This window comes from Schistocerca serialis, chromosome 7, assembly GCF_023864345.2.
Source record: "Schistocerca serialis cubense isolate TAMUIC-IGC-003099 chromosome 7, iqSchSeri2.2, whole genome shotgun sequence".
Lineage (NCBI taxonomy): Eukaryota > Metazoa > Arthropoda > Insecta > Orthoptera > Acrididae > Schistocerca > Schistocerca serialis.
In genome coordinates, this window is record NC_064644.1 from 25576489 (window position 1) to 25720667 (window position 144179).

The following is a 144179-nucleotide window of genomic DNA, read 5'->3' on the forward strand; positions in this document are numbered from 1 at the left end:
AGTAACGAGTCAGCAAATGGAACACCACAGACTAACACAAGAATGCCTAAATGCATGTCATACCTTCCCACCGTGAGACAGACGCAGTTCCGAGGGGAGAAACGAGAACAGAAGCCGAGAGCAGAACCGTGTTAAGCTGGAAGGCCCTACGATAAGAGATGGACCGACACCCACGTCGCCAGCTAACCGCTAGGACCGCACCACCCGCAAGTTTTAGCGTGAGACTTTTTCGCGTCTCTGTTACGTTGCAAACTTTAAAAACATTGCCCCACCACGAAAAGTATAACGTTTCTCATTGGATAGACAGAATTTTTTAGGCGGAGATTAAGGTTAAAATTGAGACCCTGATTGGTCAGATGAAAACACAGCCAGATAGTTTTTTTGAACCAACTTCGGTAAATTGTAGTAAGGAGAAGTTAGGGGAGAGTTGCTTCCGAGACGGCGAGGTGAGCCGAGCTGTGCTGCCCGCCACCCCCTGACGAACACCGACACTGTAATGAACGCACGTGATCCTGCAATACAGCGCATAAAGCTTCACTCACAACTGCAGAAGTCTCATCTGTTACACCCCCTTTTTGCGTAATGCTAGTGTCGATCGTCAATTAAAGCTCATGGTGTTCACATTTGCCACTTGAAGTAAAAATCTGAAACGCGATGATTTTTCTGTTATATAGTTATTGACAAGCCACATCAGCCACTGTAATTTATGACAAGTTAGATAAGTAATTAAAATAATTGAGGGTGACTGTAGACCATTTTGATAGTTTTCTCTTTTGTGAAACTTAATTTAAACCTAGATTATACGTAGATGTGATATGGCATAGATCATCCTTCAATCCATTGTAGAACTTGGAAACCCATTCAGGGAATATTCGCTCACATTTTTGTTGAACGCAGTTGGTTCTTACCATCCTGTATTAAAACATTTACTTTTATCAATAGTGCAATTTATAAACGATGTTTTGTGAGTAGAATAAAATTTCCAATGGTAAACTTAACTGCTTTTTCGACGTTATTTTACTAGGTAACTAAAAATAGGAAAGCATTTAACCCCCTAGTTAGTATTAAGATTCTTTTACAGAGAGTGCAGTGGAGCTGACGCTGAAATCATTAAGTATTTAGTTATATCATCGCTAGTCTCGCTGAACTCTTCTGAATTCTACATGTCATTTGTGGTCTGACGTCTCCTTACCAGCAACAGATTCCAGGTTCAAACTATTCAATTCCCTAAGAAAACACGCTCAGAGCGTCGTTGCGCGAAAGTGGTAGGGAGAAACGATACAGAACAAACAGAAACCACACAGAATGTGTAGAAATATAAAAGGAACTTCTGACATCGCCTGGAATAGTGATCAATCTTCTTCGATTCACCACTGGCTAGAGATGTGGAATAAATTTAGACTTCGAGCCAAGGTGAGTAATCCCAGGTGGTTGGACTCGTTCAGCTTTCCCTGCTCTTGTGTTAGTTTCATCATTACGCAGCACTTCCGAGCGGTGACTCCGAGCGTCGAGCCAGATGCAGCCAGACCGGGCGCTCTTGCGGTCTTCCGCCTCTCAGACGCGGGGTAACCGGTTCCTCCTTCCAGTGGTCACCCCCACCACGACCTCCTGCAGTTCTGGGCCACTCCGCCGCAGAAAATCCGCAAGTCATCATTACAGCAGGAGAGCGCCAGTCAAATAGCAGCCTACAAAGGGAACCCCGGGCAGTGCTCTGATGCTCCAGCACTGGGAAAGACGGTGAGTACCCTCCAGCCTTTGTGCCTCCAGGTCTGTGACGTGTGACGTGACAGACATCATGTGAATAATTCAAATACTGCCGGCCGCGGTGGTCTCGCGGTTCTAGGCGCGCAGTCCGGAACCGTGCGACTACTACGGTCGCAGGTTCGAATACTGCCTCGGGCATGGATGTGTGTGATGTCCTTAGGTTAGTTAGGTTTAAGTAGTTCTAAGTTCTAGGGGACTGATGACCACAGCAGTTGAGTCCCATAGTGCTCAGAGCCATTTGAACCAATTCAAATACTGCACCTCGCAAACAGATAGCCTCCTTCCGTCTTGTAGGTGTACGAAAGGCGATCGACACTGAACCATAGGGTAAACTAATACCCAGGATACGTTCGTATGAAGTGCGTCTTAATTGATGATGATGATGATGATGGTTTCTGTAACCCGGTACTGACACTGGGTGACGGATGTTCAACAGGAACGAAAATAACGTCTGTCTACCCCTGAGGGAGCGATAGACTATTTACAATTTGTACAGGAACCAGATGGCAGTTATAAGAGTCGAGGGGCATGAAAGGGAAGCAGTGGTTGGGAAGGGAGTGAGACAGGATTGTAACCTCTCTCCGATGTTTTTCAATCTGTATACTGAGCAAGCAGTAAAAGAAACAAAAGAAAAATTCGGAGTAGGTATTAAAATCCATGGAGAAGAAATAAAAACTTTGAGGTTCGCCGACGACATTGTAATTCTGTCAGAGACAGCAAAGGACTTGGAAGAGCAGTTGAACGGAATGACGGAATGGACAGTGTCTTGAAAGCAGGATATAAGATGAACAACAACAAAAGCAAAGCGAGGATAATGGAATGTAGTCGAATTAAGTCAGGTGATGCTGAGGGAATTAGATTAGGAAATGAGACACTTAAAGTGGTAAAGGAGTTTTGCTATTTGGGAAGCCAAATAACTGATGATGGTCGAAGTAGAGAGGATATAAAATGTAGACTGGCAATGGCAAGGAAAGCGTTTCTGAAGAAGAGAAAATTGTTAACATCGAGTATAGATTTAAGTGTCAGGAAGTCGTTTCTGAAAGTATTTGTATGGAGTGTAGCCATGTATGGAAGTCAAACATGGACGATTAATAGTTTAAACAAGAAGTGAATAAAAGCTTTCGAAATGTGGTGTTACAGAAGAATGCTGAAGATTAGATGGGTAGATCACATAACTAATGAGGAGGTGTTGAATAGAATTGGGGAGAAGAGGGGATTGTGGCACAACTTGACTAGAAGAAGGGATCGGTTGGTAGGACACGGTTCTGAGGCATCAAGGGATCACCAGTTTAGTATTGGAGGGCAGCGTGGAGGATAAAAATCGTAGAGGGAGACCAAGAGATGAATACACTAAGCATATTCCGAAGGATGTAGGTTGCAGCAAGTACTGGGAGTTGAAGAAGCTTGCACAGGATAGAGTAGAATGGAGAGCTGCATAAAACAGTCTCAGGACTGAAGCCCACGACAACAACCCCTGAGTAATCCTCAAAGGACATCTATTGTTCACATTATACATGGCGAAGCAGAGCTCGATCGACGTATTTTCAGAGATTGTTCAAGGATACCTTCTGAGTATATTGGTATAAGCGACTCACTGTAACCGGCGGCTAGTTACAGACTGCCTTTTTGAAGTGGTTTTCGGTACCCCAATCGCTTTTGCTGCAGCAGTAACTCCCATTTACTTATTCTCAACCGCTCTGAGTACATTTATCAAACAGGTTTCAGATCATTTTCCTCTCCAAGACGCGCCCTCTGTTTTTTTTTTATAAAATGTAGGCACTTTTGTGTAACAGGAAGAACCACCACTTATCATGATACGCTCTTAAATTTAAAATAATTTTTAGTGTCGTCTCATTTACATAAAATGTAAAGCCTTAATAGGAGATATGTCCGACTATCCTAGGTTTTTTAAGCGGACCAGCTATTACAAATTTCACTGGTGCATCTGTACCCCTACCACTACTATTATAATTTAGAGTACTTTTACCTAAATAACAGAAAACTTTGTCTCTATGCCGCCACGTACAACACTATTACTAAATTTAGCTTAGTTTCCAAACATTGAGAGAGTATAGTCCTGTTAATAGGAAACGCTAATCAATAGAGCAACCCTTTTTACAGGATTTGACAGTGTTGTGCCTAATGGATAAGTAAATGAGACTACTCAATTCTTTTCCTAAGATCTTGCCCAGCGGTTAGAAAGGAACACAGTTCGAATAGTATTATGTTGAAGCTAGGACAACTCAGTTCCAAGTTCATTTAGAGGTTTAAAATACGTACTAACGATTGCATGCCTATCTAGGCAATGAAACAGTGAAGTATTGGAAAAGCAGAAACATGAATTTTGCTTACTTTCTTGCTACTTTTTGAGTTGGTTCTTCAAATAAATGTTACTCCAGGTAAACAATGTTGGGTTACACCCTTTAGGAGAAAAAAAATCAGTACATAACTTCAAGAAAGCTAAGAAAAATTGGCCAGGGGGGCCCTTTAGAAAAGTACTTTCCTTAATTAACAAACTTAAATAATAAAATATTTAGATAATAAACCTCACACTTTTTATACTGAGCATTTCAATTCAAGAACACCTCATTTATACTGAAATTTACTTCCAAAAGCTAATACTCTTTGAAGTAACTCTGTATAGTCATTTAAGAGATTCTAGTAACTTGGCTTCGCTCTGACTGAATTTTACGTAAGCAAACGTTTACTATAACTCTTTGCAGTAGTTCATAAACCTTTTAAAATAAGAATAGTGCGACTTTATTTCCGTCTGATGTACTAAGGCTTATACGTGTTGTTACTTTAACTAAAATTCTCATTACGCCTTCCTGTGAAACAACTAAGTCAACTTTTTACTCGAAAACAATTTAAATGGTGTCTGTTTATATTAACCTGGCACTTCATAAGTCTGTAAAACAGGATACTCGGATTAATCAAAAGCTAAGAAGGAACCCTATATAGATGTATGATAAGGGTGAAATTACGGGATGAACCAGTTTCTTTAAAGTTCAAGAATGAGTTTTCACTAATAAAAAGCAGTTTAAATTAATGGTTCAATTTGTACAAAAGTAAAGTACCGAAAAGACTCTTATCTAATGGCTGTAGGCTTGGGTGTGGCGAACAATTATAGCGGCTACGCTACCCACAGCACGGCCTGCAAGTATCTTGCTGTATGGGTTCAATTTCTCCTCTTGGCGTCGTTCAATTTTATATGCAGTAGCCCAACAACTCGCAGCTTTGCCCTAAGCCGTTTGGGGTCTTCATGCGAGGCATTTTCGTGCAAATCTGCAGGCAAAACGTCTCCTGCTCCACAAGGGTATATTGCCTCAATCACTGCTGCCTACAGGCTTCGTGACTTACTTCCCACGCTTGCCCTAGGTAGAGCGCCAATTCAGCCTTGCCATCTTTTCCGCTCCCCACAGCCACTTTCGTTTCAAACAAAAGCACACTGGCTTTTAAATAACATCTATTTCTTGCATTGTTCCTAACAGTGACCATTTCTTATAATTGTCAAATTTACATCACCCTGAATAGTTTATACCTACAAATATTTTTAAATACAAAATGTCATCAAAAAATTATTTAACTTAATAAACAATTTACATATTATTTTACATAAATTACTTACATACAATACAAAGGACTTGAATCTCCAGTACAGCACACTTTGCTTTACATATACAGAAAATATAGTACCAAAATGCGAAAATTTTAAAGAATAAAAATTACAAAAATTTTAATGAACCTCAAACAAATAGTGTTATACATCTATCCCGACTGTAGGAGATACATGAACCAGCTCCCTGTTTAGACAAACAACGCTATCGGCACGCCACTTGAGTTGAAGTTTGTTCTCAGTATACACTAAGGTTACAGCACTAATCTTACGTCTAAATCATTTGAACTAACTTAACCATGTAACAAAGACATCTGGTATAAAATATTTTTCAGTTCACCAAAAGAAAGAAACAAAATTTTCTTCTAACATACACATGAAACTCACGAGCAAAACTAAGCGTGGGTCCACCTACTGAAGAAGACTAACTGCAGACACCGACGGTATCGCTGGTGTGGCAGACGAACCAAACATTCGACTGGTCCGTCTATACCGGTGGACCATCTATCCCGGAATTACACTACTAGACCTTTTTGCCGTGACCGCTCCCGTCATATTCCTCTGTAATGACGTTCCTGAAGGAACACCCTTTATACACATGTTGTCACATAGTTTTAGCAGCACTTTGAGACTATTCGCTGACGAATCTGTTGCCTAAAACTGTCGCCGTTTGATGCCATACAGAAACGTACAACGACTTGAACAAACATCCCGTTTGGTGTAACGTAACGGAAGCTCCGTCCACAGGCACTGGCGGACCGAGCCGTACCGATCGGCCGCCGTGTCATCCTCAGTCCACAGGCGTCACCGGATGCGGATATGGAGGAGCATGTCGTCAGCACATTGCTCTCCCGATCGTACGTCAGTATTCGAGACCTGAGCCGCTACTTCTCAGTCAAGCAGCTCCCAAAACTTTTCGATGCCACTCTCGAAAGTCGAGATAATCGACTTTGAAGTTTCCCGACTGTCGTTAGTATGCTAACGAAAAACACAATAGTCGCGACAGTCCCAACGAGCGGGTGGTAGAATGCTCACCGACCACGTCAGTGTCTTCATGCTCGACTCCAGGCTGATGCAAATTTTTAAACCGAGGTGCAAGTTCTGCTAGCAATTTCATGAAGTTTAAAATACATTAAGACTGAAAAAAATCAGTAGTACTCTAGACCAGTAATCGCTGGTGCGAATCTAGTTTCGGTCATAATGTTTTTCATTCTTTTAGGTTCAGTACGAATACCTAAGTTATTTAAATACAAAATTAATCCAATATATGGTAATTAAAAGGCATCTAATTGCTATTACAATGAAAAATGCGCCTCTTGTTACTCCATATTACATACTGCACACAGCACTCCAGTTTTCACTGCAGATATAAATTCTTCATTAGTGATACATTATAAATCATTGTTTAAACAAACAAAACGTTACAGATTAAACTGTTTTTCATCTTTACACGTCTTATACTTCATGGAATTATTCATAGAACATGCACATTCGGATAAAATTATGTCAGGACTGCGAATCGAACCCAGCCCAAACAGGTGGCAAGTGAGTGTTCTACTACACACCCACACGGTCCGGCGAGTATTGTTGATCTTGCTTTCGTGTATTAAAGACTGTCAGAAAACTTCAAAGTCGAATTTCCCGAGCACTTTTGGGTATTGCATTGAATTATTTCTGCTGCTTTATATTCGAGTTCTAAACTTCACTTGCCATAAATACAAAAAAATGAAAGGTATTTTGGGATGATCACATAACATAGGTATTATAGAATGCAGCTGGAAGAATTAGATTTTTTGGAAGGGTTCTGGTAAAGTGCAGTGGATGTGTAAAGCAAATAGTTCACAAGACGCTAGTGCAACCTATTTCAGGGTACTGTTCCAGTGTCTGGAGACCTTATCAATTAGGCAGAACCTCAGACATCAAATAGATTCCTAGGCGCGCCGCTAGGATCATAACAGGCAGTTGCAGCCAATGCGGAATAGTAATAGACATTCTCAGGACACTAATTTGGACGAAACACTACCTATTTCTTGCAAAATACTGACGGGTATATTTAGAGAACCTGTATTAGAGAGAAACTGCGACGATTCTGTTGCCTGCATCGTTCACCTCGGGTAAGCATTAAGAGAATAGGGTAAGATTGAGGACTCCGCATACCATGGTATGCAGACAATTAGTTTCCCCTGTTGCTTAATATGAGAACTGACGAAGAAAGAAAACCGCTAGTATTGGCACAAAACAATCACCGCAACGCACTGAACGACAGCTTGTTCTCAAACATAACCCTCATGTGTAGGCTTGAGCCGTGACTGTAGGGTCATATCATTTTGTGCACAAACATAGAACCATTGCCATTCACTCACAAGATTACTTTTAATTGTGAAAATATGTTTCCTCTGCAGTTGGCACATTTTTGATGACTTTAACTGTGCTGCTTTGTCTTACGTCATTCTCGTTCCCAGGCAGCAAATATTTGATTACTATTGTAACTAGAGCTTGTTATACCAATCACTACTGTACTGGACGTGTCGTAAAAGACGAAGTTTTAGAAATAGGTGTTCTTTCCAAATCGCTTAAAAATTCTTTCAATAAGAAATACATTTTAATATCTTTCACGTTTCGTATAGAAGTAAAGGAATATTACCCTTTTACATCGTCTTATAGAATACTGTTGGACATCGCGAGATTCTTAACCGATAAGATTCGCGGAAGACATACAAAAAGTCCAAAGAAAAGGGACTCACTTTGCGGTAACACGAATTGGGAGAAAGAGTATAACTGATATGATATGCGAGATGGGTTGGTAATTATATATATACAGGGTGGTCCATTGATCGTGACCGGGCCAAATATCTCACGAAATAAGCGTCAAATGAAGAAACAACAGAGAACGATACTTGTCTAGCTTGAAGGGGAAATCAGATGGCGCTATGGTTGGCCCGCTAGACGGCGCTGCCATAGGTCAAACGGGTATCAACTGTGTTTTTTAAATAGGAACCCCATTTATTATTATATATTCGTATAGTACGTAAAGAGATATGAATGTTTTAGTTGGACCACTTTTTTCGCTTTGTGATAGATGGCCCTGTAATATTCACAAACATATGGTTCACAATTTTAGACGAACAGTTGGTAACAGGTACGTTTTTTTAAATTAAAATACAGAACGTAGTTACGTTTGAACAATTTATTTCGGTTGTTCCAATCTGATACATGTACCCTTGTGAACATATCATTTCTGAGAACGCATGCTGTTACAGCGTGATTACCTGTAAATACCACATTAATGCAATATACGATCAAAATGATGTCCGTCAACCTCAATGCATTTGGCAATACGTGTAACGACATTCCTCTCAACAGCGAGTAGTTCGCCTTCCAGTCAACATTGTCAAAAGCCTTCTCCACGTCTACAAATGCTAGAAACGTAGGTTCGCCTTTCCTTAATCTATTTTCTATGATAAGTCGTAGGGTCAGTATTGCCTCACGTGTTGCAACATTTCTACGGAATATAAACATCTTCCCCGAGGTCGGCTTCTACCAGTTTTTCCATAAAAAAAAAATGATTCAAATTGCTCTGAGCACTATGGGACTTAACATGTGAGGTCATCAGTCCCCCTAGAACTCAGAACTACTTAAACCTAACTAACCTAAGGACAACACACACATCCATGCCCGAGGCAGGATTCGAACCTGCGACCGTAGCGGTCGCGCGGTTCCAGACTGTAGCGCCTAGAACCGCTCGGCCAACCCGGCCGGCTTATTTCCATTCGTCTGTAAATAATTCGCGTTAGTATTTTACAGATGTGACTTATTAAAGTGAAAGTTCGGTAATTTTGACATCTGTCAACACCTGCTTTCTTTGGAATTGGAATTATTATATTCTTCTTGAAGTCTGAGGGTATTTCGCCTGTCTCATACATTTTGCTCACCAGATGGTAGAGTTTTGTCAGGACTGGTTGTTCCAAGGCCGTCAGTAGTTCCAATGGAATGTTGTCTACTCCCGGGGCCTTGTTTCCACTCAGGTCTTTCAATGCTCAGTCAAACTCTTCACGCAGTATCTTCATCTACATCCTCTTCCATTTCCATATTATTGTCCTCAAGTACATCGCCCTTGTATAGACCGTCTATATACTCCTTCCACCTTTCTGCTTTCCCTTCTTTGCTTAGAACTGGGTTTCCATCTGAGCTCTTGATGTTCATACAAGTGGTTCCCTTTTCTCCAAAGGTCTCTTTAATTTTCCTCTAGGCAGTATCTATCTTACCTCTAGTGAGATAAGTCTCTACAGCCTTACATTTGTTCTCTAGCCCTCCCTGCTTAGCCATTTTGCACTTCCTGTCGATCTCATATTTTGCCTGCTTCATTTACTGCGTTTTTATATTTTCTCCTTTCATCAATTAAATTCAACATTTCTTTTGTTACCCAAGGATTTCTACTAGCCCTCGTCTTTTTACCTACTTGATCCTCTGCTGCCGTCACTACTTCATCCCTCTGAGTTACCCATTCTTCTTCTACTGTATTTCTTTCCCACATTCCTGTTACTTGTTCCCTTATGCTCTCCCTGAAACTCTGTACAACCTCTGGTTTAGTCAGTTTATCCAGGTCCTGTCTCCTTAAATTCCCACCTTTTTGCAGTTTCTTCAGTTTTAATCTACAGTTCATAACCAATAGATTGTGGTCAGAGTCCACATTTGACCCTGGAAATGTCTTACGATTTAAAACCTGGTTCCTAAATCTCTGTTTACCATTATATAATCTATCTGATACTTTCTAGTATCTCGAGGATTTTTCCATGTATACAACCATCTTTTATGATTCACGATATGTTATTCAATACCGCCTTAACCGCACTCGAGCAATATGCTGGACATCCATCATGTTGGAAGTACATCGCCAATCTATCACACTGTGAAACATCTTGTAGTAACATCGGTAGAACATTACGTAGGAAATCAGCTTACATTGCACCATTTAGATTGCCATCGATAAAATGGGGGCCAATTATCCTTCCTCCCATAATGCCGCACCATACATTAACCCGCCAAGGTCGCTGATCTTACACTTGTCGCAGCCATACCGGATTTTCCGTTGCCCAATAGTGCATATCATGCCGGTTAACTTTACCACTGTTGGTGAATGACACTTCGTTGCTAAATAGAACGCGTGCAAAAAATCTGTCATCGTCCCGTAATTTCTCTTGTGCCCCGTGGCAGAAGTGTACACGAGATTCAAAGTCGTCGACATGCAATTCCTGGTGCATTGAAATATGGTATGGGTGCAATCTATGTTGATGTAGCATTCTCAACACCGACGTTTTTGAGATTCCCGATTCTCGTGCAATTTGTCTGCTACCGATGTGCAGATTAGCCGCTACAGCAGCTAAAACACCTACTTGGCCATCATCATTTGTTGCAGGTCCTGGTTGACGTTTCACATGCAGCTGAACACTTCCTGTTTCCTTAAATAACGTAACTATCCGGCGAACGGCCCGGACATTTGGGTGATGTGATCCAGGATACCTAACAGCATACATAGCACACGCTGGTTGGGCATTTTGATCACAATAACCACACATCAACAGGATATCGACCTTTTCCGCAATTGGTAAAGGGTCCATTTTAACAGGGGTAATGTATAAGAAATAAATACCGTCCGCACTGGTGGAATGTTACGTGATACCACGTACTTATACGTTTGTGACTACTACAGCACCATCTGTCACAAAGCGAAAAAAGTGGTCCAGCTAAAACATTCAAATTTCTCTACGTACTACATGAATATGTAATAAAAAATGGGGTACCTATTTTTAAAAAAATGAGGTTGATATCCGTTTGACCTATGGCAGCGCCGTCTATCGGGCCAACCATAGTGCCATCTGGTTTGCCCCCTCAAGCTAGACGAGTTTCGGTCTTTGTAGTTTTTTTCTTTGATGCTTATTTCGTGAGATATTTGGCCCGGTCACTATCAATGGACCACCATAGAGCAGCACGACTTCACCATGTTACTATAGTGGAGATTAAGACGATTCTCCCGATTTGCAGATGTGCTCTGGATATAATGTGTATGGGAAGATACAGCTCCGAGTACTTGTGTTAACTGAAATACAATAAATGATAACTTGTACAGTTTTTACCCACAAAAGAGATGAAGCTGGCAGTTTCTAGAAATCATCAGTGCTCATCGACTGAGCTCTTTATATGTTTCGTAATATAATTAATTAACTGGTAAGACAGTTTTTAATGGAAAATTAAAATTATTTTATCCAGGACATCTATACAAATAGCAAATCCTGGGACTTTGCGCTGGTCGAGAGTTTCGCTATAAATGCAAACTAAGTTTGGGGCCACAGACGTGCGCTGTGTAAAACCTTATTGCGAATCCGTTCGGACTTGGCGACTTCTTTGTTTCCAACTCTTCAAGTTGTTTGTCTAAGCCAGGGGTGCTTAGTACTGTGTCTTCCGTAAGGGACTCTGTACGATGGCCAAACGACTGTACGTTTGTGAAATTCTCCTGCGTCAATGATTTCTTGCTGCAACTTAAAACTTTGGCATGAAGCATGTTGTCCTGCAGCAAATTATAAGATCGGCTAGTATCATACCATTGTTTAAAACGTAACTGCGACTTGTCACTTTGTAACACGATTACTGAATCTTTGTTTATACATTCTGTGTTTTGTCATGTAGTGGGATTTACTGCTGACTACTTTGTAAATCTGTTGCCACTGTATTTATGATGTGTTAGTCATACGAAATGTTTGATATAGTCTGGTTGAGGATCGATGGTTTGGAACCCTAAAAATATAAAATGGAAGACAACAAACATTGTCGTGTCGCCAAATCGTGATATGCTCGAAAGTGGGATGAACTAACGTATACAAGTTTGAGTCTGTAAATAGTGCAATTATCCTTCTCTCATTCTCATGTCCCAATTCTTCGTATCCTGTGTCTTTGAGGCGACAAAGGAAATTTTTTCTTTTCACAGGAACACACTGCTATTTGACTTACTGTTATTATTTAAGTACAATCCAGTTTTCGGCCTTTTATGCCGTTTTCAAGTTATTTGGTGTTTCCTAAAAACATCACTCGTGGACGGTGTAAATGTGGTATTAGGTCACTGGAAAGAAAAAAATTAATCACAATTCCGCATCATCTTTACGACGTGTTTTCCAGCTCACAGAACAGTCGAAGGTGGTGACCAAATGCACAATAAAAAGGGAAATGTTGTTATAATTAGCAACGTCAGCTGGAAAACACCAGGTGATGAGGGATTATTATTAATTTTGTCTTCCCTGTAACCTACAACTGCATTTACATCATACACGAGTGATGTTTTCAGGAAACAGAAAACACTTGAAAATAGCATAAAAGGCCGAAACCTGAGTTGTATTTAAATAAACGCTAAAAACAGTCGAATTTCGATGTGTTACCTTTAAAAAATTCTCTATAACTGTTGCTGAACAACATCGACTTGGTCAGAGTTTAGAGAACCCAATAAGGGAATGGAGTAGGACAGAGAATCGTTAATATTGGTACGAAGTAACCATCGGCAGGCACTGTAGAGTAGCGGACGTGTAGAAACATGGCCGGATGTCAATTTAAGTTCGTGCACGCACATAATAAAGGCGGGTATGTACATTATTAGAGTTGCAATTCTCTTTGATTGGCTGAACGGGCACCGGAACGTATTTGTACTGTTCGTGTTTAATGTGTAACTAAGCATATTAAGGGATACGAGGTCAGTTAGAAAAATTCCACACCTTTCACAATTTCATGACGATGAAAAGCGGTGTGCACCCTTGAACACGCCTGTGTTTAATGCACGACTACCGGGAGTTTCATTATTGTTCTATGTCTGTTAATTATTATTGTGGGTAAAATCTTCTCAGGCATTGTTGAAAGAAAAATGCGAGTATTAGTTGAGGACAAATTGGATGAAAATCAGTGTGGGATTAGGCCTCTTAGAGGTTTTCAGGACCAGATCTTTAGCTAACGGCAAATAATGGAGAAGTGTTACGAGTGGAACAGGGAATTGTATCTATGTTTTATAGACCTAGAAAAGGCATATGACCGAGTTCCTAGGAGGAAGTTATTGTCTGTTCTACGTGATTATGGAATAGGAGGCAAACCTTTGCAAGCAGTTAAAGGTCTGTACATAGATAGTCAGGCAGCAGTTAGAGTTGACGGTAAATTTAGTTCATGGTTCAGAGTAGTTTCAGGGGTAAGACAAGGCTGCAACCTGTCTCCACTGTTGTTCATATTATTTATGGATCATATGTTGAAAACAATAGACTCGCTGGGTGAGACTAAGATAGGTGAACACAAAATAAGCAGTCTCGCATATGCGGATGACTTAGTTGTGATGGCAGATTCTATTGAAAGTTTGCAAAGTTATATTTCAGAGCTAGATCAGAAATGTAAGGAGTATGGTATGAAGATTAGCATCTCCAAAACAAATGTCAGTGGGAAAGAGATATAAACGGATTGAGTGCCAAATAGGAGGAACAAAGTTAGAACAGGTGGACGGTTTCAAGTACTTAGGATACATATTCTCACAGGATGGCAACATAGTGAAAGAACTGGAAGCGAGGTGTAGCAAAGCTAATGCAGTGAGCGCTCAGCTACGATCTACCCTCTTCTGCAAGAAGGAAGTCAGTACCAAGACTAAGTTATCTGTGCACCGTTCAATCTTTCGACCAACTTCGTTGTATGGGAGCGAAAGCTGGGTGGATTCAGGTTGCCTTATCAACAAGGTTGAGGTTACGGATATGAAAGTAGCTAGGATGATTGCAGGTACTAGTAGATGGGAACAATGGCAGGAGGGTGTGCACAATGAGGAAATCAAAGAAAAACTGGGAGTGAACTCTATAGATGTAGCAGTCAGAGCGAACAGGCTTAGATGGTGAGGTCATGTTACACGCATGGGAGAAGCAAGGTTACCCAAGAGACTCATGGGTTCAGCAGTAGGGGGTAGGAGAAGTCGGGTAGACCAAGGAGAAGGTACCTGGATTCGGTTAAGAACGATTTTGAAGTAATAGGCTTAACATCAGAAGAGGCACCAATGTTAGCACTGAATAGGGGATCATGGAGGAATTTTATAAGGGGGACTATGCTCCAGACTGAACGCTGAAAGGCATAATCAGTCTTAAATGATGATGATCATGATGATGATGAATTATTATTGTTCAGTGCTGTATTGGGTAGAGTATAGTACGAGTATAGTACGAGTCTGCGATTTTCGAGATGGCAGGGTTAGAGGATCAACGCGTCTGCATTAAATTTTGCATAAAACTCAAGAAAACCGTCACAGAGACGCACCAATGGATCCAGGAAATATTCGCCGATGAGTGCTTAAGCCGCACTCGGTGTTACGAACGGTTCACACGGTTGAAAAAGGGCCGGCGGAAGTTGAAGACGACTCTCGCTCAGCACGCCCTTTGACGTCTACCGGCGACTCTCTTGTCAGCAACGTCAAGGAAACTGCGTGTGTCAATCGAAGCTTGACTGTCCGAGAGATTGTAGAAGGCTGTAACATTTCAGTTGGATCATGTCATGAAATCCTAACACAGCATCTTGAAATGCGTCGCGTTGGCGTCAAAGTTCGTCCCACGGCTTATGAGTGATGTTTAGAAAGACGTTCGTCTCGCAAGAGCATTTGGATCGCGCAAATGCGAACGAGATCTCCCTTAAGAGAATCAAAACTGGTCATGAGACGTGGGTCTACGGTTATGATGTTGAGGCCACGGTTCAGTCTTCACGAATGGTCGAAAAAGATTCTATAAGACGAAACAAAGCTCGTCAAGTCAGGTCAAATGTTGAACCCAAACTGATAGTTTTCTTTGACTTAGAAGGATTACCTCGTCATGAATTCGTGCCACAGAGAAAAACTGATAATCGATGGTACAATCAGGACGTGTTCCGAGAAATGTGAGAAGGAAATAGCCTTAAATGTGGCGAGGCAGTTCGCGGCTCCTGCATCACGATAACGCATTCGTTCATCCCTCTTCGTGCGTGGCTATTGCACAAAAAACGAAACCACTGTGCTGTCTCATACTCCGTACTCTCCAGAACTGTCCGTGATGACTTTATTTTTAATTACAAGGATGAAAATCCCCTTGAAAGGACGAAGACTTGCAACGATAGGCGAGATAAAAGAAATCCGCAGACGCACTTCGCGTATTGCAGCAAGAAACGCACCAAGACTGTATTTGGAAGTGGAAACGGCATTGGGAGCGGTGTATCAGTTGTGGAGTATTTCTAAGGAGTCCATGCACAATAAGTGAAAGGTAAGAGTAGAAAAAAATTGAGGTCAAATTTTCGGAACTTTAGAACAGACGTCGTATAAACGAATCGAGCAACATGAGATGTTTGGACAACATGGTTGTGGAGAGAAGCAGTGATTAGTATGATTAATCAATAATTCAAGAACTGCCTTAATCGCATTTATTATTATTATTATACCGCCAACTGGTTTCAACCCGACGTAGGGGTCATCTTCTGGGCGTTTACTCCATTGGTCTATTGCAGGTGGTGTCACTCCTGTCTACATAACATATCGTTTCCTGACGTTATGTAGGCAGGAGTGACACCACGACCAGTCGACCAATGGAGTAAACGCCCAGAAGATGACCCCTACGTCGGGTTGAAACCGGTTGGCGGTATAATAATCATAATAATAATAAATGCGATTGAGACTGTTCTAGAATTATCGAACATCAGATGTTGGCTAACCACCATGAAGGACACGGAGATGCCTCATACTCGTGTGAGACAGCGTTATCAGCACCCAACAGATTTTGAGACGAGCCTCATTGTGGGTCTCCATTCGACCGGTTGACCTACATGGGAACTTGAGGGCTGCAGTGCTCGTTGTCAAGATTCCGGTCGACGACGTATGATGTCCATTAGGAGGGATCACTGTACTGTTAACAACCACATTGTAATGCCTTCACTACATCTGCGCCCTGTGTCCGGGAACAAGCAACTGCCTAGCAGCAACATTCTGTGTCGTCCCTCACCATTGTGAGGAGATTAGTAGCAGTCGCACTAAGGGTGTAGCGTCCATGCGTAGGATCTACATCTACATCTACATCCATACTCCGCAACCCACCTAACGTGGTGCGGTGGAAGGTACCTTGAGTACCTCTATCGGTTCTCCCTTCTGTTCCAGTTTCGTATTGTTCGTGGAAAGAAAGATTGTCGGTATGCCTCTGTGTGGGCTATAATCTCTCTGATTTTATCCTTATGGTCTCTTCGCGAGACATACGTAGAAGGGAGCAATATACTGCTTGACTCTCCGGTGAAGGTATGTTCTCGAAATTTCAACAAAAGACCGTACCGAGCTACTGAGCATCTCTCTTGTAGAATCTTCCACTGGAGTTTATCTATCATCTCAGTAACGCTTTTGCGATTACTAAATGATTCTGTAGCGAAGTGCGCTGCTCTCCGTTGGATCTTCTCTATCTCTTCTATCAATCCTATCTGGTACGGATCACACACCGGTGAGCAGTATTCAAGCAGTGGGCGAACAAGTGTACTGTAACCTACTTCCTTTGTTTTCGGACTGCATTTCCTTAGGATTCTTCCAATGAATCTCAGTCTGGCATCTGCTTTACCGACGATTAATTTTATTTGGTCATTCCATTTTAAATCACTCCTAATGACTACTCCCTGATGATTCACGAAATTAACTACTTCCAGTTGCTGACCTGCTATATTGTAGCTAAATGACAAAGGATCTTCCTTTGTATGTATTCGCAGCACATTACACTTGTCTACATTGAGATTCAATTGCCATTCCCTGCACCATGCGTCAATTCGTTGCAGATCCTCCTGCATTTCAGTACAATTTTCCATTGTTACAACCTCTCGATATACTACAGCATCATCCGCAAAGAGCCTCAGTGAAATTCCGATGTTATCCACAAGGTCTTACATATATTGTGAATAGCAACGGTCCTACGACATTCCTCTGCGGGCACACCTGAAGTCACTCTCACTTCGGAAGACTTCTCTCCATTGAGAATGACATGCTGCATTCTGTTATCTAGGAACTCTTCAATCCAATCACACAATTGGTCTGATAGTCCATATGCTCTTACTTTGTTCATTAAACGATTGTGAGGAACTGTATCAAACGCCTTGCGGAAGTCAAGAAAGACGGCATCTACCTGGGAACCCGTGTCTATGGCGCTCCGAGTCTCGTGGGCGAATATTGCGAGCTGGGTTTCACACGATCGTCTTTTTCGAAATCCATGCTGATTGCTACAGAGTAGATTCCTAGTCTCCAGAAAAGTCATTATACTCGAACATAATACGTGTTCCAAAACTCTACAACTGATTGACCTTAGAGATATAGGTCTATAGTTCTGCACATCTGTTCGACGTCCCTTCTTGAAAACAGGTATGACCTGTGCCCTTTTCCAATGCTTTGGAACGCTATGCTCTTCTAGAGACCTACGGTACACCGCTGCAAGAAGGGGGGCAGGTTCCTTCGCGCACTCTGTGGAAAATCGAACTGGTATGCCATGAGGTCCGGCGGCCTTTCCTCTTTGGAGCTATTTTAATTGTTTTTCTATCCCTCTGTCATCTGTTTCGTTATCTACCATTTTGCCATCTGTGCGACAATCTAGAGAAGTAACTGCAGTGCTATCTTCCTCTGTGAAAGAGCTTTGGAATTAGATACCGTTAACACCACAACACAAACGGTTGAAGTTGACGTGATGCCGTGACCGCTATGCTTATGAACGGCCTTGCACTCCGTTCAGCGACGCGTCAAACCCTTGCATTACCCCGACGACTATCGTCGGCTACAATAGAGATGACCTCGGGAGAGGTCCCGTTCTTCCAGTGTTTTCTAGTGGCACGGTGGTGTTGCTCCTGATTTCATGATGAGGTGATTTCAGACTACGGTTGTTAGTGGCTGAGGGAATGCTGGTGGTAAAACAGTACGTCATGAACGTCCCGAATTCTCATGTATACGTCGCATGCGACAACATTGTGGTGTCATTTCTCAAAAGAACATATTTCGCAAGTGTATTCATGACCTGCCAGCGTGATGTTGAGACGCTCTCGTGGTCGCCGGCCGGTGTGGACGTGCGGTTCTAGGCGCTTCAGTCTGGAACCGCGTGACTGCTACGGTCGCCGGTTCGAATCCTGCCTCGGGCATGCATGTGTGTGATGTCCTTAGGTTAGTTAGGTTTAATTAGTTCTACGTTCTAGGCGACTGATGACCTCAGAAGTTAAGTCGCATAGTGCTCAGAGCCATTTTTTGCGCTCGTGGTCTCTACGTTCCCGAGATTCGTACATCACAGAACATTTGTGGGACCATCTCTGACGTCAAATTCGTCCCTGAGCCAATATCCATGATGTCAGGAACCAGTTACAACAGCAGTGGACCAATTGCCTCAGGGGTGCTTCAGTGGCCAGTAAGCTCCCCAAATCCGTGGCCCATAGCACATGTGTGGGACCTGCTCTCAAAATCAGTGTCATCCCAGTATCTATAATATCAAGTACCAGTTCACAACAGCTATGGGTCAGTTGCCTCTGCAGAGGACGCAACGCCATCATGAAACCCTTCCCAACTGTATCAGTGCATCTATCAGTGGGTTCCTCCTGTCAAGCTCTTTATAAATTTGACACCATTTTGTAATCACTGAGACATCACCCCATACCCTCACAGTCCATAAAGTTCCATTTTGTTTCTTCCGCCCCTCCTGAGTATTTCAAGTTTTTTTTCTGGTTGTTTAGATGCATAGGCGATTTTAAACTGTAATCTTTCTCAGATCTCAGTAGTCCTACCCTTAAAATAGTCTCCCTGGCTCTGGCTGAGTGCTGTTGGTTTCATACAACTGCCTTTACAGTACCTTCCGCCCATCTGATAAGGATTATGTGGTGGTGTACTTAACCTTCCCAGTTCCTACCCACAGAAAGAGGTTCTGTTGCGTGTAGCCTCGCGTAACGGGACTTCCACCTCTAGAATTACCTTTCCTCAACTATAGTTGTTGATACCAGTATTATGTATCGAATTTTGGACATGTCAATACTATCACAGTTGCTTTCCTGAAAACCGTCATATAATTATATACATAGTCTGTTATGTTTCAAGCTAAAATTTATGAAAAGAAATTACTTTATAAAATAATTTAGGTTCAATGCTGTAACCGATAAGTACTAATTCTGAATGCTCAGTTAAAATTATATTTTTAGAATCGTTTGAAATTACGAATTATTAGCACACTTAAAATTTCTATTATTAAGTACACAAGCTTGTACTGTTTACTATGTTTATTTCGGGATTCATTTATGAAATAATAATTGAAATTAAAACTAGTGGAACCTCATTTGTTAAGAAAAATCTTAAACCCTTTGGAATATTGTATTTTCCGCTGATTTACCATAGTAAATCCCGGAATATGTTAATTTCTTGTTACATTCCACTCAGTATTTGCAACAAAATGCATTGAAGCGCCAAGGAATCTAGTTTAGGCAAGCATACTCAGATACACAGATATCTAAAATATGTAAACAGACATAATACGGCGCTGCGGTCGGCAACGCCTATGTAAGACAATCAGTGTCTGACGCAGTTGTTACGTCGGTTACTGTTGCTACAACGGCAGGTCATCAAGATTTAAGAGAGCGTGAACTGGTGTTATAGTCGGCTCACCAGCGATGGGACACAGCATCTCCGAGGTAGGAATGAAGTGGGGATTTTCCCGTCCGACCATTTCACGAGTGTACCGTGAATATCAGGAATACGGTAAAAAATCAAACTCCCGACATCGCTGCGACCAGAAAAAGATCCTTAAAGAACGGGACCAACGACGACTGAAGAGAATTTTGTCAACGTGACATATTTCAACCCTTCCGCAAATTGGGCCATTAACAAGTGTCAGCGTGAGAACCATTCAACGAAACATCATCGACAAGGACTTTCAAAGCCGAAGGCCCACACGTATACCCTTGATGACTGCACGACACTAAGCTTTACGCCCAGCCTGGGCCCTTCAACTCTGACATTGGGCTGTTGATGATTGGAAGCATGATACCTGGTCGGACCAGTTTCGTTTCAAATTGTATCAAGCGGATGGACGTGTACGGGTATGGAGAGAACCTCAGGAATCCACGGACCCTCCATTTCAGCAGGGAACTGTTCAAGCTGGTGGAGCCTCTGTAATGGTGTGGAGCGTGTGCACTTGGAGTGATAGTGGACGCCTGATACATCTACATACGACTCTGGCACGTGATACGTACGTAAGCATCCTGTCTGATCACCCGCATCTGTTCACTACCATTGTACATTCCGACGCAATTGAGCAGTTTCATCAGGACTGTGTGACACCCCACACTTCCGATGGCCACCAAACTCCCCAGAAATGAACGTTACTGAGCATGTCTGGGATGCCTTGCAACGTGCTGTTAAGGAGAGATCTCCACCCCACGTACTCTTACGGATACATGGACAGCCCTACATTATTCATGACGTTGATTCCCTCCAGCACTACTTCAGACATTAGTTGAGTTGCGGCACTTCTGCGTGCTCGCCGGTGCCTTACCAGTTTCTTTGTCTATTCAGTGTAGTATAAAATAGAATATATATGATAATCAACAAATTAAATTACCAATAAATGTAGGATAGAAGTTGTAAGTGGCGCATTCGTCTAAATAAAATAATCAACAAAAAATCTAACTCGTCTGGCCAGTATTCAAACTTTTTTGTAAGCCACATCATCGTAATATATTTGTACCATCTTTTGATTGCGCATAAACGAGCAGTGTGTTTGATTGTTTTCATTCGTATTGATTTATGCACAATAAAAGGTTGCATAGTATCTGTAAGTAGAAAGAGAGAAAAATACTGTTTTCTAACATAATTGTTTAAAAATCTCAATATTTATTTTGTCCTGTTTTCCGATTTCACCAAACAACAGAAAGACGACTGCAGTGCAAGAGAGGTAGAACAAAACATACGGAGCAGAGAAAATGGCTCTGAGCACTATGGGACTTAACATCTATGGTCAGCAGTCCCATAGAACTTAGAACTACTTAAACCTAACTAACCTAAGGACATCACACAACACCCAGTCATCACGAGCAGAGAAAAGTATCTATGTAAATATCTGCGCTTGATAAAGAGAAGAAATTGTCGAATCGCCTCGTGTTATTCGTGAGAAAATTATAACTGTTTCAGTGTTTTATTGTTTCTATCACGAACGACACAGCGGCAGACTTTATATATATATAGCAGAGCGTCGATTATCCGAACGTCGGTAAACCGAACGACCGCTTAACCGAACTGTGTACTCGCTCGCACCTGTTACTCTCCCACCCTACCGTCCATCACCGCCCTCACTCCCAAACCAAGTTTCCCACAGCAGTCGCCGCACTGGGCCACCGCTGGCGGAACATTGCTTCTAATGGGGCCTTCACAAGGCGCTGCTGACCTGCCAAGCCGCCAGTCGCTGTGTTTCAACAATCAGCACACTTCTGTCGGCTTGGCACTGGCAGTAGAAGTAGCGGCAGTATCAAAGCTGTTCACAGCAACAGCTGCGCCAGCTTAGAATTGAGGCGTGCCGCTCCGCGCAGTTTGAAAGACTGCGCACCCGGAAGAAGAGCTTCTCACGGTGCAAGCAGTCACCTTCTGTTCTCTGTTACGACCACTTGTGTGCTGCTGGTGAAGAAGTGAACTTGACGATACAAAATGCTTAAACGTAAACGTGTTGTCCTTTCTATGAGGGACAAGTACGAGATGTTTGTATGTTACTTTGTAATACTAAAAGAGATGCCTGTGTTTGTGAATTAATTTACTGTACAGTACTTCTTTTTGACAAATAAACATGTACAGCTCGATTATCCGAACAAACCAGTTTTCCGAACTCCCATGTCCCCCAATGACTTCGGATAATCGACGCTCTACTGTATATATAGTGTCTGCCGCTGTGTCGTTCGTGATAGAAACAATAAAACAATTTTCTCACGAATAACGACTGTATCTATATAAAGCTTACGATTAATGTTTTTTTTTTTTTCGCAGAGTTCAGTTCCACGCCATGCCCCTCACCGGTTCTTACCTGGGCGACGCGGCGGCTGCAGTGACGTTCGTGGCAGCCATGCTGGTCCTCGTGTGCAGATGGATCTACGGATACTGGAAGCGGCGCGGCGTCCCGTTTCTAGAACCGGAGTCCGTGTTCGGTAATTTTAAGGACATCCTTCTGAGCCGCAAATACTTCGGTGAAGGCCTGCAAGAGCTTTACTGGCGCCTGCAGCCTCACCCTTACGGCGGGATCTTCGTATCTCTGAGGCCGGCGCTTCTCGTCAGAGACCCCGATCTCATCAAGAGCTGTCTCGTCAAAGACTTCAACCACTTTCAACACAGGGGATTCAAGGTAAGCAGCGAGTAATGTATGCATACGGCAATTGATTTTCAAATTTCACTAGCTGACAAAACCCAACATTGCGCTGTTATTCACTTTTTCCAATTTTGTATTAGAAACGAAAACAAAAAATTGCACGGTGCTTGTTTGTGAAGTATCGCAAAAAATTCATTTCCGTGTATTCGTTGAAACTCCTTCGAAATTATGAAGCAGTCTCACAAAGAAATGTGCATAATGTGCAGATGTGTAAGTACCGTACCCGAATTAAGCAAAGTGATCGCGAACAGTTTCTATACGCTAGGCGCAGCTGTTTAGCGTGTCTACAACATAGTTTTATAAGCGTCTCTACGGCAATGCCTCTTCATAGTTGTATAGACGACTATCTTTGTCGCCTACGGCCGTTTCTGCTTCGCAGTGCACTGTCAAAAGTGCTACCAGGAGTCATGGATTTCGTTATATTGTCTCGACTATAGGAGTGTCTTAGAAGTACAGAATAAATGTATCATATCTTAATCCACGATGCGGCATGTGTCGTCCAATGATACAACCTACCCTACTGGCCATTAAAATTGCTACACCAAGAAGAAATGCAGATGATAAACGGCTGTTCATTTGACAAACATATTATACAAGAACTGTCATGTGACTACATTTTCACGCAATTTGGGTGCATAGATACTGAGAAATCAGTACCCACAACAACCACCTCTGGCCGTAATAACGGCCATGATACGCCTGGCCGTTTAGTCAAACAGAGCTTCGATGGCGTGTACCGGTACAGCTACCCATGCAGCTTCAACACGATACCACATTTCAACAGTAGTGTCTGGCGTATTGTAACGAACCAGTTCCTCGGCCCCATTCACCAGACGTTTTCAATTGGTGAGAGATCTGAAGAATGTGCTGGCCAGGGAAGCAGTCGAACATTTTCTGTATCCAGAAAGGCAAGTACAGGACCTGCAACATGCGGTAATCCATTGTTGTTGTTGTTGTGGTCTTCAGTCCTGAGACTGGTTTGATGCAGCTCTCCATGCTACTCTATCCTCTGCAAGCTTCTTCATCTCCCAGTACCCACTGCAGCTTACATCCTTCTGAATTTTCTTAGTGTATTCATCCCTTGGTCTCATTCTATGATTTTTACCCTCCACGCTGCCCTCCAATACTAAATTGGTGATCCCGTGATGCCTCAGAACATGTCCTACCAACCCATCACTTCTTTTAGTCAAATTGTGCCACAAACTGCTCTTCTCCCCAATTCTATTCAATACCTCCTCATTACTTTTGTGATCTACCCATCTAATCTTCAGCATTCTTCTGTAGCACCACATTTCGAAAGCTGCTATTCTCTTCTTGTCCAAACTATTTATCGTCCATGTTTCCCTTCCATACATGGCTACACTCCATACAAATACTTTCAGAAACGACTTCCTGACACTTAAATCTATACTTGATGTTAACAAATTTTTCTTCTTCAGAAACGCTTTCCTACTTTAAGTGTCTCATTTCCTAATCTAATTCCCTCACCCTCACCCGACTTAATTCGACTACATTCCATTATCATCGTTTTGCTTATGTTGATGTTCATCTTATACTCTGCTTTCAAGATACTGTCCACTCCGTTCAACTGCTCTTCCAAGTCCTTTCCTGTCTCTGACAGAATTACAATGTCATCAGCGAACTTCAAAGCTTTTATTTCTTCTCCGTGGATTTTAATACCTACTCCGAACTTTTCTTTTGTGTCCTTTACTGCTTGCTCAATATACAGATTGAATAGCATCGGGGAGAGGCTACAACCCTGTCTCACTCCCTTCTCAACTACTTCTTCCTTTTCATGTCCCTCAACTCTTATAATTGCCATCTGGTTTCTGTACAAATTGTAAATAACCTTTCGCTCCCTGTATTTTACCCCTGCCACCTCCAGAATTTGAAAAAAGAGTATTCCAGTGAATATTGTCAAAAGCTTTCTCTAAGTCTACAAATCCTAGAAACTTAGGTTTGCCCTTCTTTAATCTTTCTTCTAAGATAAGTCGTAGGGTCAGAATTGCCTCACGTGTTCCAACATTTCTTCGGAATCCAAACTGATCTTCCCCGAGGTCGGCTTCTACCAGTTTTTCCATTCGTCTGTAAAGAATTCGCATTAGTATTTTGCAGCTGTGACTTATTAAACTGATAGTTCGGTAATCTTTACATGTGTCAACACCTGCTTTCTTTGGGATTGGAATTATTATATTCTTCTTGAAGTCTGAGGGTATTTCGCCTGTCTCATACATCTTACTCACCAGATGGAAGAGTTTTGTCAGGACTGGCTCTCCCAAGGCTGTCAGTTGTTCTAATGGAATGTTGTCTGCTCCCGGGGCCTTGTTTCGACTCAGATGTTTCAGTACTCTGTCAAACTCTTCATGCAGTATCATATCTCCCATTTCATCTTCATCTACATCCTCTCCCATTTCCATAATATTGTCCGCAAGTACATCACCCTTGTATAGAACCTCTAGATACTCCTTCCACCTTTCTGCTTTCCTTTTTTGCTTAGAAATGCGTTTCCATCTGAGCTCTTGATATTCATACAAGTGGTTCTCTTTTCTCCAAAGCTCGTGCATTATCCTGCTGAAATGTAGGGTTTCGCAGGGATCGAATTAAGGGTAGAGCCACGGGTCGTAACACATCTGGAATGTAACGTCCACTGTTCAGAGCCGTCAATGCAAACAAGAGGTGACCGAGACGTGTAACCATTGGCACCCCATACCATCACGCTGGGTGATAGGCCAGTATGGGGATGACGAATACACGCTCCCAATGTGCGTTCACAGCGATATCGCCAAGCATGGATGCGACCACCATGATAATGTAAACAGAACCTGGATTAATCCGAAAAAAATTTTTACCATTCGTGCCCCCAGGTTTGTCGTTGAGGCGCTCCTGTCTGTGATGCAGCGTCAAGGGTAACCGCTGCCATGGTCTCCGAACTGATAGTCCATGCTGCTGCAAACGTCGTCGAACTGTTCGTGCAGGCCCGCATCTCGTGGTCGTGCGGTAGCGTTCTCGCTTCCCACGCCCGGGTTCCCGGGTTCGATTCCCGGCGGGGTCAGGGATTTTCTCTGCCTCGTGATGGCTGGGTGTTGTGTGCTGTCCTTAGGTTAGTTAGGTTTAATTAGTTCTAAGTTCTAGGCGACTAATGACCTCAGCAGTTGAGTCGCATAGTGCTCAGAGCCATTTGAACCATTTTTGTTCGTGCAGATGGTTGTTGTCTTGCAAACGTCCCCATCCGTTGACTCAGGGATCGAGACGTGGCTGCACGATCCGTTACAGCCATGCGGATAAGATGCCTGTCATCTCGACTGCTAGTGATACGATGCCGTTGGGATCCAGCACGGCGTTCCGTACTACCCACCTGAACTCACCGATTCCTTATTCTGCTAACAGTCATTGGATCTCGACCAGGGCGAGCAGTAATCGCGATAGGCTACAGTCCGACGTTTATAAAAGACGGATACGTAATGGTACGCATTTCTCCTCCTTACACGAGACATCACAACAACGTTTCACCAGGAAACGCCGGTCAACTGCTGTTTGTGTGTGAGACATCGGTTGGAAACTTTTCTCACGTCAGCACGCTGTATGTGTCACTACCGACGCCAACCTTGTGCGAATGCTCTGAAAAGCCAATCATTTGACTATCACAGCATCTTCTTCCTGTCGGTTAAATTTCGCGTCTGTAGCACGTCATCTTCGTGGCGTACCAATTTTAATGGCCAGTAGTGTATTTATGAAGGTACATTCAGCGGCAGCGAAACATGTTTCGAATGAAGTTAGTAGCAAAGAACTAATAAATTTAAACCTTATGCTTGATGTGGGAGCTTTTCACGCATCTCAGTGCAACCCGTCGTCCCCACTAAACTGTGTGTGGCACCATGATATACGTTTGTAGGTGCGTTTAACGACATATGTGGATACTGCTAGCGAAATTGATTGCAAACGCAGTTAGCATCATCAGAAGTAATACATCTAAACATCATGTACACTACGCCAGTTTTTCACGAACCTCAGTGTTTACTACCTCATGCCTCCTGAACTAAGTGAGGTGCCATGATACGCTTTTGTAAGTGCATTTAGCGACATATGTGGAGGATACTCCGTGCGAAATTTATTGCGAATACTGTTAACAGCACAGAAGTAATACATTTAAACGTCATGCATGATGCGGCAGTATCTCACGCATCTCATTGTTTATGACGTCATATCTTCTGAATTTTATCTACGTGTACAGTAACAATCCAAAATTGTTATAGGGGAGAGATGCCTAAATTGTAGTACATTTGAAATTTTATTTGTTATTGCCTAAACAGTAAACTTTAAAGAATTCCATCCGCAACAGTAGGATTTTTTTCTATTTATGTTACTGGAATTATGGAAATTCTGGAAAGTACGCATATTATACTTATCTGCCTAACAGTCTGGTTTCCTAATTTGCATAAGTGGTTGCACAAACTGTACCACCCCTCTGCAGTCATTGCAACAGAATTCGCTCTTTCCCCAACCCTGCAGACTTTGGATCAGTTGACGCTTGAATGTCATGCAGCTGATCTTTTCCTCAGATCGATCTTCCTCGCACAACTCTCAGTAACACACCTCTGTTTTACGAATGAGTTTCTGTGGCCGATTTCCCGAAGAGTGTCCAAAACACTTCTCTTTCACAGTCGGAGCTGTAGTTCTAGATCTCCACTCCTTTACTTCGGTTATCATTTTGGTTTGGACTGCTCGTAAGGTCACGAGATCTTTAGGTAGGCTTTGAAGCTCTGCTTGGAGCTCTTATCATTTCTGTCGGATTCGGCGATATTTCTTCCAAGTATACTTCAGCCCACTTTTTACCTACCTACTTTCTTCTGCATTGAAATTACGGTGCAATTCGTTTCGTTCGGCAATGCAGAAAGGAAGTTCTCTTACGTCCGACATGCTTACACCTCTACAAATGTTTCCTTCCACTCTTCTGACTGTTTTCATGTGGCCCACCACGAATTTCTCCCCTGTGCAAAACTTTTCATCTCAGAGCAGAACTTGCAACCTACGTCCTCAATTAATTGCGTGATGTATACCAATCCCTGTTCTCCTCTAAAGATTTTGCACTCTGCAGATCTCTCTCTAGTGCAATGGAAGTTATTCCCTGGTGTCTTAACAAATGCCGTATCATCAAGTCTCTTCTCACTGTCAGTGTTTCCCACATATTCCCTTCCTTTCCGATTCTGCACAGAATCTCCTCATTCCTTACCTTATCAGACCACCTAATTTTCAGCATTCGCCTGTAGCACCACATTTCAAATGCTTCGATTCTCGTCTGCTCCGGTTTTCCTACAGCCCATATTTCACTATTATACAATGCTGCGCCGCAGACCCTATATTATCAGAAATTTCTTCCTTTAATTAAGGCCTATGTTTGACACCAGTAGACTTCTCTTGACCAGAACTGCTCTTTTAACCAGTGCTAGTCTGCTTTTGATGTCCTCCTTGCTCCGTCCGTCATTGGTTATTTTGTTACCTAGGTAACAGAATTCCTTTACTTCATCTACTTCCTTACCATCAATCCTGATGTTAAGTTTCTCGATGTTCTCATTTCACCTACTTCTCATTTCTTTCGTCTTTCTTCGGTTTACTCTCAATCCCTATTCTGTACTCACCACTTCTTCACTTTCACTCAGGATAACAATGTCATCAGAGAATCGTATCACTGATATCTTTAATTCCACTTCAGAACCTTTCTTTTATTTCCGTCATTACTTCTTCGATGTACTGACTGTACAGTGTGGGGGAAAAACTACATCCCTGTCTTACACCCTTTTCAATCCGAGCGCTTCATTCTTGGTCGTCCACTTTTATTACTGCCTTTTAGCTCTTGTATGTATTGTATATTACCCGTCTTTCCCTATAGCTTACCCCTGTTTTTCTCAGAATTTCCAACTTCTTGCACCGTTTTACACTGTGGAACGCTTTTTACAGGTCGACAAATACTATGAACGTGTATTGATTTTTATTTAGTCTTGCTTCCATTACCAACCACAACGTCAGAACTGCCCCTCTATTGGCTTTACCTTTTTTAAATCGAAACTGATCGTCATATAACAAATCCTCAGTCATATTTCCATTCTTTCGTATATTATTCTTTTTCAGCAACTTGGATGCATTAGCTGCTAAGTTTACTGTGCTATAATTCTCACACTTGTCAGCTCTTACAGTCTTCGGAATTGAGTGGATAATATTTTTCCAAAAGTCAGATGGTAAGTTGTCAGACCCATACATTCTACACACCAACGTGAATAGTTTTGTTGCCATTCCGCCAATGGTTTAGAAGACAGTTTACTGCCACCAAAATCTTTGATATCCCCATTTGTTTATTTGTTTTTATTTTCAGCTTGCCTCTTAGTTATTGGCTTAGGGATATTACATGTCCGTGCACATACTCTTAAACCGTTATCCGCAGTTAGACATTCTGTTACAGCTACACGCAGTTCATCCGTGCTCCACATTTCACAATGACTTTCTGTTGTAACAGCATGATATAAAACAATTATGTTTTTAATCACTTATGATAAAGATCGTAATATGTAAATCCGAACGTCATTATGAAACGTTATGTAACACTAATAATGGTGAACGCTTTTTTTAAACAGACTATACGTATAAGTTTCTTAAACTGAACCGGTAAAACATCGAAAACTTATAGCGGTACATCATAGAAACGTTTCCATTTTGTCTCCGCCAATATCCTACAAATGAACACCAATAAATAAAGATTTATTGGCTCTGACAGCTGAGGTTATTTCATGTAACTGACAAATAAATAAAAACATTACGTTCCCACTTAACCTGTAACACCAAATCTCTTCGTCACGTACGCAAAAAGTTAGATGAAAGCTACAACAAAATATATCACAAAGGGAACTTGAGGATAACAGAAGGGAGAAACCAGCACATACAGAGCACAGAGACAGCCATTATCCTATCGCGCAGTACTTGAATGGTACTGGAACGGAAATCGATAAGACTGGTAGCATGTACCCTCCTCCGTGCACTATGCAGTAGCTTGCGGAATACATACAGAGCTTTTACGAAAATTTGTAACTAACGTATAAATGCATGCAGCAATATGAATCTAGATCTACATGGCTACTCTTCAAATTACCTTCGCAATTCTCTATTATTCCAATCTCGTACATCGCGCGGAAAGCACGAACGCCGATGTCTTTCCGTACGAGCTCTGATTTCCCTTATCATGGTGGGCGTTTCTCCCTATGTAGGTCGGCGTCAACATAATATTTTCGCATTCGGAGGAGAAAGTTGGTGATTGGAATTTCCTGAGAAGATTCTTCAGCAAGGAAAAACGCCTTTGTTCTAATGATGTCCATTCGAATCCTGTATAATTTCAGTGATACGCTCTCCCCTATTTCGCGATAATACGAAATGTGCTGCCCTTCTTTGAACTTTTTCGATGTACTCCGACAATAATAGAGGACGGACAAGCGTACTGCAGGCAATCTCCTTAATAGATCTGTTACATTTTCTAAGCGTCCTGCCAATTAAACGCAGTCTTTGGTTAGCATTCCCCACAACATTTTCTATGTGTTACTTCCAATTTACGTTTTCCGTAATTGTAATTCCTAGGTATTTAGTTGAATTTACGACCTTTCGATTTGACTAATTTATCGTGTAACTGATGTTTAACGGATGCCTTTTAGCTCTCATGGGGATGATCTCACACTTTTCGTTATTTAGGGTCAATTGCCAATTTCCGCACCATATATATATCTTTTTTAAATCTTTTTGCAATTTGTTTAGATGACTTCGTCAGTCGATAAACGGCAGAGTCATCTGCAAACAATCGAAGACGGCTGCTCAGATTGTCTCCCAAATCGTTTATATGGATAAGGAACAGCAAAGGGCCTATAACACTACCTTGGGGAACGTCGGAAATCACTTCTGTTTTACTCGATGACTTCCCATCAGTTACTACGAGCTGTGACTTCCTTGATACGAAATCACGAATCCAGTCACATAACAGAGATATTCCATAAGTACGCAATTTCACTAGAAGCGGCTTGTGTGGTAAAGTGTCAAAAGCCTTCCGGAAATCAAGAGATACGGAATCAATTTGAAATCCCTTGTCAACAGCATTTAGCACTCCATGCGTGTAAAGAGCTAAATCAGTGTTGACTATGTGTCAACAGACCGTTCACTACCAAGTAATTTGTAATGTTAGAAGACAATATATGTTCCAAAATACTGCAGCATATCGACGTTAATGATATGAGTCTTTAATTTAGTGGATTACTACCTTTCTTGAATATGGTGTGACCTGTCTTTGGGTACGGATCTTTCTTTGAGAGAACGGTTGTATATGATTGTTAAGTATGGAGCTATTGCATCGCCAGACTTTGAAAGGAACCTAATTGGTGTACAGTCTGGACCAGATGACTTGCTTTTAATAAGTGATTTAAGTTGCTTCACTACTCCGAGGATATTTACTTCTACTTTACTCATGTTGGGAGCTGTTCTCGATTATAATTCTGGAATATTTACTTGTTCTTCTTCTTCTTCTTCTTCTTCTTCTTCGGTGAAGGAGTTTTGGGAAGGCTGTTTATAGCAATTCTGCTTTGGCAGCAGTGTCTTCGATAGTATCTCCATAGCTATCGTGCAGAGAAGGCATTGATTGTGTCTTTCCGCTAGCATATTCCACGTACGACCAGAATCTGTTTGGATTTTCTGCCAGGATTCGAGACAAAGTTTCGTTGTGGAAACCATTACAAGCATGTCGCGTTAAATTCCGCTCTAAATTTCGAGCGTCTGTAAACGGTCGAAAATCTTGGAGATTGTGCGTCTGTTTCAGATTGGCATGTTTGTTTCCTTGTTTCTGCAACAGTGTTATGACCCGTTTTGTGTACCAAGTAAGATCAGTGCCGTCGTTTGTTAATTTATTTCGCATAAATTTCTCAATTTCTGCCGATACTTCTTGTTTGAAATCAAGCCACAACAGATATGAGTCAAGTTTGCAAGTTGGTATATTGTATTTGACCATGAACGGTACCGTGCAGTGTCCTCAGTCCATGAAAAGTGTCACCCATGGTCAGAACAATGTTCTGTGTAGTTGTGACTACGTTATGCCGGAGCTCTGTGCGTTTGGACTTCGGTAAACTGCTGGTGGCCGTATGATTGGTACCTGTGAAACCAAGGGCGCCGAAATGTTCGGTGTTTCAAGAGGCAACGTATCGAAGATTTGTGCCACATACAGGAAAATTGGAAAAATATCATCAGCTATGTCACAACTGTGGAGCAGTGAAAGAATGTTATTTGATCCGATAAATCTTGTTTCACACTGTTTTCGACTTCCGCTAAGTTATCCGATTTCAATATTACCTACTGCATTTTTAACAGGTGTAAGTAATTAACGGATTTGTGTCGGGAGTCTGAAGAACGATCTGAAAAAAATGGTTCAAATGGCTCTGAGCACTATGGGACTTAACATCTGTGGTCATCAGTCCCGTAGAACTTAGAACTACTTAAACCTAACTAACCTAAGGACATCACACACATCCATGCCCGAGGCAGGATTCGAACCTGCGACGTAGCAGTCGCGCGGTTCCGGACTGAGCGCTTAGAACCGCTAGACCACCGCGGCCGGCGAACGATCTGATCTTGTGTTTCGCAGCAGGTGGTTTGTCTTTCCCGACACAGAATGAGAGTAAGGAAAGAAAGCTGAAAAGACACAAGATGAAATCAGCCTTCAGGCCTCTGACAAAAACCCATTTTTAGTGACAAAGGGTTTCCTAAGCTGTATTATATATCCCTAAATGTTGTGTGTTTGTTGTTTCCATCCTTTAGTCCGCCCCTTGTATGTAGAAGCAGACCGAATAGCTGGAGGACAGGGTACAGCTGTGTATGTTTCTTCTTCCATTTGTAACGTTCCTTATAAAACTTTGAACTAAATAAATGAATGCCTGAACTGGGAATGCATAAAAAACTGGAGTTAACGTGTAGCGTATTGTAGCTGCAAGTGACGTCCTTACTCTGTGTTATTGTTAGCAAAACTTTATACGAAGTGATTGCGCAACGAAACTCCCAATACCAATAAAGAAACACAGTCATTGCAAAATACATTCAGTCCCTTAGGTGCTGAATCCTCTGGCCATGTTCAAAACTAATAACTTTGGTCACTGTGCACATAACAAATAAATAAAATTGCCTTTCCTCTAAAGCAGTAAAAGTACATATCGTTATATTCTGCTTTCTCATGAAGAAGAATAAAATTACTAGCTACAGCCTCAGCAGTGTGCAATGCTGGCAGTAATATGAGACCTTAACTTTTCCCGGCGAATTGAATGTTCAAATAATTTACGAGTTTGCTTCCGGGTGACATCGTCGACCACCGCCGATATTTCGGCAGGAGCACACCTTCCCATTCTCAAGGCACAACCGCAAGGAGGAAGCAATGTGCAAGGGAATTTAATACCTCGGTTCACAGAGAAGAAACGAGAAATACACAACACACAGAACAAGTAACCGCAAAGTCAACACACAACCACAGATAAACAACATCAGAAATCTTAGAAGGTGGTCGAAAAACACATTTCACATCATATTTCCGCAAAATACGGCCAATTCTGTTAGAAATGTTTCCTGCGTAAGGCAAAAATGCCGTAGACTTAGGTGCAACTTCGTTGCTATCGTCACTCACCCGTTGCACAGAAGGCTGATAGCACAACGCACGTTTGATCTGCCTCTCACTATAGCCATTCTGACGAAAGGTGACTTCGAGATGTGATAGCTCAGCTGCCAAACTTTCAGGGTCTGATATTACATGGTCCCTGTGGGGCCTGATCTTGGTTTGCGTAAGGCTGATGTCTATTTATTGCATTTGTGGCATGTCATATATTGGTCAGACAATCAGGACTGTGGAAGACCGGTGTATTGAACGTAAGCGTCACACACGCTTACGACAGCCGAGCGAATCCACTACTGCAGAACATTGCCTTAACACCCGTCATCCTATGGAATACAACAACACGGAGATTCTGGCTTCCACGTCTAACTATTGGGATAGTGTCATTAAGGAAGCTGTTGGAATCCGGCTCTGTCTCTCAGAAAAAGTAGAGGGACAGACTTGGGGCTACCTAACCTGTTGATTAATAGTCAGTATCGATATTTCTGATGTTGGTTATCTGTGGTTGTGTGTTGACTTTGCGGTTACGTGTTCTGTGTGTAGTATCTTCCTTGTTTCTCCTCTGTGAACGGAGGTATTAAATTCGTCTACACAGTGCTTCCTCCTTGCAGTTATGCCTTGAGAATGGCAGGGTGTGCTCCTGCCGAAATATCGGCGGTGGTCGACGACGTCACCCGGCAGCAAACCCGTAAATTATTTCAACGCTGGCAGTAATACTTTGAAATATACATGAAATTCTTTTGGCTAATAAACGGAAACATTGAAGAAAAATTGAATGTCTTTGAAAAACATATGACCTGGACAGGGAGGAGGTAGTGATTTGGGTGAATTACTAGCACAGACGTTTTCTATAGTGAAGCTGTATTCGAAGTTAATTTTGGCTTTTCAAAACATCTGACAATTGGCTCTGAGCACTATGGGACTCAACTGCTGAGGTCATTAGTCCCCTAGAACTTAGAACTAGTTAAACCTAACTAACCTAAGGACATCACAAACATCCATGCCCGAGGCAGGATTCGAACCTGCGACCGTAGCGGTCTTGCGGTTCCAGACTGCAGCGCCTTTAACCGCACGGCCACTTCGGCCGGCATCTGACAATTGAAATTACATTAATCAGAAGAATAATATTCCTTCCACTAAATGAAACCCTTTCTTCCCTGACGCACTCACAAACAATGAGATTTGTATAGCAAGTATTATCTAAAATCACTAAAAAGCATAAAGACAAATCATCAAATTACGTATACATGTGTTAACAAATCTTAGAAACACTACAAAAGGGAAATATATAACCAGCGTATACATAAAATCTCTTTACGTATATTCTCGTGTTACCAGTTATCAGACATCCCATTTAGACTAACGCACTGGCAAAACACAAGTAATAAAAAAATAACTTCTTTACCTTAACTGCGAGAAGGCTTCTGCTTCCATATTTATGTTTCCAATAATACATGTACTCTTAAAGCTTCTTTGTAGTATCAGTTCAGTATTCCTTTCTTATCACATTTAAATTTACATTTCTTCATTTTACTTTACATTCCATTATAAAGTCACTCATCATTTTACTACGTAATTTATGTGCGGTGTAGCACAAAATATTGATATGAGAAAAATTCGTACATTATAATCCAACACTTGGCGGCTTTACAGAGCACACCACAAAAACTGCCTGCTGCATCCTCTTTCACTCACAGACTGATACACAATCACTGCTGTGCGACAACCGGTCTCTTGTTCCCACACTACAAGCCCAGACCAGAAGCGGTATCTTTGGCTCTGCACTGGCCCAAAGTTAGTCATCCTCTTTATATTGCCCATCAGAGACATACTACATCTTTTACAATATAATAGTTACACTTTAGTTTACATTAGTATCGTTACAATATTGGAGTGCCACATATTAAGTGTACCCCAGTAGACTCCTTTCACATTCCACGTACTTTGATTCAATTTAAGTTAGCTGTAGCAAAGTGCATTTATAAAGCAGTATTTTACTATTCGAACCCTTTTGGAGGTTCAAGACACACCTTTGAGGATCAAGCTGGTGGTCTGCACAGAGTATCACCTCTCGGTATGCGGATAGCTCCACAATGATTCAGATTTTAGGAAACGCGCTGTGCGGAAGGTGTAATGTAAAAAATATAAAAAACTGTTATATGTAAAAATTATACGGCAGTCTGCCAATGTAATCGTATTCTTATTGACTCAATAGTAGCCGTTGAAAACACTTCTCTGAAAAGACTCACAAGAGTGTTCTTAATAGTGCAATATCTTTTAAGTTAGCCCAACACAGATCAGTAATTAATAAACTAGCCCAGTTCTCAGGGTAGTTACGTAATTGCCGATAGTTTATTGTCCTTTCCTTCTTTACCCAGCACCACAGATATTATCCCAGGCTCGTGAGAAGTCGTGTGCTTATTGCAACAGAGAATATTTCACCGGTCTGTTCGATGCAAACTACTGCAATACGTAACTTAATATCGTGGTTTAGTCTCGATTCCCCAATATAACATAACAAGAGTAGCATCTACAAATGAAATCCTATACTGGAACTGGAATCCTGTGACCAGACCTTTTCTGCCTGGGATGTTATCTCGTTATATAAATAAAAGCTGTAAGTAAAAATAGATTATTATCAGCGGCCTCCGGGCTCGTAGGATCGGAAAGAAAGTTAATAGTCGTAACCAACGGCACGTCTCGTAGATGATCTAAAAGAAAAATGTTGAAGATTTTCGAAGATGGCGCCTAACAATGAAAATTCTTTGCTAAGGCCCATATCTACTTAGGACAATCCAGGTATCAGATTACAAATTGACTGTCCGCATACACAAATTCTTTTCACAAAATAACCATTATATTTTTCTGGTTATAAGTACAACTTACATTGTTAGCTGTTACAGGAAGATGAGCTTCACACAAGAACGTCCTCTTACGTCCGAACCCAAGCAGATAAGATAAGCGAATGACAAAGGAAAGAGCGTTCGTTCATAGAAGAGAAGAGTCCATGGAATAACATCTCCATTGTAGTTCTATCTCTTTATCCTTGACGTAACTTGTAAGTTCTTTATAAAATTTATCATAATATTTAGTTTACATTTTTTAAATCTGAAGACCACCCAGGAGAAACAGAACAAAGGAAACGGAATGGACGGGTGACTCTAACAAATGAAACTCACAAGCTGGTGCTGTATAAAATTAATAATTACGAACGTAACAGGGTGAACCAGGTTTCATGTTTAACACAATAATTACTGAAAAAAGATAGTTTTGAATTCATAGTTCACGCTGCTACAGTTCTAATTGTACAGTTTGATGTGTTGGCAGAAGAGCCAACACCGTGTTGCTAGAAGGAGGCCGAAATGCACGCGTTTAAGCTCACGCAGACTGGCGTGAGGTCTGTAACAGTTAAAGGAGTTGAGTCTAGTAAATAAAGTACGTAGTTGCTTGAACACTTAACTTTAATCCATAATTGATGATACATTAAGTACAATCTCAATATAAACTGGTAATGGCGCCTTGCTAGGTCGTAGCAAATGACGTAGCTGAAGGCTATGCTAACTATCGTCTCGGCAAATGAGAGCGTATTTGTCAGAGTAGTATCGCTAGCAAAGTCGGCTGTACAACTGGGGCGAGTGCTAGGACGTCTCTCTAGACCTGCCGTGTGGCGGCGCTCGGTCTGCAATCACTGACAGTGGCGACACGCGAGTTCGACGTATACTAATGGACCGCGGCCGATTTAAAGGCTACCACCTAGCAAGTGCGGAGTCTGGCGGTGACACCACACAGTTCGTAACCCGTTGGCTGTAGGTGTTGGATGTGGCACGCAGTAATGGCGGCTACACTACCCCTGGTACGGCGCACGAGTTTCTTGAAGTATCGACTAATTAACTCTTCTTGGTGTCGTTTTAACGTCCATAAATTACAGAGCCAAACAGCTTCTACCAAAGCAGTAATAATTCAGCAGTCGTCATTCGAGGCCACTGTGTGACAATTTCCAGGCGAGGCATCCGCTGCTGCCGGCCGCTGTGGCCGAGCGGTTCTAGGCGCTTCAGTCTGGAACCGCGTGACCGCTACGATCGCAGGTTCGAATCCTGCCTGGGGCATGGATGTGTGTGATGTCCTTAGGTTAGTGAGGCTTAAGTAGTTCAAAGTTCTAGGGGACTGATGACCTTAGAAGATAAGTCCCATAGTGCTCAGAGCCATCGTTACGCCTCCCACAGTGACTACCGTACAGTACAAAAACACTCGATATTTTACATAACAGGTATCCCATACGTTGTCCCAAAGCGTGTACCATTTCATACAAATGAAGGCTTGCACAAGTATATAAAATTACATACACGAACATTTTCATTTAATTAATCCACGGCAGAATATTATTTAGTAAATTATAAATTTCACATTTTTCTTTACATAAGTTACAAACATACATTAGAAAAGCACTCTAACATCACATATACAGGGTGGTCCATTGATAATGCCGGGCCAAATATCTCACGAAATAAGCGTCAAACGCAAAAACTACAAAGAACGAAACTAGTCTAGCTTAAAGGGGGAAACCAGATAACGCTATGGTTGGCCCGCTAGATGGCGCTGCCATATGTCAAACGGATATCAACTGCGTCTTATTAAATAGGAACTCCCATCTTTTATTACATATTCGTATAGTACGTAAAGAAATATGAATGTTTTAGTTGGACCACTTTTTTCGCTTTGTGATAGATGACGCTGTAATAGTCAAAACATATGGCTCACAACTGTTGGTAACAGGTAGGTTTTTTAAATTACAATACAGAACGTAAGTACATTTGAACATTTTATTTCGGTTGTTCCAATGTGATACATGCAACCTTGTGAACTTATCATTTCTGAGAACGCATGCTCTCACAGCGTGATTACCTGTAAATACCAAATTAATGCAATAAATGCTCAAAATAATGTCCGTCAACCTCAATGCATGTGGCAATACGTGTAACGACATCCCTCTCAACAGCGAGTACTTAGCCTTCCGTAATGTTCGCACATGCATTGACAATGCGCTGACGCATGTTGTCAGGCGTTGTCGGTGGACCACGATAGCAAATATCCTTCAAGTTTCCCCACAGAAAGAAATCCAGGGACGTCAGATCCGGTGAACGTGCGGGCCATGGTATGGTGCTTCGACGACCAATCCACCTGTCACGAAATATGCTATTCAGTACCGCTTCAACCGCACGCGAGCTATGTGCCGGACATCCATCATGTTGGAAGTACATCGCCATTCTGTCATGCAGTGAAACATCTTGTACTAACATCGGTAGAACACTACGTAGGAAATCAGCACACATTGCAGCATTTAGATTGCCATGGATAAAATGGGGGCCAATTATCCTTCCTCCCACAATGACGCACCATACATTAACCCGCCAAGGTCGCTGATGTTCCACTTGTCGCAGCCATCGTGGATTTTCCGTTGCCCAATAGTGCATATTATGCCGGTTTACGTTACCACGGTTGGCGAATGACGCATCGTCGCTAAAATGAACGCGTGCAATTTCTCTTGTGCACAGTGGCAGAACTGTACACGACGTTTAAAGTCACCATGCAATTCCTGGTGCATAGACATATGGTACGGGTGCAATCGATGTTGATGTAGCATTCTCAACAACGACGTTTTTGAGATTCCCGATGCTTGCGCAGTTTGGCTGCTGCTGATGTGCAGATTAGCAGCGACAGCAGCTAAAATACCTACTTGGGCATCGTCATTTGTTGCAGATCGTGGTTGACGTTTCACATGTGGCTGAACACTTCCTGTTTCCTTAAATAACGTAACTATCCGGCGAACGGTTCGGACACTCGGATGATGTCGTCCAGGATACCGAGCAGCATACACAGCAGACGCCCGTTTGGCATTTTGATCACAATAGCCATACATAAACACGATATCGACCTTTTACGCAATTGGTAAACCGTCAATTTTAACACGGGTAATGTATCACGAAGCAAATACCATCCGCACTGTCAGAATGTTACGTGATACCACGTACTGACACGTTTGTGACTATTACAGCGCCATCTATCACAAAGCGAAAAAAGTGGTCCAACTAAAACATTCATATTTCTGCACGTACTACATGAATATGTAATAAAAATGGGGGTTCCTACTAATGAAAACGGAGTTGATATCAGTTTGACCTATGGAAGCGCCATCTAGCGGGCCAACTATAGCACCATCTGGTTTCCCCCTTAAAGCTAGACGAGTTTCGTTCTTTGTAGCTTTTTCGTTTGATCCTTATTTAGTGAGATATTTGGCCGGGTCACTATCAATGGACCACCCTGTATAATACTTTCCATACAGTGTTTGCAGGTCACAATTATATTACGACAAATTTTAATTGCAAAATAATTTTGTAAATTAGATTACTTGAAGATTAGGGTTATAGTCGAATGCGTTATTTAAGTTTTGAAAGCAGATAAAAATCTGACGAAGCCAAGTCGGCTCTGTATGGAGGGTGATTTATGCTAGTGAACCGAAGGTGTCGGATTGGTGCAGAAGTCGCAGGTCTCGTGTATGGTCTGGTAATATCATCATGAAGAAAACGGTGATCCATGCGAGGACGAACTCGTCTAATTCTAAAGTCAATATCAGCAACATGTTTCTCACTCACCGACACTTCTACGTTACACAACACCATTGTTACACGTTATAATTGTGTCCCTTCTAGCGGTAGAAGACGCAAACATCGCTGTGCAGCTGTGAAGAATCAATATGTAGAACGCTAGCAAATTTTGTTTTATTTAAAAGGCTTGAGGAGTTTTCACATAAAAATTAGGAGAAATTATTTTTCAGGGCGCCGTCGTATTGTCCTCACCTATTTCTTTATTACTGTTGTTGTATAATTTCTCTGATATCCTTTGCGGTTGGTAGCTTTCAGTTAGGTTCTGTTTGGATTACGTTATCCGAATTCTTCCTTTGGTTGGTCACGGTTGTACCGTTTCCCGCAGTACTCTCAACCTGCGTAATGAGCCCTCAGGCTTGGGACTGGTATAGCGGAATTGTGTGATATGTATATATAGCGTGGCTCTTATTAACGTTTAAATATATTTGAAAGCGGCTTAGATGACGTTCAGACAAGTAATTTGATGTAAGACACAGGGAAATCCCCCGAAAGTGGATGAGAAATGTCGTCACCAGAGGAACGCACGTGCAGTGGTTGAGCTAACAGCCTTTCAGACCTGATCATCCCGACTCAAGTAGCACATTGACATTGGTGTGCGTCTGAAATCAGGTGCGCGACTTCAGCACTTGGAGCTCAGGTTTAGAGTCTTGCTTTTGGCAGGCAGTATTTTTTTCACAGTGTTAGACGGTTTGGTGTTTCCAGTGAGCTAAGATTTATTATTTTATTTGCCAGTCTCGCAGTCTGCGCTGGTTTATTGCAAAGTAAAGAGCAACAAAAACCCACCGTATTGCGTCACAAGTGTATAAGCTTCCGGGTTTGCATCTCCACCAGCAAATGACATACTTTTTCTTTACTTTACCCAATTACGAATGATAAAAAACAGAAGGGACGAAAGGAAATAAACACAAAATAAGAACAGCATGTGTGATGTGTACAACCATAATATGCACTACACCTTCGGTATGTTTATGACGTAAAGCCTTACTGTGGGCCTTATCCCGTTTGTTGCCGCGTGGGATTAGCCGAGCGGTCTAAGGTGCTGCAGTCATGGACTGTGCGGCTGGTCCCGCCGGAGGTTCGAGTCCTCCCTCGGGCATGGGTGGGTGTGTTTGTCCTTAGGATAATGTAGGTTAAGTAGTGTGTAAGCTTACTTAATGATGACCTTAGCAGTTAAGTCCCATAAGATTTCACATTCACGATCCCGTTTGGTTTGCATTGGAATGCGCCACATGTCGTAATAAGGACACTGCACAGTGTTTTTAAAGCTTGACAGGGGGCATTTATCTGCTGGGATATCGTATGCGCGGTATCCCATGTACCTATCACTACCAAATATCGGCCAATCCGAAGATGCCTAAATGAAGGTGAAACGTGACGTTGGAAAACAATAATCAAAAAAAGTAATACCGCATCCAAGGCTTTTCCTTCTTCGTTTCTCATTCATTTTTGGGGTATTTCCCGAAATTTGGAACTCCATGTGTCTTATATTAAATTACTTGTCCCAGCGTCATCTACGTCGCTCCGGGGTTTTATAACGTTAATAAGAATTATATTTATAGAGGGTTATTCTTTCAACCTTGTACGAACGCTAGTGATTGATCGGTGAGAGGATACGGAACAAAGAACGTCTAATGAACTTATGTTCGTAAATGCATGATTTCCATGTTATTCTGAAGGGAGTCTACTGGGGCACACTTGTTTGTGGCACTCGAGTACGATACTAATATCAATGTAAACTAAAGTGAAACTACTAATTTTATCTTGGAAGTCTTCCATTTGGTCCGTGTTTGCATAGAAAAACAACAATATCATAAACTGAGTCCGTCTTGATGCAAAACAACACACTGTTTACCGCTCTGAGAGAACTGACCAAGGACACAGAACAGACAGCACACACACGCAAAAGAAGCACTTCCCCATTACACACGGAGACATAAATAGGGAACAGCAGTCGTCGTAATTCCCGCTGCAGTTTTCATAGCCTTCTCGGAACATGCGATACACCTCTCGCGACACACGCGAACAGCAAGATGGCGTAATGTTCTTGATCATAAACAAAGTGCGAAAGTTTTTTTTCTGTGTACAGAATCAGCTACATGCCGTTCAACGAACACGATTACAATAATAGGCAATTAACAGCCCAGTACACACCAAAACTGGATTCCACCACACTACCGTAACCCCAAGTGTATATTGCTAGCGTACGAAGTTCACCTTTTAGTATTTGTTAACTAACAGCCGCGTATACAGTTGTAGATGACATGATGTACGCTGAGAATAACCGGCAACAGAAAAAAGCATAGAACATGTGCAGCAATAATTCTTAAAACCGTGCCATAACATAAAATAAATAACTTAGTATGAAAGTATACACAGAAAAGCTATATGTCAAAAAAGGAACAGTAAAAGTGTAATAATGTGTTACTGTGTTTGTATAACTATGCTATTTTCTGCATGTTTTAGATTAAGAAAAAAACACTGATGATGGTGATATTTGTTGCCGAAACTAGTTTAGGAAAATAAATAAGTAAACGTATAAGAAGGTGTTTTGCATCAAGGCGGACTGATAGGCTTTATAATGCGGATCGCTGACTGTGCACAACCGCAGAGCCAAAGAGATTGCTTCTGGTCTGATATACACTCCTGGAAATTGAAATAAGAACACCGTGAATTCATTGTCCCAGGAAGGGGAAACTTTATTGACACATTCCTGGGGTCAGATACATCACATGATCACACTGACAGAACCACAGGCACATAGACACAGGCAACAGAGCATGCACTAGTACAGTGTATATCCACCTTTCGCAGCAATGCAGGCTGCTATTCTCCCATGGAGACGATCGTAGAGATGCTGGATGTAGTCCTGTGGAACGGCTTGCCATGCCATTTCCACCTGGCGCCTCAGTTGGACCAGCGTTCGTGCTGGACGTGCAGACCGCGTGAGACGACGCTTCATCCAGTCCCAAACATGCTCAATGGGGGACAGATCCGGAGATCTTGCTGGCCAGGGTAGTTGACTTACACCTTCTAGAGCACGTTGGGTGGCACGGGATACATGCGGACGTGCATTGTCCTGTTGGAACAGCAAGTTCCCTTGCCGGTCTAGGAATGGTAGAGCCCGCATCTCGTGGTCGTGCGGTAGCGTTCTCGCTTGCCAGGCCCGGGTTCCCGGGTTCGATTCCCGGCGGGGTCAGGGATTTTCTCTGCCTCGTGATGGCTGGGTGTTGTGTGCTGTCCTTAGGTTAGTTAGGTTTAAGTAGTTCTAAGTTCTAGGGGACTTATGACCACAGCAGTTGGGTCCCATAGTGCTCAGAGCCATTTGAACCATTAGGAATGGTAGAACGATGGGTTCGATGACGGTTTGGATGTACCGTGCACTATTCAGTGTCCCCTCGACGATCACCAGTGGTGTACGGCCAGTGTAGGAGATCGCTCCCCACACCATGATGCCGGGTGTTGGCCCTGTGTGCCTCGGTCGTATGCAGTCCTGATTGTGGCGCTCACCTGCACGGCGCCAAACACGCATACGACCATCATTGGCACCAAGGCAGAAGCGACTCTCATCGCTGAAGACGACACATCTCCATTCGTCCCTCCATTCACGCCTGTCGCGACACCACTGGAGGCGGGCTGCACGATGTTGGGGCGTGAGCGGAAGACGGCCTAACGGTGTGCAGGACCGTAGCCCAGCTTCATGGAGACGGTTGCGAATGGTCCTCGCCGATACCCCAGGAGCAACAGAGTCCCTAATTTGCTGGGAAGTGGCGGTGCGGTCCCCTACGGCACTGCGTAGGATCCTACGGTCTTGGCGTGCATCCGTGCGTCACTGCGGTCCGGTCCCAGGTCGACGGGCACGTGCACCTTCCGCCGACCACTGGCGACAACATCGATGTACTGTGGAGACCTCACGCCCCACGTGTTGAGCAATTCGGCGGTACGTCCACCCGGCCTCCCGCATGCCCACTATACGCCCTCGCTCAAAGTCCGTCAACTGCACATACGGTTCACGTCCACGCTGTCGCGGCATGCTACCAGTGTTAAAGACTGCGATGGAGCTCCGTATGCCACGGCAAACTGGCTGACACTGACGGCGGCGGTGCATAAATGCTGCGCAGCTAGCGCCATTCGACGGCCAACACCGCGGTTCCTGGTGTGTCCGCTGTGCCGTGCGTGTGATCATTGCTTGTACAGCCCTCTCGCAGTGTCCGGAGCAAGTATGGTGGGTCTGACACACCGGTGTCAATGTGTTCTTTTTTCCATTTCCAGGAGTGTAGTAGTGTTGGAGTAAGAAAGCGCTTGGCGCCTAGTGGTAGGTAGCTGGATGTGAGCGAAACAGGATGGGGCAGGCAGTTTTTATGGCGTGCACTGTGGCGCCACCAAGTGTTAGATTAACGTAGTTATGTCAATACTGTTGAATATGGACGCAGATATCTTCATGCGGGCCAGGTAAATATGTTAAATAATTATAAGACTCGTTTAACTACCGCGTTAGTATACATGAATTGTTGATAATTGCCAACTGTTGTGAATGTACATAAGCTGATTTGATAAAAAGGCTAGTTAGATATTTCACTTTTGTCATGTTTCTAATATTTGTTAACAGAGGTATGCTGGTTTAGTGAGGTTACATAATATTTGCTGTATAAATCTCATATTTCTTGAATCAATGAGTAAATATGATATATTGTTTTCTGCAGTGTAACTACAATTGTCAATTGTTTTTGAGAAGACAAACTTAACTTGCAATACAATTTTGCTAAAAAAGTCAGTGTTAATAATTCACCATAATGAGTACTGCCTTCCTGCCTGGGTCATAAGTTTTTCAAAGAAATTGGATTTTCCATAAATGTTTTCTTTTTCCAGCCAACAGAATTTCACGTACATTCCAAAGTATTGTGGTCACACCGCTGAGCCTGTAGCTAGCATATTTATATTATTTTCATGAGAGATCAAAATATATCGCATTTCACCGTTGATGCTTTAGAGGTAAGACCATTTAATTTATCTATATACACAGGGAGCAAAGTTGTCATTTTTGAACAGGGCCAGAGGATTTAGTGCCTAAGTGGCAGAATGCACCGGGTGATCAAAAAATCGGTATAAATATGAAAACTTAATAAACCACGCAGTAATGTAAATAAAGAGGTAAAAATTGACGCACATGCTTGGAATGACGTGGGGTTTTATTAGAACAAAAAAAAGTATTGCTAGACGCGTGAAAGGTCTCTTGCGCGCGTCGATTGGTGATGATCGTGTGCTCAGCCGCCACTTTCGTCATGCTTGGCCTCCCGGGTCCCCAGACCTCAGGTCGTGCGATTATTGGCTTTGGGGTTACCTGAAGTCGCAAGTGTATCGTGATCGACTGACATCTCTAGGTTTGCTGAAAGTCAACATCCGACGCCAATGCCTCACCGTAACTCCGGACATGCTTTGCAGTGCTGTTCACAACATTATTCCTCGACTACAGCTATTGTTGAGGAATGATGGTGGACATATTGAGCATTTCCTGTAAAGAGCATCATCTTTGCTTTGTCTTACTTTGTTGCGCTAATTATTGCTATTCTGATCAGATGAGGTGCCATCTGTCGGACATTTTTTGAAAATTGGTATTTTTTTGGTTCTAATAAAACCCCATGTCATTCCAAGCATGTGTGTCAATTTCTACCTCTCTATCTACATTATTACGTGATTTATTCAGTTTTCAAATTTATACTGACTTTTTGATCATCTGGTATTTTGCATTGACAGTTTTTCTTTATTGGTATTCGGAGTTACGTTGCCCAATCGATTCGTATTAAGTTTTGCTGACAGTAACACAGTGTGAGTACACTACTTGCAGTTATAACCCGCTACACGATCATTCAAGCTTTGTATCCATTCCACAGTTCAGACATTCATTCAACGAAATCGTAAAATTTTATTTTTTAAGGAAAGTTACCATTTATTCAATCGTACATTGTTACCGTACCACCCTCTCGGAGGAAACCATGCGTACTACCACCGTGGCTGCATGGTACAGCGGGTGTTAGACTGCAGTCTCTACAACACAGTTTGAGTGAATAAATGGTCTCTAGCATGAAAACCATACATTTCTGGACATAAGTTCATTAGAAATTTTTTGTTCCGTATCCTCTCATCTAACAGTTCCTAGAGTTTATACATGGTGGAAAAAGTCACCCTATACATATGACACAAGCCGATCGGAGTGGCCATGCGGTTCTAGGGGCTACAGTCTGGAAGCGAGCGACCGCTACGGTCGCAGGTTCGAATCCTGCCTCGGGCATGAATGTGTGTGATATCCTTAGGTTAGTTAGGTTTAATTAGTTCTAAGTTCTATGCGACTGATAACCTCAGAAGTTAAGTCACATAGTGCTCAGAGCCATTTGAACCATTTGAAGCGTTTAATGAAAATGAGAGAATATTTTCTTGGCACCGACCTACACGATCAACACGACAAAGTAAGGGAAATCAGAACTCTTATGGAAAGATATAAGAGCTCATTCTTTCCGCGCGCTATAGAGAGTTGTGAAGGTGGTTCGATGAACCCTCTGCCACGCACTTAAATGTCATTTGCAGAGTATCCATGTAGATGTAGATGTGTGAGGAGTGTGGCTGTAGTTTACCACCGTTGGCGAGTCCAGTAAGTTGTGGGACTCGGCGCGTAGTGTGGAAGGAACTCGGGCGCTGATTGGTGGGCCGGCTTATTTGTTGTGAACAGGTGGATGAGAAGCACGACCCGCTGAGCGCCCACTTGTTCAACCTGGGCGGGCCGCTGTGGCGAGCGTTGCGCACCAAACTGACGCCGACGTTCACCTCGGGCAAGATGCGGCTCATGTTCCCGCTGATGGAGGCGTGCGCGCGCGAGATGGTCACCGTGCTGCAGCCGTTCGCCGAGGGCCGCCAGGAGGTCGAGATCAAGGAGTGGAACGCCAGGTTCACCACTGACGTCATCGGCACCTGCGCCTTCGGCATCCAGTGCAACTCACTGCGCGACCCCGAGTCCGAGTTCCGAAAGATGGGGCGCAGCATCTTCAACTCGCCCATACGAACACTCTTCAACTTCGTACTGGTAACGTACAGAAGTCCATTATTTCAGAACAACATATTTTTTATGTTCCAAAGTATAAGGGGCATTCAAAAAGAAACGAGCTGGAGTCATGATTACAGAAACTAGTACTGGCTGTTGAGACACTTGTCCCACTGTGACACAAGGTGGTGAATGGCTGTCTCATAAAATTCCCGGGTCTGCGATGTTGACCAGTTCCGCACGTACAGCTGGACGTCGTTGTCCGAGGTGAATAGTGTGCCCCTCAGAGGCTTTTTAAGGGGACCAAAAATGGCGTAATTACAGGGAGAGAGGTCTGGACTGTATGGAGGTTGGACGAGAACCTCCCATTTCTGCAGGAGTGTCGCGACTGTGTTGGCCGTATGGGGCTTTGTACTGTCGTGGAGCTGAATGACCCCACAGGTGAGATTGCCTGGTCGATTTTGTTTGATCGCTTGGCGAAGGGTGGTCAAGTTATGCCAGTAACGCTGGGCATTTACTGTTGTCCAGTACTTCAGGATTGAATCAGAAGGCTGCCATCTTTGGTTCCCTTGGAATGGCTCTGAGAGGCAAACGATTCACCTCGGACTACGACGTCCAGCTGTACGTGCGGAACTGGTTAACGTCGCAGCCATTCACCGTGTTGTGTCAGAGTGGGACCCAGGATCAGTACTTCTAACATAAAGGTACTGGTTTCTGTAATTACGCCTCTGGCTCGTTTCCTTTTGAACACATTAAAATTGCTTTCACTAGCTCATTTGCCCATCGGGCGTTTATAAAAGACAACACTCTTTCGACGCTGGCGTATGGCCTGAATTGCAAAATAGTATTCTGCATATTTCAGTAATTCCGAATAAAATTCTTCATTGTGGACTAGACCCCTACATTACCGATTAGAAGCAGAAGGCGGGCCTGCGGATACCCAAACGAATGGCCTGGACACTTTCACTGAGAGAAGCAACGAAGCATACTACTGTACCATTTCACTGAGAGACGCAAAGAAATTTTTGTCCGTACTTCAGATAACGCCTTGTAAGGTGTCAGGCAAATCCAACACCTTCCATGAAAATCCTGACATGATAAGCAAATCCAGTAGTATGTCACATAGCTCCGAATAAATCGTAACATTAAATTAACCAAAGTAATGCGAGTAACGAGTGAGCAAATGGAATGTCACAGACTAACACAAGAATGCCTAAATGCATGTCATACCTTCCCACCGTGAGACAGACGCAGTTCCGAAGGGGGAAACGAGAACAGAAGCCGAGAGCAGAACCGTGTTAAGCGAGAAGGCCCTACGATAAGGGATGGACACCCGTCGCCAGCTAACTGCTACGACCACACCACCAGCAAGTTTTTAGCGTGAGACTTTTGCGCGTTTCTGTTACGTTAGGACCACCCCCCAGCCCATGTTAAAAGCTAGAGCCCTCCAGAAGAACAGTATAGATCTTACGATAACGCTAAAAGGACCACACCAGCTGCATGTTTTAGCGTGAGACTTTTTCGCGTCTCTGTTACGTTGCAAACTTTAAAAACATTGCCCCACCACGAAAAGTATAACGTTTCTCATTGGATAGACAGAATTTTTGTAGGTGGAGCTTAAGGTTAACATTGAGACCCTGGTTGGTCAGATGAAAACACAGCCAGATAGTTTTTTTTAAACCAACTTCGGTAAATTGTAGTAAGGAGAAGTTAGGAGAGAGTTGCTTCGGAGACGGCGAGGTGAGCGGAGCTGCGCCGGCCGCCGCCCCCTGACGAACACTGACAAGGTAATGAACGCACGTGATGCCGCATTTTTGAGCGCATAAGGCTTCACTCAGAACTGCAGAAGTCTCATCTGTTACATCCCCTTTACGTAATACTAGTGTCGATCGTCAATTAAAGCTCATGGTGTTCACATTTGCCACTTGAAGTAAAAATCTGAAACGCGATGATTTTTCTGTTATATAGTTATTCAGAAGCCACATCAACCACTGTAATTTACGAGAAGTCAGATAAGTAATTAAAGATAATTGAGGGTCACTGTAGACCATTTTGATAGTTTTCTCTTTTGTGAAACTTAATTTAAACCTAGATTATAGATGTGATATGGCATAGGTCATCCTTCGATCCATTGTAGAACTTGGAAACCCATTCAGGGAATATTCGTTCACATTTTTGTTGAACGCAGTTGGTTTTTACCATCCTGTATTAAAACATTTCCTTTTATCAATAGTGCAATTTATAGACGATGTTTTGTGAGTAGAATAACATTTCGAATGGTAAACTTAACTGTTTTTTCGACGTTATTTTACCAGCTAACTAATGATAGGAAAGCCTTGAACCCCTTCCACTAAATTTAGTTAGTATTAAGAATCCTTTACAGGGAGTGCAGTGGAGCTGACGCTGAAATCATTAAGTATTTGGTTATATCATCGCTAGTCTCACTGAACTCTTCTGAATTCTACATGTCATGTGCGGTCTGGCGTCTCCTTACCAGCAACAGGTCCCAGGTTCAAACTAGTCAATTCGCTAAAAAACTCGCTCAGAGCGAAAGTGGTAGGGAGACACGACTTAGAACAAACAGACACCAAGCAGAATGTTCAGAGCCTTGATCAAAGCTTAAGATATTCTTATAAGTTAACCTTGTTGCACTTCTTGTGATGATGCGATGTTGTAGCAGCTCTTCGTTAGATGCTGAATGATATAAGTACACCTTGGGAAATCGCTGCCTATCACCTTTATCTATCAGACAGATAGTATCAGTCAACCTGCTAATATGCTATCCCTCGACAGGCGTGACTTCTTGGCTTGACTCGTGTTTCATCACCTAACTGAATAATTTAAAGATAAATGTGCGTAGGGAATGCTACAGAACAATGAAAGCCAGTAAAAGCGATTACATTTGTGTCTGGCATTGCGCGAGAACCACTACCGCGAAAGTGTGCCCCGATCGCCGGTAACGCTTTGGCACGTTCCTCGGACATTAGCAGGAGGCGTGTCGTTTTTAGGGGAAATAGTCGGGACGTCAGTAGTACCTGTTCAGGGAGATCTACAAAAACTCCAACTGAAACCTTACAAAGTACCGGGAGTGCACAGACTGGCCAATTTAGATACTGTTGCTCGACGTCGGTATTGCAGCTGGCCCTTTTTTCTGGATCAAGTACGACTGCTTGCTGTCGTAGAACAATGGACGCTGGTGTTCTGAAAAATCTCATTAACTATACAGGGTGTTACAAAAAGGTACGGCCAAACTTTCAGGAAACATTCCTCACACACAAAGAAAGAAAATATGTTATGTGGACACGTGTCCGGAAACGCTTACTTTCCATGTTAGAGCTCATTTTATTACTTCTCTTCAAATCACATTAATCATGGAGTAAAAACACACAGCAACAAAACGTACCAGCGTGACTTCAAACACTTTGTTACAGGAAATGTTCAAAATGTCCTCCGTTAGCGAGGATACATGCATCCACCCTCCGTCGCATGGAATCCCTGATGCGCTGATGCAGCCCTGGAGATGGCGTATTGTATCACAGCCGTCCACAATACGAGCACGAAGAGTCTCTACATTTGGTACCGGGGATGCGTAGACAAGAGCTTTCAAATGCCCCCATAAATGAAAGTCAAGAGGGTTGAGGTCAGGAGAGCGCTGAGGCTATGGAATTGGTCCGCCTCTACCAATCTATCGGTCACCGAATCTGTTGTTGAGAAGCGTGCGAACACTTCGACTGAAATGTGCACGAGCTCCATCGTGCATGAACCACATGTTGTGTCGTACATGTAAAGGCACATGTTCTAGCAGCACAGGTAGAGTATCCCGTATGAAATCATAAAAACGTGCTCCACTGAGCGTTGGTGGAAGAACATGGGGCCAAATCAAACATCACCAACGATCCCTGCCCAAAAGTTCACAGAAAATCTGTGTCGATGACGTGATTGCACAATTGCGTGCGGATTCTCGTCAGCCCACACATGTTGATTGTGAAAATTTACAATTTGATCACGTTGGAATGAAGCCTCACCCGCAAAGAGAAGATTTACACTGAAATGAGGATTGACACATTGTTGGATGAACCATTCGCAGAAGCGTATCCGTGGAGGCCAGTCAGCTGCTGACAGTGCCTGCACACGCTGTACATGGTACGGAAACAACTGGTTCTCCCGTACCGCTCTCCATACAGTGACGTGGTCAACGTTACCTTGTACAGCAGCAACCTCCCTGACGCTGACATTAGGGTTATCGTCAACTGCACGAAGAATTGCCTCGTCCATTGCAGGTGTCCTCGTCGTTCTAGGTCTTCCCCAGTCGCGAGTCATAGGCTGGAATGTTCCGTGCTCCCTAAGACGTCGATCAATTGCTTCGAACGTCTTCCTGACGGGACTCCTTCTTTCTGGAAATCTGTCTCGATACAAACGTACCGCGCCACGGCTATTGCCCCGTGCTAATCCACACATCAAATGGGCATCTGCCAACTCCGCATTTGTAAACATTGCACTAGCCGCAAAACCACGTTCGTGATGAACACTAACCTGTTGCTGCTACGTACTGATGTGCTTGATGCTATTACTGTAGAGCAATGAGTCGCATGTCAACACAAGCACCGAAGTCAACATTACCTTCCTTCAATTGGGCCAACTGGTGATGAATCGAGGAACTAAAATGAGCTCTAACATGGAAATGAAGCGTTTCCGGACACGTATGCACGTAACATATTTTCTTTATTTGTGTGTGAGGAGTGTTTCCAAGTTTTGCCGTACCTTTTTGTAACACCCTGTATATCAAGAACGTGAAACAGGAGTACGTGATGGTGACATGAGGTGTGTAGTTAGTGTAACACCAATTACTGGACCGATATTCTTACACCAAACCAAAATTTCTGATGTTTGTTAACAATACACCGCAGCTAATTTCTGACAGAAAGAGCAATAAACAAAAAGACCTATGGTTGTTCCATGCACTACAAAGTACGAGCACACACCATCAGTATTACGAGGTGTTTCCGTTGAAGGGTAATACCCGCGAAATATGAATAGAATCATACATTCGTGATGTGTCTCCTCCTGCATTGTCCTCCAAGAATAATAGCAGGTCGTTTTGTTGATTGCTCGTTCTCTAACAATATGGTTGGAGTTCATTGTTCACAAACTTATCAGAAGTTATGCTTAGGTGTACAACGATCAGTCTACTCTAGCAAGAGGTTTTACAGTAATTGCACACCACACGTGACCATGACACACCCCTGTTTCACGCTCTTGCTGTAACAGGTCACCTTCCAGTACATCATCGCATATAGTTTTGCGACATCACGTAGTCATACTTGATCCGGAAAAAGAAAAACGGAGTCTCTGGAACAAAACTGCTCCTTGGACAGTCGGCAACAGGCGGTTGCAGTACCGACATCGAACAAGAGTGACTGGATGGGTCACTTTATGCACTACCGGTACCATGTAAGGTTTCGGTTGCAGTTTGTGTACACCTCTGTGTGTGTGTGCTATTGATTCAGTCTGCCGTTTCTGCCAAGGCGTTATCGCAGATGGCAGCCTACAATCCAGGAAATGGTTCTTGGGCAACACTGGTCCCAACTCTTTCCGTGCTCGTGAAACATGCTGTTTATACAAGCAAACACAGAAATGCGATATAGCCTGTAGCAGACTTTTATAGATAGCATCCACAGTTCTGGATACCTCGGCGACATAGCGCCTTGCTGTCGGATAAGGAATTCATCGAACACACTGAAACCTAAGCGAGAGTAGTTTCAGTCCCTAGAGAGAGAGAGGAATGTTCAACTGAATCGAATCAAGAAACTGAGAGTTGGTAGACATGACTCTCGGCAAGACCCAACCTTCCATATGTCGTCAACCATGGGTCTCGTACTGAATGGTGCTCGGAGAGTCTGATGGTAAGGCGCCCATTCGTGACAAGAGGGAAATCCGGGTTCGAATCCAGGCCTGACACAAATTTTCATTTCATCATTCCATTACACAACTGATGGTCCATATGCGAATACGTTTCATGTGTTTCACAACGGCTGTTCCTTCCGACATGAATGTATGTCCGAAGGAACATTGCATCGCAATTCGGAATAACACAGGCACTGAAATATCGTATCGCATATAGTTTCGGGCTTCATCCTAATACTAATACGTGAGCGTAGAAAATTGAAGTACCAATTTGTAATATTAATTGTACAAGGAGTCAAATGAGGCTTATGTCATTCGAAAGGTACTTTGCCATAGATGTGTACGAAAGAAAAGGTAAGAGAGGTAAAATGGCGCTAAGAGAGGTAAAAGGACGCAGAGATACACGGATGAGAAAAGTTCTTTTCTGTCTCTCACACCGCTACCAACTTCTACCGCACGCGCCGAGTGCTATGGTAGAAATAAAACACGAAATTAACGTTCCGTGAGAACGCTGTCGAGGGACGTTCGCCCTTAAATGTTGTAGATGATTCATTTGCAGTTACAATGCTGCAGCAAAACATCTTAGTAACGACGCCTTTGGGCGAACACACACTTTACACAGCGTTGTTTATTGACGTTATTTCTGTTTGCTTTACTTTTGTTTAAGAGCAAAAGAAAGTGACTCTGATTTTATTTCCCGCTTTTATCACAAAATTTGAAGTGAGTTCATAATTTTTCATTTCTCCTTTTTGGATAGCTAGACTCCCCTCATTATACGGAAACTATATTCGTTTTTGGCTATGCATCGGAGAAGAACACTGACAGTCGGGCTGCAAGACAAAGAGGACAGACACAATTTTTGCGTAGAGAATAATGTAGACATCGATAGTGCAAATTCTGTTGCCATTATAAAAGATACATTTAAACGTGCATTTACCCTAGTTTCAAACAATTTTGAAACTTATAAATACAATTTGATGAACTTGCAGAGCAGATTTTGTAATCCAAAACATTTCGCACCTGAGGTTATTTTATGTCACAGAAAAGCATTCACATTAAGTTGCCGTAAGTGAAATGTTAATTTGCAGCCGTCAGTTCAAAATTTATTTTCAACGCACTTTATCAAGGACTCACTTCAAATGATCGGGCATCCACAGCACAGAATTTTCCATGGCCAGTCTTGAGGCTGAAATGTCAGACACTTTTACGTGGAATGTGTCACTTTCGGCTACACGAAATTTTTTATCATGGATCAGGTCGGTTCATTTCTACGTATGGTCGTTCATCATGTTATGCGCAGCTATTTTTGTATGACGTTGACACAATTGGTCGAATTTCGAGGATATGGGATAACAATAGACAAAAATATCTGTGTATATCTGTAAATAATGTACCTTTACTATCGAATATTCCAAGGATTTGACGTGGGCCTAAACGGATCACGCATCAAAACATTTCACTTCGATGCTATCCGAAAACAGAAGTGCTTTAATATGAATTACTTCCGTGTGGTCCCCGATTAGGATGGGAAACTTGACTGAAATCAGTGGTGCGCAGATTCTTGTGCTTGACTGTTTCTGCTTTTTCTCTTGTGAGTTTCTTACCTTGTGGTGTTAATACTAGTCACAAATGAGAAAAGTAAATGTGGTTAATGGAAATTACACACCCTATATAAGATATGTATCTCAAATGACAGTAGTTTCTATTATTTGTTGTTAGTATTTCATGATATACGTCGTGCCTGTTTTGACTGTTTTCAGTTACAGTTATCCTAATGAAGTTTGCATTTAGCACAAATATTTTGTTTCCGTCCTGAAATTTTCTAGGAGAAAACCAACATTAATGAGGAAAAGACCCTCAGACAGGCACAATATATTTGGAGGAACAAAAATTATTCGAGGCGTAGCCCCGAGAATTTTGTACACATTTATTTCATGCTCATAAATTAGGGATAATGCTGATACATGGTGAAACAACGCTCTGGTCGGCAGTTTGCGGGTTTAAATCACCTCGGGGTATGACCATGCGGTGCATTTGACCTGTGGTCGTCGCACGGTGGCGCAGGCAGCAGTCCACATACGCAGAGGTGTGTTGGTGAATGTCAGAGTACGGTGCAGCGAGTAAGTGTGCAGACGTTTTCAGGTGTGCTAATGATGACCGTGTGTTGAAAATGGCTCAAAGAACACATACTGATGACGTTATGAGGGGTAGAATACTAGGGCGACTGGAGGCTGGTCAAACACAGCAGGGCGTAGCACGGCCCCTCCGATCTCAAGATTATGGCAACGAGTCCAGCAGACAGGAAACGTGTCCAGTCGCTACAGTAAGGGACGTCCACAGTGTACAACACCACAAGAAGACCGATATCTCACCATCAGTGCCCGCAGACGACCACGGAGTACTGCAGGTAGCCTTGCTCGGCACCTTACCGCAGCCACTGGTACAGTTGTCTCCAGACACACAGTCTACAGACGACTGAAAAGACACGGTTTATTCGGTCGGAGACCTGCAAGGTGCATTCCACTGACCCCTGGTCACAGGAGACCCCTTAAAGCCTGGTGTCAAGGACACATAACATGCTCGTTGGAACAGTAGTCCCAGGTTATGTTCACGGACGACTCCAGGTATAGTCTGAACAGTGATTCTCGCCGGGTTTTCATCTGGCTTGAACCAGGAACCAGATACCAACCCCATAACGTCCTTGAAAGGGACCTGTATGGAGGTTGTGGTTTGATGGTGTGGGGTGGGATTATCATTGGTGCACGTACACGCCTGCATAGCTTTGACAGAGGAACTATAACAGGTCAGGTGTATCGGGACGTCATTTTGCACCAGTATGACCGCCTTTTGAGGGGTAGAGTGGGTCCCATCTTCCTCCTGATGGATGATAACGCACGGCCCCACCGAGCTGCCATCGTCTAGGAATATCTTGAAACAGAAGATATCAGGCGAATGGAGTGGCCTGCCTGTTCTCCAGACCTAAACCCCATCAAGTACGTCTGGGATACTCTCGGTCGACGTATCGCTGCACGTCTTCAAACCCCTACAACACTTCAGGAACTCCGACAGGTACTGGTGCAAGAATGGGAGGCTGTACCCTAGCAGCTGCTCGACCACCTGATCCAGAGTATGCCAACCCGTTGTGCGGCCTGCGTACGTGTGCACGGTGATCATATCACATATTGATGTAGGGGTACATGCGCAGGAAACTGCAGTTTTGTACGACGTGTGTTTCGGGATGCTTTTCTCAACTTCAGTACCGAGTATTTACAAATCCGTGTCGTGTGTGTTACCTATGTGCCTATGCTATTAGCGCCAGATTAGTGTAGTACCACGTTGTGTGTCACCACATTCTGCAATTATCCTTAATTTATAAGCATGAGTGTATTTTTATCTTAGGAAGATAAGTACTTTACATACTAAAAAAACCACCTTCATCTACGTTATCCAAGGTGAACGATGTCCAGACTGCGAACAACGTCTCGAAGCCATCTGTTAACAATACGGCCCGTTACAGATTTCTATGTCACTGATAATTACGAAAACAGCTGTGGTTTTGTCAAGCCATCGTGAATAAAATAATAAAATGGCGCCTCGTTGTCACTCGACGCATCTTTCTTTATGCCTCAAGCCGTCGATATTAAAGAAACAGTGAATGTACTTTACGCCTCTGACGTAATAACTGAACGCCGTGTTTCAGGTGCGCATTGGTTACCTCCTGCACATAAATTCTGTAAGTCCGGAGTGTGAACGCTTCTTCATGGGTGTCGTGCGTGACACAGTGGACTACCGCAAGAAGAACGCCGTGGCGAGGAACGACTTCGTCAACCTGTTGCTGGAGCTGCAGGAGAAGGGACAGGTGCAACCCGACCACGAAAGTGCAGACACTGGGAAAAAGGTCGCTCACTCGCCGGACATCGACTTCAGTAAGTATACGCAAGTCATCAACAACACGTCGCAAGGCGTGCAGGAAACTGATTTTTCTTTCCATGAAAGCCGCGCGGGTTTATCCGAGCGGTCTAAGGCGCTGTAATCATAGACTGTGCGGCGGAGGTTCGAGTCCTCCCTCGAGCATGGGTGTGTGTGTTTGTCCTTAGGGTAATTTAGACCAAGTAGTGTGTAAGCTTAGGTACTGATGATCTTAGCAGTTAAGTCCCATAAGATTTCACACACATTTGAACATCTTTCCATGAAAACTGTTAACGGCAATAGTCTCTTTGATATTCTGACGATATTAGGCAGAAAATTCAGGGAGGCTATGGTTACCTACAGGTTATACAGAACTCAGACTGAAGTTGTAAAAGTTGAAAGAAGCAAGGGAACTAGTAGTTGAGAATGCAATGAGACAGTCTGTTATTGAATCTTGCGGTAAATCAAACAGCAGGGGAAACAAAACATCTGTTGGGAAATAGATTTAAGGATAAAGGGGAAGAAACCAAAATATTTAAGTTTCCCGATTACGTTGTATTTCTGTCAGAGCCTGCAAAGGATGTCGTAGATCAGTTTAACGGAATACGTAGTGTCCTGAACATAGGTTATAAGATGCTCATCAACAAAAGTGAAACATTGTGATCTAATTAATTCAGATAATGCTGGGGTATTAGATTACAAAATCAGATCCTGAAAGTATCAGACGAGTTTTGACGGCCGAGCAAAACAACTGAGGCCGACAGAAGATACACCAATTCAGTCTGAGAATAGCAAGGAAAGATTTCCTGCAAAAGAGCAATACGGTAAGCCGAATATGAATTTAAAACTTATGAAGTCTTTTCTTGAAGTATTTGTGTGGAGCTTATTTGGAACTGAAATATGGATGGGTGAACAATCTGCCCATAACCTTTGTCATTACATGAGGCAATAACTATCGAATCGCGTGCTCATTACTCGTATTATATGCTAAATACATACGTTACAATATTCCGTGACTTTTCCTTAAGACAGTGTGAGCCAAATGTACAGGAAAACAAGTTGCGCTTGGATCAGGTGCAACCTAAATAGTGGCCACCGTACGCAAGACACATTTAAATACAAAAATCACATGGCTGTAATTTCTAGTACAACATAAGTGTTGACATAAAGTCATTATTGTCATGTTTCCGCATAACGATGGCATTGTAAGACATATACGCAAGAGAAAGAGCTTCAAAGCGTTGGTCTACATTTGCCCCTATTGGAAGCAAATATTTGACTTAGCATTGACTGGCAGAGTTGTCGGATGCCCTGAGGGACACCGAGTTAATTTCTGTCCAATTGGCGCGTTAGATCGTCAGAATCCAGACCTGGTTGAAGGGTTCTGTGCATAATACTCCAAACTCTGCGAGCTGATGAGAGATCCGGTGACCTTGCTGGCCAACGTAGGGCCTGCAAGCACGAAGACTAGAGGTAGAAATTATCGCTGTGTACGGGCGGGCATTATCTTGCTGAAATGTAAACCCAGGATAGTTTACCACGAAGGGCGACAGAACGGGACGCAGAATATCGTAGAGGTACAGCTGTACTGGAAGGGTGAGGCGGATGACAACCAAAGGGGTCCTGATGACAGAAGAAATGGTACTCCAGACCACTTCTCCCCAGCCGTACGGTCTCCCAGTGGTATCTGGGGCGCTTCCAGACATGTCTTAGACATGGAACCGTAATACGTCATAACTGTGTGTGAGTGTTTGTGTGCTGCATTTATTATCCGTCCCTTACGTTCTGATTTTAGTTTCATACTAACTGCGAACTTAACAACTATCAACAGCACTATTGCCAGTAGTCATTATAGGGAAATATTGTGAATTAACATTAAATATAAATATTATATTGAATACTACACTACCGGCCATTAAAATTGCTACACCAATAAGAAATGCAAATGATAAACGGGTATTCATTGGAAAAATATATTATACTACAACTGACATGCGATTACATTTTCACGCAATTTGGGTGCATAGATCCTGAGAAATCAGAACCCAGAACAACAGCCTATGGCAGTAATAACGGCCTTGATACGCCTGGGAATTGAGTCAAACTGAGCTTGGTTGACGTGTACAGGTACAGCTGCCCATGTAGCTTCAACATGATACCACAGTTCATCAAGAATACTGACTGGCGTATTGTGACGAGCCAGTTGCTCGGCGACCATTGACCAGACGTTTTCAGTTGGTGAGAAATCTGGAGAATGTGCTGGCCAGGGCAGCAGTCGAACATTTTCTGGATCCAGAAAGGTCCGTACAGAAACTGCAACATGCGGTCGTACATTATTCTCCGGAAGTGTAGGGTTTCGCAGGGATCGAATGAAGGTTAGAGCCACGGGTCGTAACACATCTGAAATGCAACGTCCACTGATCAAAGTGCCGTTAATGCAAACAAGAGGCGTCAGAGACGTGCAACCGATGGCACCCCATACCATCACCCAGGGTGATACGCCAGTATGGCGATGACGAATACACGCTTCCAATGCTCGTTCACCTCGATGTCGCCAAACACGGATGCGACCATCATCATGCTGTAAACGCTACCTGGATTCATCCGAAAAAATGACGTTTTGCCATTCGTGCACCTAGGTTCGTCGTTGAGTACACCATCGCAGGCGCTCCTGTCTGTGATGCAGCGTCAAGGGTAACCACAGCCACGGTCTCCGAGCTGATAGTCCATGCTGCTGCAAACGTCGTAGAACTGTTCCTGTAGATGGTTGTTGTCTTGCAAACGTCCCCATCTGTTGACTCAGGGATCGAGACGTGGCTGCACGATGCGTTACAGCCATGCGGATAAGATGCCTGTCATCTCGACTGCTAGTGATACGAGGCCGTTGGGATCCAGCACGGCGTTCGGTATTACCCTCCTGAACTCACCGATTCCATATTCTGCTAACAGTCATTGGATCTCGACCAACGTGAGCAGCAATGTCGCGATACGATAAACCGCAATCGCGATAGGCTACAGTCCGACCTTTATCAACGTCGGAAACGTGATGGAACGCATTTCTCCTCCTTACACGAGGCTCCACAACAACGTTTCAGCAGGCAACGCCAGTCAACTACTGATTGTGTATGAGAAAGCCGTTGGAAACTTTTATCATGTCAGCAAGTTGTAGGTGTCGCCACCGGCGCCAACCTTGTGTGAATGCTCTGAAAAGCTAATCATTTGCATATCACAGCATCTTCTTCCTATCGGTTAAATTTCGCGTCTGTAGCACATCATCTTTGTGGTGTAGCAATTTTAATTGCCTGTAGTGTAATTAATATATCTGAACATAAAACGGGTAAATTATTTCTTCACAGGAAGTATAGATTGTTGAGACTTTATTAAAAGATAATTCAGACCTGAGAGATTGACCGTTTGTCCGTAAATTTCTTTTTCACAAACATTTATTTTTATCAAAACTTTGTTGCTGTGGTTTGGGCCCTTATGGTTCCCACTGCTTCAGTTTATTTTCTGAGAGCAAGTGACTGAGCGCAGTGTAGAGCTCTACCAGACTAACGTTGGTCTACGTTGTTGCAGCCTTCACAGACGACCTGTTCGCTGCACAGTGCTTCGTCTTCTTCGTGGCCGGTTTCGAGACGTCTTCCACGACAATGAGCTTCTGCATCCACGAGTTGGCAGTCAACCCCGACGTGCAGGACCGCCTCAGGTCTGAAGTCGACAGCGTGCTCTGTAGACACGGCGGGGAGGTGACGTACGAAGCCGTACAGGAGATGACCTATCTGGACATGGTGGTCGCAGGTGAGGTTGCTCCTCCTCGTCTCACAACGAATACTTGAACCACCGGCACCCGTGGAAAATGAAAATTTACGCCTCAGAACGCGAGGCGTATGGACACCTCGATGAAAAGTTCTCGATTTTCCATCCGGTCGGCGGAGTTGAGATGTTGGGATTTGTCAGAAGATGATGGGTATGACACTCGTCGAAGCAGCGCGTTATCTCAGCACCAGTAGGCTGCTGAAGACCCGAGAGGTTCACATTCACACACGTGAACACAAAATTTTCAGCGGGAATGAGGGGGTTCAGTTAAACAGTAACTGAATAAGCTCCCGTTATGTCAGTTTGTTGCCGCGGCTGACTTATATTAGTCTAGCCCAACACTTTTCTTAAGTACTTACTACTCAACACGGTTTCATCACAATATAAAATGACATAGACAGTTCCAGTAATAACGCGCTGCTTCTTGGACTCGGGTAGGCGGGCCGGCCACGGATCGAATCCGCCCGTCGGATTAACGACGAGGGATGGTGCGCGGGCCAGCCTGGATATGGTTTTTAGGCGGTTTTCCACGTCCCGCTAGGTGAATACCGGGCTGGTCCCCACGTTCCGCCTCAGTTACACGACTCGCCGACATCTGAACACATTCGCACTATTCCATGAATTACACTAGACGCAGACAGTTGGGGTGCACAAGTTCCATCCCAGGGGTACGGGATGGCGGCAGGAAGGGCATCTGGCCACCCCTTCATTCTAACCTTGGCAAATCCGTTGCTAACAATGCCGACCCTGCGTCAGTGCAGGACATGGCACCAAAAAAATGGTTCAAATGGCTCTGAGCACTATGGGACTCAACTGCTGAGGTCATTAGTCCCTATGTCTTTCCACTAGCTGAGGCTTCAGAAGGTAAAACGCCAAGTCTTTGAAGAAAATCCTACAACTCCTAATTTGTTTGACCTCATTTGCATGGTATGGGTATTGATTCCTGCTATATCCAGTAGAACACAGAATACGGCCAATAACCATTTTCTTGTCACCCGTGTGACGGAATACGCCCATCCCAGCTGCTCGATTGCGTCGACTCCTTCTTTTCTTACCTTCTAACACAAAACTATCTCTGGTTGAATTGTAGCGTCGTCAACGGTTTCTAAGCCGTGCTTAGTTGAAAGTAGTAAAAATGAATATTTTCCGTACCAACGAGAACATGGACAGCCCCACGCTCTAAGGCAAAACTTCTTGTGGAACCTCGCGTTTGTTTTCTCTCGCTCTACCGATGCATGCTAGCCGTTCTTTCTTTCTTTTCTTTTTAACTAGGAGGTAACTGAGGAATTGCTGTTGTACCAGTTATCTGTGGAGAAGTTTCTCCCAGACCAGTCTATGTCAGTAGCAAGCCTTCCTACAACATCAAAATGAGAACGAGAAGCATCGTATGGTCCTGTAGTTTGTGTCCGACGATTCCCGCAATACACTTGAATGTTACTTGTGAAGAATGTTTTACCCGCAACTAAATCCAAGCTCTTTAAGCCATCATTCGCCGGTTTGTTCGGGATATACTAAGCAAAAGAGCAGCAACCCCGGAAAGCGTACCACCGTTCTTCTATTACAAATTTGCATTCACCGTAAGTGTCGTTACGGTTCATCACAACTTCATCTAGTTCTGCCTTAATGCAGCGAAATTATCACTTGCTGTTCTTTCTAGTCCTGTGCTCTTGTCGTAAAAACGGATACAACGTAAAAGGAACAGAAATCTTCTACTGCTCATCACACATCACCGATAGAGAATGACTGTTCACGGCCATCATCGTGTTCTTGTTCAGGAACTGAATCATGGTCAGTTTGTTTGATAAGTTCCACTTCTCTCACAGGGTCGTCATCATTTTCGATGTCTGGTATCGCGTTACACCCTAGATGCTCGTTGAATAGCCAACCAAACTCGTTACCAGTATCAATATGGTGTCTGTTCTTTCGGACATGTCCGAAAGAACAGACATTATTGATGACCTGCAGCCGTCTATAACAAAATTAGAATTTTGTGTTAATACCTTCACCTGCTGACGGGCGTTGATATATATCAACGGAGACAGGTGAAAATGTCTGCCCCGACCGGGACCCGAACCCGGGATCTCCTGCTTTCATGGCAGACGCACTATCCATCTGAGCCACCGAGGGCACAGAGGAAAGCGTCACTGCTTCCAGCAAGACCCACATTCTAACCTTATATGTCCACACACACTACATTCGTAGTGTCACTACACAACGCTCTCAATGTTCTCTCTCTCTGTTTTGTTCGGATGCACACATATTACCCGAACTCTTATGCGACTTGGTAAGAATGTCGTCCACGAGTAATGAGTGAGTTCGGTAGGGACACTACGAATGTAGTGTGTGCACATGTAAGATGAGAATGTCGGTCTCGCGGGAAGCGTGCGCGAGATAGTCCGAGCACTGGCACTATCCTCTGTGGCCTCGGTCGCTCAGATGGATAGTGCGTCTGCCATGTAATCAGGAGATCCCGCTTACGAGTCCCGGTCGGGGCACACTTTTTCACCTGTCCCCGTTGATATATATCAACGCCCGTCAGCAGCTGAAGGTATTAATATGTAATTCTAATTTAGTTCTAGACGGCTGCAGGTCATCAATAGTGTCTGTTCTTTCGGACATGTCCGAACTCGTTACCGGTTAGTTTTCATCTCGTCCTGCATACAGTGACAAGAACCCGCTCGTTACATGTTACATTTTGCTGCTCTTAAAAAGTAACGATTTACAAGTGAAGGAATACGACAGGGCACGTGGCGTACGTTTATACGAAGGTTGCACACTATCTCGTTATTCTATACTAGCTGAGAGAGCCGACGTTGTCCGGGTATTTCTTTATTCCAATTTTCTATTAGCCCATCTACTCTTTTCCTCTCTCTCTATCTCCTCCTCCAACTCTCCCTGTTCATCTCCAACCCTTTCCTTTCTCTGTCCGTGTCACCCTCTCTCCTCTCTCTATACATTTCTCCCTCCTCTATCTCCACCCATCTCTTCCTCCTCCTCCTCCTCCTCCTCCTCCTTCTCCTGTCTGTGCTTGTCATCTCCTTCACCCTTGGTGTCTGTCCACATCCTCGATCTCCCTTCTCTCTGCACGTTATCACACTCACCCCAATAGTAGTCTGGTGGTTCTTACTGCGGCAGTATTTCCTTCCAGATCGTAGCCAATATGTGAAACATATTAGATTTAAATCGTTCCAGGGGCTTAGGATGAGCTTCTTACCTATTGCGTTGCTCGCACACGCACGTGTGAACTATATTTCACACATATTCAACATATTACACGGGTATTTCTGCACATATTTCACTCGTATACCTAGCGAATTTCGACCTGCAGTTTCATTTTCACGCTGCTCAATGTTCTTGACATCGTATCTCCCGAACTGTGTGATGTAAAAAGGTATAATTTTCCAGGCGCATCCAATGGTATACGTGCCTGCTGTCTGCGAAATGTCTCGCGAATAGATTTAGCAGTAAAGAAGTAATAAATTAAAACGTCATGCACAAGGTGGCAGTTTTCTCCCGCAGCTCACGATTTGATGTCATATCTCCTGAAATGTGAGTCGCACAGTGATATGTTTTTGTAGGTACATTAGCAAGTAGTGTGGATACTCTCGGCAAAAAGTGTTGAGAATAGAGTTAGAGATAATAAATTTAAACGTCTTGCATAATGCGGTAGTCTTTCACGCATTCAGCGTTTATAAAGTCGTATCTCCTGAAACAAGTGTCGTACAACGATATAATTTTTCTGATAGATTCAGTGGTATATGTGAATACTGTCTGCAAAATGTGTCACGAATACAGTTGATCGTAAATAAGTAATAAATAAAAAGTAATACTTCATGTGAAAGTTTCACTGCATGAACAGTTAAAATGAACTGTCCTCCTTTCATCATTTTGTGCGAGTCATCAGCAAGAAAAGTTTCGCAAATTTTGAAATTAAGTGTAAATTTAGTTGTATGTAAATCTCTAAGTGCATCCATCCTGCCACGCGGGATTAGTCGAGCGGTTTAAGGCGCTGCAGTCATGGACTGTGCCGCTGGTCCCGGCGGAGGTTCGAGTCCTCCCTCGGGCATGGGTCTGTGTGTTTGTCCTTAGGATAATTTAGGTTAAGTAGTGTGTAAGCTTAGGGACTGATGACCTTAGCAGTTAAGTCCCATAGGATTTCACACACATTTGAACATTTTTTTGTACCCATTCTCAAATAGTAGATGCCTAAGTTATAGGTATTTTCGCTTCGTGGGCTACATTGCTTTTTCACCTTCATTCCTTTGATAGTTGGGTGGCTCTTAACCCTCGCATTGATTTCTTCCAGCCTTGAAGTGATATGTGTCCAAAATTTGCTTGAAATCGTTTCAGTGGTTTAGAAGGAAATGTGGAACATACATACATACACACAGGGTACGTACGTACATCCGTATTTATAATTTGTATGGCTCACTGCAGCGCACTTGGCTGTATGAAAGCACAACTTATCATTGTGTCAGTGGAAGCAATACTGAATGAATGGGTACGCGCTCGCAATTGTAAAACAGCACTGGATCGGTCCAGGTGATTGGCGCACTTTATACGTAGTCGCACACGCTCGAGTGTTAAACAGTGATTTATCTCATACAAAGCTAGTTTATTTTATCGTTGTTTGATTAAACTAAAAGTAAACTGTGATTTAGTTCATACATGTTTACCTTGGTAATATGAAAACAGCAATTCTGTACACGTGTACAAACTACGTTGCGTGTCCACTCGTTAGATTAGATTAGATTAATACTTGTTCCATAGATCATGAATACGACACTTCGTAATGATGTGGAACGTGTCAGGTTAATAAAAGATGTCTGTACAAGATATTACATTACACAAAATATTGCATGACACTAATGTTTAAGTTGGTTTTTTTCCCTTAATTTATATCTAAAAATTCAGCCAATGAGTAGAAGGAGTTGTCGTATAGAAATTCTTTTAATTTATTTTTAAATGTTAGTTGGCTATCTGTCTGGCATTTGATGCTGTTTGGTAGGTGACCAAAGACTTTTGTGGCAGCGTAACTTACCCCTTTCTGTGCCATAGTGAAGATCATCCTTTCTCCTGGTGCACACTGCTATTACTTTTGAACTGGGTTGGAGTATTAACAACAAATTTCATAAGTGTATATATATACTGTGAGGTTACTGTGAGTATCCCTAGATCCTTAAACAGATGTCTGCCGGATGAATGTGGGTGGGCTCCAGCAATTATTCTGATTACACGTTTTTGAGCAATGAATACTTTTCTACTCAACAATGAATTACTCCAGAATATGATGCCATACGAAAGCAGTCAATGAAAGTAGGCATAGTAAGCTAATTTACTGGGATTCTTATCACCAAAATTTGCAATAACCCTAATAGCATACGTAGCTGAACTCAGACGTTTCAGCAGACCATCAATGTGTTGCTTCCAGTTTAACCTCTCATCAATGAACACACCTAAACATTTTGAAAATTCTACCTTAGCTACAGACTTCTGTTCAAAGTCTATATTTATTACTGGAGTTGTGCCATATACTGTACAGAACTGTATATACTGTGTTTCATCAAAATTTAAAGAGAGTCCGTTTGCTGAGAACCACTTAATAATTTTGTGAAAAACAACATTTACAAGTACATCACTTAGTTCTTGGTTTTTGGATGTTATTACTATTCTTGTATCATCAGCAAAAAGAACTAACTTTGCATCTTCATCAATGTGGAATGGTAAGTCATTAATATATATCAAGAACAGTAAAGGACCTAAGACTGAACACTGTGAGACCCCGTACTTGATAGCCCCCCCCCCCCCACTTTGAGGAATCAGCTGTTGTTTTAACATTACATGAACCACTTATTTCAACTTTCTGCTTTCTTCCAGTTAAGTATGAATTAAACCATTTGTGCACTGCCCCCGTTCAAACCTTAATGATGCAGATTATCCAAAAGAATTCCGTGATTTACACAATCAAAGGCCTTTGAGAGATCACAAAAAATACCAATGGGTGATGTCTGGTTATTCAGAGCATTTAATATTTGGTAAGTGAAAGCGTATATAGCATTTTCTGTTGAAAAGCCTTTCTGAAAACCAAACTGACATTTTGTTAGTACTTTATTTTTAGAAATATGGGAGGCTACTCTTGAATACATTACTTTCTCAAAAATGTATCCCCCTTTTTATGCAATGGTTTTACAATGGTGTATTTCAGTCTATCGGGGAAAACACCCTGCTCCAAAGAGCTATTACATACGTGGCTGAGTATCCTACTCATCTGTGGGGAACAAACTTTAAGTACCTTGCTGGAAATGCCTTCACTTCCGTAAGAGCTTTTACTTTTCAGTGAGTTTATTATTTTACTGATTTCAGAGGGAGAGGTTGGTGGAATTACAGTTGTTTCAAACTGCACAGGTATGGCCTCTTCTATTAGTAGCCTTGCCTCTTCTGGTGAAGATCTAGATCCTATTTTCTCCACAACATTTAAAAAATGATTATTGAAAATATTTTCAATTTCTGATTGTTTGTTAGTACACTTGTCATTCATTTTTATGGCACTAAAGTCTTCGTGTGCTCTTGGTTGCCCTGTTTCCCTTTCAATAATATTCCAAATTGCTTTAATTTTATTATTAGAGTTACTGATCTCAGACATGATACACATGCTTCTGGACTTTTTACGGTTGCAAGATATTCTTATTCCTTTAGTTAGACAAGGTTTTTTATATGTTGGGAAAACAATTTTCAAATACCCTTAAAAATGTATCGTGAAATAAGTTATATTTCAAGTTTGCATCGGGTTCCTTATACACTTCATCCCAGTCTAGCTGCTGTGGGCTTTCCCTGAAGTTTGCAATATTTATATTGTTAATTGAACACACTGCTCTGAATGTATGATTTGATATACTGCATGGAGCTATGTCATGTACTGTAACTAGGTGTGCATCATGATCTGAAAGACCATTCTCAACAGGATAAGCATTTATGTCCTTAAACTTATCATGGTCTATAAAAAAGTTATCTATCAATGTCCTGCTGTTCTTTGTTATCCGAGTAGGAAAATCAATGACGGAGCTGAAATTGAAAGAACTGAGTAATAATACAAGGTCATTCTTCCTATTACACTCTTTCAGGGAATCAACATTGAAATCCCCACAAATGATAATTTGCTTCCCCCTGTCTGACAGATAGCACAACAAAGCATCCAAGTTTTCTAGAAACAGCTGGAAATTCCCTGAGGGGGACCTATACACTGTTACAATTATGAAAGTGCAATCATTTAGTTTAAGTTCAGTGGTACATGCTTCCAACCGAGCGAGGTGGCGCAGTGGTTAGCACACTGGACTCGCATTCGGGAGGACGACGGTTCAATCCCGTCTCCAGCCATCCTGATTTAGGTTTTCCGTGATTTCCCTACATCGTTTCAGGCAAATGCCGGGATGGTTCCTATGAAAGGGCACGGCCGATTTCCTTCCCCATCCTTCCCTAACCCGAGCTTGCGCTCCGTCCCTAATGACCTCGTTGTCGACGGGACGTTAAACAACACTAACCTAACCCTAACCTACATGCTTCCATATGTTTCTCTACACAAAATTTTTAGTTTCTAAATTTCGTACACTGTGGAAGCTTTTGACATATATGGCAACTCCTCCTCTCATCATATTATCTCTACTTACATGTGCAGCTAATTTGTACCCATTGATGCTAACCTTCTGCATATCAGTGAAAATGTGATGCTCAGACAGGCATAGTACATTTATTACATACTCAGTTTCTATATCTTTTAAACTAAGCAGAAGCTCATCAATTTTATTCTTCAATCCACCAATATTTTGATGAAATGAAGCAGGCAAAAAGGAATACAAACGTCTCAAAAATGAGATCGACAGGAAGTGCAAAATGGTTAAGCAGGGATGGCTAGAGGACAAATGTAAGGATGTAGAGGCTTGTCTCACTAGGGGTAAGATAGATACTGCCTACAAGAAAATTAAAGAGACCTTTGGAGAGAAGAGAACCACTTGTATGAATATCAAGAGCTCAGATGGCAACCCAGTTCTAAGCAAAGAAGGGAAGGCAGAAAGGTGGAAGGAGTATATAGAGGGTTTATACAAGGGCGATGTACTTGAGGACAATATTATAGAAATGGAAGAGGATGTAGATGACGATGAAATGGGAGACATGATACTGCGTGAAGAGTTTGACAGAGCACTGAAAGACCTGAGTCGAAACAAGGCCCCGGGAGTAGACAACATTCCATTAGAACTACTGATGGCCTTGGGAGAGCCAGTCATGACAAAACTCTACCATCTGGTGAGCAAGATGTATGAGACAGGCGAAATACCCACAGACTTCAAGAAGAATATAATAATTCCAATCCCAAAGAAAGCAGGTGTTGACAGATGTGAAAATTACCGAACTATCAGTTTAATAAGTCACAGCTGCAAAATACTAACGCGAATTCTTTACAGACGAATGGAAAAACTGGTAGAAGCGGACCTCAGGGAAGATCAGTTTGGATTCCGTAGAAATGTTGGAACACGTGAGGCAATACTGACTTTACGACTTATCTTAGAAGAAAGATTAAGAAAAGGCAAACCTACGTTTCTAGCATTTGTAGACTTAGAGAAAGCTTTTGACAATGTTAACTGGAATACTCTCTTTCAAATTCTGAAGGTGGCCGGGGTAAAATACAGGGAGCGAAAGGCTATTTACAATTTGTACAGAAACCAGATGGCAGTTATAAGAGTCGAGGGGCATGAAAGGGAAGCAGTGGTTGGGAAAGGAGTGAGACAGGGTTGTAGCCTCTCCCCGATGTTATTCAATCTGTATATTGAGCAAACAGTAAAGGAAACAAAAGAAAAATTCGGAGTAGGTATTAAAATCCATGGAGAAGAAATAAAAACTTTGAGGTTTGCCGATGACATTGTAATTCTGTCAGAGACAGCAAAGGACTTGGAAGAGCAGTTGAACGGAATGGACAGTGTCTTGAAAGGAGGATATAAGATGAACATCAACAAAAGCAAAACGAGGATAATGGAATGTAGTCAAATTAAATCGGATGATGCTGAGGGGATTAGATTAGGAAATGAGACACTTAAAGCAGTAAAGGAGTTTTGCTATTTAGGGAGTAAAATAACTGATGATGGTCGAAGTAGAGAGGATATAAAATGTAGACTGGCAATGGCAAGGAAAGCGTTTCTGAAGAAGAGAAATTTGTTAACATCGAGTATAGATTTAAGTGTCAGGAAGTCGTTTCTGAAAGTATTTGTATGGAGCGTAGCCATGTATGGAAGTGAATCATGGACGATAATCAGTTTGGACAAGAAGAGAATAGAAGCTTTCGAAATGTGGTGCTACAGAAGAATGCTGAAGATAAGGTGAGTAGATCACGTAACTAATGAGGAGGTATTGAATAGGATTGGGGAGAAGAGAAGTTTGTGGCACAACTTGACTAGAAGAAGGGATCGGTTGGTAGGACATGTTTTGAGGCATCAAGGGATCACAAATTTAGCATTGGAGGGCAGCGTGGAGGGTAAAAATCGTAGAGGGAGACCAAGAGATCAATACACTAAGCAGATTCAGAAGGATGTAGGTTGCAGTAGGTACTGGGAGATGAAGAAGCTTGCACAGGATAGAGTAGCACGGAGAGCTGCATCAAATCAGTCTCAGGACTGAAGACCACAACAACAACAACAACTAACATTATTTTTCACTTTACTTATGTGAGTATCTTGAACTTTTTTAAACATCTTTAGTACTTGGCTGGCTGAGTTTCCCACTGGACACTGATCTTACACTACAAAAGAGTTTCCACCATGAGATGTAGTTCCTCCCCCCTTAAATTTCCTGCTATCCGTCCAGCCAGTTTAGCCTTCTCTTTCTTGTTGAGGTGTAGGCCATGTCTAGTATAGTCCCACCTACAGAGTGAATCAACAGGAACCACACCAATGTGAGACTCTGCACCAGATCCAAGTAGCCGTTCCAACTCCAAATTAACTCTCCTGACAGAAGAGCTCAAATGAGGTCTGTCGTGGCGCTCCAGAACCGACACAAACCCAACACTGGTATGACTCGATGTTGACGCAATCTTTGCCAGGTCACACTCTGTGCTGTACCCCGGATCTCTGTCAATACTGTTGCCCGGCCCAACCACAATAACCACGGTATCTTCCTTAGTACAGCCTCTACATAGTGAACCTGAATCCTCTGTAACCTGCCCCAGTCCAGCACTAGGTTTGAAAAACCATGTGACCTGGTATTTTGACCCTAATTCATCCTGCAGAAGTTGGCCCACACCCCTAGCATGCGAACTACCTAGCAACAAGACTTTCTTTCTCTTTGCAGACTTCCCTACATTCTTATTCAATTTGCTGCTGAAAGCTTGTTGAGTCCTGTCTACACCTACTTCTGTGAGAGGCTCATCAGTTTCTGACTGAGACAACAGGTGAAACCTATTTTGTACATTAATAACAAAGCTGTCAGAGGAATTTCTTGGCCTGTTCCTTATGCCTGTTGCCACTCCCACCCCTGTTTACCCTTCTCCCACCTTAACCTGCCCAGTTCTCGCCTAGCCTCATCTAACTCAGCCTGAAGGGCAGCAATTTTCCCCTCCTGTTCCACAATCTTTCTATCTCTACTGCATAGTCTACAGAACCACTGATGAGTCTCGCTCATTTTCCCAATTCCAACGCCACTACAATCGCCCCAATGGAAAAAGTTACTACTTCCATCACACAAGACCCCGGAGCTAACGATTCTACGGCACGTCAGGCACTTTACACTCATGGTACAAATCGATTTTAGTAACAGAAAGACAATTAAGTTACCGGAAAACAATGAAAATACGTGTACGAAAAATTAGGCCTACTCTCGACTATGTAAACAGTTGTTCAGATGTTTTCTACTGTAAATTACTTAAGAGATGACGATACTCTACAGATATAAAGGGGCAGCAAACGTATTTAGCACACTAAACTATCAGTAAATGCACTTAAAATTGCGGTATGAAGTTTAATCTGAAAGCTCAAAAGTTAGGCCTGGCCGCGATATGTAAACAAAACGAACTTTACGTGATTACTGTGAAAATAGTGACTAACAAGGGGAGGCCGCCAATTGTGAAATTCAGATTCGATTCATACTGCGCATAATAAAAGCTCATGGCCAGAGGTGTAATGTGGCAAAGCACCAAGATGCACTTCTCAGCCGTTGCCGAGAAAATCGACAGTTAAAAGAAACCGTTGCGGAGAAATACTCTCTACGATTAATATTTTTCTACAGCGTCGTGGCGCAGCGGTAAGCTCTCCGGTTCGAAATCCGAAGGTCACCGGATTGAATCTCGCGCCATGCTACTTTTTTTTTGTATTTGTTTTTTGTAATTCAAATGTGTGTATATTCACACACACACACACACACACACACACATATATATATATATATATATATATATATATATATATATATATATATATAATTCCCGGCAATCAGTAGCAACAATTATGCATATAATAAGTTGTTGAGAGTCGTTTGTCGTGGAAAAACTGGCAACTTGGAACATCATTATGTTTTCCGCAAACAAAGTTGTATTTCACAAATGTTATTAATTGTCTTCATAATGTTAACCACGTATAGTTAACGGAAGACGGAGAAACGATATTCCGAATACGTATAGCGTTAGTCAAACGTTCGAATTAGAATAGAAACCCCACGAACACAAATGTGCTGTGGTAGGTATGAAATATAAACTCCGTTAGTCGCTCGTTACAGTTGAAGGACAGATGCTGAATGGGCCGAAACGAGCCGCCGCATAACAGCGTAGTTGCCTGCTAACTTCGAAAGAAGGTAGATGCGGTCCCTAGCGCAAGTTATAACATCGTCGAAAATCAGTGCGGACGTGAGAGCTTTGGTACACCCAGTTAAACAAACGGAAAAATGGAGGTACAATTGGAGAGCGATCCGCCTTCACCAACATGCATAAGCAATTCATTAATAGTATATATATATATATATATATATATATATATATATATATATATATATATATATATATATTGGAATAGAAACCCCACGAACACAAATGTGCTGTGGCAGGTATGAAATATAAACTCCGTTACTCGTTCGTTACACTTGAAGGACAGATGTTGAATATATATAGTTTGAAATTTTGAAATTTTTCGATGTCTTCCGTCAACACTATCTGGTAGGGATACCCGTACCGCGCAGCAGTACTACAGAAGTCGGACAAGGGAAGTGTAGGCAGTCTCTTTAGTAGACCTGTTGCATTTTTTAAGTGTTGTGCCAATAGCACGCAGTCTTTGGTCCTCTGTAACTACAACATTATTTATGTGGTCGTTCCAATTTAAGTAGTTTGTAATTGTTAGCTCTTGGTTCACAGGATATCTTCCGAATCCATGGGTGAAGGGTATCAGACGGATGCCACATTCCTTGACTTAGGGAAAGCGTTTGACTCGGTGCCCCACTGCAGACTCCTAAGTAAGGAACGAGCGTATGGGATTGGTTCCCAAGTATGTGAGTGGCTCAAAGACTTCTTAAGTAACAGAACCCAGTATGTTTTCCTCGATGGTGAGTGTTCATCGGAGGTGAGGGTATCGTCTGGAGTGCCCCAGGGAAGTGTGGTAGGTCCGCTGTTGTTTTCTATCTAGATAAATGATCTTTTGGATAGGGTGGATAGATAGAGTGGATAGCAATGTGCGGCTGTTTGCTGATGATGCTGTGGTGTACGGGAAGGTGTCGTCGTTGAGTGACTGTAGGAGGATACAAGATGACTTGGACACGATTTGTGATTGGTGTAAAGAATGGTAGCTAACTCTAAATATAGATAAATGTAAATTAATGCAGATGAATAGGAAAAAGAATCCCGTAATGTTTGAATACTCCATTAGTAGTGTAGCACTTGACAGAGTCACGACGATTAAATATTTAGGCGTAACATTGCAGAGCGATAAGAAGTGGGACGAACATGTAATGGGAGTTGTGGGGAAGGCGGATAGTCGTCTTCGGTTCATTGGTAGAATTTTGGGAAGATGTGGTTCATCTGTAAAGGAGACCGCTTATAAAACACTGATACGACCTATTCTTGAGTACTGCTCGAGCGTTTGGGATCGCTATTAGGTCGGATTGAGGGAGGACATAGAAGGAATTCAGAGGCGGGCTGCTAGATTTGTTACTAGTAGGTTTGATCATCACGCGAGTGCTACGGAAATGCTTCAGGAACTCTGGTGGGAGTCTCTAGAGGAAAGGAGGCGTTCTTTTCGTGAATCGCTACTGAGGAAATTTAGAGAACCAGCATTTGAGGCTGACTGCAGTACAATTTTACTGCCACCAACTTACATTTCGTGGAAAGACCACAAAGATAAGATAAGAGAGATTAGGGCTCGTACAGAGACATATAGGCAGTCATTTTTCCCTCGCTCTGTATGGGTGTGGAACAGGGAGAGAAGATGCTAGTTGTGCTACGAGGTACACTCCGCCACGCACTGTATGGTGGACTGCGGAGTATGGATTTAGATGTAGATGTAGATATAGTTGCATGGATAATCATTAGACTTGTGTGATTTATCGTGTTATACACGAAACGTATTCGCTGTTGCGATTACCGACCACCATCAGCTGTATAATGAAATGACCACAGTGAAAATTCGGGACTCGAACCCAGATTTCCTGCTTTACGCAAGAGGCCGCTTTAACCGCTTTCGCTATCGGTGCGCGTCTCATGGCCAGAGCAAAACTTCCATATGTCGTCGCTCTTGGGTCACCATCTGCACTCGTACACACATTATGTAATTCCCACACAGTGCGAAGATATTTTAATTGATGGTCGCTACCTGGTATTGGCGGATAAATACGATATTGCAGGGACTGCGTTGTTGAGAAGTACGGCGCAATGTTCCTTCGGACAAGCATACACGTATGTCCGAAACATCGTTGCATAGTACCTCTTAAACAATACCGTCACTGCAATATCGTATTTATTGTGTTACCGAAATCTAAATAAGTCCTTGTACTACGGATGAGGATGAACCACACTTTTCATACAGATCTATTGTCTGAATCATTTTGTAATTTCTTTTGATAATCTGATGACTTCACTATCTCAGTCTAACTACTAGAGGTAACATTCTCTATAAGCTGTTATGTACTCGAATACGCCAGTCCTTCCACTATCATCACAATTTTTCCTGGGTGCTAGGATAGAAGTCACAGTAACCTGTCCCATCTTAAGTGTCTTCCATAGACTTCTGTCATCATCTGTTCTGTTTCTATAATTTTAATTAATATTGTGTTTATACTGGTTGCTGGTGAGGAGGAAAGTTAGTTATTAGTATTTTATTAATGATTTCATTCATAAGCAGCCTTATCACAGTCATCACAGTCGCTCAAGAAATTCATGATTAAGCTTTACTTGTTTCATCAGAGTCGGACGATGACTCTCCTTGTCCACAGTCTCGATGATTCTTAGCGATCTGCAACCCTGTGCCGGCCGGAGTGGCCGGGCGGTTAAAGGCGCTACAGTCTGGAACCGCACGACCGCTACGGTCGCAGGTTCGAATCCTGCCTCGGGCATGGATGTGTGTGATGACCTTAGGTTAGTTACGTTTAAGTAGTTCTAAGTTATAGGGGACTTATGACCACAGCCGTTGAGTCCCATAGTGCTCAGAGCCATTTGAACCATTTTGCAACCCTGTGAAAATAAAATGTCTTTCTTGCGTTGCGTAGTCAGTCGGGAAACCTCAGATCAAGCGGAAAGTTTGCTCTAATAGAGTTTAACTATCCGATGAAATAATGGAGCTCTTGGATCTAATAATTGCAGGTTCGTTTCCAATTCATCGGAAGTTCCCATCTGATTACCAACGAAACGACACCTCCGTGAAAATTTCCAATTAGAGAATACATACATAATGAAATTCCTTACACACCTTTGATGTAAATGCTCAGTATATATTTTCTTGAGTAGCATACAATATATTTTCAATCTCTTTCTTCCAGTAACATCGATAGCAAAATTACAAGTGCTCTCAAAACACCAGAGAGAATATTACAAAGAGTAATTATGCGCTCATGGAATAGTAATAGTACTGTACTATTTTGCGCATGGATTCTGCCACTTTATAGATGGTCAAGTAGGAAACGTAATTCACTCATAGAATTGCGAAGGGATAATTAGTAGAATATAAAGAGATATTACAGTTTCCCTCGTTTATTTTTCTATTTTGTCTGTACATTACGTTTTTTAACGCTCTTTCGAAGCACCTTATTTCACTTGCTTCCAGCTTCTTCTTTCCCAGATTCTCAATGATGCTCGTCTCACTTTCCACACTGCGGTGGTGCGTCTGGTGCTGAAGTCACGTACTGCGCGTGCGGAAGTGGTCCTGGTTGCGGTAAGCGGTCAGTGTGTTGACCGGCAGGCGGCGGCGATGCTCTGGGGTAAGGATGGGTCAGCGAACTGCAGGTGTTCTGCTCCTAGGGCGCCCATACCATATGCCGAGGATTGCGAATGTACAATACGTCTATTGCACCACCTTTTACAGTATTGTGACGTTCCAAAGTATGCGGTGTTAAGCATGTCTGTAACGTGCTTTCCACTACTATTCTTCATCACATTCTTCGTTTCGTTAATTATTCGTAAATATTCTATGTTAAGTGAGCTGCCCATTCCATTCAACAGGACTTCTGAGTCTTCTTTACAACCTACAGAGGTGCAATTTCCTCTGTAAACCTCGCTGCTATTATTTACCCCCTTAATACTTTCAATCCTTTTCTTAAAATGACTTTAACACCCTTCATTGATTCGGCACTTAGAAGCTGAAAAACAGTGCTGATCAACTCCACCCTTCTCTTACACAACCGATGATTGTACAATAACTCTGAATACATTTTACTGTGTGAATTTGACCAACTGAAGTGTAGTAACAATAACATTTGCTAGCTGGCAGTTTTAACAACACAAATTATATCACCCTCGGAGTACTCAAATCAAGAGTTTTGTTATATACCAGACAGTTCAAGAGCCTAGCATATTTAAATTCGGATGGAGATAAGATTATTCTGCATTATAAATAATTACTAATGTACCTCCAAACATTTCGTGGCCGAAACTACACAATAGTACCAATAACACACAAATTTGACAGCTGCAAGCGATCGTGGAGTTACAGTAAAAAAATATTTCAATGTAGTCTATGATTCGCTAACTAACATTCCGAATCGAGCCCTAAAGTCTGATGTGGAAATTTATTATATTTTTCTGGTAGACAATAGTTTGTTGTTGTTGTTGAGGTCAACAGTCCGAAGACTGGTTTGATGAGTACTAAATAGGTGATGCCTTAATGTCTCAGAATTTGTATTGTCAGTCGATCCGTTCTTGTAGTTAAGTTCTGCCACAAATCTCTTTTCTCACCAATTATACCCCCAATTACATTCACAGTTTCAATGAGAGTATTCCAGTCAGGAGCTTCAAAAGCTTTTTCTAGGTCTACAAATGCTATAAACGTAGATTTGTCTTTCCTTAACCTATCTTCTAAGATCAATTAATTACTTAATTAATACCGTGTGACTAGGGCCTCCCGTCGGGTAGACCGCTCGCCTGGTGAAAGTATTTCGAGTTGACGCTACTTCGGCGAGTTGCGTGTCGATGAGGATGAAATGATGATGATAAGGCAACACAACACCCAGTCCCTGAGCGGGGAAAATCTCCGAGCCAGCCGGGAATCGGACCCGGGCCCTTAGGATTGACAGTCTGTCGCGCTGACCACTCAGCTACCAGGGACTCGTAGGCTCACTACTGCCTCGCGTCTTGATACATTTCTCGCGAATCAAAACTGATTTTATCCGAGGTCGGCGTCTACCAGTTTTCCGTTCTTCCGTAAAGTATTTGTGTTAGTATTTAACAACCATGACTTATTAAACTAATAGTTCGGTAACGTTGACAGCTGTCAGCACCTACTTCCTTTGGAACTGGAATTATTACATTCTATTTGGAGTCTGTGGGAATTCGACTGATTCATTTATCTTGCACGCCAGATGGAAGAGTTTGGTCATGGCTGGCTCTCCCAAGGCTGTTAGTCATTCCGACAGGATATCGTCTACCCAGGGGCCTTGTTTCGACTTAGGTCTCTCAGTGATCCACCACATTCTTCTGGCAGTATCGTATTTCCCATCTCATTTTCATCTGCGTCCTCTTTCATTTCTATAATATTGTCCTCAAGTTCATCTCCATTTTACAGACTCTCTATATACATACCCGTTTCAACTTTCAGCTTCCCTCTTTGGTCAGAATTGGTTTTTCATCTAAACTCTTGATATTCATACATCTGCTTCTCTTTTCTTCAAAGGCCACTTTAATTTTCCTGTACGTGGTACCTGTCTTTCCCCTAGTGATATATGCCTCTAAACACTTAAATTTGTCCTTTAGCCATTCCTGGTTAGCTGTTTTGCACTTCCTGTCAGTCTCATTTTTCAGACGTTTGTATTCCCTTACATCTGCTTCATTTGCTGAACTTTTGTATTCTCTCGTTTCATGAATGAAATTTAGTATCTTCTGTGTTATCCACAGATTTCTACTTAGCCTTGCCTTTATACCTGTTTAATTCTCTTTTGCTTTCTTTATTTCATCTCCCAAAGCTACCCACCTTCCTCTGAAACTCACAATAACCTCCGTTTCTTTCACACTATCCAGGCCCCATATCCTAAATTTCTTACGTGTCTGCAGTTTGTTTAGATTAATCTACAGTTCATAGCCAATAAATTGTGGTCAGGGTCCTCATCTGAGGCTTGAAATGTTTCACAGTTTAAAAGCTGTTCCAAAATATCTGTCTTACCATTATACAGGGTGTTACAAAACGGTACGGCCAAACTTTCAGGAAACATTCCTCACACACAAAGAAAGAAAATATGTTATGTGAACATGTGTCCGGAAACGCTTACTTTCCATGTCAGAGCTCATTTTATTCCTTCTCTTCAAATCACATTAATCATGGAATGGAAACACACAGCAACAGAACGTACCAGGATGACTTCAAACACTTTGTTACAGGAAATGTTCAAAATGTCCTCCGTTAGCGATGATACATGCATCCACCCTCCGTCGCATGGAATCTCTGATGCGCTGATGCAGCCCTGGAGAATGGCGTATTGTATCACAGCCGTCCACAATACGAGCACGAAGAGTCTCTACATTTGGTACCGGGGTTGCGTAGACAAGAGCTTTCAAATGCCCCAATAAATGAAAGTCAGGAGGGTTGAGGTCAGGAGAGCGTGGAGGCCATGGAATTGCTCCGCCTCTACCAATCCATCGGTCACCGAATCTGTTGTTGAGAAGCGTGCGAACACTTCGACTGAAATGTGCAGGAGCTCCATCGTGCATGAACCACATGTTGTGTCGTACTTGTAAAGGCACATGTTCTAGCAGCACAGGTAGAGTATCCCATATGAAATCATGGCAGGGAATCGAGGAAGTACAGTACATACTGACGAAACTAAAATGAGCTCTAACATGGAAATTAAGCGTTTCCGGACACATGTCCACATAACATCTTTTCTTTATTTGTGCGTGAGGAATGTTTCCTGAAAGTTTGGCCGTACCTTTTTGTAACACCCTGTATAATCAATCTGAAACCTCCCAGTTTCCGTAAGTCTCTTCGACGTACACAACCTTCTTTCATGGTTCTTAAAAGAATTGTTAGCGATGATTAAATTGTGGCTCTGTGGAAAACACTACCAGGAAGCTTCGTATTTCATTCCTTTAGCCCAGGTCATATTCACCTACTCTTTTTCCTTCTCTTTCTTTTCCTGCTATCGAATTCCAGTACCCATCGCTATTAAATTTTCGTCTCCTTCAACTAGCTGAATAATTTCCTCTATTTCATCACATATTTCTTAAATCTCTTCATCTTCTGTGGAGCTAGTTGGTATATAAACTTGTACTAATGTGGTATGTATGGGCTCTGTGTCTATCTTAGGTACGTTAATGCATTCACCGTGCTGTTCGTAATAGCTTACCTGCACAGGGGATTGTAAATCCACAATATGGATATACGTACAAAAGGTGTTCGGAAATTCCCGATACAAATTTCCAGGACTTGAAGCACTAGGTGTTGATGTTTCTACACGGGAGTGAATAAATAATATTTTGAACAGGACTCAATTTCTTAAAACGTACCGTTCTCTGACTTTCTGAATTCAAATGTTGAGCTCATCAACTTCTGTTTGAGGAACTGATCTAGACCTTACGCAGTGCAAATATTAGGTAACAATTCGAACGGAAACATAACGAAACATCGGTTTATTACTTGAGCAAATTTGTTTGTATTAACACTTAAACAGTACCTGTTTACAATATTCCAAAACAAAAAACTAACCCAGCATACGACACGTACAGAACAGTACTGACGCATTGCAACATGGGCTCAATGTAGGGAGCGCCAACGTTGATACAGACACTGTTACTACGAAGCATGTTCTGCCACGCACTCTCCATTCCACCTGGCGTCTCTTCAGTTTCTAGCGCAGCGGCCAGAACTCGTGGCAGCAGAGCTTCCTCTATCTCTGCAGCAGCAGGACAGACGTTAAGTGACATCGGGTGACTGTCTGACGTGGTACACGCCATCTTGTCTGCCCTACTGCATACCAGGGCCAGCAACTCAGGCTTTCCTCTTTCCCTCAACAGACGTGGACGCGTTACACATCTGCATTGAAACCGTCGCAGAACGGAAACGGTACGTTTCCGGAGATGAGTTTCTGTTGAAAATACTATGTACTCACTCCCCTATACAGGTACTAGAAGTTTGTAGCGTGAATTTCGGAACACCCTTTATAAGTATGCACATATGTACTCAGTATGTATGTACGTTCCTCACTCCTCCTAAACTACGGGATCGATTTCAACCAAAATTGATATAAATATCACTTAGTGTCTGGAAATTGTGGCTGTGAGGTAAGAACCACCTACATATCAGAGAGGTTGGGGTAGGGGTGGAAAAGCAATGTACCCCACGACGCTCGAATAGCTACACATTTCTCATCCAGTATTGAAAATGAGAATACTTCATGACTTGGAACAAACTTCACACATAATTTCAAACACTTGCGAAACTTTTTATCGCTAACAAACCACACAAAATGATGCATGGAAAAAGGTTATCGTTTACTACATTTTCGCTATTCTTGCATGAAAGCTGCCGTATGAAGCATGACGTTATGAATTATTACTTCTTTACTACTAAGTGTATTGGCGGCATATTTCTCAGACAGTGATCACATATACCAGTGAATGAACCAGAAAAATTATACCATTGTTCGGCTCATAGTACACCGTGATCGTTGAAAAACTGCAGCAACCTTCAAATCTTATAGATTTATTACTTCTTTGCTACTAACTCTATTCGGAACAACTTTTTCAGACGGTATACATATATACCGCTGCATGTACCTACAGTAATATAAGATTATACAAGACATAGTTTTTGAATTATGTTGCCATAAACACTGAGATGCGTGAGAAATTGCCGTATCATGTATGACGTTTTAATTTATTACTTATTTACTACTGTTTCTACTCACAACACATTTCTCATACAGTAGCCACGTATACCAATGGATGTACACCCAAAATTATATCATTGTACAGCAAACAGTTCAGGATATACTACGTCATGAACACTGAACCGCGTAAAGATGAAACTACGTCGAGAAATTCGCTAGAAATGCGGGTGAAATACGTGCAAAAACACTGTGAAATTGTTAAATATATGTGAAATGTACTTGTATTTGACCTATGTGTACCGGGATAAAGTGAAGGGTAAGAGCCTCAACTAAAGCCCCTAGAACGATTTCAACCATATTTGATACACGTGTTGAGTATAATCTGGAAAGAAATACTCTAGGGGCAAGAGCCACCAGCCTCCTATTGGTGTGTGTGAGAGTGTCTATGTGGAGAGAGAAGGAGGGAGGGAGGAGGAGATGGACAGACAGAGACTGAGAAAGAGGAGATGGACATAGATAGAGGGGGAAGGAGATGGACAGAGAGAGGGAGGGGTGGACAAAGCTCAGAGTGAGGAGAGACTGAGATACAGAGAAAAAGGAAAGAGGAGAAGATGGGGAGATAGAAGCAGAAGGAGGAATAGACTAGTGCAAGATGCATTAGTACGTTTTAAATAACTGCAGAAGATAAAGTGTAAGAGGTGGAAGAGTGGTTCTTCTCGAGGTAGTTGATTTTCTAGAATGAGATTTTCACTCTACAGCGGAGTGTGCGCTGATATGAAACTTGCTGGCAGATTAAAACTGTGGGCCGCCCCGAGACTCGTACTCGGGACCTTTGCCTTTCGCGTGCAAGTGCTCTGCCACTGAGCTACCCAAGCACGACTAACTCTCCGTCCTCACAGCTTTACTTCTGCAGTATCTCGTCTCCTACCTTCCAAACTTTACAGAAGCTCTCCTGCGAACCACACAGAACTAACACTCCTGAAAGAAAGGTTCTGTGAAGTTTGGAAGGTAGGAGACGAGACACTGGGAGAAGTAAAGCTATGAGGACACAGCGTGATTCGTGCTTGGGTAGCTCAGTAGCAAAACACTTTCCCGCGAAAGGCAATGTATGTAGATAAGCACTGGTCGTATCTCTTTACTACACCATAGACAAGGGTTTCAGTACCTTTTTCTGCCATTTAGTATGTTATTTGACTCGTCTTAGACCTCTAAGGGCTCGCTGTCTTAACAAAACTTGAATAAATGAATGTATGAGTTATATAAATGACTTCCAGACTAGACCATTACTTGATCGTTTAAACAAATTAAAAGTGGAAACTGGCAATTGTACCCTTGACGCTCGCTCTGAAAAGCTCAGACCAACAAAAAATTACTATTTTTGGACACACTTCTCTTCCCATGGAGGAAAACTTAATAATAAAAGCTGTTAACTGTTTTTAATAGCGGTTATTTGTTACGATCTTTTAACGTAATGGTTTAAACTTTAGACACTGTGAATGTTGCATATCTAAGAGTTACTTAATGATAATGTCAGGTAAAAAAGAAATTAACATTTGCACATAAGGTTTTCTACGACATTTACATCGTAATTAATGTCCTTGCGTAACAACTTAAGAGACAACTTAATAAGAAAATCCGTCTGCTGTTTTTGACAGCTCCAATTTTTTAAGTTCTTTGATCCTTTAGGCCTTGAAAACTGTGTATGTTAAATATCTAGGGGTTGATATATGTTGATGCAGGTACATAAGAACTCGACGAAATGTGCAGAATTGCTTTTCTGGGGTATTTACTGAGTGGTGAAGCTACTTGCATAAGAACCTATGACCTAATGATGAATCTGTGTCTTTGAACTGTACATTGGCATGGTAGAAATACATTAAACGACAGTAAACGCATTTCAGTATAGCTTTTTCCACTGTTTCTGTGACTTGTAGAGCAGGTTGTAAGAAGATTTGCAAGTGCTGTATGCTTCCTCTTTTTCGTTTGCAGAGACACTTCGGAAGTATCCGCCTGTAGCTAACTTGAGCAGAGCCTGCACCGAGCCCTACAACCTACCGGGCACCAGTGTCAGGATAGAAAACCCCGTGAAGGTCATAATACCGGTCTACGCGATCCACCACGATCCCAAATACTACCCGGACCCGGAAAAGTTCGACCCTGAGCGCTTTACGGAAGAGGGCAAGGCGTCACGACACCACTTTGTTTACCTGCCGTTCGGAGAGGGACCGCGCATCTGCATAGGTAAGTGGATCCATGACATACGTGGTTTCAGATGTAAAAATGTTTTAATTCTCCAGTAACTGACTGCCAAGAGGACAGTTTACAAACTTGACACCTACATCGCATCAAAAGCCCTTGAAAAATCCTTCTGCCACGTGAACAGTTACGCTATGGAAAGAAATGAAAGCAAGGGAGATTTCTAATCATCTTATTATACGTGTTGGAAGTTTAAAGGATTGTACTAGAGTGAAACTGCAAGGCAGGACAAATTACGACAAAACATAGAAAGCAGTTAAACTAATGTACCGTTCCCGACCGATATTTCTCAGTTTAGACAACGCCTATAAGTTTAAATAACTGAAAACACAAGCGCATCTGTATGAGAATTTTAATGACAATTGTTTTATTAAAGCTGTTACATTTGCCGATCTCACAGCTGAGACCAAGCTCTGTATATTTTTATACGTATTCTGTTCCTAAAAATTTCATGTTTCCATTCTGAGCTGCCGATAAAATTCTTTGTTTAAAAAGCAGTTTCGATCGCCTGAACACCATCAGGTTCATGTATATCAATTAAAATAATACGTTAGTAAAATTAAATGCTTAAACTGGCACGAATCTCTTAAAAAATGTGTGTGAAATCCTATGGAACTTAGCTGCTAAGGTCATCAGTCCCTAAGCTTACACACTACTTAACCTAAATTATCCTAAGGACAAACACACACACCCATGCCCGAGGAAGGACTCGAACCTCCGCCGGGACCAGCCGCACAGTCCATGACTGCAGCGCCTTAGATCGCTTTTTTTTCTTTTTTTTTAATGTGGTAAAAAAAATACAGTTGGACGCGAACCGGCGACCATAAGTTTAGAATGCACAACGATTACCACTTTTATGTTTTATTTTTATATTTGTAATTGTTTTTTTTTTCTTTTTTTTACCTTTGCCTTTCTTTTTTTTAATTTTCCCTCTTTTTTCCCCTCTCTTATTTTAAAGCCCCTTAGGAAAATGGAACTAAAAAAAAAAACCTAACTGCCACCGCCACTTTTCATCCTATAACAAAAAAGTCTGGTCCACTTCAGGCGTTGGCTCCTGACTAAGCCTACCCCAGAGCGCTGCCTATATACCAGGGGAAATACGGGAAATCAAGGTTAGGGCTATCCTTACAAACAAAACAAAATCTTCCTTTTTCTGAATTTTATTTTAATTTTTTTTGTTTATTTTTGTTGTGTAATTGATCAGAGGCCATCTGCGCCCCGCTGGTAATATGTTGAGTCACGTCTTCTCGAAATTGATGTGTTCCGTTCAGTTGTTCAGAAATGTTCATTGGTTCAAACAGGAAACCTTCTTCTCACTTGGCTTAACAACTTCCACCTGCGAGGCGGGTCGTGGAAAGCACTCCCAAGGAAGTTCGAGAAAAAGTGTCTGTATTTTAGGTGACGGACAACGACACAATGACGGTCATTGAGGTATGTCCAAAAATCGAGTACAGAGTCTATAGTTTGTCCAAATAGGTACTGAATGGCATGTCCGCGAATCCAATTCACAGCATTGGTCTTTGTCCGAGGAAAATAGTCACGTTCTGGAAATAATAATGAAAGGGGAGTTACCCGATATGGAATGTCCCGCGTTAGAAAAGCCACAATACGACGAATCAAGTGCCAAACCTCCGTCGCAGGTCCGCAAACAAACCGATGTTCGTCAGTGTCAGGCACTCCACACGTGGAACATAGAGGTGATGGGCGAGGTGGAGACGATGAAGTCGAGATTGATTGATTGATTTGCTTACCATTGACAGTTAGGTACCAGACAGATTGAACATTCGTGTCAAGGTAACAGGAGAACACCGCGCGCCGTACATGACACCAGTCAACCTGGGGGAACTTTTGTTCAATCGGGTTAGGTGGACGACCTAATTGGAGGACATTTTATACTGCCTTTGTCTTGAGTAAAATCTGTCTTGGTAAGGTGAGGCGTAGATAATTGAGTTCAAGAAAGAAGTATCTTACATAATGGAACTGGTCCGGAACATCCGAGATCATCACTGGGGCTGACAGTGAGACCGGCGTATATGCCGACTGATGTGTTGGCAAATGTGCCAACACCTTGTAGATAGAGGAGGCCGAAATGCACGCTATCTAACGCAGACGGGCGTGAATTCTGCAACAAGGTAAGTAGTGAATTCTAATAAGAAAAGTATGCAGCTCCTCGAATACTTAACTTTTAATTATCCTTGTTGGTTTACAACGTTCTTGATGAGACATTTCATACGATAACTATCAAACTATGTAAGGCTAATGGCGCCTTGCTAGGTCGTAGTCATGGACTGAGCTGAAGGCTATTCTAACTGTCTCTCGGCAAATGAGAGAAAGGCTTCGTCAGTGTAGTCGCTAGCAAAGTCGTAGTACAACTGGGGCGAGTGCTGTTCCGTATCTCGACACCTGCATTGTGGTGGCGCTCGGTCTGCGATCACACAGTGGCGACACGCGGGTCCGACATGTACTAAATGGACCGCGGCCGATTTAAGCTACCACCTAGCAAGTGTGGTGTCTGGCGGTGACACCACATTCCTCCCCCACAAATCGGCGAACGGACGTGGTATAAGGCTTCCGCCCGCCGTGGGGAGGACCCCATGTTGACGTATGCGATGAGGTGGGGAGCCTAACAACAGGCGAGGCTGTGCCACTCGCACCCGGCCATTCGGTCCGAGGGGAGCTAGGAAACGCCTGAAAACCTACTCCAGGGTGCACGTCAACATGCGGTGTATGCGCCCGTAAAGAGACAGGAGGGGCCGAAGGGTCGACCTCCATTGCGTCGGGGTACCCGATGCGCGATGACGTCATGTGGTCCGGAGCGGGCAAGAGTTCCATGGCGGAGGACAGCTGGTCATGGGAAGCGATCGGTGGCGCGTGACCCAGGGAGGCGCTTGGCGGCTGCAGCGAAGCGTCGAATGCGGGCGGCGCCGGCGGGAGAACAGGCGGCGGCGGCGGCGGCGGCGGCGGCGGCGGCGGCGCGTCGCCATGGGGCAAAATGGAAGGCATCGTCGGTAACACCTGGGGATGAGGGGAGCCAGTAGATGGGTCCCCAGGGCGCTGACAGGACGGCACCGTCGCTGAAAGCAGACGGGGAGCGGCAGAACGCGTGCGACGACAGAGGCGCAGCTGATTGAGATGCCGACGCACCTCACCAGAGGCCCCCAAAACCAAATACATCTCGCGGCCGAGGCAGCGAAGAATGCGCCCTGCGAGCCAACGCCGTGAACCTCGATAGTTGCGATAAAATACAACGTCGCCTGAAGCAAAAGCAGGAGTCTGTCGCTGCACAGGAACCTGATGCGGCGGATGCAGCAAAGACATCAAGGTTCGATGAGGACGACCGTGGAGCAACTCAGCCGGCGAGCGACCATCTCGAGGCTGAGAGCGATACAATGACAAAAAGAGCAACAACGCCTCCTCCCGAGAATGCGACTCTTTCAACTTCAACATCTGTGACTTGAAAGCCCGGACCAATCGTTCAGCGGCACCGTTTGACTGAGGCGAAAACGGCGCGGAAGTCAGATGTTGAATACCATTGGCTTGGCAGAATGACTGAAATTCTGCGGACATGAATTGTGGGCCATTGTCGGAAACAATAGTCTGCGGAAGACCTTCAATGCAAAAGATAGCAGACAACGCTGGGATGGTGGCAGTTGACGTCGTGGAAGACATCCGGACAACAAAAGGAAAATTACTGAAGGCATCTACCAGAACCAACCATCGAGCATTCCAGAATGGACCAGCAAAATCGATGTGCAAGCGTTGCCAAGGGGAAGTGGCTTTTGGCCATGCAAAGACTTTCCGCGGCGGTGCGGATTGTTGTTCGGCACACGCCATGCAAGAAGAACACATATTCGTAATCGCAGCATCGATTCCGAACCAAGTACAGTGCTGTAGAGCAAGTTGTTTCGTTCGCACTATACCCCAATGTCCTTGGTGAAGAAGCCGTAAAACAGAGGACAGTAACGAACGTGGGACCACGACTCGGGACTGATCATTATCAGAACGCAACAACAAAACACCACGCCGGACAAAAAGTCTCTCCTTGTGAGCAAAAAATCGGTGAACCAACGGATCCTCTATCCGAGACTTTGACAAAGGCCATTGCGTAGCAACAAAACGCAAAACGGTAGCAAGGACAGGGTCAGCAGCTGTGGCTGTAGCTACACGACGAAAATCAATCGGAAACGATTCGACCACTTCATCGGTTTCCGAATCAATGAACATGCAAGCAAGTTCGGAAGAATCGAATGCTTTATCCGCAGCAACAGGCAAACGGGACAACGCATCGGCGTTTCCGTGCTTAGCAGTGGACCGATACAAGATATCGTAGCGGTACTGCGAGAGGAAAATAGACCAGCGAATGAATTTCTGCGCTGTATGCGGAGGTACAGGCTTGTTCGGATGAAAAAGCGACGTCAAAGGTTTGTGGTCTGTGATGATGGTAAAGTGACGACCATACAAGAAATCATGGAACTTAGTAACACCAAACACGAGAGCAATAGCTTCTTTCTCTATCGGCGAATAATTTCTTTGCGCAGACAAGAGCAATTTGGACGCAAAGGCAATAGGGCGATCATGCGAGCCAACTTTGTGCGCAAGCACAGCACCGATCCCAAAATCCGATGCATCTACCATCAACAAAAGGGGTTTCTGGGGATCGAATGGCGTAAGGCAAGTATTTGAAAGCAACGCCGATTTCAACTAGCAAAAAGGCGCGTTCGCATTCCGTCGTCCAGACGAACGGAACACCCTTACGGCGTAAGCTATGAAGCGGAGCTGAAATGGAAGAGGCATTGCGCACATTCACTCACACCTTGTGATGCTAAATCGTGTAATGTTCTTGCGACCTCATCACGCAATGCGTGGGGAACATTGCGCGCTCTGAAAAATTTCGGTTGCGCGTTGACTTTCAGTTCCAAATGTGCTTCACAGTTTTTAGCGCAACCAAGGCCCGGTGCAAATATGTCTGCAAATTCTTCACACAGACGAGAAACACTGTCTGAAGGCACAGTCTGATTCACTGATAGGACCTGATTTACAATAGACAAGTTAAACAATTGAAATAAATCTAAACCAAACAAGTTCACTGCAGTAGAAGAACGAAGAACGTAAAATGACACAAGTTTTGTTTGTCCCTTGTATGTTGCAAGAAGAGTGCACTGTCCTAACACAGGGATAAGCTGTCCTGAATAACTTTTTAACTGAACATTTGCGGCACACAACGGAGGTTTGCCCAGTTGTTTGTACGTGTCGTGATTGAGCAATGAAACTGCAGCTCCGGTATCGAGCTGGAATGGTATGACCTTGCCATTAAAGTCCAAATCTACAAAAAGTTTATTGTCCTGCTGACAACAAGAGCGACTGTCTTGTGCAATTTGAACTGATACAGGCACAGCATCACTTGCTAATTGACGTGATTTCTGGCGACGTCGACGCACACTTTTTGTGGGGCGAACACAGTCACTGTTAGAGAAAGTGGCACTGGACGGGTTGGAAGTAACTACATGAATGTCCATGGGCGAAGGTCCACGAGCCTGAGTGTCCTTGGTTCGATTCCGGCGCGAAGCAAAGGGCCTAGAATGATTGTGATTGTCTGATTGGAGCTTTTTCTGGCAAACACTTTGAACATGTCCTTTCTTATTACAGAAAAAGCAAATAGCTTGGCGTGACGGGCAATTGTCACGCGAATGTCTAGTAGCACACCGCGGGCATGATTTCAGCACTGCATTTGTATGCTGGCGCGGCACACCTGGTTTAGAGCGTGGTGGCAGCTGTGCTGACGTGCGCGAGGGCAGTTGACCGCGCCGCGCAGCGCGCCCGGCTGGCCGGTTAATGTTACACACGGCTGGCGAAGTCGCAAATGATTCCTGAGCAAAGTCAAGCGTGTCTTGTCTATCCAATATATCTATCACTTGTTGAAGGGAGGGATTAACTAGTTTCAAAATCTGTTCCCGTATGCGAACATCAGAATCGTTCTGTGCAATTGCATCACGTACCATAGTATCTGAATAAGGAAGGCCACAGTCACATTCAAACGCACAATCCCTAGTAAGGCCTTGCAAAGTTGCAACCCACTCCCGATTAGTCTGACCGGCCGTACGTTTTGTACAAAAAAACGTATACCTTTTTGCAACGACATTTACTGTTTCTTTGAAATAGGCGTCCAATGCCGACAAAATTTCTTCGTAGGACAGAGTTGCTACGTCGCGTCGGGGAAACAATTTCACTATCACACCGTACGTTTGCACCCCTACACACGAAAGCAAAAACGGCTGCCGCTCATTACCTTGAATTCTGTAGGCGGCGAGATGGAATCCAAATTGGCGTGACCACTCAGTCCAGGATTCCACGTCATGGTCGTAGGGCCTAAAAGGCGGTGCAACTGCGAGTTGTGGCTGCGGTAGCGGTGAAGCGGCGGCTGCCGCATCGGTTTGAATGGCACGTTGACCCTGGACGAGCTGCCCAGGGGCATCCAATAACGCCTGCGTCTGCTGATTCTGCAAGCGATAAAATTCGGACAGTACATCTGGCGAAGCCATGACACAAGTAAATGTAAGCAATTAGAAAGAACACGTTTTTCTCGTCGCCAATGATGTGTTGGCAAATGTGCCAACACCTTGTAGATAGAGGAGGCCGAAATGCACGCTATCTAACGCAAACGGGCGTGAATTCTGGAACAGGGTAAGTAGTGAATTCTAATAAGAAAAGTATGCAGCTCCTCGAATACTTAACTTTTAATTATCCTTGTTGGTTTACAACGTTCTTGATGAGACATTTCATACGATAACTATCAAACTATGTAAGGCTAATGGCGCCTTGCTAGGTCGTAGTCATGGACTGAGCTGAAGGCTATTCTAACTGTCTCTTGGCAAATGAGAGAAAGGCTTCGTCAGTGTAGACGCTAGCAAAGTCGTAGTACAACTGGGGCGAGTGCTATTCCGTATCTCGAGACCTGCCTTGTGGTGGCGCTCGGTCTGCGATCACACAGTGGCGACACGCGGGTCCGACATGTACTAAATGGACCGCGGCCGATTTAAGCTACCACCTAGCAAGTGTGCTGTCTGGCGGTGACACCACACCGACAGGAGGAGACCAGTGAGGCTCGTTGGGCAACGTGTCCATACCGTCATCTGGGAGCTGACAAATAGGGCGCGAGCTCTATCCGGAACGTGAAACAGACCTATCCCACCTCGTTCACGGGGAAGAGTAAGGGTTGCATAGTTAACTTTGAACAACAGCCCAGAGCTGACGAAAGATGCCATCGCTGCCATCTCGCGACGTGCTACAGTAAGCGGGAAAGTTAGAACTTGTGCTACATGGGGAACTCTGGATGCGATATATGTATATTGACATATCGAGCTCGTTGGAGAATATCTAGGGATCGAAGGCGATGGTCCATAAGGCCTGCTCTGATCATTAAAGGGATTCCAAGGAAAAGGCGTAGAAAATCGCTGATAGAGGGCAACCTTGACGTACGGATCGACCTATTTTTATCGGAGGAGTGAGTCTGCTGTTGTACATAACACTGGATGAGGCACCCCGCAGAAGGCGCATCACTACCGTGATAATGGCGACTGGGAAACCCATATGGTGGAGAACGGCCGTAACGAACGAATGGTCAACCCTATCAAAAGCTTGACTAATGTCCAAAGACGCAAGTGCCCCAGAGAGGCGTTGTGGCTGGGTAACGGCGATCATATCCCTGTAGCGGCATAAAGCTGTGCGGATATTATTATCCCCTCCCAAAGATGCTTGGTCTGGCGACACAACATATCGGGCAACGTTTTTAAGTCGTGCTGCCAAAAGGCGAGTGAAGATTTTCATATCACTGTTAAGGAGGGTGATGGGCCGATAATCACTGATATTGTTGCCACCATGCGGTTTATGTACAGGAATAATAATTCCTGCCATGAAAGCGTCCGGCACAGGTACTTCCGGAGACATAAGTTCCCGACAGATGCAGGTGAAGGTGGACTCTTAACAAATCACGGAAGGTGCGATAAAATTCGAGGGGAAGACCGTCGGGTCCTGGGGAGCGATTGATGGTTCCTGCCCGGATCGCATCGCGGACTTCATCATCAGTCACCTCCGACATCAAGCCAATCGCCGCATCTCCTGGGATACCACCGAAGTTGAGCTGTGAGACTTCCTCGATCAACTCTGGGGAATGTGGAATTGCGGCATAGAGCAGCTGGTAGTGGGCGTGAAGCACATTCCCTATTGCAGATTGGGTTACGTAGCGACGCCCTTCTTGGTCTGTTAGGACGTGAATCAATTTTCGGCGTCGATTTTGGCGTTCTTGGATGATATGGTACATCGACGAATGTTCATGAGGCATACGATGAGCAGTACGAGATCGTACTATCGCCCCTTCCAAATGCCTTCGCATGAGATTGGAGATTTGGGCCTTAGCATGGTTCATCCTTGTATGGCGCTCTGGGGAGGCTGGCATCTTGGAGCATTCTCGTAGGATCCTGTAGTAGAAGTCCATAGTGCTCTTCCTCTAGGCGACAACATCTTTGCCATATCGGATCAAAGTTTTTCGAAGAGCGGGCTTTGCACACTGGATCCACCAGGATATGGTAGACGGATACGTGGGACGGCGTCTATTACATGTGATCCAAGTGTCTTCTATTAGAAGTCGACAGTCAGGTGAATTAAGAAGTGCCGTGTTCAGTTTCCATAAACCACGTCCGTGCCACTCTGCCTGTCTTGTAAGGACAACATCACAGAAGTAAGCCGCATGATCTGAGAAAGCAACAGGCCAGATTTCAGCCTGTCGAGTGTGTTGAATTAGGGATCGCGAGATGTAGATGCGATCCAGTCGGCTAGAGGAGTGCGCAGTGTAGTACGTAAAGCCCATAAGATCACCGTGAGCATGTCTCCACGTGTCGACAAATTGTAGCCGCGTGACGACTGTTGCCAGAGCTGCACATGGCGAGTGATGCGGCAATTGATCCTGAGGTCGCTGGGTGCAGTTGAAGTCTCCACCCATGACCCAGTCATCGTGTGGTCCCATAAAAAGGGGTGTAACTTCATTCGCGAAGAAGGCATTGCGTTCACGACGGTAGTTGGAGCCCGACGGCGCATAAATGTTGACGATGCGTACACCAAAGAGAGTAAGGGCCTTTGCCGTTGGGGAGGTATAGGACATCTTCAGCAGGAAGACCATCTCGTAAGATGATGGCAACACCACTACCGGTGTCCGAAGCGGGAGAAAGATGCGCCGTGAAGCCATGTGCTGGTGAAAAATTGGCGGCAAGCACTTGCTGAAAAAGCGCAATATCTTTGTCCGCATCATAAATCATATCGCGGAGCAGCGCCAGTTTGTGGGGCGCACGAATGGTCGCGAGGTTAATCGTTGCGACACGATAATGCTGGTGTTGAAGTCTCACAGGCACAGGTGGGGCTCCTTCTGCAGGAGCAAGGGGTCGTCGATCTTTCCGGTCCGCTGAAGAGGCTGCTATTGTGGAGATTTTGCGGGTGAGGGCGCAACCGATGGGGCCACCCCATCATCAGCACCGTCCACCCCAGTCCCTTCAATCTCCACGTCGTCTGCCCAGGAGACTGATACTGCGGTAGGGCATCGACTGTGCACATCATCCACGCGGAGAGGAGACGTAGTTTTCGGCTCAGCGGATAGGCTCTCTTCAACGTCGACCTGTGGGGGCGACGGCGCCAGTAAGGAGGGGTGTTCGTTGCCAGTGTTCGCCTGTGGCGGGTCGTTCGCATCCGACTTTTGGTCATCAAAGAGCGGTTTGTCGTCCATCTTCGGGTATGCATCTCTGGTGTCCATCCGTAGAATGGATTCATCAGGGGGTGTACGGCTACGTTTCTTTCTCTTTCGTGTCGATCCTTGTTTTCGAACATGTCGTTCAGAGTCCGATTGCGGGTGGCTTTCGTCTGACTCCGGACCAGTTGTAAGTAGGCTGTTTAGGTTCTTATATTGGTAACGCCGCCGCCACGTAGCGCTCTGTATGAAAATCACTGGCTGTGCTGTGTGCAGTCTGTGGCTAGTTTGCATTGTTGTCTGCCATTGTAGTGTCGGGCAGCTGGATGTTAACAGCGCGTAGCGTTGCGCAGTTGGAGGTGAGCCGCCAGCAGTGGTGGATGTGGGGAGAGAAATGGCGGCGTTTTGAGAGCTGATGATCTGGACGTGTGTCCATCAGAGACAGTACATTTGTAAGACTGGATGTCATAAACTATATTAAGGTAAATACATTGTTTGTTCTCTATCAAAATCTTTCTTTTGCTAACTGTGCCTATCAGTAGTTAGTGCCTTCAGTAGTTTGAATATTTTATTTAGCTGGCAGTAGTGGCGCTCGCTGTATTGCAGTAGTTCGAGTAACGAAGATTTTTGTGAGGTAAGTGATTTGTGAAACGTATAGGTTAATGTTAGTCAGGGCCATTCTTTTGTAGGGATTATTGAAAGTCATATTGCGTTGCGCTAAAAATATTGTGTTTCAGTTTAAGCACAGTCATGTATAATTTTTCTAAGGGGACGTTTCACAGTCTGAAGGAAAGCAGAAGTAGGTACCACTCCCGGATCAACGTCCATCTCAGTAGCATTTTCAGTCACAGTACTGCGATGATGCGGCAGGTCAGGATCTGGCGTCTGTGGCATCTCAGAAGGAATCCCAGTAGCGGTTGCATCTACCTGATCAGACGACGTCAGCGGAGCAGGAAGACCCTGTGTAGAGGTGCTACCTTCCTTGGCAACCTTGGCATATGTGACAGGGATCTGAGTGGTCACCGCTGGGGACGCTTCCTCGCCGACCGGCGACTGAATCAGGCGGCGTCGCATGCAGGCGGATCTGAGGTGGCCTTCTTGTCCACAACCCCACCATGTTCGGGGTTTGTCTGCCGTACATTACAATGGCTCGCACCCCGCCAATTGTCAGGTATGATGGTATACGTTTTTTGAGTTCAATTTTGACCTGACACAATCATTAATGACACGGTAGGTCGTGAAGTTTTGCCATTTTTCCTCTACGTAACCGATGACGTTACCTTATGGTTGTAAAGCAGAGACAACTTCGTCCTTCGGCACTTCAAAAGGTAGTTCAAATACCCTAATCGTGCGTTGACCGTACTCTGCGAGTTCAAGTGTAGCAGCTCCGACGTGACCATCAGACTATTTGAACTTAAGTCGATTGGCATGTCGGCGAATAACATCTTCACACACCTTGGTGTTCGTCATTTTAATATAAACGACACTACCCCTGATCGAAAAATGGATTCCGAAAACGTGGTTAGGATCTAAACGAATTTCTTCACGTAGGAACGTTTCAACTTCATGTGCACGTGGTCGCGCATGTTCAGCTGGGAAGGAACCTTTAAGAGTCGCACGGTTTTAAGCGCTGAATATGTTGTTCACGGTGGACGGACACGAGCCTTAAAGCTACGACGCGGAAGTAAACAAACCCCGGCAGCGGAGCACTGGCCGGCGCGTGGGGCCGTGCGCACGCTGCCACAGCTGAGAGCCGACTAATCGGCTAATCCCGCGCGGCACGAATCTCTTAGCGGATGTAAATGATAACGACGACACACACGTAATGAAATACGACATACTCGCATAAAACGATTGACAGCATCGTGTTATGCGAAAGATGAAATCATTAACGTCATACGACAAACCCATGAATAGGACACGGGGAACAACAGTATGCCACAACACAGTGATGTGATTCATAGCGAACAACACATCACAAACCTGTGAATGCTTCGCATTTGTGTATAGTAACACAAATTATCCCACAATCTATTAAAACTTTGCTACGTTGTCCACTCATTCATGTTATAACTACAATGGGTGTTAACGCTGTGAATAGATTCACACGACGTAAAACCGACTGCACGGCCGACAACTATTTACTGGTAAATTATAGATGGTCATAGAGGTCTTCATACATTGACATTGACTGGTATCTTACGATTAACAAGCTGTGTGTCACCAACGTCGATAAGTACATGTGTTAATCGTAACAGGAGTTCTGTATGTTGCATCTAATAGCAACTTACGAACATTACAATCGCAGTTGCCGTGGCAGAAAACAAAGTACACATAAGTAAAGACTTACATGCTGTCATAGTCTGTGGTGTGAAACAAGCTACAGACGCATTCATTTGCGCAATACTTCCGCCGTACACTAACTTTTATGACACTAGCCGCACAGATACATAAAATACAGTCTAACGAAAAATAAATATATAAAAAAAATTTTAGAGAGGGAAACGATTTACCCATGAGGGAATTATCCGAATGGGACGGAATCGGCAGATGTGACATACGTGTACAGACAAACAATACACTCCAATTTAAAAAAAAAACTGATTTATTCAAGGGAAAGACCTTCACAACTTCACCTTCAATCACACGCTATTCCACCTCTGGCCCTTATTCAATTATTCGGCACGGGATTGAGCAATAGTGTTGTTGAATGTCCACCTGAGTGATAACATGCCAGATTCTGTCCAATTGGTGCATCAGATCTTCAAAAACCTGATGTGGTTGGAGGACCGTGTCCATGATGCTCCAAACATCACTGAAGACAGTTCTACTGGACTCAATGAGATTCCAACCTGGAGACGTGTCTGTTCTTCGGTCTGGTACACTATACTGAGCGCTGCGGATCATCGTGCCTACATCAAGTGTCTGTTTCTCACGATAGGTGGCCTTGGTACACAGCTATTAAAGTAAAACAGTGTGGCCGAGCGGTTCTAGGCGCTTCAGTCGGGAACCGCGCGAGCGCTACGGTCGCAGGTTCGAATCCTGCCTCGGGCATGGATGTGTGTGATGTCCTTTGGTTAGTTAGGTTTAAGTAGTTCTAAGTTCTAGGGGAATGATGACCTCAGCTGGTAAGTCCCATAGTGCTCAGAGCCATTTGAACCATTGAAGTAAAACCACCATACAACTATGTCACTTGCGTAACTTTGTAGGAGCGCCACTTACCGTGAACAATAGATACTTGCTACTGGCACAATGTGTTTTACCTACTGGCAAGTTATAAAAAAATAATACTAAACTTGTAAACTTTCCAGATGAAAGTTATGATCAGCGTATTGTAATACAGTTACAATCAATGCTGGTCAGGATTCCTTATATTGGGCGAAACGTGCGTCATGAATAAGTAACATAATAAAATCAGTTCTGCTACTGTGTTGTTTTCATCAGTGTGTGGTGGGTTTTATATATTTTTGTAGCTCTGTTGCAGACAAACGTTTCCCAAGTGGTGGTATCACCTTTTATCAATCTAAGGTTTACGACGGAATCAGTGCAGAGAGGTTATTTTGCTGCTAAGAGAATCCTTTTGTGCACTACACGCCCATCGAGTGATCCGAACAGCCCTACGTAGTTTTCTGCTCTGCAAAACTGCGCACACCCTGCTGGTCAATACATAGAAGCGCCAGTTCCAAGCTGACAGAGGGAAACTTCACAAGCCATTTCAAGTTTCTGGAATAGTATTCTCCGGGTTCCTATTAGCAAAAACAGGAGACATCATAAATTTTACATTATTCTTATTAACACTTCAAAGGTCTATAGGTTGAGGTACTATTCCGCACAATGTTTACTGTGATAACGCCTAAAATTCCAATGTAGCTAACCGAAACAGATTTGTGGACGGCTATCTCTGCTGGCAAAACACGCCAGTTCGTTGCACAACTGGGTATCACAAGCTATCAGAAGATGATTATATCGCTGGCGTCTGCTGGCATAGTAGGTGAGACTGCTCCAGTCTCACGAAATACCGCAGGGTGGGGTGCGTAATTGCTATAATGAATTTGCAGAGCAAATACATCTCAGGGAAGTCCAGTAAACGTTCCCAATGGACATATCTATACCACAGTGCCAGCACACAAAAGAATTCGGAAAATGACAGCCAGCGCAGAAGCTTTCAGGCAGCCATTCTCTCACTCTCCATTTCTCAGTGCTACGAGTAGAAACCTTACTATAGAAGAACCCCCCTATCAAACATTGTCAGGTGGTTCATGAAGTGTATAGTTTATCGAAAGGCCTCATAGAGTTTTCTTATCCTTGGGAGGCTACACTACTAATACAAACAGGAAAGGCGACCTCGCATATATACTCTAATATGTTGTAGGAAAACCTGTCTTACACAGCAATCACGTGATGCATAAAACAACTCGTGTTTTCTCTCTACAGGTATGCGTTTCGGCCTACTGCAGGCTAAGCTGGGCATCGCTTCCTTGGTCTCCAAGTTCGTCTTCAGTGCCACCAGCAAAACTCCTGTCAAGCTACGGATGGATCCCAAGTCAGCTGTGACGTCATCCATCGGAGGCATCAACGTGCGTATCTCCGCGAGGACTCGAAATGACGGCGAGTGGTGAACACTTGGGGACTTGAAGTGTATGATCTGACTGAAACTTCATCTGTACTTCCCATAGCAATGACGCCTAAAATCCTGTTTATTAACACCTATGAGCCTTGAACCTCAACGTCTTTGGTAACTAACGTGTGAAACGGAAGACATAAGAACACAGTCTGCCCACCGATTTGTCGATGGTGCAGTTCGCAGTTTCAACCTCATTGCTTCATCTGACTGTGTTGCAAGTACCTCCCTCGTGCAGTCTTTGAAAACTGAGTAAATAATATGAGGAACACGCTTCACTGCAGCGCTACGTGCGACTAAGGCAGCAAAATTCCGTCTCGTTCACATTAGAATCTACTTCCCTCGACAGGCGACTTCAATGTTGAAGATGATAGTATTGTACGAAATCATAGATGAACAAAATACGTAGTTGTGAAGACGGCCAACAGAGTAAATATTTAATTTTCCCTTCATTTTGATGTTACAGTTACTCCATGAATAGCCACTCTGTCGACCACTAAAAATAACCTATTCATGCTTTCGTCATTTATGACTAACATTACATGAAACTCATTTTTCACCATCATAATTCATTGTGCAAATGCTAGTGAACGTGGACGCAAAGTAAGAAGGAAGTGTATGTTACAGGCGATTACTTCCTGTCTACGAACTACGTAAATTATTAAGTGTTTCAGACGCATACTAATTACAATTAGCTTCTACAGAAAGATACACTTTTTTACTTAATTCACGAAACACAACGAAAATTAGCATTTGGAAATTCCTTATTTCTTATTCTTCATGTTTTTAAATTCCTCCAATAAAAATTTGCTTACAGTGGCTTCATTCAGACTTGAGCCTTTTACTCGTACTGTGGATCTCTAAAGCACCCTTTACATACTTTGACATTGTAAACGACGCTTTCGTTCAAAAAATGGTTCAAATGGCTCTAAGCACTATGGGACTTAACATCTGAGGTCATCAGTCCCCTAGACATAGGACTACTTGAACCAAACTAACCTAAGGACATAACACACATCCATGCCCAAGGCAGGATTCGAACCTGCGACCGTAGCAGCAGCGCGGTTCCGGACTGAAGTGCCTAGAACCGCTCGGCCACAACGGCCGGAGACGCTTTCGTATACAAATCAAAACACATAAAAATATTGAAGTCTTGGAGAAGAATGGAGCATTATTTATTATTTATATGGATCTTCGTAATCCATACAAATAAAGAAACAAAACAACTTGATGTCAAAATTGTAAAAACACACTGCTACAAACATTGTTACTTATATATGATCGAACACGAAAGACTGTAAGCGGAGATAATTTGCAAAAACACGTATTGGAACTTAAAACTATTATTCCTGAGTACAATATGAGAGTTTCGGAATGAAAAACAAGCAGTAGCTGAGAAAAAAAATACTTCAAGACTACATCGTTTTAGCCAGTAATAAAACATTACTACATGCATTTCAGAAGATATTTTTCGTAATTTTTGAACCAAACATACACGCACAAGGAGTTAACGTCGTTTAACAAATGAAATGGAATGTTGAACAGGAACATCTGCATAAAAATGAGGAAATAACTACATTTCCAATTTCACAATGTCTTACGAGAACCGGCTCTTATATACACTGGTGAGTTCTGAATTCATGGCCAAAGTGATAATTCCAGAACAAAAATAGCAGAGATGAGATCTTACGTTACTAAAACGGAGTAACTTTATGAGACAGAACAAGACGCAAATACATAAAAACTTTGGTTACTTCAAGCGATAGAACAAGACATGAATATGTAAAAAAGTTGATATTTATATATAAGAAATGGTACATTTATTTATATACTGTAAGTTTATAGACCTGTTACCTGATACTTTAAAACATATTGCACATACTACAGTTTGCGTTCGTCATCTCTTTTGTACTTATTTGTTTTGTTTTTATCTGTAACATTTGATATAGAATAAAAACTTTTTAAAACGACAAATAATTTTAGACAGATATATAAATAATATTTAGTTGTTTTAAGAAGAAAGTAAAAAGATGATGTGACAGAGGAGACATTTGTTAGCGCCATCACCGATTGTGACTGGCGGCTGTTACTTCGGAATGGTTTCTTCGTGCTGTTGACCGCCAGTCACAACAAAATTGTTTACGGTTAGTAGTAGAGAAATAGTATTCTAGTTCTAATCATTAAAATTAGGTATTGATCCAAGTACGACATTGGGTGCTTCTTTTGCTAGATTGTAAACGATGTACAAACGTGTCGATCTGAAAGAACCAGTTGTTTTAGGATTCCAGAGAGAAAGTCGCCTCATAAAGAGCTCCGGAGAGATTTAGGAACACCACATCGTCGATGATTTGAACAGTACGTGTAGTCGCAGGAATCCTGATACTCAACATTGGATGATGATGATGATATGATAATGACGTGGTGATGATTTACCTCCTTATTAAGATCTGAAAAATAAATACAGATATGGAAAAATGTAAGTTCCAGACATGTTATCGATTAAAACACTGGATCCTAATGCGTGGCTATCAGTCTCTAACGTTTAGTAGGGTACGTTTTGAAATACTGTGCCATTAAAATATGTGTAGACGGCCGTTTTCCTACCAGTTCCGACAAAACGACAGTTCCCTTCTTGGCTGATAAGAGTATTTTCGTGTGTAGAGGCCACCAAATGTTATTTAAATGTGAGTGCAACCGCGATATGCAGTATTACATGTCTGTCAGTTATGACGCCAACGTGTTGAATCTCATACAAATATTGTTTTAGTCTTCACATTGACGATTGGTTCGATGCAGTTCTCTACATCAGGCTAGCCCGTACATCACTACGACATCTAACATCCTCTTGACACCACCTAATATAAGACATATTCAAGGTCTGGTCTAACACCAAGCAAATACGTTCAGAAAACGTGTTCTGTAACAAAAAGTTATAGTCGTTGTTAATATACTTTTAACTTCATGAGAGTCATCATAATCGATGGGTCTCTTTTTTCAGAATTTTTAAAATTATTGCTAGCTTATATTTTATATTTCGCTGGTCAACGAGCAAATCTCGCCAATAGATTTTTGAGTCTTATTCCCTAATGATACCCTCAGTATCGCCTTACATAATTCAACTACTTTCCATTACCTTTTTCTTTTAATAATGTTCACGTTACCATTGTTTTATCCAGACTTTATAAGTGTCGTTCGTCTTCCAGATCCTTTGTATTCTCTCACAGAATTACAGTACCAGAAGCGAACCTTATTGTTTTTGTTCCTGCTATGTGACCATCAATCTCTCTTCTTTTGTTGTCAATAATAGCGTCAGTGCAAAAACTTTCAGAAGAAACACTGCTTTCAAAATTCACTTCTTTCGGTACTTAACGACTGTTGGAAACTTTTATCGCTTAAACAGAACACATACCAAGGACAGAAAGAACCAAAGAAATAAAAAATAGGAAGAAAGAAATATCTGATTGTGAGTGTCGTGTAATTCATTCATTTGGCCTCTGAAAAACTGCTGGAGCCCTTCATTTATTTAATCATACTATAGGCTTAGCTATTTTATTAGTCCGTTTCTGTGATTATTTCGTCGCCATCCATATGAGCAGGGCAGGTGGAAGCAGAACTTTTATATACCTCAATGAAATCGCAAAAAATCTTGGAGAGTCGAAAGTGATTCACACCTGGGAACATTTGGGAGGGATTTTTCAATTCCAGGATTCATATGATTACCAACAGAAACCTCTTGCAACTGTTTTCCTTGGGAAAATGGCGTCTGGAATAGCTTTTCGTTTCTTTCTGGTACGATACTGTGAATTACACCATCATAAATTTAAACAGGCTGTGTATGTTCCTTTCATATTTGATAGGTAAAACAGTTTCAGTTTCTTTTTGTTTCTTTATCATATTTCTTTCGATTCTTCTCAACTTGGTGGCCTGGCGCTGGGGAATGAACGTTTTACAGTCGACAGTGACACCAATTATTTAAAAAACCGTGGTTATAGCTATGCTCTTAGAAAACTACATGGAGTTATTGTTTAAGTTTGAAAATCAGACAATGTGAACAATATTTAAGGACTTTATTTAGACAATCGTTAAAAATTATAACACTGATGTTGATTCCGCAATTATGGATGCAAAATAAGATAGTTATTCAATTAGTTTCATAGATTGATACTGAAGAGATTGATTGATTTTGGAGATGGGACCAAACAGCGTGGTCATTGGTCCCACCGGATGTCGGAAATATGGGGAAGGAAGTCGGCCGTGCACTTTCAAAGGAACCATCCCGGAAGTTACCCGAAGCGATTTAAGGAAAACACGGAAAACCTAAATCAGGATGGCCGGGTGCGGGTTTGAACCGTTGTCCTCCCGAATGCGAGTCCAGTGTGCTAACCATTGCGCCACCTTGTTCGGTGTCACATTAAAATTATGCATTCCTGAATGACGGCCACTTATTGGGACTAAGTAAGTGACTTTATATTTCCATTTAGATTATTCCTATCTCCTGTGATATTTCTGGGACTTGTGATGTCGGTTTGAAAAAAACAAGTATTATTTGTGAAAATTTCACTAAGAAATAAAGAGATCCTCAAGGACGTATAACATGACGTAAAAGAATAATACGTAAAATATATTTACAAAAAGATGAGATGTTAACGTTTCTTCCATAGACCCGGAATGAAATGGTAAGTATGTGCAAGACACTTAAATATCTGAAGTATATTGTTATTTACGAAGTAACACAAAACGTGTCTCAAACATTTAAAACTGAGAGGCAGTAGTAGCCGCACATCATCAAACGGAAAGCCGTTTACAGCACAACCATACATTATTACATTATGGTACAGAAGATGTACAGAAATCAGTTTTTACGTATTATTTACATTATTTGACGTTATTGTGCTGACATCAATTGGTTCTAGTGAATAATTCGTCAGTGGTGTATGAGTGGCCGCCAGTTAATCCTTTAGGCTTCATCAATTAAATCCTACTTAATTACTAATTAAACTTCTTAAGGCTGCCGACAAGACATTGAAATTGTGCATTCCTGAATAATGGTCACTTATCAGGACCAAGTAAGTGACTTTATATTTACATTTAGATTGTTCATATTTCTAGTGCTGTTTCTCATTCCTTGTGAGACAAACTGAAGAGCTACTTGGCTGAGAAGTTGCGGTTCTGGTCTCGTAAATTGACGTACAGTCAGGAGAGCCGCCCGCTGACCACGTGCCCCTCCATATCCATATTCAGTGACTCCTGTGGGCTGAGGATGACAGGGTGGTTTGTTGGTACCGTTGAGCCTTCATGGCCTGTTCGGGCGGAGTTTAGTTTTTTAGTACTCTTTCTAAGACTTGAGCTACTGGTTTGAAAAAAGAATGTGTTATTTATGTAAATTTCACAAACAAATAAAAATATTTCATTGAACAGGCCTTTGCTAGACGTTCTTGAGTTCGCACCACAAATAATGCACACTACACATGATTGGACACATGATTGGACTACGAAAAATTTAGCTTGACTTGATGAACTATCCGGCAAAATCATATTGTATGACATTATGGAATGAAAGCAAGCGAGATGTGCAACTTATTTTTTTTTTTTTAAATGTATCAGCTATATCTGACAACCTCCGCATTACAAATAAATTTTCGGTGCTTCAGCGGTTTTCTAGTATGCTGCTGTTATCGGTATGCAACCCCATGAATTTAACACTCTTAAGAGCTTGGCATCTGCCTGTCGTAATATTTTAGACATACTCATATATCTGTTACAACTTCTGAACTACAAATAGTTTTGTCTTTTCAAAGTTTAGCGACCAAGAATTGACTAGGAACCATTTATTGCGTATGCAAACGATTATCGAAATATATGGATATATCTTTCTTTCTCATATATTCTCTACTCATGAGATCAGAAAGGGACATTGTTGAAATTCGTTCTTTTCGAACAAAAATCTTAGCAAGTTGCGAGTGACTTAAATGCGTTTCTTATTGTGGATATTGCTTTTTTTCCTATATTTATACACTCCTGGAAATTGAAATAAGAACACCGTGAATTCATTGTCCCAGGAAGGGGAAACTTTATTGACACATTCCTGGGGTCAGATACATCACATGATCACACTGACAGAACCACAGGCACATTGACACAGGCAACAGAGCATGCACAATGTCGGCACTAGTACAGTGTATATCCACCTTTCGCAGCAATGCAGGCTGCTATTCTCCCATGGAGACGATCGTAGAGATGCTGGATGTAATCCTGTGGAACGGCTTGCCATGCCATTTCCACCTGGCGCCTCAGTTGGACCAGCGTTCGTGCTGGACGTGCAGACCGCGTGAGACGACGCTTCATCCAGTCCCAAACATGCTCAATGGGGGACAGATCCGGATATCTTGCTGGCCAGGGTAGTTGACTTACACCTTCTAGAGCACGTTGGGTGGCACGGGATACATGCGGACGTGCATTGTCCTGTTGGAACAGCAAGTTCCCTTGCCGGTCTAGGAATGGTAGAACGATGGGTTCGATGACGGTTTGGATGTACCGTGCACTATTCAGTGTCCCCTCGACGATCACCAGTGGTGTACGGCCAGTGTAGGAGATCGCTCCCCACACCATGATGCCGGGTGTTGGCCCTGTGTGCCTCGGTCGTATGCAGTCCTGATTGTGGCGCTCACCTGCACGGCGCCAAACACGCATACGACCATCATTGGCACCAAGGCAGAAGCGACTCTCATCGCTGAAGACGACACGTCTCCATTCGTCCCTCCATTCACGCCTGTCGCGACACCACTGGAGGCGGGCTGCACGATGTTGGGGCGTGAGCGGAAGACGGCCTAACGGTGTGCGGGACCGTAGCCCAGCTTCATGGGGACGGTTGCGAATGGTCCTCGCCGATACCCCAGGAGCAACAGTGTCCCTAATTTGCTGGGAAGTGGCGGTGCGGTCCCCTACGGCACTGCGTAGGATCCTACGGTCTTGGCGTGCATCCGTGCGTCGCTGCGGTCCGGTCCCTGGTCGACGGGCACGTGCACCTTCCGCCGACAACTGGCGACAACATCGATGTACTGTGGAGACACTCACGCCCCACGTGTTGAGCAATTCGGTGGTACGTCCACCCGGCCTCCCGCATGCCCACTATACGCCCTCGCTCAAAGTCCGTCAGCTGCACATACGGTTCACGTCCACGCTGTCGCGGCATGCTACCAGTGTTAAAGACTGCGATGGAGCTCCGTATGCCACGGCAAACTGGCTGACACTGACGGCGGCGGTGCACAAATGCTGCGCAGCTAGCGCCATTCGACGGCCAACACCGCGGTTCCTGGTGTGTCCGCTGTGCCGTGCGTGTGATCATTGCTTGTACAGCCCTCTCGCAGTGTCCATAGCAAGTATGGTGGGTCTGACACACCGGTGTCAATGTGTTCTTTTTTCCATTTCCAGGAGTGTATTTCACTGTTTGTCATTCAGTGAAGCCCACGAATTGTATTAAGACTGTAGAAAACAGTAAATATTTTCTTTATGTCAGTCATATTACTAAATATAACCTTTTGTTGTTATGCATTGATACAGCCAAACCAATCAGACCTCTCACGTACATGCATTGCAGATAAATATGTTCCACTAACATCGGTTCGTAGTTCAATATTCTAACCCAAAGTTTGTTCTAAATTCCCCCAGACTGGCCCAGACGTCACCAGTGAAATACGGGGTGGATCTGTAGTTAATCAAGTGGCCTCAAGTTTGGGACAACTGGGATGCAAGTTTTAGTTTTTTGCATTTGCCTGATAACCAAATGTTACATGCTGCAAAAAAGGAATCGAAACTGGGCAGTTGGAACTATTGTTATTTTATTTCTCGGACTAAACTATGAAGGCGTTGTGCTTGTTCAAGTATCAATTTACGTGAGTTGCTCGAAGGTTACAGTGTGCTTACCTGCCCCAAACATAAATTTTGGTTTAGGTTTATTCATGTGAACAGGACTATTAATGAAAGACACATACTCCTGAAAAATAACCCAAAAGCCCTGGGGATGAAACCAGTGAAGATGTAGCGACATAAAATGGTATCGGTGCAGTTCGTTCAGATTTGCTAAATCTTGATTGTTTCAGTTGAGGGCAAAACTTGTGCTACGCACTTGCCGGTAATCTTACTATCAAATAAATACTGAGGTCCTGGCAAGTCGTGGGAGCTACCATTGTGGATGATTTTTATAAAAGCTATTTGGTTACTTTCTAGTGTCTATGGAATAACCACAAGCACGTCCGATTACCAAATTACTCGCCTTACAGACTACACACATTTAAATAAAATGTATGCATGATTATGGTAATTTAAATAATGTTTGCTTTCCACACGTAAGTCAATTTAACTATTGCAAATTGAATACAAATCGACAATTTGGGTTTCAATGTTAATGTTCCGACCAAGGTAGAGTTCGTAAAATCGAAGTTAAAGCACATTAACTTAGGAAGAAGTTCAGCTGTGGTAAACTGGAAAAAAATCGGAAGTTCTGGGCTTACTATGGAAAATTCTAGTCCCTCTCGAGGATACTCACAAAAACTTCTTAAGTTCAATATCTGTTCTCACAAAATATTGAAAGCCCTCCACCGAATTGACGAGAAAATACTCTGACTTCATAAACGGAGCCCACAAAAAGTAGAGTCCGACTCAGACTCGCAAAAACTTAAAAGTTTCACACAGTTTCTTAACGAAATGTCACATGTTGCAGACTATTCTTAGCCGGCCGCTGTGGTCGAGCGGTTCTAGGCGCTTCAGTCCGGAACCGCGCTGCTGCTACGGACGCAGGTTCGAATCCTGCGGCGGGAATGGAGGTGTGATGTCCTTCGGTTAGTTATAAGTCTAGGGAACTGATGACCTCAGATGACCTTAAGTCCCGTAGTGTTTAGAGCCATTTGAACCATTATTTTTACTATTCTCAGAAATTTTCTGGTCAACGGCGCGGTCGCATGACATTATTCTAAGCCCCGGAACTGAACTCTGAAAATTCCGACACCTTTACAAGGCGATTAAATCTTTTCATATGCCAACATCCAGCCGCCCTGTACGACGTCCAGACATCGAGTTAACACTGAGGCAAGATGGTCACCTTTTTAGAACGTTCTTTCGTTGCAAATTTTCAAAACCATATCTATCATATAGCAGTCATACACGCAACAGATTAAACCAGGGTAAAATTTTCGGAAATTCAGAATGCTGTCCTCAGACTTACTCCGGCTAAACTAGTTCAAATCATATTAACAGTTTTTATCAGTGTGGTACCTATGACGTGAGAATTTGTTATTAAGTAATTAAAAACACGTAGAAATAAATACATATAATGGAAGGCATATTAGTCTCATTTAGCATAATGCTACCAATTTTATTTATTTAGAGAGTATTTGGCGCTAAAATCTGGTTTTTTCTAACATGGAATGCACATTCTGGCCATTGTATGAGACGTAGTATATGAAAATCGACCAGGTGGTTAACGAGTTATTAATTTTTGAAATACACGAGACTTTATGGAATGTTGATCTGACATAAGACTTTTGTATATACCTAAGTAATTTCATACGCTTACACACTACTGGCAGGTTTGTAAATGTTTAGAGCAGCAGTTCCCTGTGACAAGCAGAACGGCCACCGAAGTTCATTATTGTTGTGTGTGTTTAGTGTTGTTACGAGGCTTGGTAGGACATAAAAGAGGCGTCAACAGCATCAGATGTTGACTGGTCGCTGCGAAGGACACGAGGACGCTGCATACTCACGTCAGGCAGTGTTAACAGCGCCTGCCAGACTTTAAAAGAAGCTTCATTATGGGTCTCGATTTGCCTGCCTGTTCGACTCGTGTAGTGCCCAGATTTGTGGGGCATGCGAGTGTGAGAGTGGCCAGATGTTCCACTGCCTGAGACCGTGAGAGCTGGCATACCCGTCATGAAATCTGCCCAGTACGTGGATCACCATATTGTGCACCAAGCACAGTGCAAACACTCGACATCTGCACTTGCCATCTAGGAACACGTAACGAACTCCCTAAAACACTCCGTGTCATCGCGCGTCATTGGTTGAAGAGTATCAGCAACCGGACAAAGGAATAACCAGCCCATTTGTAGGTTGCTGTTGAGGTGTTAACACAGCTAGCTGTGTGTAGAGTGGTGTCGTCACCGGGAAACATGGACTGCAGGTCATCGTTGGAGCACTGTGCTCAACGAGGATCACCCTGCGCCACGCTGGATCGCCATCGAGTACGGTGGCAACCTCCGAAGAGGTCCCACCCTCCCAATGCTTCGGAGAGGCTCAGCGGTGTTACCCCTGGCGTTATGATGCGGGGATCCATTGTGTATGGCTTCAGGACATGGCTGGTAGTGTCTGGGGGAAATCTGACGTCCCGAACAACTTGAGTACCCATGTGGTACGTCCTGGGCAAGAGTACTGTAGTGGTATTTTCCAACAGGACAATGCTCGTCCACACATGACACGTGTGTGTATGAACTGTCTGTGTAATGTTGTGGTACTGCCGTGGCAAGCAGGCTCCCTAGATCGGTCGCCAGTGGAATGCGTGTTGCACCAGCTCTTACGTCAATGCCGTCCTAGTGCCAGTATCTAGGATATCAAGAAAGAGTTACAAAAGATGTGTTCCAGCTTGTGTCAGGGGAACATGAAACGCTTTATGATACCCATCCGAAACGAATCATTCCATGCATCCAGGCTAGAGAGTATCCAACGTCTTACTGGAAAGAGGGCTCATACTGTCGAGTTCTTTCTAAATTTGAGGCGATTTTGTATTCACTGCAATGAAGTTTCATTCAGTTTTCTTCCCCACCTACGTGCGCAATTTTTTTTTATTGTTTATTTTTTGTCAGACAGTGCATATAAATATAGTTTGTACGAGGGTTGGAACTTAAATAGTAGCAACTATTTATTCACAACCGATACAAAAGAGTTACATTTTTGCACCTGTTACTGTCCTTCAAAGTAGTCAACTGTGTTGTGTACAACCCGTTGCCAGCGATGTGGAAGGCGGCGTGTACCGTTAACAGAGCCTGTTCTGTTGATGGTCCGAATGGAGCAGTCCACTGCCTGTCGAATCTCTGGAACAGTTCTGAAGCGAATGCCACGAAGTAGTTCCTTCATCTTCGGAATCAAAGTCACAAGGACTTAAGTCCGGGGAGTATGGTGGATGGTACAAAGCAGCCACAGCTTGCGCTGTTTGCGCCCGCGCATTGTCGTGCGAAATGATGGGCTGGTTGCGCAGAAAGTGTCGCCGCTTCTTTCGCAAAGCATTATGGGTCGCCGAGAAAGTCGAAAGTGCGTCAGAGCCCCAGTATGGTGAAAGTTATGGTGATTCTCGTGTACGACTGTGATGGTGTTATCTTAGTGCATTATGTTCCTCCACAGCTGACCGTCAATACACAGTATTACTGTTCGTTTTTGGACTATCACCTTCGACCAGCTTTGCGAAAGAAACAGCGACACTTTCTGCGCAACCCATCCATCATTTTGCACGACAATGCACGGCCGCATACCGCGCAAACTGTGACTGTTCTGTTCGGTCGATGGGACTGGGAAATACTATACCATCCACCGTACTCCCCGGACTTAAGTCCTTGTGATTTTAATTTGATTCCGAAGATGAAGGAACTACTTCGTGGCATTCGCTTCAGAACTGTTCCAGAGATTCGACAGGCAGTAGACTTCTCCATTCGCACCACCAATAGAACAGGCTCTGCTAATGTTGTACTAAGCCTTCCACATTGCTGGCAACGGATTCTACACAACGCTGGTGACTACTTTGAAGGACAGTAACAGGTGCAGACATGTAACTCTTTTGTATCGGTTGTGAAAGTATAGTTGCCACTATTTGAGTTCCAACCTTCGTACATCACATATTGTTTATCTCACAGGAGCTGTTTCTATCTTCATCTGGTCTACACAGATACAATGCAGTTCACTGTCGATTAGGTGGTAAGGGAACTCTACACTTGTAACCCATCATGCACTTTCCTACTCGACTGTCAGAAAGAGAGGAAAATGATTGCTTTAATGCCTAGAGCTCCAGTTATCCTTATATTGCATTACGGTCTTTAGCTGGGTTCAGAGTTGGAGGGAAGAGAATATTTCTGCAAGTCAGTGTAAATGCTTATCTTTACACTTCCACCAACAAAGATTTATTATGTATCGTCTTCTTCTCTCAAAGGATTCCTAATATTTCGGGTCGTTTATGAACGTTATGACTAGATATTTAATCAACAGGGCTGACGCAAGCAACACTTCATTAATATTGTATCAGAACAGTTATTCCTCATTCTTATTAAATTTCACTCACCCGCATTCAAAGAAAGTTGCCGCTATCGGAAGGAGTAGAAAGTAGGTGTAAATCGTCCTGACTCTTCTTGCTTTTGTTGTTGTCTTCAGTCAGAAGACTGGTTTGACGCAGCTCTCCATGCTGCCCTACCCTGTATGAAACTCTTCATCCTTCCATAACTACCGCAACCGATATCCATTTAACGCTGCTTACTCTATTCAAGCCTTAATGTTCAAATGGCTCTGAGCACTATGGGACTTAATTTCTGAGGTCATCAGTCCCCTATAACTTAGAACTACTTAAACCTAACGAACCTAAGGACATCACACACATCCATGTCCGAGGAAGGATTCGAAACTGCGACCGTAGTGGTCGCGCGGTTCCAGAGTGTAGCGCCTACAACCGCGCGGCCACCCCGGCCGGCCACCTTAATGTTCCTCTACAATTTTTAACCACTATACGTACTTCCATTATCAAACTGACAATTCTTTGATGCCTCAGCATGGTCCTATTAACTGATCCCGCCTTTCGTGCAGTTGTACCATAAATTTCCCTAGCGACTAAGTTTCACTTCCATAGAAGACTACATTCGTCTGCTATTTTTAGTGTCTCATTTCATAATATGAGTCCGTCAACATCGCGTCATGTAATTCGACTGCATTCCATAACCCCTATTTTAATTTTATTGGAGTTCATCTTAGAAATTCTTTTCAGGACACTGGTTCCATTATGTGTTGAAACTTCTCAGCACGTTAGAACTGCGTGCCGAACCGAAACTCGAATTCGGGACTTTTTCCTTGCGCGGTTAAGTGCTCCACCAACTGAGCACGACTCACGACCCGTCCTCACAGCTTCAATTCTGCTAGTACTTCGTCTACTAGACACTCTTCCTAGTCCACAGCTGTCTCTGAATTACTACGTCATCGGCAAACCACAAACTTTTCAGTTCTTGTCGCTGAACGTTAATTATATTTCTAAATTTCGCCTTGGTTTCTTTTACTGCTTGCTCAAAGTACAAACTGAATAACGTCAGGGATAGGCTATAACACTTCTCACTCCCTTCTCAACAATTGCTTCACTTTCATACCCTTAGCCGGCCGTAGTGGTTGTGCGGTTAAAGGCGCTGCAGTCTGGAACCGCAAGACCGCTACGGTCGCAGGTTCGAATCCTGCCTCGGGAATGGATGTTTGTGATGTCCTTAGGTTAGTTAGGTTTAACTAGTTCTAAGTTCTAGGGGACTAATGACCTCAGCAGTTGAGTCCCATAGTGCTCAGAGCCATTTGAACCATTTTTTTCATACCCTTCGAATAATACAATTGCAGTCTGGTTTCGGTACAAGTAGTAAATAACCCTTCGCTACCTATATCTTATACCTGCTACTTTCAAATTATCGAAGTGTGTACTCCAGCCCACATTGCCGAAAGCTTCCTCTAAATCCAGATATGCTATCCTATAGTTACTTTCCGACGACGTTTTCCGTGCAAAACATTTTCTTAAAGAAACAGTCTCAGATGGAAGCTGCACCAATTCTAACAAACCATTTACTAGACATGGAATAGAAGTTGTTTTCAAAAAGTTTCCTTGTAGAACTACTGACGTTACGAGTTCTTTATCTGTGTCCTTGTCTGTGATAACACTCACCTGCCAATACCCTGCACATTCAGACCCTTTTCGACAGTCTCTGGTTTGTACGCTCTTTCTGATTCTTAGGAGTATAGAACCACCCACTGGCTGACATCCACAACTAGCAGGATATCGAATGTGAAAAGTCTGAATTGTACACTGAGGTGACAAAAATAATCAGAAATCTCCAAATATCGTGTCGGACCTCCTTTGGATAGCGTAGCGCAGCAGGACATGGACTCAACATGTCTGTAGAACTACCCTGCTAAAGTGCTGAGCCATGCCGCCTCTATAGTTGTCCCTAAATGCGAAACTCTCGGCGGTACACGATTTTCTGCACTAACTGACCTCTTGGTTATGTCCCATAAATGTTCGGTAGGATTCACATCGGGCGATGTGGCCGCCAATTTATTCGCTAGAATGGTCCAGAATGTTCTTCACGCCAATCGCGAACAATTAGGGCTCAGTGACATAGCGCACTGTCACCCATAAAAGTTCCGTCGTTGTTTGGCTCCATATGGTCTCCAGGTAGCTTAACATAACCACTTCCAACCAATGAACGGTCAGTTGAACCAGAGGACCCAGTCTATTTCATGTAAACACAGCCCACACCACTATGGACCAACCACCAGCTTGGACAGTGCCTTGTTGACAACTTGGATCCATGGCTTCGTGGCGTCGGCGCCACGCTCGTAATCTACCATCAGCTCTTACAAACTGAAATCGCCACTCTTCCAACCAGTTGACGGTCTCTTAGTGGTCTAGGGATTAATCGATATGGTCGCGAACCCAGGACAGGGGCTGCAGGCGATGTTGTGCCGTCGGCAATGGCACTCGCGTCGCTCGTCTGCTGTCATAGCCCAATAATGCCAAATACCGCCGCACTGTCCTAACGGATACTTTCGTCATACGTCCCACACTGATTTCTGCGGTTATCTCACGCAGTGTCTAGAGGAGCGTAGCGTTCCAAAGGATTGGAAAAGGGCACAGGTCATCCCCGTTTTCAAGAAGGGACGTCGAACAGATGTGCAGAACTGTAGACCTATATCTCTAACGTCGATCAGTTGCAGAATTTTGGAACACGTATTATGTTCGAGTATAATGACTTTTCTGGAGACTAGAAATCTACACTGTAGGAATCAGCATGGGTTTCGAAAAAGACGATCGTGCGAAACTCAGCTCGCGCTATTCGTCCGTGAGACTCAGAGGGCCATAGACACGGGTTCCCAGGTAGATGCCGTGTTTCTAGACTTCCGCAAGGCGTTCGATACAGTTACCCACAGTCGTTTAATGAACAAAGTAAGAGCATATGGACTATCAGACCAATTGTGTGATTGGGTTGAAGCATTCCTAGATAACAGAACGCAGCATGTCATTCTCAATGGAGAGAAGTCTTCCGAAGTAAGAGTGATTTCAGGTTAGCCGTAGGGGAGTGTCGTAGGACCGTTGCTATTCACAATATACATAAATGACCTCGTGGATGACATCGGAAGTTCACTGAGGCTTTTTGCGGATCATGCTGTGGTATATCGAGAGGCTGTAACAATGGAAAATTGTACTGAAATGCAGGAGGATCTGCAGTGAATTGACGCATGGTGCAGGGAATGGCAATTGAATCTCAATTTAGAAGAGTGTAAGGTGCTGCGAATACATAGAAAGATAGATCCCTTATCATTTAGCTAGAAAATAGCAGGTCAGCAACTGGAAGCAGTTAATTCCATAAATTATTTCGGAGTGCGCATTAGGAGTGATTTCAAATGGAATGATCATATAAAGTTGATTGTCGGTAAAGCAGATGCCAGACTGAGATTCATTGGAAGAATCCTAAGGAAATGCAATCCGAAAACAAACGGAGTAGGTACAAGTACGCTTGTTCGCCCACTGCTTGAATACTGCTCAGCAGTGTGGGATCCGTACCAGATAGGGTTGATAGAAGAGATAGAGAAGATCCAACGGAGAGCAGCGCGCTTCGTTACAGGATCATTTAGTAATCGCGAAAGCGTTACGGAGATGACAGATAAACTCCAGTGGAAGAATCTGCAGGAGAGACGCTCAGTAGCTCGGTACGGGCTTTTGTTAAAGTTTAGAGAACATACCTTCACCGAAGAGTCAAGCAGTATATTGCTCCCTCCGACGTATATCTCGCGAAGAGAACATGAGGATAAAATCAGAGAGATTAGAGCCCACACAGAAGCATACCGACAATCCATCTTTCCACGAACAATACGAGACTGGAATAGAACGGAGAACCGATAGAGGTACTCAGGATACCCTCCGGCACACACCGTCAGGTGGCTTGCGGAGTATGGATGTAGATGTAGATGTATATGTAGTGTTGCTTGTCTGTCAGCACTGACAACTCTAGGCAAACGCCGCTGCTCTCGGTCGTTGAGCGAAGGTCATCGGTCACCGTGTTGTCCACGGTGAGAGGTAATGCCCGAAATAAAACATCCTCAGCACAGTATTTACACTGTGGATCGCGGAATATTGAATGCCATAAACATTTGTGTAACCGTATGTTCCATGCGTCTAGCTCCAACTACCATCTCACGATAAACTCTGTTAATTCTCAACGCGCGGCTATAATCACGTCGGAGACATTTTCACATGAATCATCTGAGTACAAATGACAGCTTAGCCGATGTGCTACGCTTTTATGCGTTGTGTTACGCGGTACTGCCGTCATCTGTAATTGCGCATATCGCTATCCCATGACTTCTGTCTGCTCAGTGTACTCGGCACGTGTGTTTCTAAAACTATGCTGATTCGAGAGCAGGACTTCACTCCCACATATGTCAGTATTGCGCACAGGCTATCTGAAGTAGACGTATTCGATCCTACAAGCCATTTGTTGTTGTTGTTGTGGTCTTCACTCCTGAGACTGGTTTCATGCAGCTCTCCATGCTACTCTATCCTGTGTAAGCTTCTTTTATCTCCCAGTACCTATTGTAACCTACATCCTTCTGAATCCGTTTAGTGTATTCATCTCTTGGTCTCCCTCTACGATTTTTACCATCCACGCTGCCCTCCAATACTAAATTGGTGATCCCTTGATGCCTCAGAATATGTCCTACCAACCGATCCCTTCTTCTAGTCAAGTTGTGCCACAAACTCCTCCCCAATTCTATTCAGTACCTCCTCATTAGTTATGTGATCTACCGATCTAATCTTCAGCATTCTTCTGTAGCACCACATTTCAAAAGCTTCTGTTCTCTTCTTGTCCAAACTATTTATCGTCCATGTTTCACTTAAATACATGAACTCACTCCATACAAATACTTTCAGAAACGACTTCCTGACACTTAAATCTGTACTCGACGTTAACAAATTCCTCTTCTTCAGAAACGCTTTCCTTGCTATTGCCAGTCTACATTTCATATCCTCTCTACTTCGACCATCATCAGTTGTTTTGCCCCCCAAACATCAAAACTCCTTCACTAGTTTAAGTGTCTCATTTCCTAATCTAATTCCCTCAGCATCACCCGATTTAATTCGACTACATTCCATTATTCTCGTTTTGCTTTTGTTCATGTTCATCTTGTATCCTCCTTTCAAGACTCTGTCCATTCCGTTCAACTGCTCTTCCAGGTCCTTTGGTGTCTGTGACAGAATTACAATGTCATCGGCGAACCTCAAAATTTTTATTTCTTATCCATGGATTTTAATACCTACTCCAAATTCTTCTTTTGTTTCCTTTACTGCTTGCTCAATATACAGATTGAATAACATTGGGGAGAGGGTACAACCCTGTCTCACTCCCTTCCCAAACACTGCTTCTCTTTCATGTCCCTCGACTCTTATAACTGCCATCTGGTTTCTGTACAAATTGTAAATAGCCTTTCGCTCCCTGCATTTTACCCCTGCCACCTTCAGAATTTGAAAGAGAGTATTCCAGTCAACATTGTCAAAAGTTTTCTCTAAGTCTACAAATGCTACATAAGCCGGAGGGTCAGTATTGCCTCACGTGTTCCAACATTTCTACGGAATCCAAACTGATCTTCCCCGAGGTCTGCTTCTACCAGTTTTTCCATTCGTCTGTAAAGAATTCGCGTTAGTATTTTGCAGCCGTGGCTTATTAAACTGATAGTTTGGTAATTTTCACATCTGTCAACACCTGCTTTCTTTGGGATTGGAATTATTATATTCTTCTTGAAGTCTGAGGGTATCTCGCCTGTCTCATACATTTTGCTCACCAGATGGTAGAGATTTGTCAGGACTGGCTCTCCCAAGGCTGTCAGTAGTTCCAATGGAATGTGGTCATAGAAATACTTCATATAAAAAACAGGGTGGGAGATACACGATACGAACGAAATTAATGGAAACGGGTAGACTTATGATATTTTTTTACCGAATAAAATTGTGTGCCTAACGATGACCCGTACATGGATAAAACTTCCATCTCGTAAAACAACTGCTCTGGATAACCTGCCAACATTCTACCATGAGCTCTTCCAAAAGACATATTAATCAAAGCCCAAAGCGAACCTTTGCACCAGCGTCACAGGGACACAAACGGGAAGACAAATATATCTACATGGTCGAATGCTAGAGAACAATAGCACACGAAATAAGCACGAAAGAAATATGTTCGAACAACCAGCTACACTAGCATCTGGTTGTCGATGTACTTACGTCGTAGCGAAACTTTTGTGTAAATATGGCTCTGAGCACTGTGGGACTTAACATCGGAGGTCATCAGTCCCCTGGAACTTAGAACTACTTAAACTTAACTAACCTAGGGACATCACACACATCCACGCCCCAGGCAGGATTCGAACCTGCGACCGTAGCGGTCGTACGGTTCCAGACTGAAGCGCCTAGAATCGCTCGGCCACTCCGGCCGGAGTCAAACCAAGTTCTTAGCTCTTGGAACAGAAATAAGAGCGATCTTCGTGAAGACGTTCTCACTCACTTCTGTCCTGGGAGGTGTCCATTATTGATGAGCACATGCTGCGAACAGCTTGGCAGAAACGGTAACAGGTTCAGCAGTTAATGATGCATAGTTTGAGAGGAACCTAAAGACATCGTTGTCAGTTGACTTCTCCCACTCCTCTGATGGATTTCTTGACTTAAGAAATTGACAGAGTTATTACGAAATATATAATATAATATTAATTTTCTGTAGTACTGACTTCGGCTCAGCTCCAGGTTCATACACGTAATAACCGAAAGTAAGGCTGGTAAACTGTTTTTGTTTCTAACTATCCTTGGCTACAGTCATAGTTTCGGTTTTATACAAGAAACTTTGCCACGGATGTATTTAAATACACTACTGACCACTAAATTTGCTACACGACGAAGATGACGTGCTTCAGACGCGAAATTTAACCCACAGGAAGAAGATGCTGTGATATGCAAATGATTAGCTTTTCAGAGCATTCACACAAGGTTGGCGCCGGTGGCGACACCTACAACGTGCTGACATGAGGAAAGTTTCCAACCGATATCTCATACACAAACAGCAGATGACCGGCGTTGCCTGGTGAAACGTTGCTGTAATGCCTCGTGTAAGGAGGAGAAATGCGTACCATCACGTTTCCGACTTTGATAAAGGTCGGATTGTAGCCTATCGCGACTGCGGTTCATCGTATCGCGGCATTGCTGCTCGCGTTGGTCGAGATCCAATGACTGTTAGCAGAATATGGAATCGGTGGGTTCAGGAGGGTAATAGGGAACGTCGTGCTGGATCCCAACGGCCTCGTATCACTAGCAGTGGAGATGATAGGCATCTTATCCGCATGGCTGTAACAGATCTTGCAGCCACGTCTTGATGCCTGAGTCAACAGAAGAGGACGTTTGCAAGACAACAACCATCTGCACGAACAGTTCGACGACCTTTGCAGCAGCATGGCTGCGGTTACCCTTGACTCTGCATCACAGACAGGAGCGCCTGCGATGGTGTACTCAACAACGAACCTGGGTGCACGAATGGCAAAACGTCATTTTTTCTGATGAATCCAGGTTCTGTTTACAACATCATGATCGTCGCATCCGTGTTTGGCGACATCGCGATGAACGCACATTGGAAGCGTGTATTCGTCATCGCCATACTGGTGTATCACCCGGCGTGATGGTATGGGGTGCCATTGGTTCACGTCTCGGTCACCTCTTGTTCGCATTGACAGCACTTTTAACAGTGGACGTTACATTTCAGATGTGTTACGACCCGTTGCTCTACCCTTCATTCGATCCCTGCGAAACCCTACGTTTCAGCAGGATAATGCACGACCGCATGTTGCAGGTCCTGTACGGGCCTTTCTGGATACAGAAAATGTTCGACTGCTGCCCTGGCCAGCACATTCGCCAGATCTCTCACCAATCGAAAACGTCTGGTCAATGGTGGCCGAGCAACTGGCTCGTCACAATACGCCAGTCACTAGTCTTGATGAACTGTGGTATAATGTTGAAGCTGCATGGGCAGCTGTACCTGTACACGCCATCCAAGCTCTGTTTGACTCAATGCCCAGGCGCATCAAGGCTGTTATTACGGCCAGAGGTTGTTTTTCTGGGTACTGATTTCTCAGGATCTATGCACCCAAATTGCGTGAAAATGTAATCACATGTCAGTTCAAGTATAATATATTTGTGCAATGAATACGCGTTTATCATCTGCATTTCTACTTGGTGTAGCAATTTTCATGGCCAGTAGTTTAGTTGCAGTAAGCTTTTGAACAGGTATATTTTTTAAAGAAACGAAAATTTTGAACGTTTCTATATGCTTCCGAGCCTTACATAGGACTTCTACAAGTAATATTATTATCCAACTTCCTTTTGTAAACAGGTTTTATTCATGTTTGTTTTCTGACATGTTTTAAATGATCCACATACAGAAAGGATCTCTACGGCTGTAAGGAACGAATAGTGTAAATGATATCTGCTCACGTCTTTCTCGTACCTGTGTAATGTACTTAGGTGCACGTGAAGATGTTGTTAGACAGGTGTTTTCTAGAAGTGAGTCACCGGAGGGAGGCATTAGTACGACTTCAGCTACAGCCGCGACGTGTAAAAAACAATGTCCACCGCGGCACACACTCTGGTCTCTGGATTCTTAATGTCAGAGAACCCGGCAGTCGCTGTCGTCCGGTTTCAAACTGGCGACTCATTAGCGAGGAAAATTGCATTCGCAACTCCCTGATGGAGCTGTCACGCACATGCGGTCCCTTTGCGGGTTGCGAATAACAGGCATGCGTTCGATCTGCGTGTGGTAGTGCACGCGAATCTTGCCTCAATATAAGAATGTAATTCCAAATAACAGACCTCATTTTCCCTGCCAATTACGACGAAGGGGCAGTTATAATCTGTATTGTTACTGCAGAAAGAATATATATATATATATATATATATATATATATATATATATATATATATATATATATAGTACTGTGGCCCAGGAGACAGCAGCGATCTTCTTTTACTATTTTACGAACAAAACGCTCTCGTTTCAGTGGAAATAACTGTTTCTGTTCAAGTAGGTCACCCATAAAACTAAAAACGGGATGAAAAATAAAATAAATGATTAGTGTATTTCCTTTAATTTAAGTTTTTATCGATTACTAGCTGAAAACCCGGAATTTCCCTATGAGGCGCAGCGCCTTATAACGATCCTGCTTTGGAGGCCGTGAAGTGGGAGATGTGGCTCAGAGCTGGATAGTGACAGATAGTGACGCGAGACTGGACGCGCACGTAGTTTGTGTATCAGCCGATGGAGCACAATATTGGATAGGGGGACTGTGATTTTAGTTTCGATTGTGTCCACTAGAGTGCACTATAGTAATAGAACGTTCTTCATAAACTGTTCTAGTACTTTCATAAAGTGTTATTATGTCTTTATGTGTGTGTAAAATGTTATAAATGTGTTTTAGCAGTATGAATGATGCGTGAGTGTGGTTGAAGGTTACTACGAAGATAATTGTTTAACGAGTTATGTAGTGGAATTTAGTGTGGGAACATTTCGAAGAAGTATGGATGTCGACGAAGGGGATTTTTGTAGAATAGATTTGTAAAGTAAGTTTATGGTAAAGGAAAAGTTATTTCAGGTATAAATAACAATAGTAAATAACTTTATGCACAAACAAAACTTCAGCATATTAGATAATTACGTCGGTAAAAAGTGCAGTCGTTAGGTTTACTATTTTGCGATTGGTTATTAATGAAAAGCGCGGATTGACGCGGGAGGATGTTGTTTTGCTATTGGCTGTTGAGTAAACTGACCATAGTAAAGCAATATTTTTCGCGCGGCTTTCCCTGCAGATAGAGAAGACTTAGAGAATGCTAGAGAGGAGTCGGAGCCTAGCCATGAAACAGTTCGAAAGTGTGTAGTAGTAGTTCCGATGTAAATGATAAGTTGTCGGATCTAACAGTGTTTCATACATCAAAAGTGTGGTAAAGTGACGGCATAATTATTCCGATGGGTGTGTAGAAATTTCGGAATTTTTAAGTGAATTTTGTGACGAGAAAAGACATAAATTCCGCGTGGAGTATTGAGCAGGTCGGTGGCTAAAAACTGTAACCGTGTTAGGTACCGACAGACTTAATATTTAGCGAGCATTCTCAATCAAAAACAATGCGTATATTTTGTAGCTATTACGTTTTCGGGAAATGCAACACCATAAACTTGCTAACGTGAGTGAAAGGGATTGTGAGTGACTGTGTTAAGACTAGCACGGGCTTGGCAGTGATACTTGTTCACCTAAGTTTCAGAATATATTAATTGAGGACAAAATTTCCAACCTTTCATTTCGTGTGAAAACTTTCTCTCGAAACGTAGATTAGTGACTTTCATTACAGTCTGGTTCACGTCGAAGTACAGTGGGTTTCGCTCGGCTTCCCTGCTGAAGATATGCTGAGACAATGTTCACAGGTAGGTGCAGGTTAGTCGTAAAGGGACGGAATGAACCGCGCCGCCGCACCTGGTATTCATTCTGCCAATTTTCTATTAGAAAGTAAAACAAAGAATGAAGAACCGTGTTTGTAGCGTAATAACCCTGACAGTTTCTGTACGATGGGCGCAGCGGCTTCGTGTGTTTGCAAACCGATTTTGGTTATCGTTTCCATGCCAACGTCTCTTCATAGCTCTTTAGATGTCGATTGTTTTCGCCTACAGTCCTCCGCGCTTCGCACTTTGGGTGCGATTGAAAGCTGCCAAACCGCTGCCAAGTGTCAGTGGTTTCCTTAAGTTGACTCAACTGTAAGAGTGTCTTTGTATTAAAGAATAAATTTATCAAAAGTTCATGTTTCATGCGGCATTTTTTCAAGCATTTCAGTGGTTATGACGTCATATCTCCTCAGCTGTGTGACATAAATTGATATATTTGTATATAGTTACATTCGACGGCTTATATTGATGCTGTCTGCGAAATTTATTGCGAATAGAGTTAGTAGCACAGAAGTAATAAATTTAAACATCATACATGATACACCAGTTTTCCTCCTATCTCATTGTTTATTATGTCATGTCCCTGAACTATGATATCTGGGGTGGTTCTTACACAGCAGACAGCGACTGTAGCCAGACAGCCAGAGATATGAAATTACAATGAAATGAACACCATTAGCTGCTTACAGGCGTTGACATACGTCAACGGGGAGAGATGAAAATGTGTGCCCCGACTGAGACACGAAACCGGGATCTCCTGCTTACATGGCAGACGCTCTATCCATCTGCGCCACTGAGGACACAGATGATAGCGCGACTGCAGGGATTTATCTCTGGCATGCCTCCCGCGAAACCCACATTCTCAACGTATTGTCCCGCACTACATTCGTAGTGCCCCTGCCTATTATACTCATTACTCGCGGCGCGTTGCCGATTCCCGTAAGAGTTCGGACACTGTTTGTGCCTTCGCACAGAAGAAGAAGATGGTCAAGTGACCGGTGAGCCTTAACTATATATATATATATACTAACAGGGGAAACTCCCCATCGCACCCCCCTCAAATTTTGTTATAATTTGGCACAATGGATAGGCCTTGAAAAACTGAACACAGATCAATCGAGAAAACAGGAAGAAGCTGTGTGGAACTATGAAAAAATAAGCAAAATATACAAACTGAGTAGTCCATGCCAAGATAGGCAACAACAAGGATAGTGTGACACCAGGAGTGCCGTGGTCCCGTGGTTAGTGTGAGCAGCTGCCGAACAAGAGTCTCTTGATTCAAGTCTTCCATCCGGTAAAAAGTTTAAATTTTTATTTTCAGAGTTCAGGTACTCACACAAAATTAATTTCGCTCTCCAAAATTCAAGGACATGTTCAGATTTGCTTGGACATATGCAGGATTTGACGGTCTACGCACGGAATAATTTGAAAACGTTAAAAACATATGTTTTGACAGAGCACAGAGAAAACTGTGCGACTGTAAAACTGTTGCATTCATTTGTTGCAGTTTATGTGACACACTCTTATGTTTTCATCACTTTTTTGGGAGTGATTACCACATGCACAAGAAAACCTAAATCGGGCAAGGTAGAAGAATCTTTTTGCCCATTCGCCAAGTGTGCAAGTTAGGTAGGTCGACAACAATCCTGTCATCTGACGCACATGCCGTCACCAGTGTCGAATAGAATATATCAGACGTGTTTTCCCGGATCAAATGTTTTTCGCAAAACACAGACACTAAAACTTATTACAGTGAACAGAGACGTCAATGAACGAACGGACAAATCATAACTTTGCAAAACTAAAGCAAGTAAACTTTTCGCTCAAGGGTTGACATGAACCAAGGACATCTCGCTTCGCAGCTGCTCACGCTAACCACGCGACCACGGCGCTCCTGTGCCCACATTAACCTTGATGTTGTCTATGTTCCCATGGACTACTCAGTTTGTATATTTTGCTTATTTTTTTCATAGTTCCACACAACTTCTTCCTGTTTTCTCGACTGATCTGTGTTCAGTTTTTCAAGGCCTATCCACTGTGCCAAATTATAACTAAATCTGGAGGGGGTGCGTTGGGGAGGTTCCCTTGTAAGAAATATGTGTACGAGGTTTGGTTAAAATCTGTCTAGTGGTTTAGGAGGGTATGTGGAACACACACACACACACACACACACACACACACACACACACACACATACACAAACAAACAAACAAACAAAGGCACTGGTCAGCCATAACATTATGACCACCGACCTACCGCCGATATAAGCCCGTCCAGGCGATAGCAGCATCACCTGGAGAGGAATGACTGCTAGTCAGACACACGCATGGTGCGTGTAGTATCTGTGAGCATACTGCCCGTGTGTAGAACGGGGAAGGCGTGCGATCTGTCCGAGTTTGACTGAGGGCAGATTCTCATGGCCCGGAGGGTTGGCACGAGCATTTCGAAAACAGCACAACTTTTCTGGTGTTCGAGGACTGCTGTGGTGAGTGTCTTCAACACGTAGCAAAAGCACGGTGAAACCACAGCCAGACGTCGAGAGGTTGGGCGGCCATCCCTCATTACTAATGTCGGACGTCGTAGGCTGGGAAGACTGGTGAAACAGGAATGGTGGCGAACTGTGCCGGAACTAACATCAGACTTTGATGCTGGGCGCACTACAAGTGTCTCTAAACACACAGTGCACCGAACTCTCCTAACAATGGACCTATGCAGCCGACGACCCGTGTACAGGGTGTCCAGAAAAGGGCTCCCTGATTTCAAAATTAAATATCTCGAAAACAAATATCGATAGAGGAATGCAGTAAACGGTACGTTTATTGTGAATGCTGTAAGACGTTTATACAACAGTTTGAAATAATAGTTACAAAAGCTGCTAACAGATGGCGCTGTACGCTGTACAACTCGTATCAGCATACATAAGTGAAACAATCGTATGAAAACAATCTTTGCAAACAATCACATCACAAGGTTTTCAAAATGTTCACCATTGGCACTACAGAGGTGGCGGAAACGAAGAATGAAATTCGCCATCACATTTCGTAGTGTCTCAACCGAAATGGATTCACATGCCACAGAGAGCGCCGATTCAAGCTCGTCCAGCGTGGCGGGATGCTTCGGGTAGACCATGTCTTTCACTGTGCGCCACATAAAAACTCACAGGGAGTCAAATCCGGCGAATATGGAGGCCAATCCATGCTTGCACCAGTAAATTTGGGATATTCCAAAGCAATGACTCGATTCCCGAAGTATTCCTCAAGAAAGCGAAATACTTGTTCGGTCCGAAGTGGTCAGGCTTCATCTTGCATAAACCATCCAGTACCTGGTCGATCCTCTAACGCTTGCTGTGTGGCGACAAATTGTTCCAAAATTGCAACGTAACGTGCACCAGTGACCGTTTCTCGAATGAAAAAAGGGTCAATAATGCCTCTGCTGCATACTGCAGCCCACACAGTAACTTTAGGAGAATACAGGGGTTTCGCTTCACACCAATATGGCTTTTCGGAACCCCAAAATCGCCAGTTCTGCTTATTCACGTATCCATTCAGGTGGAAGAGTGTTTTATCTGTAAACCAGATGCAGCCAATATCAAATCCTTCATTATCAATCATTGTGAGCAGCTGATTAGCAAAGACAACCCTTTGTTGTACAGCTCGTACGGGTATGGCCTGGTGCGTTTGAGTTTTGAATGGAAACATGTGTAGGCTCTTTCTCAGTATTTTCTGCGTGGTGGAACGCTTCAAACCAGTCTCAGATGCAATTCTACGGACGGATGACATAGGATTTCGCTGAATAATTCCAGAAACTGCGGCGATATTTTCAGGCGTAACTGCGGTTTGCTTGCGGCCAACGTGCCCCACTAGATCATCAGTTACGCTGCCTGTTCGTTGAAATTTTGCGAAGAGTGTACGAATGATTTTCGCATCGGGTCCTTTTGGAACATTAACACGTGCTTGAAAACTTCGCCTTGTTGCCGTAGGACTCTCTTCTAACCTGTGCTACTCTAGCACCTGAAAAACGTGTTGTTCAATGGAGCATATGGTTTTAATCTCTTCCTTCGGTACGCTAACCTCCTTTCGCGTTTCAATAGTGGAACTGATCGCTCTGGGCTTCGGATCACTATTTATACTAGGCATTACGTATGGCGATTACAGCGCCTTCTGTTTGCAGCTTTTGTAACTATTAATTCAAGCTGCTGTATAAACTTCTTGCAGCTTTCACAATAAACATACCGTTTACTGCATTCCTCTATCAATCTTTGTCTTCGAGATATTTAATTTTGAACTCAGGGAGTCCTTTTCTCGGCACCCTGTGTGTGCCAATGTTAACAACGCGACATCGGCAACAACTACTGAAATGGGCACGTGACCAACGACGCTGGTCGTTGGGGCAGCAGCAGAGAGTGTCATGGTCTCATGAATCTCGCTACCTTCTTCACCATACTGATGGGAGGTCGCGAATCCGTCGTCTTCCAGGAGAACAGCTGCTTGACACTTGTACTGCGGGACGAAGATAAGCTAGCGGAGGCTCCATTACGCACTGGGGAACATTAACGAGGACATCCACGACTCCAGCGAAGCACGTGCAAGGTGCCATGATGGTCAAGGAGTATCGCACAATGGTTGCCGACCACATACACTCCACCATTACGATCATGTTTCCCGACGGCAGTGACAATTTTAGACAAGATAATACGCCATGTCACAAGGCCAGCAGTGTGGTCGACTGGTTCGAGGAAGACAGTGGCGAGTTCCAGTTGATATGCTGGCCCCTTCAACCCGCCAGATCTGAACCCGATCGATCACATCTGGGACGTAATTGCACGCGGAGTCAGAGCACATCACCCGGAATTTATGGGAATTACGTGACTTGTTCATGCGGATGTGTTGCCAACTCCTCCAGAGACCTACCAAGACCCCATTGCTTCCATACGACGACGCGTGGCCGCTGTTATACGTGCCGCATGTGGACGTACCGGCTATTAGGTAGCGGTCGTAATGTCCTGATCGATCATTGTACGTACATACATAATCACATTGTCACAATACGTTTGGATTAATACAGGAAAGAGGTACACTTGTATGAATAAGTGTACCCGAAATACACGATGTTGCTACCACTGAAGTTAACTGGTTCTTGTCATAACAACAGAGTAAACAAACGTACGACACAGCACGTTAAAATTTTGGCTTTATAGGCCCAGGTTTCTAGGTATCTGGACCTTTATCTTTAAGTTCCTTGATCTGGTGCCTGCAGCTCCCATTATCTTGTATCTGATAACAGGTAAAGCTAGTGCTCTGAAATCATCAAATATCCTCTTAAATAAAACTGTGGAAATTACATTCACAGCCGTACCTGTATCAAGAACGATCGTAGCCGGATATTTAGTTACAAAGGCTTGTACAGCTGGTTACGGTACAGTGGTATGTTGACAGCCACATTCCTTGATATCATAATTGAGCTCACGGCGTCGTTATATCGTAAAAGATTTCTCCTTCTGCCGCAGCCTCTATTCCCCTTGTAACGTTCTTTTAAAAAGATTTTTGTGTTTTGTTTGCCTATGAATACGCAGTGCGTAATGTTTGTCTTACGCAAATTAACTGTGTGATGTATTGTTGAGCACAAGGTGTGCTCAATCAGTTTTACTGCAATCAAAAAAAAAAAAAAAAAAAATTAAACAACTTAATCTGGAAAACCAGTATGCAACGCCTGTAAAGAAATCAGTCCCTCTGAAATTTACTCAGTCTCGTGAGCACCGAGTTCTGTGGCCCTCTATAATAAACTGATAAAATCCCATATGCAAATAAACAGTGAAATAACTTTTCCTTAGCACTTGAGTGGCAACGGATTTAATCTTGGTATTCTGTTCCCCCCACGATAGGCATACAAAATATTCAATCTTCACACAGCAAAGTGCAATGCCAGCCGTGGAATAGCTTCATACAAATAATGTGAGTTGATTATTTGATAAATGAATAACCTTGCAAATGTTGAGTGGTAATTTTGGATATTGGCTCTTCTCAACTGCTGGTGCCAGAAAGTGACGGGCATATGCTTAAATACGTAGAAGCTCCTCCTACCTCTTCTCCCTCCATCTCACATCAACCAATCAGTGTAAAACGATTTCATATAATCGTCCAAACGTACAAAAAAGTACAATAATAACATAAAAATAGTTATGTATAAAATAACTCTTTACAACCATGGTACTCCTTAAATATTGTATAAAATGAGAATGTCATATTTCATGAAATATGTTAGAAAATCGGGCTCCACGTACAAGTGGATCCATCACATAACCCTCCATTGCGGTTTGTTAAATTTGCCATATGGTTTGGATGTGCAATGCACACCAAATGTAGGGCAAATTTTTTATATATCAGAATTTACAATATCAATAGGTATTACTTAATAATTGCAATGTAATCCTAAAGACAGTACAAATCATTGAGCTTTTGAGCTGACTGGTGCTCTGATGCATAAGCAGCAAATTTAAGGTCCGGCGATATAAAATTCAAAATGTTCTAAAATCATATTGAAAAAAGATGCACAACATAAGTGAAACTAACAGTGAAGTATATACCTAGTCATCAAGAAAATAATGGTAAAATGGTTAAGGAAAACTTGTTACATGCCTGAAGCTTATACCCATGTAGGCGTGGCTGCATTATATTGTTCAATTATTTGCAGTCTCACATCAGAGCATTAACTATAGCAGGTTTCTCCAGCGTCCAAGAACAGCTCAACAAGTCATCACAGTCTTACTCCAGTAGAAAGGTACAGTTAATACCTGGCACCATATTTATCAACACTCAAAGTTGGTTGTTCTCAGTACATCAGTTTTGTGATCATCATCATCACTACATTTGGTATTGAAGATTTTTCAACCTGCGTAGGCATTCTGAAGTATTAATGCTGATATCCAATAGCTCCAATGCCATGAGCAGAGGGAGGGAATTGGATGATGGAAGGTGGGAAGCAGTAAGACAGGTAAGGTAATGGAACATATCCTAATAAATGTTACAGAATGTCTATGTAAGTTCTGTATCAGCCTATACTGAGTGTTGCAGCATGACAACTTGTAATAAATGTGGGAACAGCGAACAGTACAGCAATATCCTAATTTAACCATGAACTTCACTAAGCTGTAGTGCTGTACATTATGACATGTTAACTCTGTACAACATAATGAGAAGTGTGACAACAGTCTGCCTGTAAGTATAATAATTCTCAAGAAATGTGGCATCAGTCTGTTTGTGAGTATATCAATACTAGCATATATGCAAAATAAACAAGACATAAAGATTTAAGCAAATAAGGCAAGAAATTATGTTTGGTAATGGGTGATCCTTCATAATCTACAGTGGCCTGTCTAACTATCATAATGCATATAGCAGTGGTTAGACATATTATAAAAATAACGAGATGACTACAAGCTCATTTTACATAGAAAACATCCTGACAAAATATTTAAGAAGGTAATAAATAACCTCATAGTATGGCTGCATGTGGGCATTATATGAAGTATACATATTAATTGAAGGTCTTTGGTTGGGTATAACTGGCCATTATAGCTAACATTGTTGTATCAATTTAAAGTTTTTGGCTCCCAACAACCATTTGACGTAAATGCTTACACACACTCATCATAAGATGTCATGAAAATTAGAATGCTGGCTTTCATTGTCCTCAATTATGCAATCCTGTGATGTAATTACTTAAGAAAACCTAACAGTAAACTCAAGAACTGAATGGCTCCAGGTGGCCTTCTATTTGGAATACATGCCTATCTTAATAACTAAAACAACTGTAGACAAAATATCAATCAGAGGCTCCAAATAGCCTTCCTACACACATAAATGCTGGTCTTAATAACTATAAAATGTTACAGACATCATATTTGTGGCTCAAAGTGGCCAAGTTCTACAAAGATATAATTACTAACCTTAATAACTCAAATGTGACAAAAATGTTCTTTGAGGCTCACAGTAGCCCTGTTCATACATGAAATAAATGCTTAACTTAATTGGTAATGTGACAGGTAACATCTTTCTGGCGCAAGGTAGCCTAGTTTTACGTAGCATAAACATCAAAGCTAGGAAACTATCATAAAATATCATATACCTATAGCTTTATGTGGCACTCAGAGGCCTATGCATGATTGATAATGAGAATATGTAACTTGGGATGGCTTCCTACAAAAACAAACTGCATAAATAGCGGTATTATACAAAAGTATATCTCTGTATTGCTTGTACAAGTACATATTGGACAAATACAATCATAAAGACGCAGTAGTAGCACACTCAGGGCTTCATAAAACTATTTGTTAATGAGCGTATCTACAGGGAAGGATATGGGAATGATTAATAATAGCAGTGCACTTTATCTGTAAAGAAAATGATTAACAGTCAATCGTCATTTGTCTTGAATCAAGAACTGCTATGGCCAAAGCAAAGAAAATTGTGATTATAGTATATGCAAGCATAAAGACAGGAGTACTAAGACCAATATGTCTTAGTGACTAGATACATTTAACATATCACAGTAAATAAAGAAATAAATATACAAAAATGAGCATGACCTGCAGAAATAGCGGAACCGATAAAAGTGATTAATATCCTGTAAACAAAAAAAAGGCAGCCATTAATATTAACAAATGGAGGCAATATCATAACAAATCTCATAAGTAATGGTGAAGAAAAAATGTTTCAGGTGTAAAGCTTATGTGACAGTCTCCAACACACACCTCCAATAATGTTGCACAAGCCAAGACAGATTTTACTAGAAAGGACACAATATACACAAAATATATATTAACATCATAGAACATCATTAAGAAAAGTCATCAAAATGTGAATATAATCCTCATTATTTGAGTGCAGCTCATGGCATGTACACTTGTTAATCATGAATATTCCAACATTATTCCAAAAAAATTTATACAGCTTAGGGCATGAACACTGATTAAGTATTCCAATAATACTCTTATATCTAACACAAAATGCAGAGAAAAATATATCCTTAATCCTAAATCTTTACAGGATATCTGCCTACTTTACTAGTACACTAAGAGGAAAATGATTATATAGGTTTGCCAGGAAACAGTGTGAGAAGTGTCAATGGTGTTTAATTCCATATAAGCTGCATATGTCGTTCTTTCTATGTACTGCATTTCCTGCACTTTCACGTGCATCTATTTATGAGCATAATATCTCGTTTGGATACAATGAGACTTGTACATTGGTTCTGCAAAATATTCAAAAAGGATGTGTACATGTTATTGACGTGAGTTACAGGGTACATTGATTTCTTAAATTGACATAGGTAAAAGTAAGTAAACTAGTGACATTATCAAGTACAAGAGATATAGCAAATAAGAGCATAAAACTGGGCGTAAATGAAACGTAGATACATTATAAAGTGCAAACAGTGTCCCACCTAAAAAAATGTAATAATAATTCCTCAGACAATAGCATAAATTTCAGCATAGTATCATAAAGAAGTAACACATTACATGGTATCGGTAATGACAACATAGCATCAGAAATAAATGATCATAAGATATATAGAGGCTAATACAAAAGGCACACAAATACTTATTGTGAAAGAAATCTTTGAGTTATAGTTTGTAGCGGTCAGACGACCTAAGGAATGTGATCCGTTGAACACGTCAGAATAAACGTTGTCTCTTTCAATTGTTGTTTTCATGTACACCTGTATGAAAACAGAAAAATGTGCAAGGCCTAAACTTACGGTAAGAGAATCGACCAGCCAGATTCTCGCGACCGTTCACGTCGCCAGACACGTGAAAACAAGGCACCAACAGAATTTGTATAAGCACGGGAAATGCATCAGGTGAAAGGATCTGTGTTGTGTCATATTATGTACACTCATATGTAAATCAGAATAAGCATATGTAAAAGCTGGCAATGTAAATACGCACATCTGTAAAAAATTTGCAGTCAGCATAGTTCCTGAACAATAGCAAAACAAAAAAATAAATTATACCCAGATGAACGGCGAAATATATATTTATAGCAATAGTGTAATGTCTTCACAATACAAGACGTCGAACTGAAGAAATAATTTTTGTCGTCAAGACTGTTGCATGTCTGTAGCATAAATAACATGGCTCGTTACATAGAAATCTCGTAGAATATATGCCGTAAAATTTTCTTTTCGAATTCTTGTTGCAAAAATAAACATGCGTTCAATTTATTTCATAATCGCATCCACGTTCTAGGCTCTAAGACTTATCTGATTGGTGTTTCAGTGATTTCTCATTATTGTTATATGATGGAAATTGGAGTTCAGTACATATCATTCAGTTGTTGCGTATCAACAAAAAGAGAAAAAAAATAGACAAGTTCAGTTTATCGTCGTCAAAATCATGTGTAACGTCGCAATCAGAGAAAGCAAAATCGTATGAATAGTAATTCATGTGACGGCAGAATCTGCTATGTTGTATTTACGTAGCACAATATAAGTGATCCAGCTCTGTGTTGGCATGTCAAAATATTTTTGAGATGAATGTAGATGTTATTAGTTTTGGAAATCAAAGTTTCAAATAAATATGGATGAGAGTTTGGTGCTGGTGGTATTGAACCCTGGTTGTTTTACTGTTAACTGATATGCTGATGATGATTTGGCCACTAATTTCAGATCCTGCACTGATGTTGAATCAGATTGGCTTCGCGAGTAAAAGGAAGTGGCTTTGACGTCACTGTGGTTGATATATGTGAGGCTGAGTTTTGTTTTGTTCGGCGTAGCCCTACATTGTTTCTGAAGTAAGCTGTGGCATTCAGCTGTGCGGCCCCAGGGTATTGTTGACGGCGCCGCTGCAGGATTCAAGGACGGCATGGCAGTCTACTTGTCGCAGGTATCATACTCCGACTGTTCGTGGACTCTATGCTTTCAATAAGCTGTACTACCGATTGAACTTGACCTTGAATAACCTGTAACAATTGAGGAATCTCACTGTTATCAGAGCTGCTTTCAGTTTATATAAGATAACTGTGCAGGGTCGGTATATAGGAATCCATTTGTTTGCTTGTATTAAATTAATGGTGAATTGAATATAAAACAAATTCTTCCCCCTGTGTAGTCTGTTGCAAAAATAATTTGGAACTGTTTTTGGCATTATCCTGACTGGCTATCTCGTTAGATAGCAATGATTGATCATAGATAATAGAATCCTGTTCACATAAAATAACATCTGCACATATACTGGTCTTCTGAATATGCTTCCTATGACGTTGCTTTCGTGGCTTGCACTTTTCTGTACTGGTGCTTGTAACCTCCCCCTCACTTATCGACCCTAATGAGAGTGAAAAATTAAACCGCATGTACCTAATAGAAATTTGGGAATAGCAATCGTCACCGAAGTTAATCTGTCGGTAAAGAGGGAGGAAAGGGTTACATCTAAATTGAAAGGAAAAATGCAAATGAAATTGGTGGAAATTAATTTTGAGGAAAGGGAAAAATTAATAAAGAAAGTAAATGTCCAGTCATTACATTAACAATTAATTGGCGTTAATTAGATATTTGATATTTGGTGAAAATTACGGCCGCCAGTCCTATGGACAACTACTATAATAACTGAAAATGAAAGATTAATGCACATACAATTAGCACTAAAAGCATGGCAACTGAAGGTTGACACATGTTGTGTGAAAACTGAATGTTCGTCTGAAGTAATAAATTTCGCTACACTCTGACTTAATTTAGCAAAAGAATTAATAAAACCTGAAAATTGTTAGTTAATTTAGTGACTGAAATTAATAGCAAACTTTGTTTCTGAAGCACTACGAAATTTAATAAATAAGGTTAGTCTTGGACTACCTCAACAATCATTTCAAAAGCTACTCGAATCTACGCAATTTAGAAATAACAGATTTAACTTTGAAGTTGAATTAAATGATTCTGAACAATTAACAATAGTAAAATTTAGTATGTAACAAGCTGAGTTGCAGTCACAGGTAAGCTAAAATATGGTAACAAAACTCGCACTCTTAATTTCTGCTTGTGTAATCTAAATATTGTAGCCAGCTATGAATAATTTAACTGAATGAAGTTAAAGCAGTGAAATCGAATGATATTACTTTAATGCTGGCGTTTCAACGACACTCGAGTTCATTTCGGAAAAGGAAGGGACCCTACTTGGTAATGCAATTGGGACAATGAGCAACAAAGATTCATGCTAAGTTGCTGTATTTTGCTAATGGAATAGTTTGAAAAGCTGAGGTCTGCCACACAGCTCTAAAACTTTACGTGCTTTCAGTCTTCCTTGTTGGTTGATTGAAGGTTTGAAGTCGCCGATCGAGGAGGTGGCGACAGTCACTCATTGTCGGCCGTCGCAGAAGCTGGATGTTGGCGCGGTCACCAGGCGAAACGCGCTGTTGATGTACGCCAGTTAATGCTGCCATCAAGTCGAGCGCAATTACATGCTGCCAAACCCCGAAAGCGCGACAACTCGCGGGAGCGTCACACAACACACCTGCTCCACCGCCCTACTGCAGCCACACTCTCTCTGCCCGCGCTCCACGCGGCAGAGTTAACACTACCAGAGATCGTAAACACTTTGGTTGTCCACACGACCTATCGATGTATTCGTTCGATAGCATAGTTTTCTCTAGGCCAGACCCAGCGTAAAAATACAAATAATATTTACAAAACAAACCAATTATACATCGACACAAATATATATATATATATATATATATATATATATATATATATATATGTATAGTAAAACAATTACAGTATATAAAGACACATAAATGTCAATCATCAGGTAACAAAATAAGGAAAAAAATTATAGTACAATAGATGGAAATAAGAGGATATGCATTTCCGGTGTTACATGCTGAAAGTATTACTCTGAGCGATTTCACAAATTTTATCTGAAATATTGCCCATATTGCTTGACACTGTAGGGTCAACTGTACCAGAAGATAATTTTTTTATGAAAGCTGCTGTTAATTGTAGTTCTCTAACGTAATCAGAATGAACATGCTGTTCGTTAGAATTAGAAGTGGGCTGTTGAAATAAATTCGAACTGTTGTGACCATCATTCTTACGGGATGTGTCATCAGATTGGGCTGGCATATTGTCAATAATAAAACTCTGTTTGCTCAAAATAACATCTGCGTCCGTGCTGAAATTCTGGATGTGACTTCCGCGAAGTTGATGTGGTTCATTTTTTGTAGTAATTGACATCGCCTTCTTGTAGCTGTTAATTCTGCGTTCAGACTGTAGGTTGTCATGATCGTACTTATCTGGTTTGAAAGAGATGAACGGAATGGTGATACATTGCGTGGTTTCACAGGAATCCTTAGCAATAGCAGATCGAACAAAAGTATTGTTAGAAAAATTTTACTTCTCAGAATGGGCTGCTAAGTATGTCGTAGGGCTGTGAGGGGTGTACGTAGTTTGTTTTTGCACAGTATTAGTTACACAATCCAAAAATTTAGTGTAAGGGAAAGCGTCTTGTTGTTCAAAAAATTTAGCGTTGTGACGCAGTGACGGTCTAATATTTCTGGTATGCGTCACGAAAGGGAACAAACTCTGTTCTGTATTGAGACTGAATGTGGCGTCTGGTGCTTGATTGTTCGCGTTATTAATCTCAGAGAAATAAAAGTTATTTGTTGAGGATTGATTTTGCTGTATGAATCTGGTCTGCAAATCTATCGGTGGGGAATAACATTTATCAACAGAAAGGCTGACTGAAGCAGAAGTGCTTGCACGCGATGAAGCGGAAAGCTGTGGTGTGTACGGAAGGGTTTCATAACGAAAAGCGGCATTGTGTACGCCATTTTTGGGTTGACCGAAAACTTATGTACTGTTAGTGTCATCATGCTTAATGCGGGGCTTGATAACTTTGCTATTAACTGTTTCAGACTGCGTGGGTGGCTCAAAAGAGCGGTCACGTGACTCACTCCAGACGGTATTGTCGTCAGTATCAACGGAATGTAATAAAATTTCTAATGTGGAAAACGTAGGCTTGTTATCAGATTTGTTAGGCACAATTTCTTCATTTATTTTTTCCGAGATTATCAAACTGCTGTCGCTGACGGTAACGTCGGAGGAAAGACTGACAACGTCATGCTGCTTAATGAAGGTCATGATTAATTTCTCAGTAAAACATTGCTCTGTATTATCGATGTGTCTTTCAATAATGTGAGGTTTGCGACGTGACAACGTCTGTAAAGGGCTCTACGCAACTATTTTCAGCGCCCTTAATATTTGTGTCTGCCTGTTCGAAACGGTTACCAGTCGTTTCTGTGTACGATTTAAGTTCGTCACGTTTTTTTGGAAAATTGTTCATTTAAGTGAGTAAGTGATACATTTACCTGAGTCTTGGTGTCATCTAGAAGTTCTCGCATACTGGAAAACTGTTCATCCCTTTTATTAAATCGTTCATCGATCTGAATAAACTGTTCAACCATCATATGCATGAGAGTTTGAAGCATCGCTTCTGTATTACTCTGAAATGGTACGTCAGGTGTCACCTGTATTGTCCTTTGTGCTGTGCAGACATCATAAGCAACTATAGACTTCTCGTTTGTTGTATTGTCTACATCATTACTGCTACTGGAATCTAACGGATTTCCAAAAACAGACTGAGTACATTCCACAACTGAGTCCTCTGACATACTATAGGCAATCTGATTAACTGTGTGAAAAGTAGGTAAATCACTGACCTCCTTCGGTCAATAGTCAAGCTTTGAATGGAGCACGTCAGCCATGCGCAGATCAGCATGGTCCGCAATACCGTCTGGTTACCAGTCGAATTAGTGGGTGAAATTACGGTGTCAGGAATTTTTCGTTATTGGGAGAAGTGAAACTCACGTTTTCTGTGGTGCTTTTTCACTGTTGTGCCGCAGAGTGGTCACTGTTATTCTCAACATTATTGTCAATAATAGGAAAATCTATTTCGAAATCTCTAATTGTCAGACTACGCGCCGGAACCTTAACACTTTTCCATGGCGTCGTAAATGAAATACTGGGTACAAAGTCAGAGACATAAATATTGAACAATGAAATCATTGGAAAACAAGGTGGAGCATGAAAACTGTGGAAAAATTTATAAAGTAAACTGCGTTTGCGGCAAAAAAAAAAATGTAACTAGTTATTGCTACAGAGTGATTGAGAAAACATAGTATGTATCTGATTAATATCAAAGAATTCACAAAGCGAACGACTGGCAGAACTGTCGCCGAGTGTAACGTTTTATTAAAAAGATTTTTTTGTGTTTTGTTTGCCAATGACATGCAGTACGTAATGTTTGTACAACGCAAATTTACTCTCTGATGTATTGTTGCGCAGATAATGTGCTTAATTAGTTTTACTGTAATAAACAAATTAAACAACTTACTCTGGAAAATCAGTATGCAATGCCTATAATGAAATCAGTCCCTCTGACATTTACTCAGTCTCGTGAGCATCGAGTTCTGTGGCCATAAATAAAAACTGATAGAAGTCCCTATGCAAATAAACAATGAAATAAATTTTCCTTAGCTCTTGCGTCGCAACGGATGTAATCTTGGTATTCTGTTCTATCCACAGTCGGCATACGAGATATTCAATCTGGCACAGCGAAGTGCAATGGCGGGCGTAGAATAGCTTCATGCAAATAATGTCAGTTGGTTAGTTGATAAATGAATAACCTTGCAGATGTTGAGCGATAATTTTGGATATTGACTCAGTGCTGTGCAATGGTGCCCACATTGAAGCTGTTACAAACATTAATATTTTTCTCATTCTTGCATATTAATATTTTTCTGAATCTGATTGAACAATTATTTCTTTTTAAAAAATACTCGTAGAATTTAAACAAACACGACATAGAAGAGAATGAGGTACTGATAACGGGGTATGCTTAGACCGAATACTTAAGTTCGAAAATTACTTTCAAAATAATGTTTCTCCTTCACAAAAACCAATATGAAACATTTTACATTAACTTGAAAATCAGTGAACTTCTCAATTGTTCTACAATTCTCACTTACTGACGTAATTAGAAATATTAGGATTGTTACTTGAGAAAAGGTCTTACATCGTTTGACAAAGTAGATTCGAAAATTAACTTGTCTGTATCAGGATTACAAAACACACAAATTACTACAAATCGGGTATACCTCATTAACCTATTCATTAAATCTGATCGCAAATACTTTCTTCCTGCATTCAAGGGTCAGTACTTTAAAAATTAGGAAAATCCACATTGCGTTGCTGTGTACTTGAAACTAAATATACAAAATTTCATTACCTTACAAAACTATATTATGCCGCGTCCAAAGGCCAACAGCTAAATTCTCAAGCTAGCCATCAGCTTTAAGTCTTACATCCTACATTTAATACAGTACAACGGCAACTGCTACTGCACTGCGCGCGCTCCTACTTACAATGGATTCTGCCACCCAGGCAACATCTTTGGTTCAGTGGCGTCAACGATACAATCTCTTCTACACGTGATAACCGTTTCATGTCATCTTTCGTGAAATATGTCAGAAAATTGGGCTCCACGTACAAGTGGACCCATCACGCCTTTATTGACCTCTTGTACCAGGGCACAAGGAGGTCGGGGTTGGGTTTTCGATTTTGTAGTGGATGAACTTTTGCGTCCGTCCTTCATATCACCTTCTGCATAGTGACCACATCATTTGCGATCTGTGTGCCCTCATGGCCAGTGGTAGTCGTTGTTCACTTTGTATCGGAAGTCTGACTTGTACGATGTTCTCGGCACCTCAGTAGCAGATGAAATATTGTTGGTATGTTCGCGCTGGTCACCTTGAACATTTTTTGTTTATTCGGCGCCGCGAACGTATTGTTCAGTGGTGTAGAAAGGGAAAACTGCCATTACTTCTGTTGCTATACTTATGCTGTCCATTTCCGTTCGTCGTTGATTGATTTCCAAAATGTCTTGTTGTGCTCCAGTTGTGTTGGCAAAGTGTCGATGTCAGAGATGACGTGGGCTCGTCTAACTTTTGGAGTTCTATTATTAATGAATCCGTGGAAATACTACTGCCTGCCAGAGAGTCTCCTATTAATTGTGACGGCGTTTTCCAATTGAATTCGGCAAGGAATCGAGTCGTCGAAAAACTTCGTGTCCTCTGTAGCCGGCGTAGTTCTGTGATTGAACCGCAGGAAGATAATCGAATTGCGCCAGTATCACCTGAAGAAGGCCAGAAGACTCTGCGCCGAAATATTGTGGCAGGAAGTTACAAACATCCGGCAGTTCTCCCGAAATTTTGTGGAACAATGGATATCTTTATTTTTGCTCACTGAAGACGCTATTGATTCTACGATAATACACAACTACACACCTGGAAATGGAAAAAAGAACACATTGACACCGGTGTGTCAGACCCACCATACTTGCTCCGGACACTGCGAGAGGGCTGTACAAGCAATGATCACACGCACGGCACAGCGGACACACCAGGAACCGCGGTGTTGGCCGTCGAATGGCGCTAGCTGCGCAGCATTTGTGCACCGCCGCCGTCAGTGTCAGCCAGTTTGCCGTGGCATACGGAGCTCCATCGCAGTCTTTAACACTGGTAGCATGCCGCGACAGCGTGGACGTGAACCGTATGTGCAGTTGACGGACTTTGAGCGAGGGCGTATAGTGGGCATGCGGGAGGCCGGGTGGACGTACCGCCGAATTGCTCAACACGTGGGGCGTGAGGTCTCCACAGTACATCGATGTTGTCGCCAGTGGTCGGCGGAAGGTGCACGTGCCCGTCGACCTGGGACCGGACCGCAGCGACGCACGGATGCACGCCAAGACCGTAGGATCCTGCGCAGTGCCGTAGGGGACCGCACCGCCACTTCCCAGCAAATTAGGGACACTGTTGCTCCTGGGGTATCGGCGAGGACCATTCGCAACCGTCTCCATGAAGCTGGGCTACGGTCCCGCACACCGTTAGGCCGTCTTCCGCTCACGCCCCAACATCGTGCAGCCCGCCTCCAGTGGTGTCGCGACAGGCGTGAATGGAGGGACGAATGGAGACGTGTCGTCTTCAGCGATGAGAGTCGCTTCTGCCTTGGTGCCAATGATGGTCGTATGCGTGTTTGGCGCCGTGCAGGTGAGCGCCACAATCAGGACTGCATACGACCGAGGCACACAGGGCCAACACCCGGCATCATGGTGTGGGGAGCGATCTCCTACACTGGCCATACACCACTGGTGATCGTCGAGGGGACACTGAATAGTGAACAGTACATCCAAACCGTCATCGAACCCATCGTTCTACCATTCCTAGACCGGCAAGGGAACTTGCTGTTCCAGCAGGACAATGCACGTCCGCATGTATCCCGTCCCACCCAACGTGCTCTAGAAGGTGTAAGTCAACTACCCTGGCCAGCAAGATCTCCGGATCTGTCCCCCATTGAGCATGTTTGGGACTGGATGAAGCGTCGTCTCACGCGGTCTGCACGTCCAGCACGAACGCTGGTCCAACTGAGGCGCCAGGTGGAAATGGCATGGCAAGCCGTTCCACAGGACTACATCCAGCATCTCTACGATCGTCTCCATGGGAGAATAGCAGCCTGCATTGCTGCGAAAGGTGGATATACACTGTACTAGTGCCGACATTGTGCATGCTCTGTTGCCTGTGTCTATGTGCCTGTGGTTCTGTCAGTGTGATCATGTGATGTATCTGACCCCAGGAATGTGTCAATAAAGTTTCCCCTTCCTGGGACAATGAATTCACGGTGTTCTTATTTCAATTTCCAGGAGTGTAATTTCACAAAGATACGAGGTACACACACACACACTAGAACAATCTAGCAGCGCTAGTCCATCTTGCTCACATGACACAAACGTCTGTACCGAAGCAACAAACTTTTTCAAATTACATTTGTTAATTACAAGACAATATTTTCCATAATAGGCAAGCTGAATCTAGAATTGTTTTGAAAGAGCGATTGTTGGCAAGCAACTTCAAAAGGAAGTAATAAAATGTATTTCTTTATTTTTCAACTTGCGTTCACTTCCATTGTGGAAGACATCTCTTTTCCGCACAAAACATTTTGGGCAGTTCGTCAAAGTAGGTTTTCTTTGTAATTCTGTCTCCGTCCAAATATGTTTTGACAATGCAATTGAAATGCCAACGATTGGAATCACTATAATATGAATGAACTGAAATCCTCTTACCTCATTTATCTCCTTAATTGTCCTGTCACCATTAAGCTGTTACATAATACGATAATATGTGACTACAGTATAGTTGTGTATATTTTTGTATTTATGAAAAAAGCAAAAAGGAAAATGAAAGCTGATCTTAAATTACATATAAAATACCAGTGAACTGTTAATTTTTAATCTCTTAATCATGTTTCGTTTATATACCGCACGTTCTTTACACGATATAAATAACAATTTAATTTCTGAAATACAAAAAACTTTAATGCGCATTACTGGCAGAGTTAAGTCAAATAATAACTCTGAAATATAAACGAGTTTGGCCAGGTTGTTTATTAATTTTAGAGACAACACAACAAGACGACAGTATTCCTATGCATACGTTAATCAGTGTACGTACCAATAAGCTTACGAAACAAGAGTACTCTAAATAATGATGGCTAAGATATTTTATAATTTGTACTAAAGACACAAGAAAGATAACGGTGGAAGTGATTTCAAAACTCGTGTTCATTGCTCTTTGGAAATTATCGACATAGGCGGTTCCCGGTTCACATATTTACTTGGTACTACAACAGGAAAGAGTACAGTAGAGAACTCCATCAAACCAGTTTCGGACTGCAGGCCGAAACAAGAAGAACCATTTCTATTATTATATGGAGAAGTGTTTCTCGTCAATGACAGAACACACAACAAGCGTGAAACACTAATACAAATTGTCATATAACACACACATTGCACATACTACGATGGAATATACACAACTGGCCATTAAAATTGCTACACCACGAAGATGACGTGCTGTAGACGCGAAATTTAACCGACACGAAGAAGATGCCGTGATATGCAAATGATAAGCTTTTCAGAGCATTCACACAATGTTGGCGCCGGTAGTGACACCTACGAGGTGCTGACGTGAGGAAAGTTTCCAACCGATGTCTCATACACAAACAGCAGTCGACCGGCGTTGCCTGGTGAAACGTTGTGATGCCTCGTGCACGTAGGAGAAATGCGTACCATCACGTTTCCGACTTTTGATAAAGGTCGGATTGTAGCCTATTGCGATTGCGGTTTATTGTATGACGACATTGCTGCTCGCGTTGGTCGAGATCCAATGACTGTTAGCGGAATGGAATCGGTGGGTTCAGGAGGGTAACACGGAACGCCGTGCTGGATCCCAACGGCCTCGTATCACTAGCAGTCGAGATGACAGGCATGTTATCGGCATGGCTGTAACGGATCGTGCAGCCACGTCTCGATCCCCGAGTCAACATATGGGGACGTTTGCAAGACAACAACCATCTGCACGAACAGTCCGACGACGTTTGCAGCAACATGGACTATCAGCTCGGTGACCATGGCTGCGGTTACCCTTGAACTGCATTCGATCCCTGCGAAACTCTACATTTCAGCAGGATAATGCACGACCGCATGTTGCAGGCCCTGTACGGGGCTTTCTGGATACAGAAAATGTTCGACTGCTGCCCTGGCCAGCATATTCTTCAGATCTCTCATCAATTGAAAACGTCTGGTCAATGGTGGCCGAGCAACTGGCTCGTTACAATACGCCAGTCACTACTCTTGATGAACTGTGGTATCGTGTTGAAGCTGCATGGGCAGCTGTACCCGTTACACGCCATCAAAGCTCTGTGTGACTCAATGCCCAGGTGTATCAAGGCCGTTATTGCGGCCAGAGGTAGTAGTTCTGGGTACTGATTTCTCAGGATCTGTGCACCCAAATTGCCGAACCAGAAGCATCTCTACAGACCAGTCGCCTAGTTCTAGGTCCTGCGTCTGTTTCACTAGCCTCACCAGAGGCCAATGTGTTGTGAGAGAAAACCGGTTATGGCGAACGCACAACCAGAAGACGCAAGTCAGCAAGCCGCAGCAGATACTGGATACATGATCTGTTGTATTTAAAGCTTTCCAGTGAAATCTCATAATGACGGTAATTCAACTACGACGTGCGTGTCTTCCTTATTCATTCACAGATCAGGAAGCGTTATTTTAACAGTTCCTCGTCTCCACTGGTGTATCTGTCTTTCAGCAGGATGTTCTCCATTCTCGGCTGACCTCCATCGCCTCTTTAACATTCATCAATTTTTGTGACATCCTACATCACAGTACATGTCCACTCCTCACTCTCTCATTCGTCCCAGGCAGTTAATTTTGCTTCAATGATCCTATACTGCAGGCAATTTCTTCGCAACATACGTTCCAACACAGATGCTTTCCTCATTCTTAGCGTTTCCACCATAATTATATATATATATACCTGCGGGCCCCGCGAGCACTCAGAAGTGCTGCAACACGACGTGTCATGGACTCGACCAATGTCTGAAGTAGTTCTGGAGGGAACTTACACCATGAATCCTGCAGGGCTGTCCATAAATCCGTTAGAGTACGAGGGGGTGGAGATCTCATCTGAACAGCACGTTCCAAGGCATTTCAGATACACACAATAATGTTCATGTCTGGGGAGTGGTTTGGTGGCCAACGGAATTGTTTAAACTCAGAAGAGCCACTCTGTAGCAATTCTGCATGTGTGGGGTGTCGCATTGTCCTGCTGAAATTTCCCAAGTCCGTCGGAATGCACAATGGACATGAATAGATGCACATGATCAGACAAGATGCTGACGACCTGTCAGCCTCGTATCTAGACGTATCAGGGGTCCCATACCAATCCAACTGCACACGCTCCACACCACTGCAGAGTTTCCACCAGCTTGAACGGTCCCCTGGTGACATGCAGGGTCCATTGATTCATGAGGTTGTCTCCATACTAGTACACGGCCACCCGCTCGATACAATTTGAAATGAGACTCATCCGACCAGGCAACATGTTTCGAGTCACCAACAGTCCAATGTCGGTGCTGACGGGCCCAGGCGAGGCGTAAAGCTATGTGTCGTGCAATAATCAAGGGTACACGAGTGGGCCTTCGGCTCCGAAAGCCCGTATCGGTATTTCGTTGAATGGTTCGCACGCTGACACTTGTTGATGGCCCGGCATTGAAATCTGTAGCAATTTGTGGAAGGCTTGCGCTTCTGTCACATTGAACGATTCTCTTCAGTCGTCGTTGATCCCGTTGTTGCAGGATCTTTTTCCGACCGCAGCGATGTCGGAGAGTTCATTTTCTATCGGATTTATGATACTCACGGTATACTCGTGAAGTGGTCGTACGGGAAATCCATCAGCTCATCGCTAACTCGGAGATGCTGTGTCCCATCGCTCGTGCGCCGAGTATAACACCAAGTTCAAATTCAGTTAAATCTTGACAACCTGCCATTGTAGCAGCAGTAACCGATCTAACAACTGCGCCAGACCCTTATTGCCCTATATAGGCGTTGCCGACCAAAGCGCCGTATTCTGCCTGTTTACAAATCTCTATGTTTGAAAACGCATGTCCTTGCAGTATCTTTGGCGCTTCAGTGAAGCGCCAAATAATAATATGGTAGGTGTTCCTTCTGACGACCAACTGATCATTTCAGTGCGAATGCACTCCACGATCGAACTCGTAGGGGAATCGACAAAGAAACGAGTGTATAATGGGCAAAACACCACTAAATCAGTAGTGTGTGGGTAAGTTAGAAATTTGGGTGTGTCCGGAGGGGCGCAAGGGTAGTCCATGCAGTGGCCATGACCCGTGTGTCTGGATGGCTGAGAGGTCAGTGATTTGCATAGTAGGCAAAAGGCGCAGGTTTGAATCCCGTCAAGTACAAATTTTCCACTTTCCCCCTTGATTTCAATTAGGACCTACTGGCCCCTAATATCATTGCGTTAGATCTCGACCACAATTCTTTCCTCTATTACTCTAAGAAGTAGTCGTCAATCTGAAAGTTCATTACAGTTTCAACAATTTACCCCCAACCATATTTCTGAATTGTCCAAGTATTTTTTTCTCTTTTTTCCACTTTTCATTATTCATTGCCATGTAAGGGAGTAGACAAAACAACTTTAGTTTCTTCTGAATTCATTTTGCTGCGAATAAAGCATTCCCATTCTAGAAAAGCTCATTTAACCGTACATATTCTGCTGCTAATTTCCTACTGAATGCTTCATTTTTCTGTCTCCAAACGTCCTAAAATCCTAAAAGATGTTACTCGTTCCAATTTGTTTCATTGCAAATACAGTTTGACAAAATTTTCATGTTTGTGGACTTATTTTTAACCCCAGTTGTTTCCCCATTTTTACTACCCTCCCCTGCATATAACGTAGTTCTTCTCTCATTTCTCCAGCGCTGTTTGCTTAGCTTCGTTCTTAACTGTATTAATCCTTTCTCTTCCTTTCGATACGAGTCTTGCTTTTTGTAATGCCTTACTTGTCAGTTTCCCAGCATAAATGTTGACAGGCGTTGGTGACATACAGT

At 42.9% G+C, this 144179-nt stretch overlaps 1 protein-coding gene across 1 annotated transcript; it reads left to right on the forward strand.

Annotated features, from left to right (window-relative positions):
• Positions 1–1718: 1718 nt before the first annotated feature.
• On the forward strand, positions 1719–99756 carry LOC126412596 (probable cytochrome P450 6a14). The gene is made up of 7 exons (XM_050082259.1): positions 1719–1737; positions 22413–22764; positions 46841–47191; positions 56754–56979; positions 60539–60760; positions 83252–83503; positions 97683–99756. Exons 2-7 carry the CDS (start codon positions 22429–22431, stop codon positions 97865–97867), a joined length of 1572 nt encoding a protein of 523 aa, XP_049938216.1. The 5' UTR covers positions 1719–1737; positions 22413–22428; the 3' UTR covers positions 97868–99756.
• Positions 99757–144179: the final 44423 nt, after the last annotated feature.

Bases quoted from the DNA above. Each gene is read 5' to 3' on its own strand.
- LOC126412596 (XM_050082259.1), top strand. From the start codon at position 22,429: ATGCCCCTCACCGGTTCTTACCTGGGCGACGCGGCGGCTGCAGTGACG. The intron at 22,765-46,840 runs GTAAGCAGCGAG...TGTTGTGAACAG, and splicing joins TTCAACACAGGGGATTCAAG to GTGGATGAGAAGCACGACCC. The intron at 83,504-97,682 runs GTAAGTGGATCC...TTCTCTCTACAG, and splicing joins GGGACCGCGCATCTGCATAG to GTATGCGTTTCGGCCTACTG.